The sequence below is a fragment of the Bos taurus genome, chromosome 20 (assembly GCF_002263795.3).
Source record: "Bos taurus isolate L1 Dominette 01449 registration number 42190680 breed Hereford chromosome 20, ARS-UCD2.0, whole genome shotgun sequence".
Taxonomy (NCBI): domain Eukaryota; kingdom Metazoa; phylum Chordata; class Mammalia; order Artiodactyla; family Bovidae; genus Bos; species Bos taurus.
The window spans coordinates 22,980,246-23,124,424 of record NC_037347.1 but is presented as its reverse complement, the minus strand read 5'-3'; the positions used below and the strand labels follow the sequence as shown (position 1 = coordinate 23,124,424).

The 144,179-nt window shown below is 41.7% G+C and overlaps 1 protein-coding gene and 3 long non-coding RNA genes across 9 annotated transcripts in view; 3 read left to right on the top strand and 1 right to left on the bottom strand.

The window, feature by feature from the left end:
• Positions 1-28,028: 28,028 nt before the first annotated feature.
• On the bottom strand, positions 28,029-138,376 carry ANKRD55 (ankyrin repeat domain 55). Of its 6 annotated transcripts, none has more exons than XM_059878745.1 (12): positions 138,200-138,376; positions 137,807-137,897; positions 104,416-104,538; positions 97,395-97,525; positions 94,241-94,350; positions 81,706-81,766; positions 71,507-71,635; positions 57,623-57,807; positions 48,926-49,093; positions 42,303-42,529; positions 30,619-30,711; positions 28,029-28,515 (listed from the first exon to the last, which is right to left on the bottom strand). In XM_059878745.1, exons 2-12 carry the CDS (start codon positions 137,862-137,864, stop codon positions 28,394-28,396), a joined length of 1,407 nt encoding a protein of 468 aa, XP_059734728.1. In that variant the 5' UTR covers positions 137,865-137,897; positions 138,200-138,376; the 3' UTR covers positions 28,029-28,393. The 6 variants fall into 6 exon arrangements, with proteins under 6 accessions (XP_059734728.1, XP_024837081.1, XP_024837080.1 ...); XM_024981313.2 differs by having other exon boundaries at positions 41,868-42,529; positions 138,167-138,364; XM_024981312.2 differs by having other exon boundaries at positions 41,868-42,529; positions 138,200-138,363.
• On the top strand, positions 79,516-83,815 carry LOC101905381 (uncharacterized). Its single transcript, XR_238946.5, has 2 exons — positions 79,516-80,854; positions 83,670-83,815. It is a non-coding gene; the product is annotated as an uncharacterized lncRNA (long non-coding RNA).
• Positions 114,106-126,626, top strand: LOC112442996 (uncharacterized). The gene is made up of 2 exons (XR_003031238.2): positions 114,106-114,320; positions 126,250-126,626. It is a non-coding gene; the product is annotated as an uncharacterized lncRNA (long non-coding RNA).
• A 4,297-nt stretch (positions 138,377-142,673) lies between the features above and the next one.
• Positions 142,674-144,179, top strand: part of LOC132343218 (uncharacterized) — an 8,740-nt gene continuing 7,234 nt past the window's right edge. The window contains exon 1 of the long non-coding RNA XR_009491932.1: positions 142,674-143,039. This is a non-coding gene — a long non-coding RNA (uncharacterized lncRNA). The remainder of the gene's footprint in view (positions 143,040-144,179) is intronic.

The window sequence follows — 144,179 nt, the reverse complement described above, 5'->3', positions numbered from 1 at the left end:
GCACACCATAATTATTAGTCATGACCTGGGTGCAGATTTAACTTCAGGCTGACCAGCAACCAACTCAAAGTGGGAGATGTGACTGGTTATACAGTTTGCATAGTTGATAAGATTAAAAAAAGCCAGTGGCCCAAAGTAAGTAAATCATTCTTGGTACTAAGACCAGACAAATTCTTTGGCAAGTCTCCTGGATAGGACGATGTGAAGTGCTGACATGGATTCTCCATGGAAAAATACTGGACTGGATTGCCATTTCAGGGGATCTTCTGGACCCAGGATCAAACTCACGTCTGTTATAGCTCCTGCATGGGCAGGTGGGTTCTTTACCACCAGTGCCACTTGGGAAGCCCATATTTTTTAGGAGATACAACGACAGAATCTTTTAGGCTAGCAAGTTGTACTCAGGGGAAAGATGGGTGGTGGTAGTGGTGGGCTCTTTGAAATATCAGTACATGTTCACAAGTGTGAAAAGCCACCAAATACTGCCAGTATAGGAAATTTCATTGTCTCAGTGAGGAAAAAACACTAATAGTCCATTTTTCTAGAAGAAGGAGAAAGTCCTGCCTTCAGAGGCCTAATATCATTGTTCTTTCTCCAATCTATGGTATGCAACATGAGCACACACACACTCTTATACACACACACACACACACTTCTCAAATTCACATTCCATGCATTGGCCGAATGAGGGAAAAGGTATCCTATAATTGTTTTAAAAATTAACAATTATCCTATAATTGTTTTAAAAATAAACCACTAATTAAAATTACTGCAAACTGACACTAGGCAATAAATTAAATATTATCTATTCTTTTGCAACAGTGGAGTCAGATTCTGTGGATACTGAAGCTTATACAACTTTGGGCACTCTTATTAAGGTAAAGAACATAAAATTATGAAAAAATGGGCATGAAAATAAATAAAGAGAAAGAGAAAATAAATCACAACAAATGACTAGAGCTGTGGAGATTTCAGTACGTTCTTTCTGAAAGTAGGCAGTTTACCAGAAATGCTTACATAGAAATGGTTCCTCCCTTTTCACCGTCAAGTAACCCCCAGCACTCGCAGGGACCTTTGCAAGTAAAGCTTAACCGACATTAATTTATGGCTTGAGAGAAAATCCTGTTTTTGGTTCCCATCACTAAATCCATCATCTTTTCCTAGAAGATGAAGCTTCTTCCTTCCTCTGATAATGCAAACGTTGAACTGTTATTGACAAGACCCCAAAGAAATCAATGCCTTTATTTTTTTGAAAATGACTTCATATCCATCTGGAAAAAATAATAGCTCCCAGACTCATTCTTTTTTAAGTGATCCTTTGCCCTCACTCATAGCTCTAAATATGGCTCTTTGGCTGTCATGTGAGAGAATTTCCAGAGAAGTTTTTGGGGCCAAAGAGGAGGAATGTGAGATTGGTTCTGCTCTGTGAGGCAAACAGCAGGAAGCTGGGAAAGTCTTATATCTCTGAATGTGTTTTGTGTACATCTTGTCCTCTCTTCTAATCAATTTTACTTTTGTTTCTTGGATGAAAAGCTGTAAGTTGCCACTGACAAGCTGTGAGAATGTTGACTTCAGTTTTGTAACAAATCAATTTGAATGTGGAAAACCAGATGGAAAAAGTCTCCAATCTGAAAAGTGAAAAGTAAAATCTACTTCTAGAAAACTATTGCTTATGACTTGGAGAAAAACTAGAACTATTTTTAAAATGATGCCAGTTTCGCTGACTTTCCTCTCACTTCTTATAATTTTACTCTGGGATTTAAGCAGTGTTAGCATATTTGCCACACAATAGATTTCCTGTAGTAAAGTCATAGGTTGAGTTTATCTGAAGGAAAGCAAGGCCCTCTGATGATTAACACAAAAATTAAATGTGGTCAGATATTTTTTAGAAGTCAGCAGTGCCTGTAGAATCCCAGGGATGGTGGAGCCTGGTAGGCTGCCGTCTATGGGGTCGCACAGAGTTGGACACGACTGAAGCGACTTAGCAGCAGTAGCAGCAGTCAGTTTAATACAGGAAGATCCCTCCTATATGGCCGTGGATCCTTGTGGTAACTGAGCCCCTGGCAGCTGCTTCATGGAAGTGATCTAGTTCAGGTCCCTGGGAAGTGGTGTGGGATGAGCAACTCCTCGGTGAGTGTGAGTACTCAGGGGAGGTAGGGCTCTGAGCTGGGGCTGGAAAGCAAAGCCTGAGGCTCTCTGGGCTGAGAGTTAATTTTCTGGTCCATGTGTCTCTGCACAAATTGGGGAACCCTTTTAGAACTGACACCTTTGATTAGGCAGCCACAGGGCTGCCAACTGGAATATGTCAAACTGATTGACCAATGAGTTTTATAGGAGACTCTGAAAAGGAATGAAATGGGAAACAGTGTACATGAAGGAAAAAAAAAAGAAAAGAAAGAAAGCAGAAAGAAATTCAAGCTCAAAGTCTGGAGAAGAGACACACACTGTTCTGAAGTATACAACCACATGAACTCTCAATATACACAGACTAGTGTCGAAGAGGTCTGATCTGGATAAAAACTTAAAGAATACATTCATTTTTAGAGTTAAAATAAATTTACTATTTTAAGACCTATTCCTTAACCATTAAATAACTGAGAAAACAACTAGAAATCCTCCTGGGATGGCTTAAATGCCTAAAGGGAAAAAAAAAAAAATCAGTTCAGTTTAGTCACTCAGTCATGTCCGAGTCTTTGTGACCCCATGGACTGCAGCACGCCTGGCCTCCCTGTCCATCACCAACTCCCAGAGCCTTCACAAACTCATGTCCATTGTGTCGGTGATGCCATCTAACCATCTCGTCCTCTGTTGTCCCCTTCTCCTCCCACCTTCAATCTTTCCCAGCATCAGGGTCTTTTCCAGTGATTTGGTTCTTTGCATCAGGTGGCCAAAGTATTGGAGTTTCAGCTTCAGCATCAGTCCTTCCAATGAATATTCAGGACTGAGTTCCTTTAGGATTGACTCATTGGATCTCCTTGCAGTCCAAGGGACTCTCAAGAGTCTTCTCCAATACCACAGTTCAAAAGCATCAATTCTTTGGTGCTCAGCTTTCTTTATAGTCCATTTCTCATATCCATACATGACTATTGGAAAAACCATAGCTTTGACTAGGCAGACTTTTGTTGGTAAAGTAATGTCTCTGCTTTTTAATAGGCTGTCTAGGTTGGTCATAGCTTTTCTTCTAAGGAGCAAGCATCTTTTAATTTCATGGCTACAGTCACCACTTGCAGTGATTTTGGAGCCCCCCAAAATAAAGTCTCTCATTGTTTCCATTGTTTCCCCATCTATTTGCCATGAAGTGATGGAACCAGATGCCATGATCTTAGTTTTCTGAATGTTGAGTTTTAAGCCAAACTTTTTCACTCTCCTCTTTCACTTTCATCAAGAAGCTCTGTAGTTCTTTGCTTTCTGCCATAAGGGTGGTGTCATCTGTATATCTGAGGTTATTGATATTTCTCCTGGTAATCACAAAGTTGTGATGAGGGCAATTAATTGTTCTTATCTAAATGTAAGCCAAAATACTTTAAGTACTTGAAAACAGTTGTTTTCCTTTAGAAGTCTAATCATGATTTTGACATTTGTTTTGTAAATCTTATTTTTCAAAATATTGTAGATTTAGAATATATCTTGAAATTATTCTGCACTTTTTCTTTTTAGCAGGATGAGCAAGAACATGGTCTTATTCCATGTGGAATACATGTAGCAATAATAACAATTATTATAGCAATAATAACATTGATTCCCCCTTTTTTTTTTTTTTTTTGTATTTACTATGTACCAGCCTCTGTACTGATTTATTTTTGCATATGCTTTTTTTAAAAATCAGGTTTTTTATTTTTATCACATCATGTGGGATCCTACTTCCCTGACCAGGTATTGAATCTGTACCCCCTACGACGGAAGCATAGAATCTTAACCACTGGACTGCCAGGGAAATCCCTGTATATGCTTTTTGAGATTACATTGTTTTTTTAAATTGGTCATCTCCACCCACTAAAAAATGTACAAGAAATTGAAGAACATAGAGTGAGAAGTACCAAAAGTAATTCTGCTTTCTTGTTCCCTAATCTTTCCCCCAGAATCCAGCAGGCTCACCAGTCTCTTCTGTTTGCCTTCCAAGTTATTGTGCCGAGCATTTAAGATATATTATTTCATTTTATCCTCACCACAACCCTATGTAGTAACTATTATTATCATTTTTATTAATAGATGAGGAAACTGAAGCACAGTGCGAACTTGCCCCACACCACAAGTAGGAGAAGCAGGATCAGAATTCACAGCAGTTTCCTCACTACAGTACTTCCTTCCTGCTATCTTCACTCCAGATGGCCTCCAAGCCTGGACTCTACTGTCTCTCTCCTTTACCCTCTTGTCTAAATCCTACTAATCCTTCAGGACCCTGGTCATACTACTTCTACTACTGGCATTTACTGAGTGCTTTCTGTTTACCAGGCCCTTACACAAACACACACAATCTTATTTAATCCTCACTGAGCCCTGTGAGGCATGTGTTATTATTATCCTCACTTAACAGAAGTGAAACTGAGGCTTAGAAAGTCACACAGCTCAGAAGCGGCAGAGGCCAGAGTAACCCACTGGTTACTGGTTACCAGAGTAACCGGTCTGGTTGAGGCCCTTGCCTCCCAGCTCAGACTCGCTCACCCTCACAAAGCTCTCCCCGACCTGCTGTGTTTCACTCCTCTCAGAAAACCCCAACACTTCTCCTCACAAACCAACATGGTATCAGCTAGCAAATCATCCTGTATTATTCTCTGCAACTTAGCATTCTAGAATCTTCTCTTTCAACTTTGCTGTCCACCCCTGGAGAGCAAAAACTCTATTTTTAATGCTCAGTCAATTATGCTTAGCAAGTGCCTGGTGAACGGTAAGCGCACAATACACAATTGGTGTTTTATTATTAAAAAATATCTTAGCTTCTTGTGAGTAGTTGTAGAAATCCTAATGAGATCTTACAAAATAGAAAATGGACTAATGAAAATGAGCTCTTTAAACTTCTGTCTAGAATTGTGTCATCAGCATATTTAACTTTTGAAAAATGAAATCAATGAACACCAGAGAAAGTGAGATGAAAAAAGTCAGTTTAGAGAGTGCAGTGATTCTATCTGTGGGCGAGCAGCAGGACCCTGCAGCCTCCTCTGCTGGATGGGTCTCCATTCCAAGGGCTTCTCAGAGTGTGGTGCATGTTACCTTCCCTCTGAATGTGGTTCTATTGCTTCTACTGTGCTGTGCTGGTTTTGTTTATTTTTTGTGTGTTTTTAAATATTTATACAACACAGCCTTTAAATACAAGTTTATCTGGTGTTTAACTGAGGACACTGAACTGAGTTCAAACGCTAGAAGATAATCCAACTATATATCCTTCTTTTAAGAAAACTAAAGAGTTTCTACTTTTGGAACCCAGCTGCAGTTTAAGATGCTACAATACTGTACTTTGTATCTAAGGACAAAGATGGTCCCTAGCCAGAAAAACTTCAGATCCTTTTCGTTTACTTGCTCCAATATTGGGCAAATAAATTTGAAAACTACTTTCCACAGTGAAAAAAGATCTCTGTGTGAAATGAGGTTGTTTTTGTTTTGTATTAGTTTGCCTTTTCTCTTTCCAGTGACATTGTCTCAACTTGCAAATTAACCCTCATCATGGGTGAGGCCTTTGCTTAAGAAACAGACAACACCCTCTGATAAGTCAACTTAGCATAAACTTCCAAGTAAAAGGAACCCCTGCTGGGTGGAATATTGGGTTAGAAGTTCTCCAAATTTCCTCCCAAACCTCTCACTCTGTAATGATATTCCAGCAGCCCTAAATTTACTAGAACAAAGTTTTCTGAATACTTGATGGTCTCTTTCCTTTAACCAAGCACATTAGCTGCTCTCCAGACCCTTCAGTTCCTTTGGTAGCTGGATCATCAGCTGCACTTTGGGCCACTTTGCAGGGCTGTGGGAACTACTGCTCAGACCTGCAGGGACATATTTAACTTGCTGATTTTGGGGTGTGCCCAGTTACTAACTGCTCTTGTCTGCCTTTTGTTAGATCAGTGTAACCACGAGTAGATAGTTAAATTTAAGGAAGATTAAGTGTTATTTGTGAATATTTGTATCCTGGAACCCCAGGCAGGGGTAGAGGTCTACTCTGGAGCCCTCTGAAAGCAGAACAGACTTCTAGACTTTGAGCACAGGGTCTCTAGTCAGAAAAGCAGGACACCAGCACAGTTGTGGAGAAGGCAATGGCAACCCACTCCAGTACTTTTGCCTGGAAAATCCCATGGACGGAGGAGCCTGGTAGGCTACAGTCCATGGGGTCACTAGTCAGACACGACTGAGTGACTTCACTTTCACTTTTCACTTTAATGCATTGGAGAAGGAAATGGCAACCCACTCCAGTGTTCTTGCCTGGAGAATCCCAGGGACGGCGGAGCCTGGTGGGCTGCCATCTATGGGGTCGCACAGAGTCGGACACGACTGAAGTGGCTTAGCAGCAGCAGCAGAATGGTTGAGGAAAACTTGCAGGGGAAGGCTACCAGCCCTTGCCTCGATGTTTGGAGCTGCCTAACAGTCTCCGTGTCTCTTTAAAGCTGTTTTGCCTTGTTGTGACCCATTTCTAACTTTGTTGAAAAATGGTTTTCTTGATGCACTATCCAGAGACCCTCAGTTAAACTTTCATTCCCCTTCTCAGGGGCATATTACCATGAATGGGCTTAAAAAGCCATATCCTCTGACAATTTCCTTCCCCATACCTCACTTTCCGCCCAGTCTCACAACTCTTGTCCCCCAAATCTGAATGTGCTTTCTTGATAAGCGAGGTGGGCCAGTTATAGGACTGCCCAGTCAGCCTTCCATTTATCAAGCCTCAGCCCAAGCGTAACTTCCTTTAGGAGGCCGCCACCCCCTCAAATGCCGATTCCCAATTCCCACCCACCTGAGACCATACTCCTCTCTCACTCACACGGCACCTGCCTGATACATTGATCTGTGTGGGACCTGGTCTGTCTACTTGTCTGCCTTTCACCCTGAGCTGTTACCTCAACAACTGGGTTTTATTCATCCTTCCCCACAGTTCCTGCAAGTAGTGTTTTGGGGGATAATTAACCTGCCTGGGGAGTTTTTCTCTTCTTATTTTCCTCAGCTGTCACATTTTTACACTTTCATACATTTTCATATAAACAGAAAAATAGAACAGTACACAGTGAATACTCATTTATCTAGATGTACCGTTTTACTAATTGCTTACACCTTGCCATATTTACTTCACTTGTTCTTTTTTGCTCAACTATTTCAAAGTGAATTTCAGATTTAATAACATTTTACCCCTAAATACTCATACATCTCTGAAAATAATGACATTTTCTGACAGAACCATAATACCATTTTCACACATATTCATATTAACATACCTAAAAATAGTTCCCAAATGTCACCATTGTCCCCAGAAGATTTCTTAGAATCCACTTCAGGTATACCTTGGTAGGTCCTTGACCAACCAGTTAGAGACATTCAGCTATTATGTTCCTAAATCTCTTTTAACTTTCAACAGTCCCTTCCCCTCTTTCCCATGTTTATGGACTTGTTGAACAAATCCAGCCAATTCTATCAAAAGTCCTACTTTCTTGGTGTTGTTTAACTTTGCCAGACTTCCAAGGTGAACTGACCTAAGGAAGAACCATAGGCACCGCTGCAGGAGTCTCCTCCTTGTCAGGGGCCTCCCACTCTATCCTCTTCTTTGTTCTCATCATCTCAGCACAAATCTTTGAGGCATCAAGACTGGAGACTTACCCTGTGCTCTCATGCCTTCTGCTTGGATGTCCCTTTCCTGTCCTTGCTGTCAACTAGTGTGAGCCTTCCAACCAAGCAGGGGTCTGCACAGCTCTCCCATCACTGCCAGCAACAACCACACGAGACCCTGGCACCCATAAAACATGCTGGGGAGAAAGTCTTTGAACCTAGGAATCTTGAGTCCCCATGAATGAATCTTTTCATTATCAGTAGCAGCAACCAGCAGCCACCATTTTGAATGAAGTTAAAGTCTCTCTTTTTATGCTATTCATGGGGTTCTCCAGACAAGAATACTGGAGTGGTTTGCCATTCTGTCCTCCAGTGGACCACATTCTGTCAGAACTCTCTGCTATGACCCATCCATCTTGGGTTGCCCTGAGTGGCATGGCTCATAGCTTTATTGAGTTACTCAAGCTCCTTCACCATAACAAGGCTATGATCCATGAAGGGGCTTCAACTGACTGCTTCAAAATTGGGAAGGGAGTATGACAAGGCTGTATATTGTCATCCTATTTATTTAACTTCTATATAGATCATGCAAAATGCCAGGCCGAATGAATCACAAGCTGGAGTCAAGATTGCCAGGAGAAATATCAACAACCTAAGATATGCAGATGATCTCTAATGGCAGAAAGTGAAGAGGAACTAAAGAGTCCTTTGATGAGGGTGAAAGAGGAGAGTGAAAAACCTGGCTTAAAACTCAACAGTCAAACAACTAAGATCATGGCATCTGATCCCATCATTTTATGGCAAATAGAAGGGGAAATAGTGGAAGGAGTGACAGATATTATTTTCTTTGGCTCCAAAATCACTGCAGATGGTGACTGCAGCCATGAAATTAAAAGACACTTGCTCGTTGGAAGAAAAATTATGACAAACCTAGACAGCATATTAAAAAGCAGAGAGATGACATTGCTGACAAAGATCCATATAGTCAAAGCTATGACTTTTCCAATAGTCATGTACAGATGTGAGAGTTCGATTATAAAGAAAGCTGAACATTGAAGAACTGATGCTTTCAAATTGTGGTGCTGGAGAAAACTCTTGAGAGTCCCTTGGACTGCAAGGGAAATCAAACCAGTCAATCCTAAAGGAAATCAACCCTGAATATTCATTGGAAGGACTGATGCTGAAGCTCCAATACTTTGGCCATCTAATGGGAAGAGCCAAATTATTGGAAAAGACCCTGATGCTGGGAAAGATTTAAGGCAAAAGGAGAAGAGGGCAGCAGAGGATGAGATGGTTAGATGGCATGACTGTGTCATGGTAATGAGACATGAATTTGAGCAAACTCCAGGATATAGTGAAGGACAGGGAAGCCTGGTGTGCTGCAGTTCATGGGGGTATCAAAGAGTCAGACACGACTGAGTGACTGAACAACAAGCTCTCCTTCAACTTTCATGAAGTCAATGCTGTTTAGTCAGTAAGTCATGTCCAACTCTTATGACCCCATGAACTGTAGCCCTCCAGGCTCCTCTATCCATGGGGTTTCCCAGGCAAGAAAACTGGAATGGGTTGCCATTTCCTTTTCCACGAAGTCATTAAACCTCTTAAATTCATCCCAGGAGAAGAGCCTGTTTTCTAAGTGATGTCAGGTCTAGTAGCCACCACCACTCTCTTGCCCCAGATAGTCTGTCTCCAGGCAGAAAATCATTCCCACTGACTCCTGCTGGCAACAAAGAGATTTCCACTGATTTGATGGAGAAACATGATGGGATTTAGTCTCTGCTGTAAAGTCAATAGACAATTGTCTTGGCTGAGATGCTCCAGCAAATCACCCGGGAAGAGCAGGATCTACTTTCCATTTCAGAGGGATGGGTGGAGGGGGGAGGTGGTGGGCAGCTTGGAGTGGGGAGAAAGAATGAAGTTGGTGGGGAGGCTGGGAATAGCTGTGAGTTTAAATTGGAAGTCCTAGGCCACAGGCAGTCAGAGAACATGAAAATTCAGGCATACAGAGGATTCCTGAAAGTGTTGATCCCTCTTTAGGGGAAGAGAGAAGTGGAGGAGGACAGTCATGGCAGCAGAGGGTGTGGGCTGGAACTCCTGGAGGGACAGTTCCAGTCGGCCTGATATGAATATCTGTTTACTTTGGCTCCATGGAATTTCTAGTTGTTTATTTTTTTAACCAGGAAAAAACTCTCCAACAACTCATATCTAGTGGTGGAGTAGGTCCTGTTTTATTCTTCCTGAACGTGGTAAACTGCCTGATACCAAAGAGGAGAAACAAGAGGACTTTATAATTTCACAGGCTTCCCTGGGAGCTCAGCTGGTAAAGAACCCGCCTGCCAATGCCAGAGATGCAAGAGATCTGAGTTCGACCCCTGGGTCAGGAAGATTCCCCTGGAGAGGGAAATAGCAACCCACTCCAGTATTCTTGCCTGGAAAATTCCATTGACAGAGGAGCCTGGTGGGCTACGGTCCATGGGGTTGCAAAGAGCTATGCTTTTACACAAAATTCTCAACTGGGAGATTATAGTTAAAACTTTTCATTTCCTGGCTTTTCCTTTTCCTAACTCTGTTTCCTGTTTTCCCTTTTGCTGTGGTGCTCCCTTCCCTGCCCTCCTACACACAGACACATTCCACTCTCTGGCAAAATCAGAACATTATTTGGTTTTGAAATAGTCACTGCAGAAGTTTATGAAATCTTTTCTCTAGAGGTTTCATGAAGGCGGATCTGAGCCTGTCTCTTTTGCAACAGCTTAGGGAGAGCTGGGGGAGGGTGCTGGTGAGAGATCAGGTGACCCCTCAAGGACTCCCGTCTTTGTGGCACAATAGCAACTTGATCCCCAGAGTAGGGAGAGAGGGCAGGAGCGGTAGAAACTTCTGTGTTCCCTCCTCAAGATCCAGTGGGAGGCTGGGCTTTTTGGCAGGTCACTTGGCCTTCACTTTGCTACATGGTTGATTTGGAAAGCAGATTGCTGAGAACAGCAAGGAAAGCTGGAACCTTGAAAATCGCTTTTATGTGAGGGCCTTCCTAACGCACAATCAGGGATGGATCTGGATCACATGGGCATGCAGAGGGCCCTACCACTTTCTGGTGTCAGCCATGTGGGGCAGAAATTCCCTTTCCTGTGTGAAGCCACGGTGGGAAGTGGGGCCTCGGAGTTTCAAACAGCTTCGGCTTTCTGGAAGTACATTAGGAAGCTGACTAAGTAACTGGAAATCATCACTTGAGCTTTAAAGCAGATTAATACTTTAATTGAAGGCAATGAATACAGAAAACAGTCTAAAGATTTTGCAAAACAACAAAAAGGGTGTTGGTGGGAGAGGGAGGGAGAGAGTGGTTGGAGTTAGTGTCTTTAAGTTCTGGATAATCTGCAGTGTGAGTTTCAGGAAGTTGACTTGGTTGTCTATGTGAATTGCACTGGCCCTTTCTGGACTTCTGTCTTTAGATTCTTTCTTCCTGCTCTTTAGCCTCTGCTTCTCTGAGGTCAGCCCCCTACTTCTTCAGTAATTCTTTCCTGGGCCACCAGAGCTTCTTGGGCTTTAGAAAACCCTCCCTTCTCTGTCCTTGCCCAGTGTTCCAGTGACTGAAGGCTCACTGGGCACACAGCAATCATTCCTATGATCTGAGCTAGTGCCCGGGAGTCATCAGGAGCTGTGCTGGGCCCCACGCTGCTCCCTGGAGCTTGGAAGGCATCTCCTGGGCCTACAGCTGTGGCTAGGACATAAGACCTACCTGTTAAAGGAAGGAAAGAGAAGCACTTAATGACAAGTGTTGTTTTGTCTTCTTTTCTAGTTATAAGTGAAATCATTATCAGAGAAAAATTTTGACTGTAAAGTTGGCATCTTTCTGTCTCCCAATACACACACACACACAAAGTTATTGTTTAGTCACTAAGTGAAAGTTGCTCAGTAGTGTCCAACTCTATGTGACCCCATGGACTGCATGCTGCTGCTGCTGCTGCTAAGTTGCTTCAGTCGTGTCCGACTCTGTGCGACCCCCTAGACAGCAGCCCACTAGGCTCCCGGGTCCCTGGGATTCTCCAGGCAAGAACACTGGAGTGGGTTGCCATTTCCTTCTCCAGTGCATGAAAGTGAAAAGTGAAAGTGAAGTCGCTCAGTTGTGTCCGACTCTTAGCGACCCCATGGACTGCAGCCTACCAGACTCCTCCGCCCATGGGATTTTCCAGGCAAGAGTACTGCAGTGGGCTGCCATTGCCTTCTCTGATGGACTGCATAGATCCATGGAATTATCCACGCCAGAATACTGGAGTGGGTAGCCTTTCCCTTCTCCAGGGGATCTTCCCAACCCAGGGATTGAACCCAGGTATCCCGAATTGTAGGCAGACTCTTTACCAGCTGAGCCACAAGGGAAGCCCCAAATCGCTAAGTCACGTCCAACTCTTTTTCAATCCTATGGACAGAGGAGCCTGGCAGGCTACAGCCTGTAGCCCGCCAGGCTCCTCTGTCCATGTGATTTCCCAGGCAAGAATACTGGAGTGGGTTGCCGTTTCCTTTTCCAGGGGATCTTCTGGACCCCGGAAATCCAGCTCTCCTGCATTGGCAGACAGATTCTTTACCACTGAGTCACTAGGGAAGCCCAACGTATAATCTATTGGGCAATCTTTCTTTTACTTTGTAAGAGAAAATAAAAGCCACTAGAGAATAACTCCCTCAAAAATCTTGCCACACATCTGCAAGGATACTTATCTGCCTCCTTTCCTTCCATCATAGTTGAAGTGATTGCTCCTCGCCAAGGTCACTGTAAGGTTCTATATTTCTCTTGCAGTCTGATAGACTTTGTTCCACTGCAGATCCCTCCTCTCTCCTGCTGCCTCACTTGCTACTGATTCCTTTCATCAGTATTTAAACAAGCCCAAGTTGTTTAAAGTTATTTCTTCTAGCCTAAAAATAATATCTTCCGCAGCTTCTACATTCCTTTCCAATGTATTAATGATATTTTCACAATTCTATATTCTTTTTTTTTTTTTTTTTGAGATCTAGATAAATTTATTGAAACATAAAGGGTGTTAGCAGAGAGGTCATTCAGTGGTATATTACATCATGCCAGATACTTCTATATTTTTGATACTCTGGCATTTGAAGCCTTGCTGACCAGGGAAGGCTTTACTTGCCCCTCCCTCACCCCCACAGGGATAACGAATTCCTAGAGATGTAACACTACTCACCTGAGAGTGTACTTTTTCTATGCAAAGAAACCAGTTCCAGAGCCCATACCCCAACCACCTCCTTTATTGGTTTTCACAGGGTCCTTACATTTGGCCCATTATCCTCCTGCCTTAATCACCCCAGGGCCAGATACCAGAGGACTGGAAACAGCCTCTATGAGAGCCTACTAAAATTTTTTAAACTAACCAATCCTAAACCTTCTTACCCTGTGTTGCTTTTCTTTCCTGTAAAAACCATAATCAAATCTCCTGTCTATGTTTTCCCTCTTTTTCTGCCTCCTGGGGCTTCCCTGTAAGACCCTGTGAGGTCTGGAGCCCTCCTGATCTCACATTACTAGAATAATAATAAAACCTATATTTTAAAACATTCACCTACTTTCTTGTCATTTAATCGCTAAGTTGTGTCCGACTCCTTTGAGACCCCATGGACTATAGCCTGCCAGGCTCCTTTGTCCATGGCGTTTCCCAGGCAAGGATATTGGAGTGGGTTGACGTTTCCTTCTTCAGGGGATCTTCCTGACCCAGGGATCAAACCTGTATCTCCTACCTTGGCAGGCGGGTTCTTTACCACTGGGGAAGTTTACTTCCTTATTGCTTCTCTCTGGCTGCAGTCAAGTGTATTAAAACACGTGTCTATACTCACCATCACCACTTGCTTATCCTTCACTCTGAAATTCTTGAAATCTAGCCTCTGTTCCAACATCCTCTGCTGCTTCTCCTACCCAGACAAGTAATAACACTGTTGATAAACTTTAAGGTTTTTTTTCCCTGACGTTATCTGATTTGAGCTTTAAGCATCATCCGACACTAGTGACCACTATCTCCTTGAAACTGTCTTCCCTTGGTTTAGTGATATTCATCTTTTCCACTATAATTTCTTAGAATCCTTTGTGGGTTCTATTTCTGTTCATCATAGAAGACACAGAAAATTCAGTAATGTGCTGTCATCTCCACATGGATATTAGATTGGGAACTTCCTAAACTGAGCTCATCATCTCCACCCTTGAGCCTGTCCCCAATGCCCCACCCCTCCCCACCCCACCCTGTGCTCCCTTTCTTAGTAAATAGCGACATCATCTTTGAGTTGTCCTAGTCAGAATCCTGATGTCATCCTCAGCTCCTCCCTCCACATACCCCAGATCCAGTCAATCACCAAGACCCATTCATTTTACGTCTTAAATATTTAAAATCCATTTATTTCTATCTATCCCCAATGCCTCTGTGTTCATTTGAGTTACTATATCTCTCACCTGGTTAATGCAGCAAACTCCCAACTAGTCTCCCTGACTCCATTTTTGTCCTCTTCCTTCCATCCTTCATATTGCAGCTGGAGCTCTTTCTGTGCATTCGCATCAGGGCATGTACAACCTGCTCTCCCTACTTTACACCATTTTGATGATGCCTCATTATCCTGACGATGTTAGGACAAAGTCCAGATTTCCCTGCATGCCCTTCAAGGACCTTCATCTTGTGCTCTTGGTGAGCCTCCCTGGTCTCTTGCCTCATCGTCCCTACCCCCACCCCATCATACTGAACTGTTTCCAGTATCCTGGATACCCTTTCTCAACTCCTAGCCTTTGTGCAGTTCCTGGACTCCCTTTCCTTCTCCTGCTACTGCTAAGTCACGTCAGTCGTGTCCAACTCTGTGCAACCCACCAGGCTCCCCCGTCCCTGGGATTCTCTAGGCAAGAACACTGGAGTGGGTTGCCATTTCCTTCTCCAATGCATGAAAGTGAAAAGTGAAAGTGAAGTCGCTCAGTCATGTTTGACTCAGCGACCCCATGGACTGAAGCCTACCAGGCTCCTCCATCCATGGGATTTTCCAGGCGAGAGTACTAGAGTGGGTTGCCATTGCCTTCTCCGTTCCTTCTCCTCTTCCTGGCTAACTCAAGCTTATTTCTTAGATCCCAGGTTAGAGACGTAAGTCCCTAATTAAAGCCTTTTCTGAGTTTCAGGTGCTCTGGGAGGCAATAGAGTCCCTCCACCAAAAATCTCACCGCACTCTATTGTCAGTGCCTGTCTTCTTGCTTGTTTCCCTAATTGTTCCAAGCACCTTGAGGGCAGCCCCATGTCTCCTTAACTGGACCATTTCCAACACCCTGCCCAGTGCTGGCATAAATAGTTGCTAAATAAATGACTGTGATTCCAACCAGTGCTTGTGGACAAGAGTGCTTCAGTGAGGCTGTCTGTCCTGAGAACACTAAGATGATTGTCCTCACACTTCCTTCGTCATCAGGAATAGCATTCATTGAGCACTAATTGTGTGTCATGCAATTTTCCAGGGGTAAGGAAAGAAGCCAAACCACTTCCTTATTCTTCCATTGAAATGACATTTAAATAAACTCACTTTCATTTTTCTTTTCTTTTATTCCAGTGGTGATTAAAGCTGAGATCATTTTTGTAGAGATTGGTGCATAAAACCCCCAAGGACTAATCATTGGCTTGAAGCAACACTGACCTCAGGGTGATGGATTATCCATGATATATTTTGGCCACATGCATATAGCCATTCATTAGATGCCTGGGAATGTCAATGCCAAATCATCACCACTTAAAAATGTGCTTGTTTCGAGACTGTCTTTTAACTTGTTGAGTTGGACCATGTGTTTCCCATCTCTAATAATTAAATGAATAGTGAGCTAATAATCTATCTTTTGGTTTGTTTGTAGGCACGCAATTGCTAATATGTACTGGGGAAAAAGGAGGTCATTGTGGGGACTGATGATGTCATTACTTATGAGTGAGTGGAATTTTTGTTGGTTTACTAGAGCAAACAGATATTTACATGTCTGAGCTTTTGAGCATATCTGGCAGAGGATGAAAAAAACAATGTATCTTGCATTTCTGAACTTGCAGTTGCCAACCCACGAGTCTACCCACATTTGTCATAGAACATTTTGCAAAGGCCTCATAGGAAGAGCCAGGCATTCCTGGACTAAGTTATTACATTTCTTCTTCATAGAGAAGAAATTGCATTATTTAATGCTTCCTTAAACCACCATTCAGACTAGGGAGAAAAGGTATCTTAGTTCACTTGGGCTGCTGTAAAAAAGTACCAGAGGCAGGGTGGCTTATAACAATAGAAATTTGTTTCTCACGGGTCTGAGGCTGGGAAGTTCAAGATCAAGGTGCCAACAGTTTTGGTGTCTGGTGAGTGCCAGCTTCCTGGATCAGAGATGGCTGTCTTCTCCCTATGTTCTCACACAGTAGATGGTGCAAAGGAGCTCTCTGGGGTGCTTTTATAGGGACACTAATCCCATTCATGAGGGCTCTACTCCCATGACCTAGTCAGGGGTGATGGTATTAGTAAGTGGGGCCTTTTGGAGGTAATTAGTGATTAGGTTAGGAGAGTGAAGCCCTCATGCCTGGAATTAGTGCTCTTGTAAAAGAAACCCCACAGAGCTCCCTGGCGCCTTCCACCATGTGAAGTACCAGTGGGAAGTCACTAGTCTGCAACCCAGAAGAAGGCCCTCACCCAACCATGCTGGCACCCTGATCTCAGATTTCCAGCCCCAAGAATTGTGAGAAATATATTTTTGTTGTTTATAAGCCACCTAGTCTGTGATATTTTGCTATAGCAGCCTGAATGGAACAAGGTAAATGGATCCTGTCCAAGAGAGCTTCCTAGGGTAGAGAAAGGACCCTAAGAGAAAGGCAGGTGATCAGAATCTTGGGGTAGGTAGGGAGATATGGCAATGGAGACAGAGTGAGATAAGCTTTAAGAAGTCCCACTGGGGAAAGAGGCAGCTGCACCACGGCTAGCACCAGAGGGCAGAGGCCGGAGCACAGCTCTATCCGTCTTCCTAGACTGTTTCTTTATTCATGCCTCCACTCTCTTTCCCTGACTCTGACCCCGAGGGGTCTAAAACTTTGCTAGGGAGTTGGAGAAAAGGTGGATAAAGGAGGAGAGAAGAAGCCAACAACACCTAGTTTTCGGTTGCAGGCTCTCAACCTTGAAGACAACTTGATCTAGAAATTTAGATAAGAATTGGGTTGGAGTTTCGATGTTAAACTGTTCTGAACTTTTAAAATGACAGGCTGTTCTTGGGCCTGGAACACCTACGGAACCTGCTTGAGTTTTTATCTAGGGCCTGAAACAGTGGTCCGTGTTTACTATGGAGTGGTGGGCAAGATGAAAAGTGCTTTCATGTTCATACTCTGGTATGACGACTCCTTAGAAAAATGGGTTACATACACATTTAGAATGTTGGCTAAAAAAAAATTCAGCTCAATACTTTATGGCCTCTTTTCTTGTGTATGGACATATCACAGATACATAATCATAGACTTACTTGCACAGTTGAAGGACATTTAGAGATATTCTAGTCCAAAGCACTCTGTACATAGGAAAATTGTTTCATTAGGATCTCTTTCAGTTCCAAAGTTCTCTAAGATTTTTTGGTATTGATAATCACTCATAGAAGATGTAGAAACAACACTGCTGTCTTAAGGACATGCATTAGACCGTTGTAAAGCAGAATGAAGTAGCCTCTGGTGTTGGGGAGGCACTCGGGATACCGGTTGGTTCACTGTTTCTGAAAAGAACATAAGGCTGATTGCTTTTTTTTTTTTTTAATGTTGACTGGGGATCTGCCAGCTTAAATAACTACAGTGCTTGACCAAGAGCCCAGCCTGGGAGGCCAAAGACAGAGTCCAAAGATTGCCCTTGTTTTAGACAAGATCATTCCTATTTACCTTCAGAGAATGTTTGGTTCAGAGATTTAGGCTTCCAAGATGTCAGCCTTTCCATAGAGTGTTGGTTCTGCATCCTCGGGTTTTTCTCTCCACTCTAGCAGCAGAGGCCAATCGGGCGGGGGGTCTTTCAAGGACTTTTAGGTAGGAAAAGAGAGCAGTAGGCTATGGCCACACTCCATTAGTCACATTTCCTTCTGAGTTCTCCATTTAACCTCACCAAATTGCCTCTCCCTTACTACTCAGGAATCACTTATGTGTAGAATACGACTGGAAGGAGGTGGGAAGAGAAGGCATCTTCTATTGCAGTTTGGCGAGCATTCCATGGTTGATAGAGCCCTAACGATGCTAGTAGCACTCCCTTTCTCTTCTTAAGCCCTCAGTGGTTTTGAAGAAGCAGCAGTGACTGAGTGGTTAGTCTCAGAGCAGAGAGGCCATTGTCTGGAGGTGGGTTGTGTGTCAGGGTCTTGCATATTCAGACAAACACTGAAAGCAGTAACAAGTGTGTGTGGAACTTCCCTGGAGAAATCCCTTGGGCAATATGAATTGATAGAACCCAGGAGTCCAGCATCTCAATGGCCTGGGGATTGAAGGAGAAGAAGGTTTGAGCAAAAGAGCTCTGCTTCAGCCTTGGGGATTCCCCAGCACAGTTTCAGGTTGACTGTACTAGGAGACTCAGCTTGTACCAGCTCTGGGCTAATAAGCCTTCCTGGCCTGTAAGAACACGCAGGTTTCCCATTTGGGTTGCTGATTACCAAGAATTCTGAAGAAACATAAGTTCTAAAGCAAGGCCAATAACCACTCTGTTGTTTTGCTGATATTTTCCTTTATAGCTATAGATGACAAGGAACTTTTCCAGAAAAAAGAGATTTAACAACAAAAACCTTCCTGCCCTTAGAACAGAATATAATAAAATGACTGAATTAATTGAATGACTACCCATCAGTTTATTCTCTCTTGGAGCCATTTGCTGGATGTGATCTGAATCCAAATACAGTGACCACAGTTCTCGATCCAGGCTGTCTGCACCGGAATCCCAGCCCTGCCACTTGCAGCTGTGTCGCCTTCTTTGTGAAACAGCCATAACAATGGTACTTACCTTTTCAGGCTGTTGTGAGGGTTAAACAAGATGACTCATGTAAGTATGTACTGAACTCAGAACAATGGTGGTACATGGTAAATGCCTGAGGAATATTCAGTGCTGATCATGAATGAGAACACTTAGACCAGATCTGATAAGAGGATGCCAGAGAGCAGTAGCTGTATCACTTCTCCTTTCTTTTATTGTGACTTCAACTACAAATGTCATTTTTTTTTTTTTTGGCTGCCCCATGAAGCATGCAGGATCTTAGTTCCCCAACCAGGGCTGGAACCCATGCCCCTTACAGTGGAAGCACAGAGTCTTAACCCCTGGATCACCAAGGAAGTCCCCGAATGTAATTTTATAACATGTTCAGTGTCCTCCACTGACCTCCACCTGCTTCTCCTTTTCTTTTTTGTTCTCTTCTTTGCTGAAATTTTGGGTGGCTATCTCTGTCCCTGATTTTTATTCCTTTCTCCTCCACCATGTACCCTCCGGCTGTAAAAGTCTCCTTTATTTATGCCTGACTCTGGCCTCCAGTCCCCTGCCCGCCATCAAATACCTCCTGAAAAGTTCCTTCTAATGAAACCTTGTCTTTATTGCCCACTTAAAGAATCACTCTAAATTAAGTGGAGTGGTGCCCTCTGCTTTTCTATTTCCCCCTCCTTTTATTATTGTATCAATTCTCAGAGGAAACTAGCAGAATCTGGGCTATTAGCAGCAGCAATGCCAGTAATTGGGAATCAGATTCTATGGACTTTCTGGAATATTGAAGGGATAAAGTCAGAAAACAGAACCTAAGATAATTAACAGTGTTCATAATTTCTTTACCTGTATAAATGCAATCTGGAGAATTTGGGTTGGCATCCTCACAGACAATGAGAGTAGGCATTTTGTTTTTTCATAGCTGTAGTTCCCTCACTGGAACAGTGCACCTAATGCATGTTCACAACTTCTTTTTTCCACTTAACTGTTAGCAGCAGAAGGGAATTGGTAAATGGTAAATGAGAACAAGACAGCATTTATTAAAGATTATTCTCTATCACCACTTTTTATGAATTTTTAATTAAAAGAGTAAAGTTATTTTAACAAGTTCTTTTCATCCATCAAAGACACTAGCAAAGTTGGAAGGACTAGCATATTTTATAAAAGCATGTGTTTTGGGTCTAAATGGCCATTCTTCATCATATTAATTCATTTTCTTTTAAAAATTGTCAGGAAGACATATTCTTCAGATACAGTTTAATTGGAAAAAAGCAATTACTCACATATTCACATTGTTGTTTGTTGTTCAGCTGCTAAGTCATGTCCGATTCTTTGATATCTCATGGACTGCAGCACACCAGGCTCCCTTGTCCTTCACAATCTCCTGGAGTTTGCTCAAATTCATGTCCACTGAGTCAGTAATGTTGTGTAATCATCTCATCCTCTGCTACCTCCTTCTCCTTTTACCCTCAATCTTTCCCAACATCAGGGTCTTTCCCAATGAGTCGGCTCTTCACATCAGTTGGTCAAAGTACTGGAGCTTTATGTTCATGTTGGTGAAATTTTAAAGTAACTAAAATTAGAGCAAAGCATTACATTCTATTATATTATTATGATTTGTAAAATTACCTTTCAAATGTTGAAGATAAAACACACGAGAAGCTTCTTTATGTTTTAAGTTTCATTTCTTGTAAGAACCAGCATTTAACTGAGAACCTGTCAAGAGGTGGATTGTTTTTACCCAATGCTTCATGTCTGTGTGTGCGCATACATTGGTCTGAGCTACACACAGCCAGTTCTCCATTATCAGAAACTGAAAGTTGATGGGTCTAGGCCTCACCTCTTTCTTTCCTTCTCCCCCTTCCAGAGTCCAAGAGCCCAGACACAGGATGGGTAAATGGTTAAGAGAAATGAGAACACAGAAATCAGTTTGTTTTGCTTCTTGTGAGCTGTGGGTGTTACAAGGTTTGAGAGAAGAGAGAGAAAGTAATGGATAACTCATTAAAACACTGCCCATTGATGGAGTACCATCAACAGCTCTCACTTTCGACTAGTGTAATTCTTGTAAAGGAAAATTGGTGGATCGTGTTCTTCCTGCCCCTCCACCCTAAGAAACTCTAATCTCCACTCCTGACTGGGTTCAGGATTGGCTGGCAAAAGGATCAGCTTCATCACCTCCTACCCCAATCTTATTCTTTACTTCCCACAGAGTTTCTGAAGTTGACTCTCTTTCCTGAATAGGTCTACTGATGAAGAAATGTGGTTAAATTAGCATGAAGTATCAGTTTGAGGAAGAAAAAGTCAGCAATGCCAAAACTTTTGATATTGGTGCTGTTTTGTCAAATATGTTTTCTTTTCTGCCTAACCAGTAAGGTTACCACTTTATAAGAACCAGTCCAGATTTCTTCATACTCTGACCCCTTGTACCACCTACAAAAAGACTCTAGTTTTTACTCAAAAAAAAAAAAAAGATTCTGGTTTTTAGTGTCAGGATCTTAAAGCGGTACAATGTTGATACTATGAGTTATCATTTCAGTTTTTCCTTCAAATTTATTTACTCATGTCTAGAGTCTTTTTATTTATTTAGTTTTAGGCTCAGAGAGTGTGACTCTAGGAGGAATAAAAATAGTGAAATAAAGTTGAGACAAGACGTGGTTTTATTAGAAGATAATTTACTGGTTTCAAATCACAAAAAGATAAAGAATCAAAACAGAGAGTATATAGCTCAAATAATAACCATGTTTTCTCTAAGAAATATAGGGAAATCCTTATCATTTAACGTCATATGAGCTTGTTATATCTTTTATACTTTGTATGTCTGGTTTTTTTTTCCTGCAGCATCTACTCCAATGCAAGCATCAAAGAATGTTTGTTGAAAGAATGAATGGCTATTGATTCACAACAAGCTAAGGCAAAGATAGGGAAACAATGGAAACAGTGACAGACTTTATTTTCTTGGGCTCCAAAATCACTGCAGATGGTGACTGCAGCCACAAAATTAAAAGACGCTTGCTCCTTGGAAGAAAAGCTATGAGCAACCTAGACAGCCTATTAAAAAGCAGAGACATTCCTTTGCCAACAAAGGTCTGTCTAGTCAAAGCTATGGTTTTTCCAGTAGTCATGTATGGACATGAGAGTTGTACTATAAAGAAAGCTGAGCGCCAAAGAATTGATGCTTTTGAACTGTGGAGTTGGAGAAGACTCTTGAGAGTCTCTTGGACTGCAAGGAGATTCAACCAGTCAATCCTAAAGGAAACAGTCCTGAATATTCATTGAAGGACTGAAGTTGAAGCTGAAACTCCAATACTCTGGCCACCTGATGAGAAGAACCAACTCACTGAAAAAGATCCTGATGCTGGGAAAGATCAAAGGTGGGAGGAGAAGGAGATGACAGAGGATGAGATGGTTGGATGGCATTACCAATGTGATGGACATGAGTTTGAGTAGGCTCCGGGAGTTGATGATGGACAGGGAAACCTGGTGTGCTGCAGTCCATAGGGTTGCAAAGAGTCGGACATGACTGAGCAACTGAACTGAACTGAACCTGAACAGAAAAACTGATTAAATTCATCTGTAAACTGTTAATTAGGCTCACAAGTCATCAGGGAGAGACAGCATTTATTGGAGAATATTCATTCAGGTATGATTTGGCTCAGGATGAATTCTGAGGGGAATCCCATTCTGCTGTGTTGAGTCATTCATGCATGCATATATGACCTGAGTTTCATTAACACTCGGATTAAAGTACATCATATTAAAGGTTATAATTTAATATAGTGAAACCTAGACAAAATCACCAATTAAATGGACATGCACTTGGGCAAACTCTGGAAAATGATGAGGAACAGGGAGGCCTGGCATGCTGCAGTCCATGGGGTCACAAAAAGTCAAATGCAACTCGGTGACTAAACAACAACAGGTAAAATCAGTGTTAGCAAAGAGGTACCCCTGCAGTTCTGCATGCAATCTCTTGCTTCAACAGTGTTTGGACAGAACAGACCAGGGGATGTGTCTTTTCCTAGCCTCTGACCATCCTCCATCCTCTTTTCTAGGCACAACCTTTGGAACCATCTTCTTGTCCATTGTCTGCCTCCATCATCAACTAACACTGGTTTTGAGCTTAGTTCCTTATTGCAGATCAACCATGAGCTACTAGATGTGCCAGAATTATTCCTCTGAGGTGCAGGCCACACCAATGGCCTGGTCAACCTGCATCTGCAAGTCTCCTACATTTACCTCTCTCTACGCATCTATTTTGACCTTGATGACATGGCTGTAGAATCACTTCTTCCATAATTTGGCTTAGGAGATGCTGAGGGCTCCATGAATCTCTTACAGATGCAAAAAACCAGTGCCATAGTTTTGCCCTCTTCCAGGAGGTCCCAAGACCTCCTGGTAAAACCCTGAATTCTGTGGAAGCTGCCATGATCCTGGAGAAATACCCAAACCAGGCCCTTTTGGATCTGCATGCCCGGGATCTTCCCAGGTGGCACAGTGTTAAAGAATCCTCCTGCCAATGGAGTAGACATAGGAGCCTCAGGTTGGACCCCTGGGTGGGGAAGATACTCTGGAGTAGAAAATGGCAACCCACTCCAATATTCTTGCTTGGCAATTCCATGGACAGAGGAGGCTGGTGGGCCACAATTTGTGAGGTCACAAAGAGTCAGACACAATTGAGCGACTGAGAACACATTCACATCCTGAGCACACATGCACACTGCACACACGTGTGCATAGAGCCTGGCAGACTACAGTCCATGGGGTTGCAAAGAGTCAGACATGATTAAGCAATGGAGCATACATGCACACTGCAGTCAGGAGGCACCTTTGAAACCACCTGAAGCTCTCTCCCAAGTTGTGGACCAAATAGGAACAATTAAGCACTTTGCAGAAGAAACATTTTCTTATGTGCTTTTAATTCTGAAAGATTTCCCCCTTCCCCCAGATGTTATATCCAGTGGTGTACTGGTAAACCACATTTCAAAAAAAAAAAAAAAGCATGCCCTGATTTGTAGTGCTTGCCAGTTTTCATGGTGTAAATGTTCCCACCATGGCCAATTTCAAGCCACCAATAGTTGAAAAACCAGTTCACCAAATTCCTGAATGTTAGATTCAACAATCAAATCTTGCAAGCTGGTAAGAGCTAACTCTAGCACATTCATTGAAGCAAAATCTTACTCACTTTGTAAGCCTTTATTAGAATCATACAAAGAGCATTATGGAAGCTTGATCTTTGTCCATAGATGAAGACAGGATATGGCAAAGGGAAGGTGGTGCTTGCTAAGCTCCCTAAGATGGAGATTTAATGGTCTAGCTCTCAAAGTTTGAGGGAAGATATGTTAAATCTCTTCAATTCATTTTTCCTTTGTAATACACCCCCCTCCCACCTTGCCCCAAGTCACTTGTTCCGAGAACACTGGGATTGATTTCGTTGAGCGAACTATTTAGACACATGAGAAGAGTGCCTTGGTTTTCAGCTTTTCTTGAATTCAAAGGTTTGCTTGGCTTTTTCATATAGATCTGACAAAACTCCTCTAATAGGCTCCTTCTAGCTATAAACTATATCGCTGATTGGCTTCACCTTCTGTTTTCTGTTCTCTTACATACTTTGAGAAACCCTGCTTTTGTCATCTAGCTCAGCAGTTTAAGTTATACTTTAAATTGCAGTTGATGTTTGGCTCAATACAACACAAATGGCAGAGTAGGGCTTAGCAGTGAAGTGCCTCTAGTCCCATAGTCCACATACATAATTCCCCAACAAGTGTGTGAAGTGCCTCTAGTCCCATAGTCCACATACATAATTCCCCAACAAGTGTGTGAAGTGCCTCTAGTCCCATAGTCCACATACATAATTCCCCAACAAGTGTGTGAAGTGCCTCTAGTCCCATAGTCCACATACATAATTCCCCAACAAGTGTGTGAAGTGCCTCTAGTCCCATAGTCCACATACATAATTCCCCAACAAGTGTATTCCTGTTTTAGAAACTTCGTAAGTGTGGCATACCTTTGGCATAGCCTCCTTTCTGAATTTATTTATTCAGCCTATCTGTCATTCAAGCAAAGTGGATCTACAGTTAACACTTGTACAAAAAGCCCACCAACCCAGTAATTTTCGCTAAATTAGTTTTTGGAAGGTATAGTTCCCCACCCTCCTCATTTTCCTTAGTTTCCTTCAGTAATTACCTGGTTTAACACAGATGTAATTTTTTTCCAGTAAACACTTAATTCCAAGGCTCTCATCTCCCTAGAATTAAGCCAATATAAATAGATTTCTGTTACTCCAGCTTATTATCCCTTCCAAGTCTATTAGGTCACAGCTTGACACATAATACGATTTTAGAAAATCTCACTAAATGACTGATTAGAAATATAGCACTTCCTCCCAAAACAAACATAACCATTGATTTTGATTTTGCCCCTCTTTAAACTGTACTGTACTCTTTAAACTGTACTGATACATGTCTTCAAGCAAGTGTATCCTTGTGCCTTAAAGATGGTCTTTTGAAAATAACCCTTTGGAATCCACCATAGGCTTAAATGAGGTAATTAAGATGGAACATATTTGACCGTGTGTGTGTGTGTGTGTGTGAGTGTGTGTGTTCAGTTGTTTAGTTGTGTCCAACTCTTTGTGACCTCATGGACCATAGCCTGCCAGGCTTCTGTGTCCAAGCAAGAATTCTGGAGTGGGTTGCCATTTCCTCCTCCAGGGGATCTTGCTGGACCAGGCAGGGATCAAACCTTTGTCTCTTTTGGCTGATGATTTGGCAGGCGGATTCTTTACCACTGAGCCAACTGGGAAGCCCATCAACATGAAATATAACACTCAAGCCAAACACTAAATTAAAGGAACATGATAACAGCTCTCACATGCAGTAGCTAGACTCATTGCTTTCAAGGCAAATTTTATTTTAGAATCAGAAAATTTTATCAGAATCAGATACTCCCTAGACATTGAGATAAAAATATTAATACTGGTAGATGAATACTGTCAACAAACTGTAGGTCTCTATCAAAACTTGTTCTTCAGAGCAAATACATTCCCATTCTGACCTCCATTTTAGTCCAACCTTGGTCTTTTGGGCAGCTGAATGAGTTCCAGGATATTTCCAGAGGTCAAATCTAGGAGGTCAGTAAATTGTATGAAAAGCTGAAGAGTTTCCTGTCAGCCATGTTATTCTGGCATACTTGTTACTAGAAGGACAAAGGTGGCCCTAATATTAATATGTAAAAACCAGGAAATAGCGTGTTAATTATTAAATCTCTGGCGAATGGTAAATCATCTTGCAATTGCTGGTGGTCCACAGACTAGGAAAAATGAGAGCACTATTTACTTTATTGCAGAGCTGGATCTGCGATGTTGCCAAGATATGCTGGTATTAGCTCTGTGACTTTGAGCAAACTATTTAACTTCTCTGTGTTGGTACCTTGTCGGTACTTGGAAAATACAGGTTGTTGTAAGGATCCAAATGAAATAATGTGTGCAAAGTTACTATTTTTATGTGCTTTGCAATAAAGGGGAATGTAAGTGGTAGAAGAACAAAAAATAATTTTAGAAGAAAAACTTGCTTGAAAAAAATTAGGCACAAATTGGTGAATATCTCTATCTGATATGGTCAGTAAAATATTGGCTGAGGAATATCCTACACCAAGCAAGCAAATTTATCTAGAGGCAAAAGGATAGTTGCTCTATTTAAAGAGGTGGTAATAGGCAGCATGTTACTTCTTTTTAGCTAAGCAAAGATTCTTAAATCAACTTGGATGGAAAGGCCCAACATTAGAAGATTCCATGTGCATATATGTAAGTGCAAGTGTTGGGGGATGTTGGGTTTTATAAAGGGTGTTTTGTTTTCTTTTATTGTTTTGACCTCTTAACTCTCCACTTGGTGATCTCTTAGGGCCTGAGTTTTGGTTAGTGTGGTAATCTTCTGGATAATTCATAAAGAGTTGAATTTCTCCCTTCCTGATGCAAACAGAAGGATTGCATTTCTATATCTGCTTTGAAGTTAGGCATGTCCATATGACTTAATTTAGCAAATAAAATGTGAGAGGAAGTGCTGAGACTCACCTCGGATTTTCTCCATTTTGGTGACTAAGGAAGTGCAAACTGAAGGGGAATCTACATCAGCCAACTCTGCCAGCTAGAAATGAGAGATGTATTGTGAATGAGAAAAAAAAAAATATTGTGTTACCCAATGAGATTCTGGAGTTGCTTATTACTGAAGCAGAGACTAGACTATCCTGGCTAGTGGAGGCAGTGTAGGGCCAAGGTATCCACTCATGGATTCACAAGTAGCTAAGTGACACAACTGAATAGCCTGATATTTACAAAGAATGATTATTCAAAGACAAAAATAGCCCCCTCTCCGCACACACACACAAAGAAAATCCTTCAGAATCTGTCCTGGGAGCTCTTCCATTTGCACCAGAAACTGCTCTCCCTCTAGCTACTGTCTAGCTTGGGAGGTTGATAGGTTTATTCTTTTATAATCCCTGATACATATAACTATCGTTAGCAAAATGAGACTATGGACTAGTAACTTCTTTCATTATCACTTCTTACATCTCTCTACCTTGCCAACTACCTCTCTATCTCTCTATTTTCTTCCCTTCCTTCTTTCCTAAAGAAAAAAAGATGATTGAGTGCCTAAGTATGTTCCAGTTACTGTACACATTTCTAGATGTGTAAAGCCAAGTTACTATGATTTGGCCTCAAAGCAGCTTCTATCTAGTTAATGGCACAGTCTGACCTCCCTAAATAAATATTAATAATACTAACAGAATAGTAAATGTACTACTACCAAGCCTGCTGAATAACAGGCAGGCTTGGTAATAACATGGAGTGAGTATGATCTTATATGGCTAAATTTTGAACTTTCAATTAATCCAAAGAACACACAAACCATTTAGTAAGGAGATCTGTAGTTAGTCTTTTTGAAATTTGCTACGTCATAAGTGGGAATATCTTGAGTAGACAGAGACCATTATTTTGAAACAGAAAAAAAAAATGATTAAATATGTAGAGTGTTTGAGGAATGCATGAGAAATATCTATTTCATTCCATTGGGTCAAGATGTAGACCTTTCTAACTCACATAATCTTCTCTATTAGAACAAACAATCATATCTGAAAATGACAATAGGTGGAAATAATCTTATAACAAAGAAGATACATAAACATTGTTGAATGATTTCATCTCTAGCCAGGAACTGACAGTGTTGGAAAATATTTTGTAGATGATTGTACACTTAAAAGCCATAAACACTGACTGATGAAAGAAATTTACTGTTTTAATTTTAATTAAGTTTTGTTAACCCAAAGTGGAATTGCAATCAATGTAAATAACACATGTGGAATGTGCTTTCTTTTTTATTCAGCAAAGCATACATTTTTTAAAAACAGAAAATCATTAAAAAAAAAAAAATCAGCAAACATGCCACAAAACAAACCAAACATAACTAAGGTTCCCTGCTGATAATATACTGTGACTTTTTATTTAGGCTTGTAGAGGTCACAGAAACTCACAGACTTACAATATATACACAATCAAAGATTCTAAGTGCTTATGCGGAACAAAGAACTTTGAGTTATAAAACCATGAATGGCTTATAGAATGCAATTTACTAGATCAGTCTTTGTTCTTATGAACTAGAGTAATCTTGTTCTTTGACAGTTGAAAATAGATCTTGTCTATATTTTCACAATCAGTGACCCATAGCTAGTTTTCATCATTGGTGGAACTGGCAGAGTTTTCACTCTCTTCAGCTGGTGGACTGTGTCCCCGCTGGCTTGGAATAGCAGGAAGCACTCGGTTGGTCCGTAGAGGTTCTCCAGACAGAACTGGGAGGAAAGAATAGAAGGAAAGACTTTCAGGGTTTTCTTCTCTTAGGAATGGAATGGTGGTAGAAGAACTGTGTTATATCTGAAGGAATACAGGCGCTTCTAAGAAGTTTTTCTTGCAGAGAGCTTAACTTCAGGAGATAGTCATGTGTATCTACCTATCAAGCTTACACGTAGTCAGGGATGTTGTGTGTGCATGCTAAGTTGCTTCAGTCGTGTCTGACTCTTTGTCAGCCTCCTCTGTCCATGGGATTCTCCAGGCAAGAATACTGGAGTGGGTTGCCATGCCCATCTCCAGGGGATCTTCCTGACCCAGGGACTGAATCTGCATCTCTTATGTCTCCTGTATCGGCAGGCAGGTTTTTTACCACTGGAGCAACCTAGGAAGCTCCAGTCAGGGAAGTCAAATATGTGCAATACGAGGTGGGGCTGAGTTTGGTGAAAACATGATCAGACTGTGCGTGCCTGGCAAAGTTCTCTTTTCCTTGGGTGGAGCAGCCCTTGAAAGCCAAGTCAGCACAAGGCCCTAAATAAGCCCCAAGATGTTTGTACTGTGCTTTTATGCAAACCTCAAAAGGTTCTCAGGTTTCTTTCAGGACAGGCGCTGTACCTTTCCATTTCTTTTTCATAGAGCTATAGTCGGTCAAAGATCTTTATCTTTTCCTGTCTCCTTAAATTTAATCATGAAAAGCAAAGCTGCTGAGCTCTGCCAAAGAAAATCCCCTCTCTTTGGCTTCTCTAGGCCATACTGGATTTAAGGCTAAGTGACTCTTTCCTTAGATGTCTTTGTGACTACATTTCTGCTTAAAGACAAGGTCAGACTTGAATTTCATTCAGTGATTGAATTCACACCATCCAAAACTCTCTCTTTAGACAAATTAGTAAGGGCAAGGAAAATAATCTGTCAAGAAAGAGGTCTTGGTTTCTGCTACTAAGTCTGTGTGTGACTTTGGACAATCTCCACTTCTCCCTTTCCTTATCTGAAAAAAAAGACAGAGTTGTCCTAAGACCCCATGGTTCTTGGTTTTTAACTAAAAGGTTCTAGAACTCTTGACTTGTCCCATTTGAACTGCCGTCTGGGGCAGAAAAGATATATTGGATATTTACTCTGTGCAAATGGTTGCCAAGGATTTTGCATGTGTCACCTCATTTGATCCTCTCAACAATCTTATCAGGTGGCACCACTCTTACAGGCTGAAGGAACTGAAGTAAAGAAAGGGTAAGGGACTTGTCTTAAATAAAGCAGCTTCTAAATCATCTAATCTCTGCAATTAAGATGATGTAGAGAGTATATGTGTACATGTGCATGCGAGTGCTTGTGCACGTGTTATAAACCAGTGTGTTGGGATAGGAAGAACAGGAAGAAAGGAAATTAGAATCCAGTGAGTATTATTTGTTTCTTGAAGCAGCTGACTCAGTATCCTGTACCTCTGCAACTTATTGCCTAAATAATAATGGGTGAGTCATGTGACCTCTCTGAATCAGTTTTCTAATCTACACTGTCTCAGAGTACAGACATAAGCATACACAAACTCAGAATTTCTGAGTGTGGGGCCCTGGAATCCATTTTATAACAAGCACCCCAGATAACACTTAGACACAGGCAAACTTGATCACTTGGTGAATAGAATATATTAACAGTTTATATTGTGAGAAGTTTTGTATAAAATAATGCCAAAAGTAAACCTGATGAACATTATACTTGATTATTCCTTTCTGCCAAGGACTGCAGAGCCTGTGAGTACAGAGGTAACACACATTTCTATCTGTCCAACATAGTAAGGAAAACAATGCCAGGAAGCCAGTTTTAGAATAATTTTTGAAGCATTAAAGACATTAAATAGTACATAGCAAAATAAACTTCTGTTATTGTCTTTATAGTCCAAACATAAAAATTCCTCAAGGAAGCAAGTATTTCTTTTAAATAAGCATTACCATTTTGGATGGAGCTTTAAAGACTGTCTCTAGTCTATTTTCCTATAATTTTCAAGTTTTGGTACTTGATGTTCTCTTGGAAAAATGAAAGTAAACCGAAATAACATTTAGTCCTAATAACAGCACTACTATTTGCAAAGGAAGCTGAGGAAGATTGAAAATACTTACATTTTTGGTCTGGTAGGGGAGCTAGGTTGTTCCGAGTATAAGGAAGATCCCTGATTTTGGGTCTGTTTGGGGACAGATGCTGAAAATTTTGTCCTGGGGACAAACATAATTTGTGTCAATCATTTGAGACTCAACCAAGTGCAAATTATAAAATCCAGTGGATTAGAGAATCATACAAGTTGTTATAGATTGTGAAATTTATGATGTTAACAACAAAATAACTACACCATATTCCGTTTCTATCACATGCCAGTCACCATTTAAGTGAAAGGAAAAATGTATCCAAAATCATTTCTTGAGTAAACTAGCTTTAAAAAAATTATAAACAAGCACAATTAGGGACTTCGCCTGTGGCACAGTGGATAAGAATCCACCTGCTAAGGCAGGGGACATGGGTTTGAATCCTGGTTAGGGAAGACTGCACATGCTCCGCAGCAATCAAGGCTGGGCGCCACAACACTGAGCCTGAGTTCTAGAGCAAACTGAGGCCACACACTCTATGGCCTGGGAGTCGCAACTACTGAGCCTGTGTGCTGCAGCTACTGAAACCCACACTTAGAGCCTGTGCTCTGCAACAAGACGAGCTGCTGCAAAGAGAAGCATGCGCACTGCAATGAAGACTAGACCCCACTCGTGGCAACTAGAGAAAACTCCAACAAAGCAACAAACACCCAGTGCAGCCAAAATAAATACAAATTAAAAAACAAAAAACCAAGCTCAGTTGGTCATATACTGCACAAAACTTAAAAGTTTGAAAAATAAAATAGGGTATTAATGTATCGTGTATTCGTGAATCTGTGTTGAAGAGTGGGTGATGAGTAGGACATAATCTTCAAGATCAGTGTTTCTCAGTCCTGGCTGCACTGAGAAATTATCTGAGGAGTTAAAAAAAAAAAAAAAGATGCTACTCTGACTAAACACCAACCACATTGATTAAATGAGTATCTCAGGGGCTGGATAGGATGCTAGATTTGTTTCAGCTCCCAGGTGATTCTAATATGAATCCAGGATTGAGAATCATGAGATGGAAGATGAGAGGTGAATGAAAGCATTTTGGAGACCTGGAATATATCATTTAAATGACCAGTAGTGCTATGCTGGAGCTGTGCATACCAATTTTCAAGAATTTTGTGAGATGGTTGACATCACACTTAGTGGCTTGACATCAGCAATGGTGGGAGTACTTACATCAGAGAAATCAACAAGCACTGATTTTTCTCTGAACATTAAACATTTATTAAACACATGCGGACTGGAATGCAAAAGTTAGGAGACTGGGATGCAAAAGTAGGAAGTCAAGAGATAACTGGAGTAACAGGCAAATTTGGCCTTGAAGTACAAAATGAAGAAGGGCAAAGGCTAACAGAGATTTGCCAAGAGAATGTACTGGTCATAGCAAACATCTTCTTTCAACAATACAAGAGAAGACACTACACATGGACATCACCAGATGGTCAATACCAAAATCAGATTGATTATATTCTTTGCAGCCAAAGATGGAGAAGCTCTATACGGTCAACAAAAACAAGACCGGGAGCTAACTGTGACTCGGACCATGAACTCCTTATAGCCAAATTCAAACTTAAATTGAAGAAAGTAGGGAAAAACCACTAGACCATTTAGGTATGACCTAAATCAAATCCCTTACAATTATAGAGTGGAAGTGACAAATAGATTCAAGGGATTACATCCAGAGTGCCTGAAGAACTACGTACGGAGGTTCATGACATTGTATAGAAGGCAGTGATCAAGATCATCCCCAAGAAAAAGAAACGCAAAAAGGCAAAATGGTTGCCTGAGGCAGGTAGCTGAGAAAAGAAAAGATGCGAAAGGCAAAGGAGAAAAGGAAAGATATACCCATTTGAATGCAGAGTTCCTAAGAACAGCAAGGAGAGATAAGAAAGCCTTCCTCAGTGATCAATGCAAAGAAATAGAGGAAAACGTATAGAATGGGAAAGACTAGAGATCTCTTCAAGAAAGTTAGATACCAAGGGATCATTTCATGCAAAGATGGGCTCAATAAGGACAGAAATCGTATGGACCTAACAGAAGCAGAAGATATTAAGAAGAGGTGGCAAGAATACACAGAAGAACTATACAAAAAAGATCTTCATGACCCAGATAACCACGATACTGTGACCACTCACCTACAGCCAGACATCCTGGAATGTGAAGTCAAGTGGGCCTAGGAAGCATTACTACAAACAAAGCTAGTGGAGGTGATGGAATTCCAGTTGAACTTTTTCAAATCCTAAAAGATGATGCTGTGAAAGGGCTGCAGTCAATATGCCAACAAATTTGGAAAACTCAGCAGTGGCCACAGGACTGGAAAAGGTCAGTGTTCATTCCAATCCCAAAGAAAAGCAATGCCAAAGAATGCTCAAACTACCACACAATTGCACTCATTGCACACACTAGCAAAGTAATGCTCAAAATTCTCCAAGCCAGGCTTCAATAGTACATGAACCGTGAACTTCCAGATGTTCATGCTGGATTTAGAAAAGACAGAGGAACCAAAGATCAAATTGCCAATATCTGTTGGATCATAGAAAAAGCAAAAGAGTTCCAGAAAAACATCTACTTCTGATCATTGACTATGCCAAAGCCTTTGACTCTGTGGATCACAACAAACTGGAGAATTCTTCAAGAGAAGGGAATACCAGACCACCTGACCTGCCTCTTGAGAAGTCTGTATGCAAGTCAAGTAGCAACAGTTAGCACTGGACATGGAAGAACAGACTGGTTCCAAATTGGGAAAGGAGTAAGTCAAGGCTGTATACTGTCACCCTGCTTATTTAACTTGTATGCAGAGTACATCATGAGAAATGCCGGGCTGGATTAAGCACAAGCTGGAATCAAGATTGCCGGGAGAAATATCAATAACCTCAGATATGCAGATGACACCACCCTTATGGCAGAAAACGAAGAAAAACTAAAGAGCCTCTTGATGAAAATGAAAGAGGAGAATGAAAAAGTTGGCTTAAAACTCAACATTCAGGAAACTAAGATCATTGCATCCAGTCCTATCACTCTATGCAAATAGATGGGGAAACAATGGAAACAGTGACAGTATTTATTTTTCTAGCCTCCAAAATCGCCACAGATGGTGACTGTAGCCATGAAATTAAAAGACGCTTGCTCCTTGGAAGAAAAGCTATGACCAACCTAGACAGCATATTAAAAAGCAGAGACATTACTTTGCCAACAAAGGTCTGTCTAGTCAAAGCTATGGTTTTTCCAGTAGACATGTATGGATATGAAAGTTGGACCATAAAGCAGGCTGAGCACCAAAAATTGATGCTTTTGAACTGTGGTGTTGGAGAAGACTCTTGAGAGTGCCTTGGACTACAAGGATATCAAACCAGTCAATCCTAAAGGAAATCAGTCCTAAATATTCTTTGAAGGGACTGAGGCTGAAGCTGAAGCTCCAATACTTTGACCACCTGATGCAAAGAGCCTACTCATTGGAAAAGACCCTGATGCTGGGTAAGGTTGAAGGCAGGAGAAGGGGATGACAGGTGAGACAGTTGGATAGCATCACTGACTCAATAGACATGAGTTTGAGCAAGGTCTGAGGGATGGTGAAGGACAGGGAAGCCTGGCATGCTGCTGTCCATGAGGTCTCAAAGAGTTGGACACAAGTGAGTGAATGAACAAGAACAACAGGATCAGACAGGATTAGGCTTAATTCCCAACTTGAGCAAGTGATGTTCTCTCTTTAAATCTCAACTTCCTCATATGTAAAAAGTGGATAATAGCTTTCTGTCTTTTCCAGTTGTTATAAAGATTAACTAGGAGAACAAAGGTAAAGCATTTAGCTTATAAAGTAAATAATAAACATTAGCAATTATTACAGTGCTACTACGTGGCATTTTTAAATATGATCTCCTAGAGAGTGGGGCATGTATTCATTTGATCTTTTACTTAGCAGTCTAGTAGGAACCTTTTACTTAGCAGTCTAGTAGGAACAAGAGTCATTATAGTGAGGCCCATAGGGTTTAAGTCTTCTGTTTGGGTAAAGCAGTCCTTAGAACAGGGGGGAAAGATCCACCCCCTATCTGCTTCGGTGAGTCCAGTGGTAGATTTTTAGGGGTGGTCATCTGAACAGTGTCATTTGATGAATATTAAGCAAAATTTCCAGTCTCCTGGGTGTACATTTTGCCTTTATATTTTTATTCCTTTGAACTTTGAAGGTTAAATAACCTCATAAGTGAAAGTGAAATCGCTCAGTCCTGTCTGACCCCATGAACTGTAGCCTACAAGGCTCCTCCATCCATGGAATTTTCCAGGCAAGAGTACTGGAGTGGGTTGCCATTTCCTTCTCCAGAGGATCTTCCCTACCCAGGGATAGAACTGGGTCTCCTGCATTGCAAGCAGATGCTTTTACCATCTGAGCCATGAGGGAAGCTCATAAGCCATTGTTTTAAAAAAAAATTCCTGAGTAGAATTACAGTAAAACCTGTATCAACTCATATTCGATTATTTATCCATGAACACTGGAGCAGAAATTTGAAAAACCAAAAATGAGATGATAATTACGGGTAACACTATTGAGCACTTACTGTGGTCAAGCACTGGACTAGTTTCTATATATGTAATCTCATTTAATCCTAACAGTCACTTTCCCTTGTGAGAGAGGTACTATCATGCCCAGTCTCCAAATGAGGACACTGTGATTTGGAGGAGTTCTGAATGGAGCTCAAGGTCATATGACAGGAGGTGACAGAATCTGGACCCAACCCAGGTCTGTCTGGACCTAAAATGCACACCATGTTGCCTCCTTAGAGGCCAAAATGGTATAGATAGGATGGGAGAAGTGGCAGAGACGGACTTCAGCAGTGATTTGGGAGGAGGTGGGAGGAGAGTTAAACTTTTTGCCACCCTGACATTTTGCTCAGTTTTGAAGAACAAGGTAGAATGTGCATAGTTTAAAGATCTATCTGTGCTGCGGGAGCTTTCAAGGGGTGTCCAGCCTGTGGAGGATGACCACTGTCTTAGAATAAAAAGGCAGAAAAAATTTTCACAGTTAAATGAGGAAATAGAAGAGAATGAAGATTAATAATAATAACAAATATATTCAGCACTCATCTATTGCAAACTCTTTGCATTCCAGAGACTAGAGTACAAAGAGAAGGCAAGGTGCTCAAAGTGGCTGATGGGAATAGAAACAGATAAAGTACTTTTGAAGGCCATGAGTAGTGCTGTGAAGCTATCACAGGAAAGAAGGGCCCAGAGAGATCAGTGTGTCTTGAATCCCACAGACCTTGCTTAAACATCTGTTCTGCCACTTCCTAGCTACCTTATGACCTTAGGTGGGTGGGGTAACCACTCCAATCCTCCAATTTCTTCATCTCTAAAATGGGGATTAAAAACTCCTCTCCTGCAGTGCTGTTGAAGGGGAAGTCTGTGGTTCACTGCCCCCGAGAAGGCTTAACAAGGCAGAGGAGGGATTCTTTCATGATGGATAGTAAAAACGGGCCACACCTCCTACAGCAGTGAGGAGCCTTCTGCATAGGAGGCAAGTTTGGGCTGGTTCTTAAAAGATTGTAGGACTCTATCAAGACTCAGTGGATGAAAGGTTAAAAGAAAAACAAAACGAAACACGGGCAAAGATGTCGTAGAGTAAAAGGTATGGGTTCCTCAAGAGCTTAGAGATATTCTAAGGAACTGTTCAAGGGGAGGGGGCAGGGGGAAAGATTGAAATGGGAGGTGCAGAAGTTGAGAAAGGTAAGTGAGGCCAGGCTACGTTGGGAGGACTTTGCCAGCTGAAGAATCTGGCCTTTGTCCTGTTGCTAAATTGCTTCAGTCGTGTCCGACTCTGTGTGAACCCATAGATGGCAGCCCATCAGGCTCCCCCATCCCTGGGATTCTCCAGGCAAGAACACTGGAGTGGGTTGCCATTTCCTTCTCTAATGCATGAAAGTGAAAAGTGAAAGTGAAGTCGTTCAGTCGTGTCTGACTCTTAGCGACCCCATGGACTGCAGCCTACCAGGCTCCTCCATCCATGGGATTTTCCAGGCAAGAGTACTAGAGTGGGTTAAACCCATTGCTGATGGGTTTAAACAGTGGTGGTCATGACATCAGACCTATGCAGGGAGGAGAGGGAGTTGTTGCTGGGGTAGTCTAGAAAATTCTGGAGAAGCAAGTTCTCTCTTGAGGGAGAAAGGAAGCAAGCACTTTCTTAGGTTCCTTGTGATGACTTGTAAATAACCAGGCTGGTAGCAAATACCACAGAACTCTCTGTTCCATTTTCTCTGAAAGCTGCTTGCAATGAATTAAGCTGATGTGCTCCAAATTCCCTCATTTTGGTTAAGTGCCTTATCCCCCATCCTCTCCATCTAGCCCATTGACAGGTCTCAATAAATGTTAAGCAATAATCATTACAGCTAAATGTTCAGGGTTGCTGAAGTCAGCACAGGATATTAGCTTCCAGGAATTCAAACGGTAGTAATCACTGCTAGCCCATATTATTTCTACTAAACCCAGGGCAGGAAAAGAAAAAATCCAGGGGAGAGAGACGATCCAAGTTCAAGCCAGTGGTGCAGTGGTATGATTTATAGTACCCAATTGCTTTACCACATTAGGTTTTCACATCAAGTATGGGAGCTCAGTGCAGAAATCTGCTGAGTTTCAACCCGCCTAAACTAACAATTTAAACCACTTAAGTGAACTCTCCCAACTGTAGTCTGGAAGTTTCAGTAGTCATTAAAAAAAATAAACAAAACTCAAATTGGGTTAAAAATATTTGCAAAAATAAAATCCATAAGGCAGAAATATTTTTCTTTGGGGGAGGATGGTGTAGTTTCTAAGAAAATCACATCGTAAATAATTTGGTAAGCATGCTATCAACTGGACTTTGAGATATAAAGACAGAAATAAGGGAAGCCCTTATTTTGTGGGTTCAATCCCTGGGTCGGGAAGATCCCCTGGAGAAGGAAATAGCAACCCACTCCAGTATTCTTGCTCGGAAAATCCCATGGACAGAGGAGCCTGGCGGGCTACAGTCCATGGGGTTGCAGAGTCAGACATGACTTAGCGACTGAACCACTTCCACACCATTGTATATGTGAGCAGCCCGACTCTTCGTGACCCAGTGGACGGTAACCCACCAGGCTCCCCTGTGCATGGTATTATCCCTGGCAAGGATACTGAAGTGGGTGGCCATCTCCTCCTCCAGGGGATCTTCCCAACCTAGGGACTGAACCCACATCTACCTGCATTGCAGGTGGACTGTTACCTCTGAGCCACCAGGAGGCTGTGTGGTAACTTCTTAGGAGAGCTGGGTTAAAGTTATGAATATGTCACTCATTAGTTGTTAAGACTGAACAAGTTGTTTTAACTTTTCTAGGCTATGTACATTATAACTGGAAAGGCCTTCATGGAACAAAACGGCCCCAGACTGTGTATCCAGAGAGTAGGAAAATTGTAGCTCAGAGAGATGACATGTCTTGCCTTATCCATCAGGGCTCATTCAGGAAAATGGAGACCTCTTTAGGCCTCTGAAAGAGAGGCAATTTCATATGGAAATTTCATTATACTGGTGGTGGAAAAGCTGAGAAGCCAGATGACAAGGTTAAAGGACATCCAGAAATTAACCACAGAAGGAGGATGCAACCACTTCTAGTCTGGAGTATAAGAGAAAAAGGTGGTATTACCAAGGTCCAGAAGCTAGTGGGAGCCAGAACCACAAGTGAGGGGCTGTGTGGAGGAAGTAGGAGGAGTGAAACCCCTACTGGAAATTCTATAGGAAGCAGAGGGACATTGAGGAGAACTACACTGGTTTTCCTCTTTCTCCTGCTCGTACTCTTGCCAATGCCTCCTGGCACTTTAGCAAAAGTACCTGGAGGCAGCTTCCAGGGAGCCTGGGAGGGATAGTTTCCAGAGATACAGAATAGAGTTAGAAGTAAGAGATTAGATCTGAGAGCAAAAAGGCAGTTAAATGTCATCACCTATAGCTTGTGTCTAAGGCACTGGGCTTAGCGTAGGGCCTGGCACATAGTTTTTAAAAAAGCCCACAAATTTGTGTGTATTTGTATAGTACTATGTTAAAGTCACTATTTTAAGTATTATAAATGTATCAATTCATTTAACCTTACTATCAATTCACAACCCTAAAAGTTGGGTATTTCGTCCCATTTTTGACACGAGGAAACAAAGGTTTAGAGAGATTCATTAACAGCAAGTAAAAGAGAGCCAGGGCTTATTGACAAAACAACAACAAAAATGTGACTTTAAAAGACCTCTTGGGGAATTCCCTGGTGGTCCGGTGGTTAGGACTCAGGTCTTCGATTGCTATTGACCCGGGTTCAGTTCTTCTCTGGGGAACTAAGATCCTATAAGCCATGTGGTAGCCAAAAAAAGAAAAAAAAAAGAATTTTTCTCTTAACCACTGGATATGCTGCCTCTTGATAAATTATAATAATAGACACGCAATAATCATTTAAAGAATGAGTGAAGACTAGGGTCCTTTCCATTTAAAACCCTTATGATTTTCATATGTAAACATGAGAAGAAAATCAATTTAAAGTGAGTTGTATAATCAACTTAGAAAAATCCATGTTCCTGAAAGTTCATTTATAGACTGAAGATTCTTGGGATATTTATCTTATCAGTTACCTAGAACGGCTCCTAGTTATAATCAGCACTCAAAAACATTGGTTGAAAAAAATAAAAGCTTTGATCCAGGCACAGCTAATCATTTAACATTCCCTTGGAGAATTCTGCTAGTTCTTTTCTGCTTTCCTGCCCCTAGGGACTTTTCAAGTTACTTCACTGGAAAAGTGAAATCAATCCTAAAACCAACTTTATTGAATTTTCTTTTATTTTACGAAATACGGAAAGTTTTAGATGGCACATGTGACAGAATCTATGAATTCTCTATTCAATATCTACTCCCTTATTTCTCTTAGAAATGAAAATCCAGTTTTGGAGGTACAGTCATGTGATCAACTAAAACACAACAATTCCCAGTCTCCCTTGCAGATAGGCAGTCATGTGACCAAAGTTCTGGCCAATGAGATGGGAGCAGACTCTAGGACTTATGGTCAATAACTTATTACACTTGATCTTAGCCAAAAGGCCTAGAAGCAATGGGAGATAACTTATTAATGGGAGATAATTCAGTTTGGGGACATCCATTTTCCTCTCCCCTCTCTCCTTTCTCCTTCTCTTTCTCCAAAGGATGAAAGCCATAGGTTAAGTTGTAGAGAATACAAATGGAAGGATCATGGTTCACCAAGCACTGGGAACCATAACGTTCAACTTCTTTCATATGAGAGGAATAAACTTCTATGTTGCTTAAACCACTGTTACTTTGGGTTTCTGTTACAACAGATGAACCAATTCTAACTGATAAAGAAAAAACAGCCCCAGGCTGTCCTGGGAACAGAAAAAGAACAAGACTCAAAAATTTTTTTTTTTTTTTTTTTATTTTTATTTTTTTTTAAGACTCAAAATTAAAAAAAAAAAAAAAATTTTTTTTTCCCCTAAAAAGGAGATATTAGCCAGGACAGGACTAACTCCAGAAAGCAGGCTGAGTCAAGGCCCTGGAGGCCATCAAAGTGTTAAAAGACAGCAAACCAATATCTTTGCTTCCTTACCCCTCCACAGAACACAGGGAAACTACCCACACTCCAGTGCTCTGAGGAGGAAGTAAGACCTTGCGGGAAGTTCTTCTCAGGAAATAGCTGTCAGGTATTTATTCAAATAAATATATTTAAATACAAATGAATATGTATGAGAGAAGTCTTACGCTGCCTCACAGGTTTCAGACACCAGGCACATGTAAATGAGTGAGGAGAGCCAGGCTCATGCTGCATATTAAATGGGAAGGAATAGTTCTTACCTCTAAAGATATATTGATCTCATCTAGTTCTTAAAATATACATACACCCTCTTGGTCTTTCACTTTTCTACTTTTGAAAGAAGCATGGGTTCAAGAAACATATCATTTTCCCTCTTAACCCCACTATAAGAAAAGCAACAGAAACTTATTGTTAAAGAACAACAGACACTCCATGGACAGAGACTAGAGAGTGGTGTGGACTGGGCTAAACTGGGGACAGTGATGTCCAAGTGGTGTCCAGAGGGATACTGGTTACTCAGATCTAGCCAATTATTGCCAAAAGGTATTTGTGTTTAGTGTTGCTGGATTTTTCAATTTCTCAAGAGAAGCTAGAAATTTAAACTTTTATGTAAAAACTTCATGATTTTTAAATGTTAGTGATTAATTCACTTCATAACAAAATAAGCTGTTATAGTAATGACCTGATTTTGGCAGCTGTTCTGAAGCCTGCACTTTAGAACAATAGATCTTAGTCTCCACTGTACCTCAGAATCCCCTGTGGGTGATTTTAAAAAATATAAATAAAAGTTTTAGTGTGATATGTTTGTTTAAACAGGTGAAAAGTAGACACATATATATTGCTTGTATGTGTACAAAAATATAGATTCTTTAGTGTGATGTGCTTATTTATTTAAAATGTATATATATATATGTATATATACAAATACTTAAATATGTATAAAATACTTCTGGAAGGACAAGCAAAAAATTAATAACATAGTTTGCTTCGGATGAGGGGCTACATAGCTGCGGGCAGACACAGGTAATCTGCCAGGTAATCAATCCTTTGACGTGTTTGGAGTCTTGATCCATAAATGTGTGAAATGTTCCCTTTCTACTCATACACGTGGAAGGCATTACTCTTTTCCCTTCTGCCTCACCAAAATTTTGGTTCAGTGGGCCCAGAGTGGGCATTGAACACCTGATTTAAAAGCAAACAGTCACACAAACAAATCAACGCCTTGTAGGTGATATCGGCAAGGATCCCTGCTTAAGAATCCTTGCTGGTGGAAATAATAACATTCCTGCTCCAACCTGCCAGTCACCACACGTATTTGGTGGGATGGGATAAGATGAGAAGGCACATGCTTCTACTTGATGACTGTCCTCAGGTTGGAAAAGCAGACTGTTTACATAGCCTGCTGCTGCTGCTGCTAAGTCGCTTCAGTTGTGTCCGACTCTGTGTGACCCCATGGACTGCAGCCTACCAGGCTTCTCCGTCCATGGGATTCTCCAGGCAAGAACACTGGAGTGGGTTGCCATTTCCTTCTCCTTACATAGCCTAGATACCCTGAATCCAGTGGACTAAAGGGAAGTCCTCCAAGCTATCTACTCTCCCTCCTCACTCAGGACTGTATGACATGTTTCTTGTACAGAATCTGTCAGGAATGAGGAAGGACATTACCTGATGAAGGATTATGTAGATGAGGAAGATGTGGGGGCCCTGATACTTCCTGGTGGCCAGATCTGCTGGTGAGCAACCTGTCTAGCAGCTTGTCAGATGAAGACATAGTCCAGGCTTTATAGAACACCGGGTGAGAATCACCTTTCCAAGGGTTATCTAGCAATGCCTGGCAGCCAGTTCTGTTATTCAACAAATCTTGCTCACTTCGGCTTTTCTGAGATCGCTGAGCCGCATGATGAGTACCAGAGCTCAGGCCAGCATGGGAAGTGGCCCCCTGGGAGGCTGTCAGGAAGTTATGGCCCAGGGTGATGGGTGGGAGGCTCTGTGTTCTGATTGGTGGAAGCCCTTTACGGGCCAGAGGCTTCTTTTCTGGCAAGTGATATTTTGAGTTTTCTGAGGTCCTCTTCTTAAAGTCAACCATAGCCACCTGCTCACCAGGCTGCTCTTGGCAGTTGGTATCCACGTTGCTGTCAAAGGTGGTGATGATGTCATCGACTTCCGAGGTGTGCTCTCCCCTGTGCCAGTCCCTGCTGGGGTCCTTCTGATAGGCCCTCTGCTCTTCCTTTCTGTTCTTGCAGAAGATTTGATTGAGCATGCTGAATCGTCCCTCCTTCTTCTGGGGCCTACTGTTCTGGGCAGGAAGGGGTCTAGGAGGCTCTGTTCTATAGGATATAAAACAAGGATGCTCTGTGAGAACAGGAAGTGGCGCAACAGCAGTCATCAAACAACATACCTCCCTCTATTCCATCTCCAGGAAGGAGATCATTCAAAGTCATTCAGCGCCCTCTCAAGTTAAAGGTGATGTGCAAAAGCTACTCACATGCCACCCCCTTCCTTGGCATGGTCAGTCTACTGTCCATAATTAGAATATTTCTTAGTTAGATTTTGCTTGTTCCCTCAGGAACTATCCTTTCAAAATTTGTTTTTGCCAGGGGATCAAGTAAGCTGAAAATACCAAATACCTTCAGGGGTTACTGTTTACTCACTTCTTAAGGCCAGTCAGTAGGAGTGCCAGCTTTAAGTCAAAGAAATAAAGGCCACATGTTGTGTTCAAGCTTTAGCTAGCAGCTGGGTGGAGGCTGCAGAGCTGGGGGAGGGGAGTCTGATTTTTTCAGGTGTTCTCTGTAAAGGCTCCCCGGAGATAAGGGCAGAGCTCTGACATTATCCACCTCAGGAAGCCTGCCCATTTTACAGTTTGTGTGTTATTTGTTTCCTGTTGAGTTTTTACTAAATTTCCTATTGAAAAACACTTAAAATAAAACATACTAAAAGAAGCCAAGGAGAGAAGCTTTTGTCTGGGCTTGGGCTGCAGAACAGGAAGTGTGTATGCCAGAATTTGGGCGTGGCAGCAGAAAAAAAGTGAGCAATGTCCAATGGGCAGGCAAATTCTGCAGGGGGAAAAAGATCTGCAGCTGTCCGGCTGGCTCTTCTTGTGTGGAGTTTCCCTGAGGCACTATGCTGTTTTTTTTGCTTGGAAATTTCTGTATTATTCTCTTTTGAGGCCACAATTGATTAGTGCTTTCTGCGGTATGAGTTAATGATGAAACCGGACCTGTGTGCATGCCCTAAAAGCAATATTGCAACATTTCTCTTTGCAGTGAGATATTGTAACCTGTGGTTTGGAAAGTATCACTCCTCATTTTGGCCACATATAATGAAATTTTTTCTTTTTCCTGTAGGTCACACAGTGTATAATTGAATCTTTATTCCTGTGATGAATTTTTATCTTCCTCCTTTCACCTTCCAAAAGGCTTTATGAAATATGAAACACAGATTCTGCACTCCTGACACTACCAGAGAGAGAACCCCAGATCTCTAGCATTCCTGCAAGTTTTCCCATATAGAATATGTCCCTGTGCTAACTAAATTAAGTAAATGCTAATGCTACTTTAGCATCTTCTACAATTAATTTCCTTTTCCTAGTAAGGTTGTGATTTTGGCCAGTGGGTCTCAAAGTGTGGTCCATTGAACCCTGGAGGTGAGGTCTCCGACAGGCCTCATGAAGTTAAAACCATATTCATAATAATATCAAGATGTTGTCTTTTTCACTGGACTGCTTTTTACACCAAGCATGCAAGAGAGCAAATGGGCAAAACAATGGGCTCCTTGGCACAAATCAAGGTAGTACTAACAATGCTGCTGCTGCTAAGTTGCTTCAGTCGTGTCCGACTCTGTGCGACCCCAGAGACGGTAGCCCACCAGGCTCCGCCGTCCCTGGGATTCTCCAGGCAAGAACACTGGAGTGGGTTGCCATTTCCTTCTCCAATGCATCAAAGCGAAAAGTGAAAGTGAAGTCGCTCAGTCGTGTCCGACTCTTTGAGACCACATGGACTGCAGCCTACCAGGCTCCTCGGCCCATGGGATTTGCCAGGCAAGAGTACTGGAGTGGGTTGCCATTGCCTTCTCCAGTAGTAACAATAGACTTTCATTAAAACAAAACTGCCATTTAATTTAATAATGCCCAGTAAAACTTACTCATTTTACTAAATATTGATTCTTGAGATGCTTTTTTTTTTTTTTCCTGGACAAAATAGAAAGTACTCATAAGCAATTCTGCTATATACTGGCATCACCGACTCAATGGACATGAGTCTGAGCAAACTCTGGGAGGTGGTGAACTACAGGGGAGCCTGGAGTGCTGCAGTGCATGGGTTCACAAAGAGCTGGACGTGACTGAGGGACTAAACAACAACTCTATACTAATACGTGATGGATGTTGTGAGGTAAAATATTTGTGGAATTGTTTGAGCTGAACTAGATACTTTTTTCCCCCATGAACCATCATTTCAATGGCTTCTAGGCAAGCTATGGTTATTTGGAGTAGGGCATTTGATTTTTCAAAAATGAACAGAGTGAGTCTGTCATTTCAAGGTAAACAATTGACAGTAATTGTTGCCAATGACAAAAATCTAGCTTTCATGCAAAAATGAGAAATTTTGGAAAATTTGTATGCATACTTTGAGCTTGATAGCTTCCTGATACATAAAACCTTTTCTGATGAGATCAGTGGTGACATTAATAAATGTGATTTTTTTCTAATGTTGTAAAATGAAATGTATTATTTAATGGAAGATCTTCATAACTAAGCAAACCAATGTTTTTCAAATGACCAATGCAAGATATAAAATCATGCATAGGTATAAGACACATTTAAGGTGCTAGAGAGATGAATGGATTTTAATGTAACAGAATTCAAAAAGTTCACGGATAAGGTGACAAAGTCCACACTGCAACTGATCTTTGGGAAACTATTAGATTGGTACAAAAATAATTGTGATTTCAGACCATAAATTTTAAGTCATTATAACTAGGCTCAAACCCACCATTATTAATCAAAATAACAACCATTAAAATCAACACATTTTTGCCAATGAGAAATAAGTTTGTTTATTCCTGTAGCATAAAAATCCATGCTTTGGGATTCTATGAACCGTTGGAAAGCATCTTCTGCCTCCTGCTGGCTGTGGAAGCATTTCCTCTAGGAAAAGTTGAGATGCTTGAAGTCGTAGTCGGTTGGCAAGAGGTCGGGTGTATACTGCAGATGAGGCTAAACTCTTGTAGCCCAATTCATTCAACTTTTGAAGCGGTGGTTGTGTGACATGTGGTTGGGCATTGTCACAGAGAAAAACTGGGCTCTTTCTGTTGATCAGTGTTGGCTGTAGGCACTGCCATTTTCAGTGAATCTCATTGATTTCCTGAGCGTACGTCTCAGATGTAATGGTTTTGTTGGGATTCAGAAAGCTGTCGTGGATCACTAGAGCAGCAGACCACCAAACAGTGACCATGACCCTTTTTTAGTGCATATTTGGGTTTGGGAAGCTGGGATTTCTTTGGAAGGAATGATGCTAAAGCTGAAACTCCAGTATTTTGGCCACCTCACGCGAAGAGTTGACTCATTGGAAAAGACTCTGATGCTGGGAGGGATTGGGGGCAAGAGGAGAAGGGGACGACAGAGGATGAGATGGCTGGATGGCATCACTGACTTGATGGACGTGAGTCTGAGTGAACTCCGGGAGTCGGTGATGGACAGGGAGGCCTGGCATGCTGCGATTCATGGGGTCGCAAAGAGTTGGACATGACTGAGTGACTGATCTGATCTTGGAGCTTCTTCTTGGTCCAACCACTGAGCTGGTCACCACTGGTTGTCATCTGAAATGCACTTTTCTTGCATGTCATAATCTGATCAAGAAATGGTTTCTTGTTGTTGCATAGAATAAGAGAAGATGACACTTCAAGATGACAATTTTTTTTTTTTAATTTCCTGTCAGCTCATGAGGCATCCAATTATCGAGCTTTTTCACCTTTCCAATTTGCTTCAAATGCCAAATAACCGTAGAATGGTCGATATTGAATTCTTTGTAACCTCTCATGTAGTTCTGGATCAGTTTTGATGATGGCTCTCAGTTGCTCATTGTCAACTTCTGATGGTCGACCACTGTGTTCCTTATCTTCAAGGCTCTCATCTCCTTTGCAAAACTTCTTGAACCGCCACTGCACTATACATTCATTAGTTGTTCCTAGCCCAAATGTGTTGTTGATGTTGCAAGTTGTTTCTGCTTCTTTGCAACCCATTTTTAACTCGAATAAAAAAATCATTCAAATTTGCTTTTTGTCTAACAATGTTTCTATAGTCAAAATAAATATAAAAGAAACAGCAAATAATAAGTCATTAGAAAAAAGACATAAAGTGAGAAATGCACATTAAAATGTTGTATAACATAACCACATTTATTTAAGAATGTAGCCCAATATCAAATGGCAAAGTTCAACAGTGTAAAACTGCAATTACTTTTGTACCAACCTAATACTACTTGTCAAGTTTTGGTGTACTATCCGAGGAAAAGTATCCATAGTTATCTGAAAAGTCTATTGAAATACACCTCCCTTTTTTACCTATGTGTCTATGTGAGGCCAGATTATTTTCATACCCTTTAGTCAAAACAGTCATGTTGCAATAGATTGAATGCAGACGCAGATGTGGGAATCCCGCTGTATTCTATTAAACTTCTATAAAGTTATCAAGGAGACTTGAAGAGCAAAGTAAAATAAAGCTGCTCTTTTCATTACACTTTTTCTGGTTGGTTTTGAAGAATAGTTTATTTTTAAGTAAAAATATGGTATTAATCTTAACTTATAATGGATTATTATCACTTTAAATTACTAACTAAATATTTTATCAAAAGTGTCTCAGTTTTAGTTTCATGCCATAAATATTGATAGGTGTAACTCACATAAACAAAAGCTTTTTTGGGTCCTCCATAATTTTTGAGTATAAACGGGTCCTGAGAACAAGGAGTTGGAGAAATGCTGATTTAGGCAAAAGAGCAATTAGCATATTGCTTAAATGGATGTGGAAAGGGAGAAAACAGAAGAGATTAGAGTTCAGTAAATGTTAGGCTGATACATTCAGGCTTACTACTACCATTTTGCTCCACAGATTTAAGGACATATCATTGTTAGATAATGGTGTCAACTGAAAAAACATGCACAACATGAGAGTTGTGAGTCACTATTTATTTGGGGGAAAATGAGGATTATAGCCCAAGAGACATCATTTCTGATCACTCTGAGAAACTGCTCAGAGTGGTGAGCAGAGGTGGCTGGGAGGGTTTTGGTGAAGGGGAAGTACATGCAATCAAGCACATACTTTTTGCAGGAGCTTACTACCAGACCACCTGACCTGCCTCTTGAGAAACCTATACACAGGTCAGGAAGCAACAGTTAGAACTGGACATGGAACAACAGACTGGTTCCAAATAGGAAAAGGAATACATCAAGGCTGTATATTGTCACCCTGCTTATTTAACTTACATGCAGAGTATATCATGAGAAACTCTGGGCTGGAAGAAGCACAAGCTGGAATCAAGATTGCCAGGAGAAATATCAATAACCTCAGATATGCAGATGACACCACCCTTATGGTAGGAAGTGAAGAGGAACTCAAAAGCCTCTTGATGAAAGTGAAAGTGGAGAGTGAAAAAGTTGGCTTAAAGCTCAACATTCAGAAAACAAAGATCATGGCATCCGGTCCCACTACTTCATGGCAAATAGATGGGGAAACAGTGGAAAACTTTATTTTTTGGGGCTCCAAAATCACTGCAGATGGTGATTGCAGCCATGAAATTAAAAGACGCTTATTCCTTGGAAGGAAAGTTATGACCAACTTAGATAGCATATAATAAAAAGCAGAGACATTACTTTGCCAACAAAGGTCTGTCTAGTCAAGGCTGTGGTTTTTCCAGTGGTCATGTATGGATGTGAGAGTTGGACTGTGAAGAAGGCCGAAGAATTGATGCTTTTGAACTGTGGTGTTGGAGAAGACTCTTGAGAGTCCCTTGGACTGCAAGGAGATCCAACCAGTCCATTCTGAAGGAGATCAGCCCTGGGATTTCTTTGGAAGGAATGATGCTGAAGCTGAAACTCCAGTACTTTGGCCACCTCATGCAAAGAGTTGACTCATTGGAAAAGACTCTGATGCTGGGAGGGATTGGGGGCAGGAGGAGAAGGGGACGACAGAGGATGAGATGGCTGGATGGCATCACCGACTCGATGGATGTGAGTTTGAGTGAACTCCGGGAGATGGTGATGGACAGGGAGGCCTGGCATGCTGCGATTCATGGGGTCGCAGAGAGTCAGACGTGACTGAGGAACTGAACTGAACTGCTAGTCATGAGGAACAGTTGTCACCATGAAAGATTTTTGTGCTTTTCTAGATACAAAGAGATGCAAGAATTGGGCTCATAAAATTGGTTCTTGAAAACATCTAACTATCTAGAGACCTGTTCTGTCAGTTATTCTAGAGCACAGAGAGCTTCATTTCTGCTCTCCACCTTGAGAGCCTTTCAGTGGGGGGGGCTGTTGAAAGTCAGCAGCTGCAGCAGCACACTGTTTAATCCTTGTAGAGGTAGATGGCAAGTACCAATTTGTAGTTGGCAATGTCAAACACAATTATTAAGTTATAGATCATTTTGTGCTGGTTTTGGCAGTTTAGACAATTGCATCCAATTTTATAAATCTTTGAGATGAAGAAAAAAATGAGTGCCTCCTGGTGCGCTCACCTGCTCTCTTGGGAGAGGAGCTTGACACAGTCCGTGTGGCCGCAGTACAGGGCATAGGCCAGGGGCGTGCTCTCATTGATGTCTCGCAGGTTGCTGTCCATTCCCAGCTCCAGCAGTGACTGCACACAGTCTGCTTTCCCTGCAGCTGCAGCCCAGTGCAGAGGTGTCCTGGGGGACCACAGGGGGACAGCACAAGTGTCTGAGTACATGAATGATACAGATGACCTAGCTGACAACAGCTCCTGCTCAAAGTTGGGTCCTGGCAGGACAGACTTGTTGCTACTTACAGTGTGGAAATGGTATGCACTAAATGGGGTTTCAGGGTGATGGTGTATGTGTGCAGAGGCCTCTCCTCTAATTCTGATACTCTGCGGCCTTTCCCCTTCTTTGGTCTTTCTGCGAATTTCCTCAAAAAGGAAGTAGTGGGTCAAAGGATATGAACAATTTGAAGGCTCTTTATACATAGTGCCAGGATTGCCTTCCAAGAAAACTGACTCAATTTTTCCTCCTACCAGCTGCGTTCCTACTCCTTCCTAATATGAAGTGTTATCAACATCTTTAAAAATCTTTGCCAACTTGGTAGGCAAAATTAGTACTTCAGTGTTGTTTGAATCTGCATTTCTTTAAATAACATGAGGAAGAACCTTGGAAATACATTTTATTTGACATTTTAGTTTCTTCATTGAAATGAGCCTTAATGCCCTATGTCCATTTTCTATTAGGTTGTTAGCTTTTCTTACTAACTCATATAAGCTTTTAAAATATTTAAGGTATTGGGTTTTTTCTACTTAGGTTTATGAAAACATTTCCTCTAATTTGTTACTTAGCTTTTAATTTTTTTTAGTGGTTTTCCATAAAAATTTTAAGAAATTACCACATTTATTTACCTCTTCATTTTTTATTTGTTTCATGCTTTTATATTTTAGAAAGTTCTTCATTAGCCAGAAGGTAGATACATACTCACCAGTGTTTAAACTTTTGATAAGTGGCAAAACCATCATTTTCTTAAAAAAAAAAAAAAAAAAAAAAGCCAGAGACTGGGAGAAAATATTTGCAAATTACACATCCAACAAAGAGAGTATGTAAAGTATTTAAAAACTGAACAATAAAAAAAATATATACAAATCGATTTAAAAAACTAGCAAAAGATTGAAGACTTTATCAAAGAAAGTGTGTAATTGGTAAACAAGCACATGAAAAGATGCTCAGTAACATTTTTTATTCAGAGAAATGCAAATTAAAACTACATGGGATACCACTACATACTTATTTAAATGGCTAAATTAAAAAAAAAAAAAGGCTTTCTATATGTGTATAACTGAGTCACTTTGCTGATAGCAGAGATGGACACAACATTGTAAATCAACTATACTTCAATGAAAAAAAAAAGTTAAAAAAAAACCAAAACCTGGCAATACATGTATGGATGAAGATTCAGGGCAACTGGAACTTTTATACATTTTTTAGAAGCAGCCACACCAGAAAATAGTTTGTCAATTCCTTCCAAAGTTAAGCATACTTACCATATGGCCAAGCAATCTCATGTCTATATCTATAGCTAGAGAAATGAAAACTGACATTTACACAAAAACTTGTACACAAATGTTTATAGCTGTACTGTTTGTAACCATCCAAAAGTGTAAGCAACCCAATATTCTTCAATGGGTGGATAGACAAACCGTAATTTATCCACAAAATGGAATACGACTCAGCAGTAAAAAGAATAGCCTACTGGTATATGGAACATAGATAAATCTCAAGTGCATTCTACCAGGTGAAATAAAGCAATCTCAAAAGATTACATATTGTATATTTCCATTTGCATGACATTCTGGAAAAGGCAAAACCCAAAAGAGAGAACTAATCCATGGCTGCCAGAGCTTGGAGATGGGGGAAGCCTTGACTATAGAAGGACAATCTGAGTTGGTGTTGGAATTGATGGCATTGTTTTGGGTCTGCCTTGTGGTGATTGCATGAATCTATGTATGTGTTAAAATTCATAGAACTATACATCCAAAAAAAGTAAATTTACTGAATGTAAATAAATAGGAAACCAATATTTTATTCTAGATTTATTTGGATTTAAACAAAACTGCACATGTATCTGAATGTGTATTCTGATATGTGTGGTGAGGTGTGGAGCCAATCTGACCATTTTTCCAGTTACATAGCCAGCTTTTCTCAACACCATTTATTAATGCAGTGGGATCAAATTTTAAGATCCTGAACTGTATACATACTTTTCTACCTGTCCCCTTTCCTCTATATAAGGATATGGTTGACTTTATGCCCAACTTGAAGGGAGGGATATAGCAGGGTAGATAAGAGAAATAGTGTCTTCCTGTTTCCAAAAGCCAAGCCCAGAACTGAGAGCAGATGTGGAGCAAAACAGTTCCCCAGCTGTAGAAAGAACCATCAAGGCAAATGGGACTAGAAGGTGATAAGAGCATAAAGGACCACTGGACTCAAGAACAAAGGGGACCTGAACCTTGCTTCTTTGGCAGAGATGCTGGGAAGTAGGTGGTTGGGGATGTCTGTGTGGTGTGTCTGGACAGTGGGACCCTGGGAGGCTAAAGCGGGGAATGGTGATAGATGACATTCCTGTGAGTGGGGTTTCCCATGAAGAGAAGGGCTATTCTTCCTGTCAGTCAGTCTGGGAGAGGATCAATCCTGGGGCAGGAAAAGAAGGCATGGGAGTCCTCTCCTTGGCTTCATTCTGGGGCTTGACCCCTGGCAGATGACCACCCCTGGAGAGCCAGGAAGTCTCTCAGACATGGAGGCAGTCTGTGGGTGAGACAGAGAAGGACTCAGTTGGGTCTATCTGTCTGAAGGGGCTCAGGACTTAGTACTGGGAGTGTAGCCATGTTCACTTTTCACTTTCATGCATTGGAGAAGGAAATGGCAACCCACTCCAGTGTTCTTGCCTGGAGAATCCCAGGGACGGGGGAGCCTGGTAGGAGGCCGTCTATGGGGTCGCACAAAGTCGGATATGACTGAAGCGACTCAGCAGCAGCAGCAGCAGCCATGTCCACAGTATGACCAGAGTCCCCATGGGTGACTGTGTCCTGTGTCAATCAAGCATCCTCCTCATGTTATGATATGGACAGCAATTTGAGGACACTTAATATAGGACCATGTATTTTTTCAACATTGTCATCAATTGCACTGCCTATTTGAGCTTGTACAAGATATGATTCATTCCATTCTATTTGAGAGGTCTCCAGACAATATTTATTATGAAACAAGATGAGGCACCAGCCATATTATACCCTCCTGATTAGAGAATATATTGCCAATGAATTCAATAGATGGAGGGTTGAACATCAATGCAGTCAGGTTTATCAACACGTGACAATTCTCTTTGGCACATTGTGAAATACTCCTTTATGACAATTGCTGAGTGACTGTACTAATGGTCCCATAACTTCATGGCAAATAGAAGGGGAAACAATTTAAACAGTGAAATACTTTATTTTGGGGGGGCTCCAAAATCACTGCAGATGGTGACTGCAGTCATGAAATTAAAAGATGCTTTCTCCTTGGAAGAAAAGCTATCACCAACCTAGACAGCATATTAAAAAGCAGAAACATTACTTTGCCAACAAAGGTCCATCTAGTCAAAGTTATGGTTTTTCCAGTAGTCATGTATGGATGTGAGAGCTGGACTATGAAGAAAGCTGAGCACTGAAGAATTGATGCTTTTGAACTGTGGTGTTGCAGAAGACTCTTGAGAGTTTCTTGGACTGCAAGGAAATCCAACCAGTCAATCCTAAAGGAAATCAGTCCTGAATATTCATTGGAAGGACTGATGCTGAAGCTGAAACTCCAATACTTTGGCTACCTGATGAGAAGTGATTCATTGGAAAAGTCCCTGTTGCTGGGAAAGATTGAAGGCAGGAGAAGGGGATGACAAAGGATGAGATGGTTGGATGGTATCATTGAGTTTATGGACAAGAGTTTGAGCAAGCTCTGGGAGGTGGTGATGGACAGGGAAGCCTGGCGTGCTGCAGTCCATGGTGTTGCAAAGAGTCGGACACGACTGAGTGACTGAACTGAACTGAAGAGTGACTATTAATTTCTCTTGAGGCAGGAGGTAGATGGTCCCCAGGGTAAAGTTTAGAGAGTCATTCCCTGTGGACAGAAACTACAAACTATCAATATCAGGACAGCCGAGAGAGGAGGCTGGGCCCTGCCCACACAGAAGATAAGAGCCCACATATTTCTCATTTTTTGAAGTCAGGAGACCTCCCAACTGCACATGCAAAGAAAGGCTTCTTGGAGGTCAAAACAGGAGTGATGCTGATGCCACCCACCCATGGACCTCTTTCATCTTGGCTAAGAGATGTGTGTGTGCACATGGGAGGATCCTGAGATGTAACAGATATGAACTCTGAACCAGGCAAATTAAAATGATTGGCCAAGGAAACCTGGAGGAAATGCCCCATATAAGTAATGTGAACTGCCCTGAGGGTGCAATTCTTCCTCTGAGTCCGCCTGTGTGTCTATCCTCATATACTGTACTCTTTTTCCTCCTAATAAATACTTTACCTATTCCACTACTTTCTATCTTTGTGGGAATTATTTTTCTGCACGTTGAAGGGCCAGGGCCTTGTCCCTGATCTTTGGTCTAGTGGCTAGGATTCAGCTCTCTCACTGCTGCAACCCAACCTCAATCTCTAGCCAGGAACTGAAGCCCTGCTTCAAGCGAGGCAGGCTGAGGCAACCTGAGATCATTCAGAACATCAGCATGGAAGAAGAGGTCCAGAAGGACTCAGGGAAAAAATTATTTTGCAGAAACAAGAGAAGCATAGATAATTTCTAACTAATACACATAAAGCCTTTGTGGGCAATATGTAGTATCTAGTTTCAAGTTATGTAAGCTGCAGTCCCTTTCTTATCTCTACGCTTCAGGATAGTCTTCAAACACAGCAGATTGGACTCAGTTATCACAGTAAGGAGCTGGAGAACCAGGGCCCATGATTCAGAAGAAATTCATCAGAGACAAGCAGTGGGCTGAGGAGGCAGTCTCTGAATGACAGGAGATGATAGGTACAAGAATGCAGTGTTGGTAAGGTGTCAGAAGCCAAGGAACCACTTATGGAAAATGCAAACATTCCCTAGATAATTCCCATAAGTATGTAGGGAGGAGAGTTTGATTAAAGACTCTCCTTCCTGAAGATAAATGACTTGGGTGCTAAAGGAAAGCATGACTTCATAGACTGGTGAAATTTGGGCCCTTTAAGCTATACAAGCTATTTATGAGTTATGTGTTCTGTACCATCAATCTTAGGCTAGGACCAACATGTTTTAAAATGTCATAGATTTATGATGTGTTTTAATAATTTAGGAGGACTAGTTCCCTCATATTTTCCCTCATCCTCTTTTTTTTTTTTTTTTTTTTTAAATCATTGCCTTATTTTTCTTCCCTTTTCTCAAAAACTTTCTATCTGGAAAAAAAAGACGGGAAGTGAAGCCACAATTGTTGCAAATGCTTCAATACTTAAACCTATGAAAATTTTGAAAAATTCTCTACCAACACAAGCTTACAGTGTCAATGTGAAGGCAGAGCTATCCAGTGCAGGATGCAGAAACTGAAACAAAATGCAGAGCAGGCTGAGCTGAGCTCTGGAGCAGAAACTAGACCCGTCTTGAGATTTTACTTCACTTTGAACCCTTGTAGGGCCCCATCTTTTGCACTTTCTTACTCTCTTTGGATATACTTTCTTCCCTGAGACTGGGGGAACTAAATTTTCTCTCCTAAGCATGGGAGAAATATCAATAACCACAGATAAGCAGATAATACCACCCTTATGGCAGAAAGTGAAGAACTAAAGAGCCTCTTGATGAAAGTGAAAGAGGAGAGTGAAAAAGTTGGCTTAAAGCTCAACATTCAGAAAACAAAGATCATGGCATCCAGTCCCATCACTTCAGGGCAAATTGATAGGGAAACAGTGGAAACAATGGCTGACTTTATTTTTTTGGGCTCCAAAATCCCTGCAGATGGTGACTGCAGCCATGAAATTAAAAGACACTTACTCCTTGGAAGGAAAGTTATGACCAATTTAAACAGCATATTAAAAAGCAGAGACATTACTTTGCCAACAAAGGTCCATCTAGTCAAGGCTATGGTTTTTCAGTGGTCATGTATAGATGTGAAAGTTGGACTGTAAAGAAAGCTGAGCACCGAACAATTGATGCTTTTGAACTGTGGTGTTGGAGAAGACTCTTGAGAGTCCCTGGGACTGCAAGGAAATCCAACCAGTCCATCCTAAAGGAGATCAGTCCTGGGTGTTCATTGGAAGGACTGATGTTGAAGCTCAAACTCCAATACTTTGGCCACCTGATGCAAAGAGCCGACTCATTTGAAAAGACCCTGATGCTGGGAAAGATTGAGGGCAGGCGGAGAAGGGGATGACAGAGGATGAGATGGTTGGATGGCATCACCGACTCAATGGACATGAGTTTGAGTAAACTCTGGGAGTTGGCGATGGACAGGGAGGCTTGGTGTGCTGTGCTCCATGAGGTCACAAAGAGTTGGACACGACTGAGCAACTAAACTGAACTGAACTGAAGCATGTGATAATTCAAGTGGGAAATACTGTATTAGAGCTGCTTCTAGAAGTATTTTGAAGTAGGCAAACTTTTTTCTAGCCCTCTTTTCCTAAATGTGTTCTTTAAAAATGTATATATTTTTCTACTTTTATTTATTTGGCCACATGGCATGTATTCCTTGACCAAAGTTCAACCCACCACCCCCTGCATTGGAAACAAGGTATCCTAACCACCCTACCACCAGGAAAGTCCCCCTGCTGCTGCTGCTGCTGCTGCTAAGTCGCTTCAATCGTATCCGACTCTGTGTGACCCCATAGACGGCAGCCCACCAGGCTCCCCTATCCCTGGGATTCTCCAGGCAAGAACACTGGAGTGGGTTGCCATTTCCCCCTCTAATGCATGAAAGTGAAAAGTGACGTTGCTCAGTCGTGTCCAACTGTTAGCAACCTCATGGACTGCAGCCCACCAGGCTACTCCACCCATGGGATTTTCCAGGCAAGAGTACTGGAGTGGGGTGCCAGTGCCTTACATGTGTTTTTTTCTTCTCTTTTTGGATCATTCACCTTTTCTCTTCATGTAACAAAATCCTTCTACTTTTGTACCTGCTCAAGTTCAATATCTACTCTTCAGAAAAGGTCTACTTTCAATGATTTATATATTAATTTTAATTAAAGTCATCCTGTTAACTGTCTCCAGCTTCTGAGACTTACATGGAACCCAAGATTTCTTTCTCCTGTGTTATAAGGGTTTCAGGTATCAGGAAGTAGTAGGAAGTGCTTCTTGGGGAATCTAAAATCATGGAAGTAGGTGGCTAAATTGCACTTCAATAGAAAAAGGTTTAAAAAAAACTATATATAAGGTACAAGCCTTATACTTGTTTTCAACAGTCTTATTTGTTTTTATATTATTCTTATATTTTCATTGAGTCTATGCCTAACTGAAGCAAAGGTTAGATAAGCATTGTAATTGAAAAATTCTAATAGTTGATTATGGATGAAGGGCCAGTAGGTGAAAAGCTCTACATTTAAAAGACAAGGGTACAAGTTTTCTTTGAGTTACACAAGGCTGTGATCCATGTGATCATTTTGGTTAGTTTTCTGTGATTGGGTTTTCATTTTGGAGGCCATGGGATTGTTGTTCTCACTTCTTCTGTCAGCATATTAAAAAGCAAAGACATCACTTTGCCATCAAAGGTCTGTCTAGACAAAACCTGTAGTCATGTATGGATGTGAGAGTTGGACCATCAAGAAGTCTGAGCATCAAAGAATTGATACTTTACAACTGTGGTGCTGGAAAAGACTCTTAAGAGTCCCTTGGACAGAAAGGAGATCAAACCAGACAATCCCAGAGGAAATTAACTCTGAATACTCAGTGGAAGGACTGATGCTGAGGCTGAAGCTCTAACACTTTGGCCACCAGATGCGAAGAGCCACCTCAGTGGAAAAGACCATGATGCTGGGAAAAATTGAGGGCAGGAAGAGAAGGGGACAACAGAGGATGAGATGGCTGAATAGCATCACCAACACAATGGACATAAATTTGAGAAAACTGTGGGAAATACTGAAGGACAGAGAAGCCTGGCGTGCTGAAGTCCATGGGTCGCAAAGAGCTGGACTCAGATTGAACGACAAGTTTTCACTTAGTTGCTAATTACCTCTTAGGCAAGTCTCTTCACCTTTCTGGACTAACCTTCCTTATCTATGTAAATACATCTTTAATGACTAAAGAAAACCAAAACAGAACCCTGATAAGGTCATGTCTAGTTCTGAACACAAAGCCTCTATTGTGCTCTTCTCTGGATAACAAGAGCTTGTTGATTTTATGACATAATCCAGGAATGAAGGAAAAAAATAAGACTTACTGTTAAGAACAAAAAGTGCATATAGCAGGAAGCTGATATACAGAAAGCCTTCTGAGAACAGTTAGCAAAAAGTGGAAAGTCTGACAATACAGTCACAGCGTTTCTCTTCATAACAATGGTTTTTCCTGTCCTGACTAATATAGAGCAGTTTTTATTGTCACAAGCCCAGGTATAAATATTAATATTACTGGCAGTAAGGACACAGTCATATAAGATAACTCCTTAAACATCTTCTTTGTTTTGAGACTAAAATTTGGAAAAGGTGACAGCGTGGCCATGGATACCTGTCGTCCACATCCAGAGCCTGCAGGTTGCACTCAGGGACTCTTGCCAGCTCATTGATGATGTCGCAGAAACCTGCTGCTGCGGCGATGTGCACGCATGTCTTGCCACTCTCATCGTCGTAGTTGATTATGGACGGACCCTGGTGATGGCTCAGAATGATGGAACACAGAATTCTATTTCCACTCTGGAAAAACAGAGTCAAAAAAAGCTCATTATGTATGATCCAGTGCTCTTCCCTGTCTATGCAAATTAAGATAAAAATTCAAAGCAAAAAAAAAAAAAATTCAAAACTAACACACACTAAAATAAAATGCATTTTATTAAACCCACCAACTTGTCTCAAGTCCCGGCAGGGGTTTTTGTCTCCTGTAAGAGCTAAGTTGTCTTCCATAATTAGTGAACTAAGGAGGACTTAAGGTATGTGGGTGCTTAGTCCGGTCTGACTCTTTGGATCCTATGGACTGTAGCCCACTAAGCTCCTCTGTCCATGGGATTCTCCAGGCAAGAATACTTGAGTGGGTTGCCATTTCCTCCTCCAGGGGGTCTTCCCCACCCAGGGATCGAACCAATGTCTCCTGAGTCTCCTGCACTGGCAGGCAGATTCTTTACCATTGATCACCCAGGAAGTCCAGGGAGGAACGTCTACAAGCAATAAATGCTGCAGAGGGTGTGGAGAAAAGGGAACCCTCTTACACTGTTGGTGGGAATGCAAACTAGTACAGCCACTATGGAGAACAGTGTGGAGATTCCTTAAAAAACTGGAAATAGAACTGCCATACGACCCAGCAATCCCACTGCTGGGCATACACACCGAGGAAACCAGAATTGAAAGAGATACATGTACCCCAATGTTCATTGCAGCACTGTTTATAATAGCCAGGACATGGAGGCAACCTAGATGTCCATCAGCAGACAATGGATAAGAAAGCTGAGGTACATATACACAATGGAGTATTACTCAGCCATTAAAAAGAATACATTTGAATCAGTTCTAATGAGGTGGATGAAACTGGAGCCTATTATACAGAGTGAAGTAAGCCAGAAAGAAAAACACCAATACAGTATACTAACGCATATATATGGAATTTAGAAAGATGGTAACGACAACCCTGTATGCGAGACAGCAAAAGAGACACAGATGTATAGAACAGTATTTTGGACTCTGTGGGAGAGGGCGAGGGTGGGATGATTTGGGAGAATGGCATTGAAACATGTATATTATCATATGTGAAACAAATCACCAGTCCAGGTTCGATGCATGATACAGGATGGTTGGGGCTGGTGCAGTGGGATGACCCAGAGGGATGGGATGGGGAGGGAGGTGGGAGGGGGGTTCAGGATGGGGAACGCATGTACACCTGTGGCAGATTCATGTTGATGTATGGCAAAACCAATACAATATTGTAAAGTAATTAGCCTCCAATTAAAATAAATAAATTTATATTAAAAAAAATGTGTGTAATTGACATCAGAGCTAGCATGATGGGTGGGCTACCTAGATAACTTCCTCATTAAATATATGCTTCTTGTATCCTGCTTACTGTAGAGGTTGACCCCTGAGAAGCTGGCAGAATTAATTTTAATATTAACAAAATGACAATGATGAATACTGACTAGTGGCATAATGATGACCAAAATGATCTGGTAATAGTCAAATTGCTAGAAGTTGCATGTAATTTAATTGTCAAAAATCTTTTTTAAACAGAAGTGGGTCATAATTTAGTAGCTAATCAATAAAGAAGTAAAACAAGTATGAAAAGGAAAGAGCTTCAGGAAACCATTTAAATCGGATCCCTCTTTCTGTGTAGATCTATAAGTTTTTATCTTATCTTTGGAATGAGATTGCTCTATAGTTTTTTTAGCAACCTGTCCCAACCTTAAAAATCACCAGCTCTTCCAGGAGAGTGTCCTATATCTCTTTAGCTTGAATAAGCAAGTAAGTAAATATTGTGCATGTTATTTTTCACTGGACTGAAAAATACAAAAAAGCACTACGTAAGCGCTTCCCAGGTGGTTCTAGTGGTAAAGAAACTGCTTGCTGATTCAGGAGATGCAGGAGACTAAGATTCAATCCCTGGGGTGGGAAGATCCTGGGCACGGCAACCCACTCCAGTATTCTTGCCTGGAGAATCTTACGGACAAAGGAGCCTGGCAGGCCACGTAGTCCATGGGATCACAAAGAGTTGGACATGACTGAAGCAGCTTAGCATGCCTGCACTACATAAGCATTTGCAATTTAAGATAACAATAAATCCTCAAAGGCCAATAAAATAGTCATTCTGTCTCACACTGTGGAAAGTCTTATCTTTCAGTTTTCTACTGATATTTGAGTAAATATTATAATAATAATAATTCATCTGCATTTTCTCAATGAATCCACAGACACCCTGAATCTCTAGGCGGCAGGTCTTATGGGTAGAATGGAGGTTCCTAGGAGGCATGCTGCTGCTGCTGCTAGGTCGCTTCAGTCGTGTCCAACTCTGTGCTGCCCCATAGACGGCAGCCCACCAGGCTCCGCAGTCTCTGGGATTCTCCAGGCAAGAAAATGGGTTGCCATTTCCTTCTCCAATACATGAAAGTGAAAAGTGAAAAGTGAAAGTGAAGTTGCTCAGTCATGTCCCACTCTTCTCGACCGCATCGACTACAGCCTACCAAGCTCCTCCGTCCATGGGATTTTCCATGCAAGAGTAGTGGAGTGGGGTGCCATTGCCTTCTCCCCTAGGAGGCATGAGGAGCAGTTTAAAGAAATGGGAGAGGTAAGCTGTAGTTCTGGGGGCCAGGAGCCAGGTCACATGCCAGACTCAGGGTCCCTGGGCTGAAAGGGAGTACTGAACTTTTTAAAAGCTGCAATTCTAATACACTCCAAATGCTGTTCAACAGCCATCTCATAACAAATTTTCCAAGTATGTAACATTTATTTTGGCATTCTTCCCACTTGATTATTTGACCCCAGGGTTGTGTTTTAGAACCTCTGAGTCAGTTTGCACAATTCCGTGGAACAGAACCCATTCATTTTGGCTTTTCCTCTTCCTTTCCCTCCCCTCTCCCTGTTTGCACCAAGAACTCTCCGGATATCCTGTGACTCAGCATGGCTTCTCAGAGAACCACTACACAGTGAACCCTGGAGTGCTTGCCCCCTGTACTGGGGACAGCTGCTGCATGGACCAGTTCTGAAAGCTCTTGCAGGAACAAAGGCTGAGGGCAGCAAAACTCTCAACTTTGAGCCCCAGGAAGAGTGCTGAGTGGTTTTTAAATGCTGTAACCATGGCCAGCTACATAATCTGTGGGGCCCAGGAAAAATGTGGAGCCCTCTGCTCACATGCCAGAGGAATGACGTGTTCCTTTCTTCTGTGGTATCTCTTTTGACCTGTCATGAAGATTTTTATTTGCTATTTAGTGTCACACTCGGTCCCTGGAGGAGGGCATGGCAGCTTACTCCTGGGTTGCCTGGAGAATCCCATGGACACAAGAGCCCGGTAGGCTACAGTCCTTAGGGTTGCAGAGTGGAACATTACTGAAGTGACTGAGCGGGCTCGCACTCACACTCCCTTGGGCTGGGCATCCTCCCCGTGAGTGCAAGCCCTCCCAGGTGCCCAGGGCTCTGGTTTGCCGTCGGGATCCTTTCTGAGTCTATCCCCAGAGCCCTGCCGGGGGACTGAGGACACACCCATAACCTAGTCCCTGCCTGCCAACTTTAGCCTTCCCTCCGTCTCACCTTCCCCTACATCTTATTCTCCCTCTGTCCTTCCTTTGTCTCACAATGACTTTTAAATAATTTGGATCAATGAGTTCAGTTCCACGGCATGCCTGTCATCAAAAGGTTGCTACAGTGAACACATCTAAGCTTTCATGCCTGCTTTATCAGCTTTTCTAAGATTCTTTCACCTAATGTTACTTAAACATATTTTGAGGTGTCTGACATATGTATATTTAAGACAATCAAGAAGCCCCTCTCCCCTTTTAAGAAGCACTAGCCACTGGAGAAGTAAAATAGAAGCAAAAAAGAGTGTCCACCCAATGAATTGATTTTGTTTACAGTTTCCTGGAAGAGTAAAGGAATTCAGCTTGCCAAAGTGTTTTAAACAGCAAAACAGCCTGTCACAGGTTCTCCTTCTGTGTGGGATGGAGCGTCAAGCACAGATGGAAAAAACAGAACCCGGATCTTACATACTGTCTTCCTCCCTCCTTGCCTGACCCATCCAGGAGCCATTTTGGAAGCAGCCAGCTTAGATGCGGGGTGGGGGTGGGCTGTAGTCTGGCACATCTGAGTGGGCCCCTTCTGACTTCCTGAGCAGACAGTCCCAGTCAGCATTTCCCTTGCGAGCTGGACTCTTACATGGCTTTTCTGGATAAGAGAAATTTCACCCGCTTACCCCTTTCCTCCCAAATGCCTTTGTCCTGAATCTTTCAGACAATTCCTTTGTCTCCAAATCCCACCCTCATTTACATCACCATTGTTTTTATAATAATATCCTCCCAAGAATAATGGTGATAGTGATGTTTACCGAGTGAATGTTCTGTGCCCAGCACGGCCTGTTCCCACTTGTTTAATCCTGACAACTCCGTGGCATGAGTAGCATAAGATAGGTGCTCTTATCATCCTCATATTATAGAGGAGAAATTGGAGGCACAGAGGGATTCTGTCTGCCAGTGAGTTGCTCGGTTGTGTCTGACTCTTTGTGACCCCAAGGACTGTAGCCTGCCAGGCTCCTCTGCCCATGGGATTTCCCAGTCTAGAGTACTGGAATGGGTTGCTGTTTCTTTCTCCAGGGCATCTTCCCAACCCAGGGATCGAACCCAGGTCTTCTGCATCACAGGCAGATTCATTGTCCAGTGTCACAGCCATGAGGTGGCAAGGCTGGGATTGACTGCAGAGCCCTGACACTTCACTGTTATACTATTTTGTCTTCAGTTAAAGAAATGGTTTATTTATTTGATCCTGCATGTTCACATGGGAGGAATTAAAGTGAAAACTGCTGTTGGTATCAGCAGCATCAGTAGCAGTGAAGTGTCTTACCAACTGAGACCTTCTCTCCACATTTGGTGCTTTAAAAGCCTCTCCTAGGACGGTTGCCATGGTGCATCCTCATAAGAATTTGAGAGAGCCCTAGAGGGGTCCCTAGGGCTTCCCTGGTGGCTCAGTGGTAAAGAATCTGCCTGCAATACAGGAGAAGCAGGAGACACGGGTTTGATCCCTGGGTCAAGAAGATTCCCTGGAGAAGGGCATGGCAACCCACTCCAGTATTTTTGCCTGGGAAATCTCATGAACAGAGGAGCCTGGCAGGTTATAGTCCATGGGGTTTCGGAAGAGTTGGACATGACTGAACAACTAAACAACAACAACAAAGAGAGGTCCCTAGTTTATGAATAGAGGCCCCGGCTCAGTGGTCTCCTGCCAACAACATTCTCTTCTTCGCAAACTGAGCTGAACCTCCATCAGGTGGAATCTCCAGGCCTGGGAAGCCTCGGTCACAGACACCAGGAAGCACCAGGAGAGAAGAAATGGGTGTTGCCCACAACGGGCCCTAGGAAAATTGGAGACTGAGTTTCCATTTGGTGGGAATATTTTTCAACAGGGTAAGAATATTGTATAGATCTTATTATGGAGCTCTAGGATTCTGCATTCGGAGAAGGCAATGGAACCCCACTCCAGTACTCTTGCCTGGAAAATCCCATGGATGGAGGAGCCTGGAAGGCTGCAGCCCATGGGGTTGCTGAGGGTCGGACACAACTAAGCGACTTCACTTTCACTTTTCACTTTCATGCATTGGAGAAGGAAATGGCAACCCACTCCAGTGTTCTTGCCTGGAGAATCCCAGGGATGGGGGAGCCTGGTGGGCTGCCGTCTATGGGGTCGCACAGAGTCGGACACGACTGAAGTGACTTAGCAGCGGTAGCAGCAGCAGGATTCTGCATTGGGTGGCCAAATGAGATTGTGGGTTTCTTTTTCTTTTATTGTGTTGTTTTTGTCTGTGGGTAATCCATGAAATTGCCTCCATGTAACCTAAAGGCTGCTGGGAACCACTGAGTCCTAGTCATTTTCTCTTTACACCTCATGAAGGAGAAGAACTCATAAGAAGCCTTGCCAAGAAGAAAGTTAGATTAACGTACAGGAATTTTGTTATCAGAGACTGATAAAAAACAAGATTTCAATATACTTATTGTAGACCCTTTTTATTCTAGTGACTTCCCGAGAAATCTTAGTGCAAGATTTAGGATTAGTTGTTTATTTGTTAACGTGTTGGGGAAATTAGTTCTACGGTGGGTTCTTCAGGAAGGGAACCCCGATCTCCGTCCTTCTCTTGGAAGTAGGAGTCTGTTTGTCACATGACAGTGACTGCACAAAGGAGAGGAAAGGGTTTTAGGTCATGTGGCCCTTTTAAAGGGCTAGGTGGTTTTGTGCTGTGAGAAGAACGCTGGCCCTTAAGTTCATCTGGAGCCAAAATGTGTTAGACTGGAATGGAGCTGGAGGGGAAAACCTACTAGCTTGTGAACCAATAGACTGTGAACACATGAGAGTTGAGGGTTTGTGGCTGACTAGAAGGGAAGTGAAGTGAAAGTCGCTTAGTTGTGTCCAACTCTTTGCAACCCCCATGGACTACACAGTCCATGGAATTTTCTAGGTCAGAATACTGAAGTGGGTAGACTTTCCCTTCTCCAGGGGATCTTCCCAACCCAGGGTTCAAACCCAGGTCTACCACATTGCAGGCAGAATCTTTACCAGCCGAGCCACAAAAGAAGCCCAAGAATACTGGAGTGGGTAGCCTATCCCTTCTCCAGCAGATCTTCCCGACCCAGGAATTGAACTGAGGTCTCCTGCATTGCAGGTGGATTCTTTACCAACTGAGCTATCAGAGAAGCCTGACTAGAAGAGAAAGGTGCCCAATATCGTAGCTTGGAGTCAGGACCCTCTTCATAGTTAGCCCGTTTGGACCCAGGCTTTCTGCTTGGCCTGATACCAGAGTCTTCTGTATCCCAAAACTTGGGGCTGACCCCCCTGGAGGGCTACTGTAAGATAGAAATGGTGGGGGAGAGGCAATGAGGAACTGTGACCCTCAGCTGCTGAACTACATCATTTCACAGGTGTTCTAATGATTAATATGGAAAACACCCCCACGAAACCTCCTTCCTTGCTGTGGTCATGTGTAGAAACACTGTCTTTCTGCTGAAATGGAGCCTAATAAAGAGTAACTTGTAATAAATATTGGCTGAACATAGCATAAATAAATAAATAAAACAAGCCTTACAAACTATGGGCAAAGCCAAACTAGAATTACACCCGTTCTTTTCTTAGCTTTCCTCTCTTTTTCTCACTGTCTCCCACCTTTCACTATCTTTTCACTTCTTTCTTTACTTGTGTTTACTCCTAGGTGAGTTCCTATTTTTCGGCTGTCTACCCATCTCCTTCCCTCTCTGCAGCCAAGCCCTGGGGAGCTGACACATGCAGGTCACTTTAATTTAGGCTATCCTTTAAGATAATTCCATCTTTGCTTCCAAGGTACTGGGAGTTGATTTAGTAAATTTGACTTTCTCTTTGATTATTCTGGGCTTATGTCCTTTAATCAAGCACTGGGAGTTGTGTGGTCTGGGCACCTGTGGGTGTAGGCTGAGCCTGGACAATGGTAACCTCCCTGTGCACTGGTTTTCCACGTGTGAACAGAGGGGTTGCATTAAATGACTTTGTGTGGTCCCTCCCAGCTCTAAGGTTCTTTCATCTATGGTCTGGATCCACTGGCCTATGACATTTATAATTATCCTTTGGCACTCTGAATATATTTAAAGTATATTTATAGAATTTTGACACAATTCAAACAGTGATCACATATCTTGGCCACCACAGGAAGGAGGAGAATTTCATGCTGGACCAAATCAGTCTCAGACACTGGTGGCTTCATGGTTACATTCCAGAGCTCCAGGGGTGTGTGTATAATTTCCTTAATCACATACTGAATGAACAAACATGAAATAGTTGCTTTACATTAGGGCAGTTCTTTTCTTTCTACCCACCCTTGAAAAATGCACTGCAAGAAGAGTACCTACTGAGGAAGCTTCTAAATACATTAGCTAGGATTAGGAGGAAGGAGCTAGAGGTGAGATTTGAGGGGCAGTAGATACTTGGCCCTCTCGCTGACCTGTCATCATAGTTATCCTAGATTACATATCATTAGGAAAAACTCCTTGATACTAAGGCAATGCATTCCTGGAGGTCTCGATTAAGCTGAAAATGGTATATCACAGAAAGAACCCAATAAAGCACTAATTCCAATTCCAGTGGCTTTCAATGGATAAGCTTGTTGAACTGAATTCAGTGAAAACTTTTTTGGTATTCACAAAGATTCACAAAGGTCTGTTTTGGGTCTTGAGAGACATCTGGATGAGTAAGGCATGTTTACTTAAGCATGTGGTCTAGAAGAGGAGATGTAGGCAACCCACTGATAGTAACGCCAGCAATAGAAGGAAGGAAGTACTAGACAGAGGGGAAAATTCTAAAAGGGAGTTCAGCAACGAGGGTAAACTTAGTTGAGCCTTGAGAAATAAGGAGGAACAAGTATAAATTCTGCAGTTAGAAGGGATCAGACAGGGAAGGCAAGAAGAAAAAAGTATTGGGACTTTCTTGATGGTCCAGTGGTTAAGAATCTGCCTTCTAATGCAGGGGATTCGGGTTTAATCCCTGACTGAGGAACTAAGATCCCACATGTGGTGGGGCAAATTAACCTTTGAGCCTCAACTGCTGAGCCAGAACACCATAAAGAAAGATTCTGCATACCACAGCTAAGACCTGATACGGCCAAATAAATCAATAAGATTGCTGTTAAGTATATACCATTTAAAGTAGAAAGAAATGTTTCACCAAAGGGGAAGAGGATGACCAAGTCCGGAAGGTTGGATGAATCTTTCTCATGTATTGAGGGGATTATCAATATTCTAGTATGATTGGATTAATGTCTATACAGATTGAAGAGGAAAGGCAGGGAGTAGGGTGGGGTGGGGAGTGGTTGTTCACAGCAGTCAGTGGAAATCAAAGAGTTTGCTCTTTACCAAAAAACAGCACTTGCTGCAGGTTTTTAAGCCAAGAACCAAGGGTGACCATAATTGTTTTGGTGCGGTAACGGTTATGTGAGTACATTCCTTTGTGATTTGTAGAAAGAGCACCTGGCGGTAATGTGAGAATAGAGTAGAGAAAGAAAGCGCTGAAGTAGAAATACAGAGACTGAAACTGTTCCCGTGAGAGATAGGGGAGGCTTGACCTAAGGCAGTGATGGTGGGTGTACTTCATCATCTCCATTTGTTCTTCCTGGTCAACTCCCTTTTTTCAACCTGCTCTCAGCATGTATGAGTTGCATTAAATGGGCTCCTTGGCCCTTTGGCTTCTAGTTGGGATTGTCCAGTGAGTGGCACTGACAGGAGATGGACAGAGGAGGAAATAGTGACTGGGGCATTTATCGTCCAGTTCTCTCCCTGCTAGATCACAAGTTGATTATTCCATCCAGGGTTACAGTTTCTGTCCTGGGCCCTCTCCTACAGCTACAACTTTTGCTGTGTCTTAGTAACCTCTCCCTTCCAGGCTCTGTTAGGCCTAGATTCCCTAATGGCAACCTGTGGTTGTGTGTAAATAGCCTTTTTATGAATCTATGCTCAATTAATCCCATCCAAGTGGGCTGCTTCGTGCTAGGACCCTGATCTATACAGTGGGAATAGAAAAGAGGCAACTGGGAGACCTGAGGTGTGGAAGGAAGAGGTCTTGACAACCACCTGGACGTGAATGATGATAAGGAAGGAGTGTTCATGGGCCACCTGGAGGCCTTTGTCTTGGACTGCTGGGAGGATGGAAATGTGATGGGAAGGAGAGACTGTGGATTCAGTTTGAATGCGTTGACTTTGACACATCCATGGGAAATGATGGGAAGATGCCTGGTAGAGCTGGAAATGTGAGCCTAGTGTCAAGAGAGAGGTCAGTGCTGGATTTTGACCTGAGAAAATTCTGAGTAGATTGGTAGTTGAAGTCGTTGGAACCGATGGACTTTCTGAGGAAAAGAGAATGAAAAAAAGATCTATGATTTCTGCAGTGTTGAGGAGTGAGAGGGAGATGAAGCTGAGAGAGACCTGTGTAGACTCCTGATAAGTGAGTCCCATCACAAACAGGTGGGAACATTCCCTGAAGCGACTGAGATTTCATCAGGGCAGACTGGATGCAGACAGGGACAGGGTTCTGCTCAGTGTTAGCCCAGAGAGAGCCAAGCAGTGGAGTCTCCTGGGCAGATGGGGAAGGTGAATGAGGGCAATGGGCCCACAGGAGGGACCTGAGAAATGAGGGCAGAAGTCAAACATTCTGGGAGTGCCCGCTTGCAAGACAGTGTTAGTTTTTCTGTTGTGTCTGACTCTTTGAGATCCCATGGACTGTAGCCCACCAGGCTCCTCTGTCCATGGGGATTCTCCAGGCCAGAACACTGGAGTGGGTTGCTATTTCATTCTCCAGGGGATCTTCCAGAGCCAGGGACTGAACCCATACCTCTTATGTTTCCTGTATTGGCAGGCGGGTTCTTTACCACTAGCACCACCTGGGAAGGCCTTACTTTCCGGGCCCAGTGTTTCAAATCTTTACTGCTTTGATTACCTGGGTCAAATACAGGGGCTTTATTAACCCAAAGTACTGTCACTTTAAGTATTGTCTCATATAGTCACAGAGAAAAGCCCTAAGTTCAAATGAAAGGAATAAATGACAACAACAACAGGAAATAGACCTATTCATATGGAAAAACTTCAAGAGGAGCAGAGTGCTGTCCCCATGGTATAAATGAAGAGGATGGCTAAAGGAGGCACGTGTAATCCTGGTTTTGGCTGACATTTGGAATTACCCTTGGTCTTCTCTGAAGAGTAAAGGTCAAAGCACATCACTTCTGAATTTTAGTACTAACCACAGGGAGTGAGAGGGTGCATGGTTCCTCCAGAGTAAGATTCTAAATCTTTTGGAGTCTGGTTACAGATCCTCATTGAAGAGTTGAAGAAATAGTGGACACCTTCCTCAGAAAAACGTATGCTAACATCCTCACAGACCCACCCATGCAATATCACATGTGATTATGGGCGTCCTAGAAGGGATCTGTCATGTTAATCTCTCCCCCTTCCCATGCCACATACAAAGTAGGTGCTCGCTAAGCATTTATTAAGTTAATGAGTATGAACATGTGTGAGGCATTATAGTTAGTTTACAAAATCACAGGTCAGAATGCAAATATCTTAGGTAGGAGTAGCTAAGAGGAAATGGCAACCCACTCCAGTGATCTTGCCTGGAGAATCCCAGGGACGGGGGAGCCTGGTGGACTGCCGTCTATGGGGTCGCACAGAGTCGGACATGACTGAAGCAACTTAGCAGCAGCAGCAGCAAGATATGAATTCATTTATCATAGTGGTTTTCAACCCTAGCTGGGCATTACAAGCTCCTAGAGGAAGGGATAAACGTTACAAAAATATTAACACCTGGGTTGCACCCCAAAATAATTGACTGAAAATAGGTGTGGGGCTTGAGTATCAGTATTGCTTAAAAGCTCTTCAGTTGATTCTAATGTGCAAGTGAAGTGAAGTGAAGTCGCTCAGTTGTGTCCAACTCTTTGCGACTCCATGGACTGTAGCCTACCAGGCTCCTCTGTCCATGGGATTTTCCAGGCAGTAGTACTGGAGTGGGTTGCCATTTCCTTCTCCAGGGCATCTTCCCGACCCAGGGATCGAACCCGGGTCTCCTGCATTGCAGACAGATGATTTACCCTCTGAGCCATCAGGGAGGTCCTAATGTGCAGGTAAGTTCTAATGTGCAGGCAGGATTAAAATCAATATAGCAGATAAAAACCACACCATTTAGTAGAGAGAAAGATTATGTAGATAGTATGTTAACTAAGCTTTCATAGAGGAAATTGGGAACCGTAATAAAAACTATAATCTCTTCCAGTTACATAGAATGTTACATATCACTTCATGTGCACAGTCTCATTCATACCCCAAAGATACACCAATAGTTAAGCCAAGCAGGCATTGGTGACTTTTCTCAGAACAAATCCGGTTCTGTTAACGCAAACTCAGATCCTCTGAGCTGAGGACATTTTTCTTTTGATTTTGCAAAATTGCCTCTTGGAGGATAAAAACAGGGGTTCCCACCCACAAAGAGCCCAACTCATTAGATCTGGAGTGGGGTCTGGGAATTTGTCATTTTACAAGCACTGCTGATTCAATTGCAAGCCTGCATCCCAAGCAGTAGCTCTAAACTGTGGGTGCAGTGGATGAAGGTGGAGCAGAGGCGGCGTACAGGTAAGAATTCCTTGGGGAGATTTTGTTAAATGCACGTACAGGAGCCCCATCCTAGATCGATGGAATCAGAGAACAGGGGTGATGAGAGTGAAGATACAGAAAATGCTTGATTCCGATACCAAACGTCACCCCAGCTGAGAACCAACACACGTGGGATGTTTCTTGCTTGCCCAGCCATATTGCCCTGGGGCCACTGCTGCAGTGGTGACCCCTGGCCAGAGGACTGGGTGCTGGACAGGGACTGGCATGGGGGGGCGAGGCAGCTGATTAAATACTGAAAGTATGTAGGAGGGTGCTAAGGGCAGGTGGGATGACAAAAACAAGCTTTGTTCATTTCAGAGTTTTGCCAGGGCTGGCCCTGCTACAGAGTAACTGAAGCCAAGCTTGCAAGAACAAAAACAGAGTAGTTTCCAAATCACTTCTATTTCCCCTTGATCTCAGGCCCACATGTCAACCCTGAAAGTGCCAGGTGCCCTTCTCTGCCATGTGTGGCACGTGAAAACACCTAAGTGAAACTACTGTCAGGGCGCATAGAATCAGGGGCATGCTGACTGCAGTTCAGCAGGGGTCCCTTTATAGGGCTGATGGAAATAAACAGTGGGGATGTCTACATCAGGCATCAAAAGACAGAAGAGGCTGGCAGTTTTGTTCAAAGGATGCATAGTACTGCTCTCAAGGACAGAAGAGATAACTCTTAATCAATCCCTTTGAAAGATTTCCCTAGACAACACCTCAATAAATGTTACTAATGGTCATTCTTTCACCTCAGTCTCAGTTTTCCTCTCTTTGGGCTGTAGATTTATGTTTTCTCCAGTTATATGTACTGATACAGACTCCCTTTTGGGATAGCGAGGTAGGGTGCCATGAGCCTCTGTTTTCAGGATTCAGAGTAGAACTCAGGGTCACCTGGAATTATTCTGCTTCAGAGGATTTGGAAAGAAGAAGAGATTCATGGTCCAAAGACTCTGAAGGGACTTCCTAGTAATTCTTCGAAGAATTATCATGGAGCACTGTGAGCCCTCAGCAAGCACTGCTGGAGAGAGTGAGGTATGTATATATGTGTATGTGTGTGTGTAATAGCCAAGGTGGGCACTGCCTGATATTCTGTGACTCCTCCTCCTCTTTACCTTAGTAGGATGTCTTCTCAGCAACTGATGTACCCAAATGCTCCAAAGTGACCGATCTGCTGTTGTCCCTCTGGGTATGGATGGAGGGAGGAGGGCAGCATGTATGTATCTTGCTTGCTCTGTCATACGTATAAGTGAAGTGAAGTGAAAGTCAGTCAGTCGTGTCCAACTCATTGCAACCCCATGGATTATATGGTCCATGGAATTCTCCAGGCCAGAATATTGGAGTGGGTAGCCTTTCCTTTCTCCAGGGGATCTTCCCAACCCAGGGATCAAACCCAGGTCTCCCGAATTGCAGGAAGATTCCTTACCAGCTGAGCCACAAGGGAAGTCCTTCATACATACAAAGCCCACATCAATGCTGGGACTGTGCCTTACCAGTCTGACCTACTCAGAACTATTAACATTGCTTTACACCATTTACACTTGAGACAAGCCCACTGGCTAGTTTCTCACCTGGACTGCCCAGTGGAGAGCTGTTTTAAAGTCTTTATCCACAAGGGTGGGGTCTGCCCCCTTCTTCAGCAGCATTTGGGTGTGCTGAGGCCGGTTGTGGAAAGCTGCCCAGTGGAGTGCTGTCATCCCCTGCAAAACCACAGTCAGAGGGGCCGAGATGAGCACAGGCTATTAGGAAGGAAAGTGGAGTACTTTCTCCCCAGGCCCAAAGGCATCACCAGATGCGTTGGTTGCTGTCTGTCAGTTCACTTGTTCCTTAAATCATTCATTCAACTGATACTCCTTGGGTTCCTGCTTGATGTCAGGCAAACAGGTGTCAAGGATACTATAGGGAATAAGATCAATGAGATCCATGTCCTCGTGGGAACTCCACTGTGGTAGAGGAAGATAGATAATAAATGCAAATAATAACACAAACAAGCCAAAGGATTTTCAGGATTGTTGAATGCTATAAAGAATGCACCTGGGGTGCCATGACAGAGTAACCACCCCGGAGGTAGGGACTGTTCTACATGGGCCTCTGGGAGTCGAGGTAAACTGAAGGTAGAAACCAGCGAGCAAGTCACAGAGGCAGACACTTGTGATCAGAGTACGCTGGGATGCCATCTCCCACCACCAGACCAGAACACTGTCTGTTTACTAAAGTATCCCCAGAGACTGACCCAGGCTAGATGAAAAGCAGTTGGATGGATGAATGAATGAATAGGGAGAGGAGGAGAGCCATGCGAGATGCAGCTGGAGAAAGAGGCACGGCTGATCCTTGGAGCATGGGATGGGCAATAACCTATATAAGGCATTTGGATTTTATTCTGAAGTCAATAGAAAGACAGGAAGGATTTTAAGCAGGTGTTAACATGACCTGATTTACACTGTTTAGAAGAAATCACTCCGTGGCAGCCTGGAAATCAGATCTGGATGAGCCAATCTGGTGAATTCCACCTTCTTTCCTAGCTTAAGCTCACATGTTAGGTATGGTTTCATAATAAAATGAACTTCTGCTGGGAAACATTTGCCAAAAAGAACCAGTAGTATTTGAGAGTGGACTATGAAAAGATGGCCTCTTCTCACTGCATATAGCTCACAATTACATGAAATATATCTGAGATGATTCTAGATTAAGATGCCTGGTAAAGGGAGCAAAGGAAGTGGACAGCTTTCTCTTTTTGCAGTTGTTTCTGCATATAACACAGTGTTACCACCTTGGCCTTCTCTGCCTATCCAAGATGAGCTGAGTGGAGGAGACGGGCTGCAGCCTTGCTAGAAGGGCAGAGCTATTATTATTCCAGATAATACATTAATAATGTTCCAGATAATACATTCCCTGGAGAATTGAATGGCAACCCACTCCAGTATTCTTGCCTGGAGAATCCCATGGACAGAGGAGCCTGGCAGTCTATAGTCCATGGGGTCACAAAGAGTCAGACACGACTGAGTGACTGACACACAGATAATACATGAATATGTATTGCTCTAGAGTTGGTGATGGACAGGGAGGCCTGGCATGCTGCGATTCATGGGGTTGCAAAGAGTCGGACATGATTGAGCGACTGAACTGAACTGAACTGAGAGAGCTTTATGAGTTCTTCTGTATATCATCTCAATCCTCCAAATAAGCTTTTGGATTAAATATTGTGGTGAAGTCTGTTGTACTCACCAAATTCTATTTCCTCTTACTCCAGGGCACATACTCAGTCTACATGCCCCAATTTCCCGGCAGATAGGTGCGGCCATGAGACTGAGTCCTGACCATTGCCGTGTGAATAGAAAGGATGGAAGAATGGAAGCCCCCACTCCTCCAAGGCCTGCCTAGAAAATAAAAACTGTGTAGTCTTTTATATATTTTCTTTCCTCACCTGGCAACTGAATAGAGGGGAGGCTAAGTCTCAAGAAGATGCTGGAATCAAGTGATCAAAAAGTCCAGGACCCTGGTTGATGAGGCAGGACAGGGTCACCTCATCAACCAGCACTGAACAATGAAGCGAGCAGGAAAAAGCTTTTATTATGTCGGACACTGAGGTTTCGAGCTTTTGCTACAGCAGTTGGTCAACTCTGAGAGGTGTCACTGTCCTTCCCATTTTATGCAAGAGGAAGTTGAGTTCTAGGGAAGTTCTCAAGCCTGTGACTGAGCACAAAACTGAATCTAGGGTTTGAGGTTTGTGGGGCAGTGAGATTAGAATGTAAGTCCCCTTGACCAGTTCCACATTCTAAATCATTACATTATGGCCTGCTTTCCAGTTTCAAGTGTCATATAAAACTGAGCCTCCAGATACTCTTAAAGATATTTCAAGAAATATGGAAAATAATGACCGTCTAACAACAGTGGAACTTCTTGTTCTTATTCCTGCAGCTGAATATTTACTTGGGGTTCAGAATAGCTCAAAGCATTTCAGTGGGTCTTTATTTTTAATTTGGCCCTCTGGAATTAGAAATTTGGACTCCAGGGAATCAGATTCTTTTTATTGTGCAGTGATTACCCCTTTCCCAGATCTGAGTACGGTTTGCTTTAGAATCATGGGCTTCATTATAAAGTGCCACCAGCTCCAAGACTACAGACATCAGAGACGATTCTGAGTTACTGGAGTATAAGCTCATGAAGGCAGGGCCCTTTTCCGCCCTGGAACCTAGAACGGTGCCAGGCATATTGTAAACGCTCAGCAAAAGCTTATTAAATGAATGAGCGACTTCTTATTCTTCGTGACAGATTTTTTTGCTTTTGTAAAATTTGGCTTTGCTTTCTAAAATCATTCACACAAGAAAGACAGAACATGACTTCGTTATAGAAAATGAACTTGTCTGCTATAATCATTGTTATCAACTGTTCAGTTGAAACCTGTTGAAACCTGTTAGAATTCTTGATGAGTCCTCCAAATGAGGTAGATGGCAATCACTATATGCAGAGAGACTGATTTAGCCAGGTGAGAATTCGGCATGAAATTGTGAATTAATTTAATCCTTGTTAGGACACTGTTAATCCTTGTCTCCTAAAGAGTTTCTAGGCTTTAAGAGTTTTTCTCTTAAAGCAACCACCACCCGTCCTTAACTCCCTGTTGAAAAACCAAACAACAACAACAAAAATGAAAACAAAAAAACATCAGCTCCTGCATATTTTAAAAACCAGTGCAAAGGGCTACTACTATTTTTCATATACCTACTTGTGCCAAGTTCATTCACTTCATTGAATCTTTACAACGATCCTGAGAGACAGGTATTTTTAGACTCATTTTACAGGTGAGGAAACTGAAACACAGGGTAAATGATTTCCCTAAGGTCACTGACTGGGTATAAGACAGGCTGGGATTCAAATTGCGGTCCCTCCCACTCTGGAGGAAATTGCTTGTTCCACACATCAAGCTAGTAGATTTCATTTTGGAAATGAGCTCAGATACTGGAAAATTTTTTTTCTTTGTGATTTTAGCTGGATTTGGGATCTTCTCACTTTTTAGAATGGTGATTCTCAAGCATAAGGGTTGCCACCCTGTATTATTATTTATTTCATTTGGCATCACTTCTAGTTTTCTTCTGAAAGTGCAGCTGGCAAATATTTAGTTTAGTAAGCTATTAAAATATATATACATATATATATATATAATCCCTCCCACCCATCCTCTACCTTGGAATTTGGGATCAGTGTTATAAATCGCTGTTGATCCTCTGAGTGGCCCCAAGTCAAGACCTGAATTACTCAATTAGTCTCTAAATAATAATCCATTATAATATATAATATAAATATGTTGTATATTTATCTTACAATACAAACAGCCTTCAAACATTCATTCAAGTCAAGAGAAATTTCCTGTTGCTATTGTTTTCAGTTGGGCTAATGAGAAATAAAAATACACCCTCTTAGAGTTAGTAATATGAAAACCAAAACTTTCAAAATCAGCTCAAATGCAACTCTTTGTATTGCACAACACACTTTGTTCAGGAACTGTTTTCTACAACTGTGTCCTCCTCCTTTCAGCTTTTTTAACACTGCTAGCACATCCTAGTCGTGTTATGTTAAGACTGGTGGCCATTTAAGGGGCAGACTTCCAGCTTGGCAATTTGTGTCTGCCCTGAGCTGTGACAAGAATTAAGATTTAGCTGTGATGCACTTTAATGGCAGAGGCTGTGGCTTATTCACTACTGATATACCCAAGAACATGGTATGTATTTGAGAAACGTTCACAGGAAGAGTTAATCAGTGAATCGCAGGTTATCCAGGTTCCCTTGGATTCACAGGGAGTATAAAACACCAGAGTCTGCTGAATGCAAGCCAGCCACCTGTGTCTAAAGTGTGACGCCCCACATTGAGGACCCAACTGGGCCTTCAAAGAATCTGAGAGCTGAAAGTCTAGGAGTCTCTGGAAGATATGTTGCAACACATACCCAGATGGCCCTGGTGACAGTAGAATTCTACTTCTTTGAAAAAGAAGGTATGCTGGCTCTGAGTGAAGAGTAACTTACATTCATTTAAGAACATAGCTCTCTAGAAAGTTTTGGAGGGAGATGTTAAGTTTTGGTTGACTTAGGAGCCATTTCGAGATTGTTGATAGAAACAGCTGTGTGTGATAGCTGTTGTGTGCATGGCAGGCTGGCTTTGGAACACACTCTGGTGCACATGAGTAATTCTGTGCCTTGAGCCTGTGCCACCAACATTTCAGTTAAGGGCTTTTAAGTCCTATCGTCTTCTCAGAACTTCTTTCTTTTTTTCCAAAACCACTGTAACTTTTGTGCTTTATGAAGCAGAAATCTGATTCAGTGTTCAGTCGTTTTCTGTTTCAGAACTGCACTTTTAGACCAGCTCCTGCAGATGCTAAAAGGCACAGAGACAGAAACGTGTGATGTGGCTGGCTGCTTCGTTCATCCCGCATCTTGGTGCACCAGGCGATAGAATTCTAGCAGGTGTTTGCGAGATCAGCAAAACAATTCTAGGTCATTTGAAGGATCTAGAAGTTCACAGGAGTCCAGTTTAGCTCTGTGTGACATTTTTATATTCACATACTATTAATTTTGTGACTACCCCTCACAAAAGTTACAGAGGGTCTTCTGTGCACAAAAAAATGGAATAAAGGATATAATTTAAAAGAGTCTAAAAGAAATTCTAAAACAAGATAAGAAATGCAGTAATGAAAGCCATTTTCTTCAAATTTATGTGGGTAAAAACTTACAATTATAGATCACAAAGATTAGTAAGGCATTAGCAAAAAAAGCTTGCATGTAGATATTGCAAATTTCTTCTTTAAAATATTTTGGTATCTGTTTTTCAATATAATTTTTTGTAATGCTATGTATTTTATATTATGTAACTTCAAACATTTTTCTGAGAAGGGATCCACAGCCTTCTCCAGTATGCCAGATGTGTCCATGTCGTGAAAATGGACAAGGACTCCTGCCCTAAAATCTACATTTTTGAAGCTCTCAAATGATATAAAATCTTATTTTTTTGAGAGTAGATTTGGAAATAATTAAAAGTCACAGGGAGTCAAATCTGGTAAATAAAATGAGTCATTCATTGAGTTGAGTCAACACAACAAAGAGGGAAAGGACAATAAAATAAAATCATATGCCTATTTCTTGAATTTAATAATTTAATTCTTTATCTAAATATGTATTTTAGGGGCACTCTACTATGTGCAAGTTACTGAACTAGATTCTAGGGATATAGAGATAAAAAAATACATGATCTGCCTCTAGGACCTTATGGGGAAAGGAGGGTCTGAGGAGAGAGGAAGTGAGAGCTCCTAAGTAGCACGGGACTCTTATTTGTTAAGGTGTTCATTTTTAGAATAAAAATTCTGGTGCATTAAATTTTTTTGACTTTATTATTTTACTTTCTGCCAGCTGTAGAGCAAAAAGATTTCTAAAATCAGGGGCTGTTTCTATTGATTTTGCCTTTTTTAACAAACAGTCCTTGCTTGTGCTTGAATCTTGGGAATGTTGTAATTAGATTTTATTGCTAAGAATTATATCCAAAGATTCACATCTGTTTTTGCAACTTGGATTTATTTTCTGTGAGTGCTATTGTAATGTAAGTTTGGACTGTCAGGCCACTCATAAAAATCTACTTATACCAGAATGTGCATTAATATAGGATCAACTATCTATTTTAAATACCATGCATCACAATGCTTTTCTGGATAAACGCATTCAAAATTCTAATGCAGATGCCAATATTTTATAGTCCCTCTTCATGGGGTGCTCTTCCTGCCAGAGCTAAAACGAAAGCAGGAGAGGTTAGATTCCAGGAATTTAGCAACTTAATTCTCTGTGGCTGCAACAGACAAGCCCCTCTCTTTGTCAGAGATTCCCCTGAGGTCCCAAAGAACAAAGGCACAGGACATCTGGCCATCTGACCCAGGGTGCCTTTCCCACAGTGTTAAATCCTGCAGTGTGGATAGCTTCCAAACAAGTCACTTTATAATTAAGCAGTGTGGTTAATGAAACAAGAAAAACAAATAGATCGTTGGAATAAGAACAGAGTTCAGAAATGAAACCACATATTAAAAAAAAAAATCTCGTAACAAACTAAAAGAAAATTTAGCATGATGTAGTTATGTCCCTAGGGGTAGGAAAGACCTTTAAAAAGGATACCAAAAACAAAAACAATAATGGACAAGAACGATCATCTTGATTATATCATATTTTAAAATTTCTGTAGAGGAAAAGACATCACAAACAGTTCTAAAATAAAGAATAGACTATGAAAAAGCATTTGCAATTCAATAGCAGACAAAGGATTGGTCGGAATATAAAATAAACTCCTATGGGAACTTCCTTGGCAGTCCAAAGGTTAAGACTCTGCACTTCCACTGCAGAGGGTACAGGTTTGATCCCTGGTCGGGAAACTAAGATCCTGAAAACCGTGTGGTGTGGTCAAAAAAAAAAAAAAAAAATACTCCTATGAATATGTAAGAAAAGGTGAATGGACAAAGGATCTAAATAAACAGGCAATTCACAGAAGATCTAAAAATGCCCACTGTACCTATGAAATTATGCTCGTTTTCATTGGCTATTAGGGAAATGCAAATTAAAACAATAATAAGAAAATCCAACAACAAGAAAACGGTGGTAAGCACGTTTTACACTATGAGTGGAGCTATAAATTGATGCAGTTGTTTTGAAGAACAACCACGCATGCATACTAAAAATTGAAATAGGGAACCCTCGTACGCTGGTGGTGGGACTGTAAATTGGTGCAGCTACTACAGAAAACAGTATGGAGGGTCCTTAAAAAACTAATAATAGAACTACCATATGATCCAGTAGCTCCATTCCTGGGTATATATATCCAGAAAAAACGAAAACACTTATTTGAAATGACACATGCACCCCAATGTTCATAGCAGTATTTTTTTACAATAGCCAAGACATGGAAGCAATGAGTTCCTATCAATAGATGACTGGATTAAGAAGATGTGGTAATACATACAAAAGATTGAGAAAGCATGTATATACATACTATATATATACACAAAAGAACAATTACCTGGGGGCCAAGGTGGTAGGGTGGAAGTAATCAAGGACTTCTAGTATTGTAATATTTAACTTTTTAAGAAGCAAATGTGTTCATGTATTACTTATTCAAGTAAAAACTAATAGTACAAAAAATGTTTCAAGTCACTGAGCTCAGAACAGGATAGCCTCTAGAGTGACAGTCATCTCTGATATAAAGTGGTACATATTATGTTTTGTTTTACATGAGCAATTAGAGGATGGCTGCAGAAAACATTTTTTTTTTTTCCTTCTCTCCCCCTCTCCATTCTTTAGTTTCAGTTAACAGTCTGTCTCAATTAAGTTAGATTTCTGTTAATTGATCATTTAATCTTTAAGCATTATTATGACAAGCTTGGGAGTCCTTTAGTTATTCTTGGGAAATAATTTTATTCAAACTCCGTAGGGGATATGTCTTGCTCTTTCCTCTTGTCATCAGGAAGCCATAATGCTTCGCCAGCACTAGCTTACCTTTTCCCTGATTTCTTTTGCCTTTGCTGTTTCGCTTCCTGCTATTTAACAGATGTACAGTGTGTGTGTTTTAACTGTTACTCCTTCATATATAATGGAGACTCTACTTGGAACTCATTGGAAAAGTGATTATGGGGTGGGGGTGGGGCCGAAGGTGACTGCTTATTCAGAACACTGAGAAGCCAAATGCAGGAACTCTACCAAGGTAATAAATGGAAAGGAAAGCCTGGGTTGTGTTCTTTCCATTTCAGAACTATCCTTATTTCCCAATGGCAAAGAGCAATTTAGCCCTTGCAAATTTATATGGATTGGCTCACACCAGCAATATATATGGGCTTCCCTGGTGGCTCAGATAATAAAGACTCTGCCTGCAATGCAGGAGACCCACGTTTGATCCCTGGGTTGGGAAGATCCCTTGGAGAAGGGAGTGGCAACCCACTCCAGTATTCTTGCCTGGAGAATTCCATAGACAGAGGAGCATGGCGGGCTACCATGGGGTCATAAACAGTTAGACATGACTGAGCGACTAACGTGCACACACAGCAACATACATACTAAAGAAAAACACAGGCAAGCATTAGTAGTTGGATTCAGATGGGTTTCAGACATGCTGTGATATGGTGTGAAGAGGAAGCTATGACACCGAAGGCAAGTGTCCTTGTTGAGGCATCTGCTCAAAAAAGCCAATGGGTCCAATGCTGGTGTGAGACCAAGAGGAGTCTTCTCTGGGAGGTTGCTTTGCACAAAAAGGAACTACAGACTTTTCCAATATTAACCACATATTGTCTGGAAAGTGTTACAACTACCACTGTTAGAAAGATCTCTGTCTACTTTCATTCTCACCAACCAGCCAGGGGCCTCCCAGGGTGGGGAAAAATAGGGAACTGTCACTTTGCTAGGGGATGTTTAGCTCCACTGAGTTGGGGACAGAAAGTTGGATGTCTATAAGAGAAATTTAACTTTAGGGTGTAAATGACTGAATTTGCCCCCTTTCATTTAATAAGTCCCAGTGTGGGGTGGGGCTGAAGGAAGAAGCTGAAGGTGTAAGAAGTGGTTGGCAAGTTGCCCAAAGTCTAGAAGTTCTTCATCAGCTGACACAGACTGCAAGCCCCCAGGCTCCCTGCTTTCACACGAAGGGCACTTTCTCATCTCTGGTTCTCATTTTTAAAGCAGAAGTTTAAAACAGTGCAATATTCTCTCATGTGGGGTTTTGTTTTAAACTACTGAAGACAAGGGGTAGATGGAAGCAGCATGTGACCACCAAGTCAGAGAGCTGTCCATCCTCAGACCCAGACTGTGAAGTGGGGACTTTTGATGCGCTCATTAATGCCAAGCCAGTTGGAAGGAGGCCTTTGATTCAAAGGCTCAAGGAAGACAAGAGGTGCAGCCCAGGAGAAATACGAGGTAGGGGCCCAGTCCCTGGTAGGGGGCTCCCTCCCACTCTGTCTATAGCCAGCCGGTCTCCTTGAAAACAGTTATTTCACATTTTGGGGCATATACGTTTTCAATACTATCAGGCTTTCTTAAAGTTATCAGACATTCTTAGTAAAGTCAAATTAAGTTTACATTTAAAAATTCCATTAAAAATCAGATATTTAAATCCATTTTAAGAAGCTGGTTAAAGAAATTAACCTGGCTAATAAAAACCAGCCCTGTTTTTTTTTTTGTTTTTTTGTGTGTTTTTTTAATTTAAATAGATACAAGCCCCTCAGTGTCTCTGGGGCAGCTCTGCCTGGTCTGATCTACCCTCCCTCAGGAACTTTGTTGAGAGTGTTGCTCTGTCTTCTTGGACACCTGGCACAGGCTTGCCTTGCAACGTAAAGGAAACAGCAGTTGTGATCATTGGCATTAATAGTGTGGCTTCTGGATCAGGGAGCCTAGAGTTATTATCTATCTGTCGTCTTCCACTCAAAGAGAGAGCATCAGCAGCCATCGAAATTTTTGGTTCTCGAGAAGACAGGAAAGAGCAATATTTATTTTTCAATGTCCAAAGGGAAATTACAAAATCTCAGTGGTAGATAAATGCTTAAATACTTAATGCAATAAATCCTACCCGATTAAAAGCTATCCGCAGTGGGATAAATTTCTGCCTGAGAATTAATAATAGAGACACAGGCTTCCCTCTCAGGGTAGAAACACAAATCTGCTCCATCTCCTCCTTGCACCTTTAAGAGAGGAAGCTCTGTGGTTCAGAAAACCCTTCTTCTACTCTAACCTGCACAATGTCCAACAATTTCTTGCAAGGGCAGGCTCACCTCATTGTCCTGGTGATTAATCTCATTGAGGTTTGACTGTTGCACCAGGACGGTTAGGAGCCTGTAAAGAAAAACAGAGGTGTCTTTAAAGAACAGAACCTGTATGAGAACATGACATTAGAAATGCAATCTGCTGAAGGCCTCCAAATGACCAGACACCCTTTGCATTTACTAGGGGAGAGATCTATAGGAAAGAAGCCAGGGTGATTGGTAAGAAGGCCCAGGAAGGCAGGTAGGAGGAAGACCTCTGTCTCTTCTCTCCCTTCCTCCCTATCTTAGTGCTTCTGAAGAGTGAAAGGGAATGCAGAAAGCAAATCCTCAGGCTTACCTTATTCACCAGACCTGTATCCCTTTGGGTTCACTCTAAGAAGCAAAGTTGTCTAGTGCTTATTCTTTATTCGTTTTCCATAAACTTCAAGTGCTTTCAAATTGCTTCACCACTTGGAACCTGTGTCATACCTTCTAAATGTATAGGTTATACCTGGAGGCAGTCAGCATTTACAATTTTGCTTATTCTTTCTAAAACACAAAATATCTAAGCATACAGTCGTAGTTATCAGTGTGAAACAACTGCTGATGATTCCCAAGTTCAAATTCTTATCCCACTTGGGCCACATACTTGGTTGACTGAGGTTAACACTCCATCTGTGGGAGAGAAGCAATTGAGTTTAGTACTTAGGAGCCCAGACTCTGGAGCCAGACTGCCTGGGTTCACATTCCAGTTCTGACACTGACCAACTCTGTGACCACAGGCAAGTAACTTAACTTCTCTGTGCTTATGCATCCTCATCTGTAAAATGGGGGGAATGAAAGTGCCTACATTATAGCTCAGGGTGAGGATTAAATGAGTTAATATGCAGACAGCATTTTAGGCATGCCTGGAGCACAGTGTTTTTTCTAGAATACTTAACCCTGGAAGTTTTAGCCCAGGCTCCATCTCAGAATTCCCTGAGGAGATTTTTTAAAAACCACAAATACCTGGGTTGTATATTCAAGGTTTCTGACTCAGTAGGGCTGGAGAGAAGCCCGGCTTCTACTGTTTAAATAAACTGTTCAGGAAATTCTTGTAAACAATCAAATTTGGAAACTACTGAGGAAGATGCTGAACGAATTAATCAATGAATGTTCATTGTCATAGAATTGTGTCCCCGGCCCCCCAATTTATATGTTAAAGCTCTAACCTAGTGTGTGTGCATGCTCAGCTGCCTTAGTTGTATCCGACTCTTTGCGACCATATGGACTGTAGCCCACCAGGCTCCCCAGTCCATGGAATTCTCCAGGCAAGAATACTGGAGTGGGTTGCCATGCCCTACTCCAGGGGATCTTCCTGACCCGGGGATGGAACCTGAGTCTCTTGTGTCTATTGCATAGGCAGGCAGGTTCTTTACCACTAGTGCTACTTGGGAAGCCCCTCTAAGGCCCCCAGTGCTCTAAAATGTGACTGTATTTGGAGACAGAGCCTTTAAAGAGGTAGCTAAAATGGGGGCTTCCCCGGTGGCTCAGATGGTAAAGAATCCACCTGCAATGCAGGAGACCTGGCTTCAATCCTTGGTTCAGGAAGATCCTCTGCAGGAGAAAATGGGAATCCACTCCAGTACTCTCGCCTGGTGAATTCCATATAGTCCACGGATTCAAAAGAGTCAGACACAGCTGGGCAACTAACACACACATATACACACATACATACAAGTTAAAATGAAGGATGATTCCAGTGGGCCCTAATCCCATTTGATTAGTGGTGGGCTTCCCTGGTGGCTTAGATGGTAAAGAATCTGCCTGCAATGCAAGAGACCCAGGTTTGATCCCTGGCTTGGGAGGATCCTCTGGAGAAGGGAATGGCCACCCACTCCAGTATTTTTGCCTGGAGAATCCTATGGACAGAGCAGCCTGGCAGGCTATAGTCCATAGGGTCCCAAAGAATTGGACATGACTGAGTGACTAACACTTTCACTTCACTTTTGCAGTGGAATGACCATTTGGAGAGACAGCAAGAGGATGGTAATTGAAAGCCAAGGAGAGAGTCTCAGAGGAAACCAAACCTATTGGCACTTTGATGTTGGACTACCAGTCTTCAGAGCTGTGAAAAAATAAATTTCTGTTGTTTAAGCCACCCAGCCTGTGGTACTTTGTTACGATCATCCCAACAGCAAACTAAACTCACCAAGACAATAAACTGTTGTCTATGTGGAAACAATTTAAAAATTCAGAAATTATTTTGGAAGAATTATTTGAAGAATAAAATGGCTTGTCTTTCTGCTGAATCAGATTTTCATTGTTGCTCAGCTTAGGTTACACTTAAGGTCCTAAGTATTAAATTGCTTAATACTGATCAGAGGGATTGATCATGCTGCATTCATTACAAAGAGTACTTAAATGGGGATAGACTTCTTCAGTGAGGGTGATATAAACAGGAAGCTTAAGTGGTGGTTGGCTTTTTTTCTTTTTTAATTTTTACAGTGTTGTGTTGGTTTCTGCTCTAAAACAATGTAAATCAGCCATAATTATACATATATTCCCTCCCTTTTGAGTCTCCTTCCCTCCCCTCACCCACCCCTCTAGGTCATCACAGAACGACGGACTGGGCTCCTTGTGTTAAATCTAGTCTTATCACTGTTTTGGGGGAGCCAGGACAATGCTGTGATTTAAATCTGGTTTCACCACTGTATGACCTTTCTGAGCTTCTGATCCTCTCTGCTGTAAAAAGGATAATAACAGTGATGGTGGTGGTGAGAGTTAAATAATGCAACAGGTGTAAAGTATACAGATTTTAAAGTATACAGATCCTAGTATACAGATTTTAAAGGAACAGTGGCTATGACTGAAAATGGCATATTTATTTTTATTATTTTTTTATGAGTGAATATATCTGTACCTTTATTATTTTTTTTTTTTTTTACTTTACTATATTGATAAAATAAATGTGCCATATCCTTTCTGAATTCTAGAATTCTTCCATCAGGTGGGAAGATGCTACAAAAATAATTGCATTATAGTTAACATTGTTTTTTATGTTTTCCTTTACAGCTTCTTTATGAGGGGAGGGTAACTGGTGATTATCTTTCTTTCTCTCTTTCTTTTTCTCTTTCTCTCTCCTCCTTTCTCCTCCCCTCCCCTGTTCTCTCTTCTCTTCCCTTCCTCTCTCTCTCTCTGTGTCTCATTGGTGGCCCTGGTCTGATGTCTAGGGTACATCTGGTGTAAGTGCTGAGTGAAGGAGAGTGAGAAGGAGCAGGAGGTTAGTTGTGTCCAGTCTGGTTATCCTTGGCTGACCCTGAGCAGACTGAGATCATCTGCAGTGAGACAGGCTTTTCTGGGGCTGCTCCAGAGCAGCGTGATCACACTGGGAGAAGTGAACTCTACCCAGATGGGAATGGGGGTGGGGAGATCAAGAACTCTTCTCACATCCTGGGTGAGCCTCCAAAGATCACGGGGTGAGCCCTATCCTGGATATTTCTGTTTGCCTCTCAGATCCAGCCTCTGCCCTGCAGATTCCTGCTTTGAAGGCTGACCTCCAACAATGTCATCATGCAGGTCTCCTGCCCTCTGACTTCCATTGGGTTTGGTCAGTGGGAGAACCTGCAGGAGAAAGGAGAGGAGCCACTTCCCTTTCTGACAAGGACTGTTTTTCCTCTACAAAAGGCCTGGGCTCCTGCCAGGTGGCCCCTCTCCTGCACTCCAATTACAACTACAACACAGTTTCCAGTAAGAGCTTCCTTCCTCACCTCTTGTGAGCTCAGGGTGAAACATTTTCCTGCGTTAGGAGGAGAGTGGGGTGGAGATTGTCACCATCTCTTGTTAGTTGATTTCAAATGTGTTACTCACTCAGTCGTGTCCAGCTCTTTGTGACCCCATGGACTGTAGCACTCCAGGCTCCTCTGTTCATGGAATTCTCCAGGCAAGAATACACCATTCGCTTCTCCAAGGGATCTTCCCAACCCAAAGATTGAACCCAGGTTTCCTGCATTGCAGGCAGATTCTTTATCATCTGAGTCACTAGGGAAGCCCTAATTTCAAATAGCCTTTCATTAAACTTTCTTAGTCATCCCTATTTCATGTTTTCCCTGTCATGACTCTGAGTGATATATGCAAATGTATTCCGCTTGCTTCCATTTGATTCCTAAGTCACTAAGACTCATCAATCTTAAAGCTGGTACAGATTTATAGATGAGTATTCTCTCTCTCTCTCTCCCATTTTATGAGAACAAATGACCCAGTGCACTATATTGCTTGCCAAGGCCAGCACACATTGCCTTGGTTATCCAGCTTGGACAGAACCCAGGTGTCTGGTTTCAGCCTGGTGCTTCTATACTGTTCCGTGGTTCAGAGGCAGTCTGCAAAACACTTGTCCCACATCTGTCTTAATGACCAGTGGGCTTGCAGACCTCTTAGTTTTGTTTTCTTAGTGCTCCTGTTATGTGCTAAGCTGACCCAGGAGTATTTATCCCATAACCCCCAAGTCCATCTATTACCACTAGCTAAAACTCTGTCCGTCTCTCAGATCTCCAGCCACAGCATCAGGCCCACCTCCTCCCAGCTGTCAGGACAGCAGACCCAGGTCCCAGCAGACAGGCAGAGTGGGGGTGACGAGAGCACAGAGGCTGGGGCCAGACTGCCTCTGTGAGATCCCCTGCTCCCTCACCAATCAGCCAGACCTTGGACTCGTTAGGAAACTCTCAGTGCGCACATTTTCCTACCTGCAAAATAAACATAACACCTCTTTTCTAAAGATCTGTTGTAACTGTAAATGAGTCAATGCCCATAAGGCTCTTAGAATGGACTTTATATACTATAATAAATTCTATATAATGATTGATTTCTTATTACAAAAAGGTCCTACCCCTTATATCTTGGGGTCCCCTGATTGCCATGAGGTGACTTGTTGGCCAGGGAGAGCTCAGTTAGAAGTATCCTGGAAAGAAGGGAGGCTTGTCTCCTGGAGCTTCTCTGTTTTGCTGGCCCCTTGGTCTCACAGTCCTGAAGCTGGCTCAGCCTGGGGATGACTGAGGAAAAGGGTCCCCAAGGCTGCCGTCTGCTCTTGTCCCGGAATCTGCCCAGTGGTGGGAGTAAGCTGCCATGAAATATCCACTGCAGATTAGGATGCATCATCTCGAAACTAGAGAGCAGGACCCCGAAGAAATGATTTCCTTCCTCCCTCTAGCTGCAATCAAGAGAATAAAAAGAGGCAGAGCTGCCGGCACTTTGGCAAGGAAAAAAAAAAAAATCTGCTGGTAACCATGGAGACGATGAAAATGACTTTCAGAGAGCCCTGTGACTGCTTTCAGAGGAAATCGCTGCTTGCCTTCCAACTCTAGCATGCACAACATTGTACAAACAGAACTGCATGCTCTTTGCAGCTTTGTTAATGATCATGCCCCTTCTTTCACATCGGCGCCCTCTGAATGTCCTAGCCAAGGAAGCAAGAAGAGCCATGGGGAGCTGAAAGGGAGAAAATTCAGACCTGCTGAGGAGTGGAGTATTCAAAGCAGGAAGGGAACTCATGAAATGAAACTTGTGCTCCTTTGCTTTTGTCCATCCAGCGTGCCCTCGTGTTCTTAATGATAGGTCCTTCCTCCCTGCAGGAGCTTAGATTCCCCACTGAGCTATCGCTTGGCTAAGGCTGCACATTGACTGGTTGGTTTGCTAGCGAGTTGTTTCCATCAGAGAACCAAAATCTCTCTGGAGGCAAAGGGCTAATTGAAGTGTCCCCTTGGCTAGTTTACAAGCTGCTTCAGTTTGAGACTTCACCCTAAATAGTCTCCAGCAAGCACCGAGTGGAAGGAGTGTGTGCTGTTTGGAAATCTAGGGGTGAGTAGATTTTAAAAGGAGTCTGAGTGCCTGAGTACAAGTCCACAATGTGGCCAGCACATATGCTTATGATTAGAGGGAAAATATACATGTATGTACACTGACAAAGGCAGAGAAGGGAGTTCCAGAGGAGCTAATGGTTGAGTTTAATGTCCACTGGGTTCTAAAATCTTGCAATGCTCTACGTCCCAAGGTTAAAACAAACGGGAGTGCTGTTCATACCCTGATGAATTCACCGGAAACGTGTGCTCCTGTCAGTGAGTACAGGACTGTGTGTACACGTACCTGTGTGGTTGTATTTTTTGTGGACCTGTGTGTGCTAAGGTGGAAAAGGCCAGGGTGAAGGCTGGTAAGTGGCGGTATCGGGGTTTCATTCTTTAGTGCTGATCAATTGCACCTTTTTATTTCTGTCTTTCATCATCATCAATATCCTCACTCTCATCATCATCGCTAACGCTCAGTGAACACTGACAGTTGATGCTGTTCAGTGCTTTCTCACATATTTTCTCGTTTACCTCTGCCTCCTTACCTAGGAGGTAAGTACTGTATTACTCGTACTTTCTAAAACAGGAAGCTGGACCTTAATATGTTAACTTGCCCAAGATAATCGTGTCTATAAGAGATGGAGCCAGATTCATCCTCAGCCAGTCTGACGCCTGGGCTGGCACTCCTGCCCACCCTTTACCTCCATCCAAAAAAAGGATTTTAGGTGGTTTTCAGATACATATAGTACGACAAGATCACAAGAGGAAAGTAGGCAGAGAGAAAACGAGGGCAGGATAGAGCACACATAATTATGGTCCTATGTGCATGCCAGAGGTGAGACACAAATTGGGTTTTGAGTTTTCTAAATATATAAAGAGAGAAACCTGATCGTAAGTCACAGTGTCCACATAGTAAAAATAATTCATTGGAAAAAGCACAGGAATTCCTCCTTTAGTAGAACTTTTTCTTGTGTGGTTTTTCAGAAAAGATTGTTTTTGGACACAGAACAAAATATTTCCTGACAATCAGACAATAAGGAGTTCTGTAAGGCTGTTTCTTTTTTTGTTTTGACTACATGGTATGCAGAACTTCTTGGACCAAGGATTGAACCTGTGTCTCCTGCACTGGAAGAGCGGAATCTTATTTACTGGACTACCAGGGAAGTCCCATAAGACTATTTCGCATAAGGCCTCTCAGGGTAGACTGAGGGCTTAATGACAAAGTGTGGCCATTAAAATGAATTCAACAGGATCCACAGCAGTGGACTCCAGGAGCACGGCAGACCCGTTGGGCAGGTTACTTATCTTCACACAAGCATTAGGCAATTAGTTGTCTTCTTGATGCCTTAGTTTTCTCTGTAAAATGGGGATAGAAATATTACCTACCACATAGAGGTGTGGTAACGGAGAAGGCAATGGCACCCCACTCCAGTACTCTTGCCTGGAAATCCCATGGACGGAGGAGCCTGGTGGGCTGCAGTCCATGGGGTTGCTAAGAGTCGGACACGACTGAGTGACTTCCCTTTCAGTTTTCACTTTCATGCATTGGAGAAGGAAATGGCAACCCACTCCAGTGTTCTTGCCTGGAGAATCCCAGGGACGGGGGAGCCTGGTAGGCTGCCATCTATGGGGTCGCACAGAGTCAGACATGACTGAAGCGACTTAGCAGCAGCAGCAGAGGTGTGGTAAAGGTTAGATGAGATAGCACATAGAAAGTCCTCAGAATTTTGCTCAGAACATGATAAATAATCAGTGTTGCTTGTCATCATCATGCTTGTTATAACTATAGACCTCTATGCTTCAATGGTCAGACAAGCTGGCCTAAAGTTGTATCCATTTAGAAAATTAAATAGTTGAACAGATTTATATGACTTAATGGAAGGTCACTCACTTCTGCATTATTATTTTAGAATTAAAAAGTGCCTGTAAGGCAGACTAAGATTTTTTCTTAGAAAGTGATTCTGAGTTCAAGCAGACACATAAATGGGCTATGTTCTTGGGCTATGTTCAAGCCCAAGTTCTTTGGCTTGGTTAGTGTTGCCTTGAAACATTTAAAGCAGATGTTATCAAACTCTTCCACAGCCATAAGATTTCTCAATAAAACAATGATAAAAGTATCTAGTTTTAAGCAATGTAATTCCATAAGAAATCCTTTCAATCAAGCTAGTTTTGAAATGTTCTCTAGGTAACAAAGTCAGCTGATTTGTTATATCGGTTGTACAAAACTAAAGGTTGGCCCTTGCCATCTTCCTCTACAAAGATTCAGTCCAAACTGCTGAAATTGCTGACTTAACCCCCTGAAAGGGGTTCAGGGTGGAGATCAGGAATGAGCCACCCCGTGCTCTGGGGAAAAAAAACTGGCAGAATAGGCCTGCATGGAGTTAGATATTTTCAGAAGAAGGTTTTATGAGCCCAATTCTTACATCTCTTCATATCTAGAAAAGCACTAAAATCTTTCAGGATAACAACTGCTTCTCGTGACTTGCAGTAACCTTCTACAAAAATACGTGGTTAATGTATGTACTCCCCCTTCACCAAAATCACATAGACACTGACCTTCCCTCTACCTCTTTGTAGTAGTTTCTCAGAGCTATCTGAAATGCTATCTCCTGGGCTATAGTCCTCATTTTGCCCCAAATAAAACTTAATTCACAACTCTTACATTGTATAATTTTCTTCTCTCAATAGTTGTTAAGGTTTAACCCAATTCATTTTTGGATAACATTTATCAGAAATGCTAATTTTGGTTTTGGAACATTTAATCTTACCCTTTGGGTTTTACTACTTACAGCAGCTAGCATTACCATAATTAAAGCAGATTTTATCTTCCAGAATCAGCAAACTGTCCATCTAGGACAATAAAACTATATCATTAGTACAATGAAAATTTTATTTTTTTGGCTTCAGCTCTTCCAAAGGTGGTGACTGGGTCATTTGGGACAGTTTCATGAGAAGGGGAAACCACAGCTCTGTGTTCTCCCAATTACAGTGATGTAATGTAAGTCCTAGAGAGTCTAGAGTCATAATAAGAACTAGTCTGACAAATCCACAAAAGAGGAAGTATGCTTAGATTGTTTTTGAATATATTATTGCAGTGATTTCAGATGATAAGCCTACTCTATTGACCAAATTGAGGATTTTGATGCAAAGGCTTAGTTCACGCATCAGGTGCAATAGTTTAATGGCAGAGCCAGCTTCACACCAAAATTCTTGTCCCCCTTTCTTGGATTGGAGTCATTGCCAGGATGTGGATTCTTTCTTGGTCAGGGACTATGTTCCCTAGTGCTCCTTCTGGCCGAATGACTCATCCTTATTAATGGAATGTGAGCAGAAGTGAACTGTGTCATTTACAGGCTGAGATTTTAAAGAAATAAGTGAGGCTTGTCTACTCTCCTCTTACCCTGTCTGCAGGCTGAACAAAAGGATTCTGTGATCCTAGGAAATAATGAAGCCACAAGCTGGCATCTCTGAATCATCTGTGGAGGGGAGCCACCTCCCCTGCTCCCAGTCCAGGAAACCTACATTGGAATAAACTTATATTATGTTAAAATGCTTTCACTTTTTACTTTCATGCATTGGAGAAGGAGATGGCAACCCACTCCAGTGTTCTTGCCTGGAGAATCCCAGGGATGGGGGAGCCTGGTTGACTTCCGTCTATGGGGTCGTACAGAGTCGGACACGACTGAGCGACTTAGCAGCAGCAGCAGCAAGGCTTCTATGGTGGCTCAGATGGTAAAGAATCTGCCTATAATGTAGGAGACCCAGGTTCAATCCCTGGGTCAGGAAGATCCCCCGGAGTAGGAAATGGCAACCCACTCCAGTATGCTTGCCTGGAGAATTCCATGGACAGAGGAGCCTGGTGGGCTACAGTCCATGGGGTCGCAAAGAATTGGACCCCATCTAGGATGGGGAACACATGTATACCTGTGGCAGATTCATTTTGATATTTGGCAAAACTAATACAATTATATAAAGTTAAAAAAAAAAAAAGAATTGGACACAACTGAGCCACCAACACTTTCCCTTTCCCTTTCCCTGGTGGTCTAGCGGTTAAGAATCCACCTGCCAAAGCAGGGGACATGGGTTCGATCTCTGGTCCAGGAACATTCCACATATCGCAGAGCAACTAAGCCCATGAGCCACAACTACTGAGCCTATACCTTAGAGCTTATCCTCCGAAACAAGAGGAACCACTATGATAACAAGCCCTGAACCGCAACTAGAGTGTAGTCCCTGCTCACCTCAACTAGAGAAAGTTAATGTGCAACAATAGAGACCCAGCACAGCCAAAAAAAAAAAAAAAAATATATATATATATATATATATACACTGAAGACTTGGGTTTTATTTTTTACAACAGCTATGATTACCATAACTAAAGCAGGTGTTCATTTTCCAAAATTAGTTATGTAGATTTTGAAATGACTGCTCTGAGTGAGATAGGTAAAAGGCACCTAAGTGGAGTAAATCAATGCAGAGTAGTCTTTAAAATGATGGCTCAGATGGTAAAGAATCTGCTTGCAATGCAGGAGACCTGGGGTTCGATCCCTGCTTGGGAAATATCCCCTGGAGAAGGGAATGGCTACACAATCCAGTATTCTTGCCTGAAAAATCCCATTGACAGAGGAGCCTGGCAGTCTACAGTCCATGGGGTTGCAGATGTGATTAACACACACACTCTTGGGAAAACAGTTTTTTTGTGACTAAATATTTTTGTGGGTTGTCTGGAAAAGTCATTCTTTTTTCATCAAAAGGTAGTCATCTTTTTCTGATGTCCACAGATTGTTAGCTCTGGCCTTGCTGTTTCTTCTCTAAACTTCCTTGTTTTGTTGGGCTTTGAGTAAATCTTAGTTTTTTATTATTGCTGGATATGATCCAATGATAATAAGAGGCAAGACTTGGTTGGGAATAGTCCTGGAATTTCCCAAGTCCTCTTACTTTAGTGTAAACCAGACTGAAATGAAGAAACCCTATCACCTCTCAACCTGGAAGGGGCCTTGGTCTCCTCAACCCCCACAGGCTTCAATTTACTTCTGGACACAGGGTGTGGAGGAGACAGCAGAAGGCAGCCCCTGCGATGCTGGCCTACTGCCTAGCTCTGGGATATGAAATTCCTGTCAGAGGTCTGCTCTGTCAGCAAAGGTTCAGGAACTGCCTGGAGTGTTGCTGATTCCATACTGGGAAACTTTGTTATCAAGCTGCTAGGAGGGGCTTTTGAAAGATTGGGGATCCAGGCCACTCAGTACAGAGGACTGTCCGGCAAAGCTTTTTCCTTTGTTGCACAATCATCTTACAAGAAAGTAACTATGTGAGGACTTTCCTTTGCATGGCCTCCAGGATCACACACTCCTGGTTTTCCTGCTAACCCACTGGTTCCCCCCTGCCCTCTCAGCCTCCTTTGCTGGATCTTTGCCTCCTTCCAGCTGTTGACTTAAAAAAATGCACAACATGAGACTTGTGAATTAAGTTTTATTTGGGGGCCAAATGAGGACTGCAGCTGGGGAGAACTCAGGTAGCTCTGAGAAACTACTCCAGAAAAGAAGCGGGGAAGGTCAGCGTATATACAAGATTTTGGGGAGGGGGGAATATATGCAGTCCAGTGCTCATTTTTCCAGAAGGTTTATTCCAGTCTCATGAAGCTTTTGCTAGTCACAAGGAGCGAGCAGTCATCGCCATGGAGGATTTTAGTGCTTTTCTAGATATGAGAAGATATAAGAACTGGGCTCATAACATTGGCTCCTGAAAATATCTAACCATCTGAAGACCTGTTCTGCCAGTTTTCCCCTGAGCACAACATGTCTCATTTCTGCTCTGGACTCCTGAACTCCTTTCCTGGTTGTGGGGAGGTAAGGGGTGGGTGGGAGAGGGGTGGGGTTGGGATTTGAAAATCAGCAGCTATAGCAGCACATGATTTAATCTTTATAGAGGTAGATGTGTGCTCAGTTACTCAGTCATGTCCAACTCTTTGTGACCCCATGGATTGTAGCCCACCAGGCTCCTCTGTCCATGGAATTTTCTAGGCAAGAATACTGAAGCGAGTTGCCATTTCCTACTCCAGGGGATATTCCTGACCTAAGGATAAAACCCTCATCTTTTGCATCTCCTACATTGGCAGGTGGATTCTTTATCACTAGTGCCAGTTGGGAAATACCCAGAGATAGATGGCAAGTGCCAGTGACAAGTGCCAATTTGTAGCTGACACCGCCCTTAAATGTTGGCATGACTCTGAGTTCAGGCAGTAATGTTCTCTTACCTTGTTTGATTTCCGTCATAGCCCTCATCACTACTTGAAATTATACTATTTATTTGTTTGCTAGTGTGTCACTTAACTCCTTCACCCAAAAGTAAGATCTGTGAAGTCAGAGCCACTGTCTTGCTCAAGTGGGAATCTAGGGCCTAGAGCAATGCTTGGTCCATAATAATCACTCTAAGCATGCAATAAATATTGAATTAATCATTGGCTGACTGAGTGAATGAATATACAAATTCAGATGGTGACACATAGCATTTCTTATTAAATCAGAGACTAGGAGAAAAGGGTTTTATCGAAGTCAAATTGAGAGTGATATTAGAGTTGAGATTATTCCAGGCTATTTTGATTCACTGAGATGTGGTCCTGTGTGCTGCAAATGCCAAAGAAATGGATAGATTTTGTTTTTATTTGCTACAAGGGTTGGATTAGGTGAGCCTCTAATCCAACTTGGATGCATCCCGGTTTGAATGTCGCGTGAACCTGGCTACAGACGTACCTCACGTCGGGCTCAGCGGTGGCGGCGTGCAGTGGCAGACGGCCATTTTTATCTGGGATATTGTGCTTGGCACCATTTCTGAGTAGACTCACACAGCCTTCCAGCCATCCCTGGAAGAGCAAAAGCAATGTTATATAACACAATCCCGCATGACATAGTAACAGAGTCCAACAAACTTTCTCCAGTTTTCTTTCCCTCTCTTCTTTTGGTTTGGCTAAAAACATATTCTATTTGACCTGAAGTGGTTGGTTAAGGCCCATACCTCCCATTCAGACAGCAGAGGACTGAAGGTCTTGAGGTGTGGATTCTTGAGTTTTCTGGAGGACATCTGGGGCAGATGGACCCTAGAGTCTTCTGCCTCTGTCTCCCCAATTCTAGGGCCACTCGCTGAGATTCATTCCCCTTTTATACTCAGTTTCCAGAGCCAAAGGTGGCAAGTGATGAGGATGATTAGTCAACTCTAGACCCTTTTGGGCTTAACTTCAAATCATGCTAATTCCAAAACTGGATGCCATTGTCCGATTTCAAAACTGGGCTCCTACGTCATTATTTAATTTAATGTATTTATTTTTGGCTTCCCTGGGTCTCTGTTGCTGCACAAGGGCTTCTCTAGTTGCAGCGAGTGGGGCTACTCTCTAGCTACAGTGTGCAGGCTTCTCAGTGAGGTGGCTTCTCTTGCTGTGGAGCATGGGGTCCAGAGTGGGAGGGCTTCAGCAGTGGTGGAGCTTGGACTCAGCAGTGGTGGTGCATGGGCTTAGTTGCCCATCAGCACGTGGAATCTTCCCACACCAGGGATTGAATCTGTGTCCTCTGATTTGGCAGGAGGATTCTTAACCACTGGACCACCACAGAAGTCCCTAAGTCTTTATGTCCCAGACTTCACTCTATGCCTCAGTTCACCTACATCTGAAATATGGCCCTTCATCCTCTTTTGCAAGTTCTCTTTCTAGAAACCCCAAAGACAATATCTTTGTTACTCTAGTCAGTCTCTTTTCTGATCCCTAGAATTCTAAACTGAGCTCTACTCCAACGGCTGGGGCCCTGTCAGCCACTGACTGCCCTTTCTGCTCTCGAATATGGATCTATTACCAGCACCCTCTTATGTGTTCCCAGTGTTGTTTTATCCACCTCTGAATTCCCCAAGACCTCTCCTGTGAACTCTCTGTTGCCTACAAATTCACCGGATTGAGACCTGATATTGCCACATCTTGATGCTTGACTCCTCCTTGGTTAGCACTTAAAATTGGGTCATTTCTCCACTCTCCCTCTGATTTCAAAGGGAAAATATAACTGCAGGCTAGTCCTTCCTTTCTGTTCATTAATACTTTAAGTAACTGTCCCAACCCTGCTGATAACTGAGCTTGGCTCACATGCCAAGGAGACTACCTCCAACATTCATCCAGAATCACTTGGGTTTCCCACCTAATTATAAATACATTTATAAGTAAATTCAGTTATGATTATGAATAATAATATAATAAAACTCTATTTCTTTCCCTGCTTTATTCCATTCTTGTATAGTTAAGCTTCAAGATTACCCAGTAACAAGAGAAAGATTACTGAATATTTTCCCTTGCAATACTGGTAGTAATAAAAATGTTACTAAATGCATGGAAAAGAAAGAAAGCTAATGATAAGACCTTTCAGTTCTGAAAAGTCTAGAAAAAAAAACTTTCAACAAAACACAGTAAAATTCATAGGTTCTAAGATTGAATATGGCTTTGTAGAGCTGACCAATAATATCTGAGTGTTAAATAGAGGCAAATAGTTTTCAGTCTTGAGTCATAGTTTACTAAGATATTAAATCTGGTTTTAATTCCTAATGCCTAAATCATCAAGTTCTCTGATTAAAAGGAAAAATATGAGCAGGAGACCAAAAGAAAAGCATACTGGACAAATTTCAGGGTTGCCAAATTTTAGAGTTGCCAAAGTTTTATAGCTTTTGAAAAACAAATCTTCTGATGGAGGAGGATTTTAAGCATTTTTATCATTTTGCAACAGTCCGTGGAACTATGTATGTGGTTTTCTTTTTTTCTTCCTCAGAAAAGAAATCAGAGAACTATTGACTACATCTGAATCTCACAGTCATTATTTAGAACCAAAAAACTGGGTTTTGTACTACTATGTGCTGGGTGACTGCATGTGGTTCTCCTTCAGTTGTGACCAACTTAGGGTATTATTTTTACTACATTTTACAAATGAGGAAAGAGGTGTAAAGAGGTGAATAAATTTGCCTAGGACTACACCTCTATGGTAAGTTTATTTGTATATTGAGTTTGACTCTGTGACTGAGACAATTTCTGAATGTTCCCTTTGTCAAATTTCTCTTTAATACTTTAATTCAAACATTGCCAGAGAGAGTGGCGGGCTTCACAGTGTAATCGCTAAGACGCTGTCTATTCTCACCTCCAGGGAAACTCAGAAGAGCCAGTGAGGGGCCCTGCCTTGGGCTTCCAACAGAGGTGGTGTCAACAGTAGAGGGTAATGCCGTGCTGTCATGCATGCATACTTTCCTATGCAACCCTGTAGAATGCGTTCCCAGAAAGAGTAGTATGCAACGGTGGCAACTCACTAAGCTCACTGCTCACCTCACCGTGATCTAGAGAACTTCTTCCCTGTCTCTTAAGTGGCTATCTAGCCCAAGAAATGTGAAATTTTGAATTTTAGAAGACGTGTGCCTTGATTTCAGTGTATTCTGTTTGCTTGTTGTCGTTGTTTAGTTGCTTAGTCACGTCTGACTCTTTTGCAACCCCATGGACTATAGCCTGTCACCCGTCAGGCTCCTCTGTCCATGGGATTCTCTAGGCAAGAATACTGGAGTGGGTTGCCATTTGCTTCTCCAGGGGATCTTCCCTACCCATGGATCAATCCTGCATCTCCTGCATTGACAGGCGGATTTTTTTTTTTTTTTTATCACTGAGCCACCAGGGAAGCTCCTAGAGGCTTATTAGGAAGATCCAAAATGACTTAAATCCATGTTACCAATTCTAAGTGATTATATAAATGCTGGAGATGATTAAGGCAAAATTTCTTAACTTCTATTTCTATTGACCAGCTGCACAAATTGAAGATCACTCTTCTGCAAGTGGGGGCCCCGTAACAACACATCTAGTCCACCCCACTCCTTCACACCCGCCACAGATACAGTTGGTACCAGGTAGGTTGCCAGGCAGAGACTCGTGCGGCCATAAGCGTCCTGTGTGTTAATACTGGCTCCCATCTTCAACAGCAGCTTCACTGTGTCCACTTGACGTCCAGAAACCGCATGCATTAAGGGTGTACATCCTGGAATGAGACATTTCAACAGCTTTTAAAAATGTTTGGCTTGTGAAATTTATAAGTCAACTTTATTTGCCTGTTCATTTATTATGCTCTTTGCAGATGAACTACCCTCAACACAAATTCAGCTGTTGAGTTGAAGAGAGATGATGATTCTTGCTGCATTTATATTGGGTTGGCCAAAAGTTTTTTTGTTTTTTTTTTTTTTCTATAAGCGGTCTCTAGTAGTGCTTACTTGTTTCTAACTTCATTCTAAACAAATTGTTTGGTTGTACTGTGATAGCTGTCACATCAGTGTGCATTTAAAAAAAATTATCAAAATTGGTGAATTTTTGTAGCTATTTTAATATTGAAGATGGAAGAAAAAAACATTTTCAGCATATTATGCTTTATTATTTCAACAAAGATAAAAGCTCAACTGAAACTCAAAAAAAGATTTGTGCAGTGTATGGGAAAGGTGCTGTGACTGATCAAACATGTCAAAAGTATTTTGTGAAGTTTCATGCTGGAGATTTCTTGCTGTATGATGTTCCACAGTTGGGTAGACCAGTTGAAGCTGATAACGATCAAACCAAGACATTAACTGAGAACTATCAACATTATACCACACAGAAGGTAGCTGATATATCAAAATATCCAAATCAAGTATGGAAAATCATTTGCACCTGCTTGGTTATGTTAATCACTTTGATGTTTGGATTCCACATAAGTTAAGCAAAAAAACTCTTTTGACCATATTTCTGCATGTGATTCTCTACTTAAACATAACAAAAACATTTTGTTTTTGAAGCAAATTGTGATGGGTAATGACAAGTGGATTCTGTACAATAATGTGGGAACATAAAAGATTATGGGACAAGTGAAATGAACCACCACCAACCACACCACAGGCCAGTCTTCATCCAAAGAAGGTGACATGTATATGGTGGGATAGGAAGGACGTCCTCTATTATGAGCTCCTGGAAAAACCAAACAATTAATTCCAACTAATGCTCCCAGGGCTTCCCTGGTGGCTCAGATGGTAAAGTGTCTGCCTGCAATATGGGAGATCTGGGTTTGATCCCTGGGTCGGCAAGATCTCCTGGAGAAGGAAATGGCAACCCACTCCAGTACTCTTGCCTGGAAAATTCCATGGACTGAGGAGCCTGGTAGGCTACAGTCCATGGGGTTGCAAAGAGTTGGACATGATTGAGTGACTTGACTTTCACTTTCTATTGCTCTCAAATAGACCGACTGAAAACAGCACTTGATGAAAAGTGTCTGGAATTAGTCAGCAGAAAATACATAAGAGAGTTTTTATTTAAAAACTGAAGGAACTTTTTAGCCAGCCTAATATAAATTATGTATTTTTAGACCCTATTAAATCTTTTGTAATCTTGCTGTAATTGCTTGATTAAAACATTTTGTGCAGATGATAAAGTTTGTTTATTACTACCTTGGGAATCAGCATAATTTGGGACATAACAGGCAGGGTTAAGCCTGAGTTGGTTTGAACAATGCAGAATCTGGAAGTATCTTTAGAAAGCAATGCCAACTAGGCAGACAGGTACAGCACACACTTATTGGAGGTGATTAGTGATACAAAATCACTGCAGATGGTGACTGAAGTCACGAAATTAAAAGATGCTCACTCCTTGGAAGAAAAGTTATGATGAACTTAGGCAGCATATTAAAAAGCAGAGACATTACTTCTCCAACAAAGGTCCGTCTAGTCAAAGACAAGGTTTTTCCAGTGGTCATGTATGGATGAGAGAGTTGGACTATAAAGAAAGCTGAGCACCGAAGAATTGATGCCTTTGAACTGTGGTGTTGGAGAAGACTCTTGAGCATCCCTTGGATGAAAGGAGATCCAACCAGTCCATTCTAAAGGAGATCAGTCCTGGGTGTTCATTGGAAGGACTGATACTGAAGCTGAAACTCCAAAGCTTTGGCCACCTGATGCAAAGAACTGACTTATTTGATGCTGGGAAAGATTGAGGGCAGGAGGAGAAGGGGACGACAGAAGATGAGATGGTTGGATGGCATCACCGACTCAATGGACATGAGTCTGAGTAAGCTCCAGGAGTTGGTGATGGACAGGGAAGCCTGGCGTGCTGCAGTCCACGGAGTCGCAAAGAGTCAGACACAACTGAGCGACTGAACTGAATACTCCCCTACTTCATTCTTCTTTTTCAAAATTGTTTTAACTCTCTTAGTTTCTTTGCTTTCTATATAAATTTTAGATAATTTTGTCTATATCCACAAAAGATGTCTTACTTGAGTTTGATAGAAATTGCATTAAACTTGTATATGAATTTGGGGAGCATTTCATGTTTACTATATTGAATCTTCTAATCCATGAACATGATCTCTCCATTTATTTTAGATCTTTGATTTCTTTCATAAGCATTTTATAGTTTAGAGTACGTAAGTCTTGAATGTATTTTGTTTTATTCACACCTAAAATATTTTTTATTGAGTGGTTTTACTTGGTATTGTGGTTTTAATGTTGATGTCCATGTGTTCATTTCTAGTATATATTAATAGAAATAAATTTGGTTTTGTATATTGATTTTGTATCCTGGGACCTTGCTCAACTCATTAGTTTGAGTTTTTGATAGGTTTTTTAGTATTTTCTATGTAGACAATCAAGTTGTGCAAAGAAAGGAACAGTTTTCTTTTTCAATATGTATGCTTTTTTTTTTTTTTCTTTTCTTGCCTTTTTGCACTGGCTAGAACTCCCAGGGCTATGTTGAATATGAGAAAGAATGAACTTTTTTGCTTTGTTGCCCATCTCAGGGGTAAAGCATTCAGTCTTTCACCAGTAAGTAAAACGTTAGCTCTAGTGTTTTTTGTAGATACTATCTATCAAATTGAGGAAGATCCCCTCCACTCCTATCTTTCTGAGAGTTTTTAATAATGAATGTGTGCTAAATTTTGTCAAATGCTTTTTCTGCATCAATTGATATGATCACGTGGGTTTTCTTCTTAGCTGGTTAAAATGATACATTGCTTAATTTTTCAAGTTTTTTTTTTTTTCAAGGTCAGGAAGTAACAGTTAGAACTGGACATGGAACAACAGACTGGTTCCAAATAGGAAAAGGAGTACATCAAGGCTGTATATTGTCACCCTGCTTATTTAACTTATATGCAGAGTACATCATGAGAAATGCTGGGCTGGAAGAAGCACAAGCTGGAATCAAGATTGCCGGGAGAAATATCAATAACCTCAGATATGCAGATGACACCCCTCTTATGGCAGAAAGTGAAGAGGAACTAAAAAGCCTCTTGATGAAAGTGAAAGTGGAGAGTGAAAAAGTTGGCTTAAAGCTCAACATTCAGAAAACGAAGATCATGGCATCTGGTCCCATCACTTCATGGGAAATAGATGGGGAAACAGTGGAAACAATGTCAGACTTTATTTTTTTGGGCTCCAGAATCACTGCAGATGGTGATTGCAGCCATAAAATTAAGAGACGCTTACTCTGGAAGAAAAGTTATGACCAACCTAGATAGCATATTCAAAAGCAGAGACATTACTTTGCCAGCAAAGGTCCATCTAGTCAAGGCTATGGTTTTTCCTGTGGTCATGTATGGATGTGAGAGTTGGACTGTGAAGAAGGCTGAGCACCGAAGAATTGATGCTTTTGAACTGTGGTGTTGGAGAAGACTCTTGAGAGTCCCTTGGACTGCAAGGAGATCCAACCAGTCCATTCTGAAGGAGATAAGCCCTGGGATTTCTTTGGAAGGAATGATGCTAAAGCTGAAACTCCAGTACTTTGGCCACCTCATGTGAAGAGTTGACTCATTGGAAAAGACTCTGATGCTGGGAGGGATAGAGGGCAGAAGGAGAAGGGGACGACAGAGGATGAGATGGCTGGATGGCATCACTGACTCAATGGACTTGAGTCTGAGTGAACTCCGGGAGTTGGTGATGAACAGGGAGGCCTGGTGTGCTGTGATTCATGGGGTCGCAAAGAGTCGGACACGACTGAGCGACTGAACTGAACTGATTTTTGACTATGCTGGGTCTTCACTGCTGCATGGGCTTTTCTCCAGTTGTGGCAAGAGGGGGCTATTCTCTAGGTGGAGTGCACTGGCTTCTCATTGCAGTGGCTTCTCTTGCTGCTGCTCTAGAGCACAGGCTCAATAGTTGTGGTGCATGGGCTTAGTTGTTCCATAGGATGTGGGATCTTCTTGGACCAGGGATCGAACCCATGTCTCCTGCACTGGCAGGCAGATTCTTTACTACTGAGCCACCAGGAAAGCCTAAATTTTCAAGGGTTGAAATGGACTTACATTCCTAGAACAAGCCACATTTGGTCATGGTATATAATTCTTTTTTATATATTACTGGATTCTGTTTGCTGGTTTTTAAAATTTTTTATTTACTTTTTATTTTTTGGCTGTACCTCACTGCATGTAGAATCTTAGTTCCCCAATCAGGGATTGAACTTGTGCCCCCTGCATTGGAAGTGCAGAGTCTTAACCACTGGACCATTAGAAAAATCCCTATTTGCTGATATTTTGCTAAGGATGTCTGTCTATATCTGTATTCATGTGGAGTATTGGTCTATAGGTTTATTTTTTATATCATCTTTGTCATTTGTTGATATCAGAGTAATATTAGTTTCATAATCATAACTCAGAAAAGTTTCCTCCTCTTCTGAAAGAGACTGTGTAGAGTTGGTGTTAATTTTACTTAAAAGTTTCTCGAAGTCCCCAGTGAAATCATCTAGGCCTGATGATGTCTTTTTCTGGGAATTTTAAAATTATGAATTTAAGTTCCTTCATAGTTATAGAACTATTCAAATAATGTCCTATTGGGCGAACTGTGGTCATTTATCTTTTTTGAGGAATTGCTCCATTTCATCTAAATAGTCAAATTACATGTATAGAGCTGTTTGCTATATTTTCTTATTATCCTTTAAATGTCTGCAGGGTTATTCTTTTTTTTTTTTTGCAGGGTTATTCCTGATAGTGATAACTTGGATCTCTTTCATTTTCTTTTTTGTCCTTATTGGTAGAGGTTTATAAGCTTTATTGACCTCTTCAAAGAATTAGTTTCTTGGTTCATTGATTTTCTCTATTTTCTCTCATTTCCAACTTCTAACCCCAAAGCAGATGTATAAGTAATTCTTCTTTAAAAAACAAATGAATGAAAAAACTACCATGGATAAATTAGGGAGCAACCACACACTTTACAAAACATTTTTTTGTCATGATAAGGGAATTCTAAGCTCCTCTTAGGACAAGTCAACTGGTTAAAAAGGATTAATTACTTCGCAGAAATACTAGGATAGAGAAACCAATGATAAATTCTTTGTTATAGTTCTATAGGTCCTTGAGGCTGCCACCTCTTCCTCTCCTCCTTTTTGTTTTTCTTCTCTTCCTCTTTCTTCTTCTTAGTCTTCCTCTTCATCTTTTAACTCTTTTTTCTTTCAGTTGTTCAGATTGCCTCATTGCTATTGTTCTATTTTCAACTTCACTGATCCTTTCCTCTGCTTCCTCATTCTGCTGCTGAGCTTAGCCGTTGACTTTTTAATTGTAATTATTGTATTTTTCAGTTTAAAAATTTTCCATTTGATTCTTCTTTATATCTGTTATTTCTTTGCTGAGCCTTTCTATTTTTTGTTTGTTTGTTTGTTTCAAGCATACTTGTAATTGCTTGTTAAAGCACTTTTCCGTGGTTACTTGAAAATCTTTGCCAGATAATTCTAACATCTGTCATCTTAGTGTTGGCATCTATTGATTGTTTTTTTCCATTTAGTTTGAGGTCTTATTGATACTTGGTATGTCAAGTGATTTTCTTTGAAACTTGGACATTTGGAGTATTGCATTATGAGTTGCCTAAGTCTTGCTTAAATCCTCTATTTTAGCTGTTTTTTCCTGATACTGCTCCAGAGGGGAAATGAAGGGGGGACACCACCTCAGTAGTGCCAGGTAAGATTAGAGGTCTAAGTCCCTTACTTAGCCTTAATTGACATCTAAGGGAGAAGACTCTTCATTACTGGGTGGTGGTGAGAGTCCTAATTCTGAAGAAGGAATCCCCTGACACTGCCTCAGTGTTGGCGACGTGGGGACTTCATTACCAGGTGAAGGTGGAGGTGCAGGCTCCCAGCTTGGTTTTTGCTAGAATGAATGGGGTTGAGGTTGGTGGGAGTGTTTGGTGGAGTAGACTCATTATTGTCTAAAAGTTTTCTGTCTTGCTATGTGATCCCTTTCTTGGTTCTTTGACTAGAGGGCAGGCTTTTGTTGGGGGCTTTTTTGCTCTCTGTCCATTGACATTTCTACATTGTCAGCTTCTTCAGTTCTAAGTCTTGGAAATTTGGGGCAAAAGGAAGCCCAGGAAACTCATCACTGTGTCATTCCTTGGGTCTCAAGGTCCTAGCTAGTTTGTCATTTTCTCTCTACCTTCCAGAGTGTTCTTATGTTTATGCTATATACAATATTCAGGATTTTTAGTTGTATTTAGCAGAAAGAATAAAAAAAAAAAGTCCTACTTCTGCCCCGTCTTCCCAGAAGCAGAAGTCCTAGCTCTCTGGCTTTAATAATCACACTTTCCCTAACATCCACTGCTACCAAAAATAGCCTCTTCTTTTCATATACTTCTTCTAATGTCATCTACTTGGCCTATCTACTTTTGTCACTCATACAAAGAAGTTGAAAACAAACTCAGACTGAACAGCTTTATGAGAAGAGGTGATATAAAAGAGTCTGAAGATTTGTGTTCATGATTCTCATTAAATGTAATACTGAGGGAACTGTACATGGTTACAGGCAGGATATTCCTTGACCCTTCAGTATCAAAGTAGCCTTTCAAATATCATTTTATTAACATTGCTCACCTCTGGAGGCCATTTCTGAAAGGACAGATCAGGATATTCTGTAGGATCCAAAGTGAATAAATAGCTCACCTTCACTGTCACAGCATTCTAGGATGGAAGGGTCTTCCCGAATCACAGCAGTCAGAGCACTGACATCTCCATTAGACGCTGCCTGATAAACCATGGTCAGGTCAACTTCTTCAGATGAATCACCTTCATGAATCAAACAGAGACAAACTTAGTATGTGAAGAGAATTCACTGAAAGAGTAACAGCACCCAGGGGGTCACCCACACAAGTGATTCATGAAAATCTCTCTGGCGAATCTAGGCAGAAGGCTGAGTCATACTGATCACACACAACTTCACTACTTCTGAAGAATGGTGGGCCCCAGTGGGCTGCCTTGTAACGTCATCATATATGGGGAAGGAGCTTGAGGGAATAGCTGTCCTCTGAGATTTAATGATTCTCTCCAAGCATTCAGACTACTTGAAACAGTGAGAACAGATTGGAAAGTGGAGCCTTTATCTTGGGTCTGGGTTTCCCTTTTTGATCTGAAATATGTTACTTTCCTTTTCAGTGATTCAGTTTACCCACCTTTGAAGGAGATAATGTGCTCCTTATTCTCTGCCCTCTAGATGGGCTCTCTACCCTTTCTTCTTGCTCTGAATCCTGCGAGCTAACATTAATGAGCACATCACCCAGGCCTCCTGGCCCTCAGTGTCCAGGGGCGGCAATGGCAGGAGAAGAGGAGGAGAAAGAGATCGGGCATCTCCTCTTGCCTTCCCCTAGTACAGAGTTTGGCAGCAGCTGCTTCTCTTTCCACAGGAGGGTCCTTTCCCCAGAACCAGACCTCACTGGGCTCCCAGTGGTAACAAACATTGTCCTTTCTATCCTGCCTCATCTCTGCATGCAGTCCCTTCACAAAAGCCCTTCATTTGAACCATCTGGGGTTTCATGACATGGTGAATCCAAAAGAAACAGAGCTACATCACACAAACATAGGGAGCAAATGTACAGACACCAGTGGGGAGGGGGGTGGAGGATGAATGGGGAGATTGAGATTCACACGTATACACTATTGATGCTATGTATAAAATGGATAACTAATGAGATGAGAACCTACTGTAGAGCACAGGGAACTGTACTCAGTGCTCTGTGGTGACCTAAATGGGGAGGGAATCCACAAAAGAGGGGATATATGTATGCATATAGCTGATTCACTCTGCTGTATAGAAGAAACTTACACAATATTGTAAAGCAATTGTATTCTAATAAAAGTTTTTTAATTAACAGAAACAGAGCTATATGCATCTCCTTTGAATTTGATGTGTGCTCAGTTACCCGGTTGTGTCCAATTCTTTGTGGTCCCATGGACTGTAGCCCGCCAGGCTCCTCTCTCCAGGGAGTTTTCCAGGCAAGAATACTGGAGTAGGTTGTCACTTCGTCCTCCAAAGGATCTTCCTGATTCAGGGACTGAACCTCATCTCTTGCATCCCCTGAGCTAGCAGGCAGATTCTTTACCTGTGAGCCCAATGAAGTCTGGTTCTGGGGAAAGGACCCTCCTGCTGAAAGAGAAGCAGCTGCTGCTAGACTCTGTACTAGGGGAGGGCAAGAGGAAATGCCCCATCTCTTTCTCCTCCTCTTCTTAGCCACTTGGATTATACCTTTTTGCATGTTTGAACCAACTAATAGTATTGCCAAAAGTGACAAGAGAACTGTGGGTCGTGACCCCAGGGAAGCAATGGAAGGGCTGAGAGAGAAGTTTTGTTTATGAGGACACCTCTTGTGAAGTGCTGTGCCGAGGCCCCCTACTTCATATCTCCCACACGTGGTCATGGTTCAGGGAAAATATACATGTATTAGAAAAGTTCTTAAAATTGTGTTTTTCTACTAATGTGGACGTTATGCTAGAGACACTTTATAGTTCTAATGGATCTTTAGCTGGCAGTGGTCCTAAACCTTTGGCTTGGTTTCCTTGTCCCAGTACTTCTGGGAAGTCACTAATGACTTTTTAACCAGCTGACCTGTTCCAGGAGAAGCTTGTCACTAAAAATGATTCGCTTGCGACAACAAACTGCCTTGTGAAGTGAGTAGCTGCTCCCTAATTTAACCACGGCAGATTTGTTACTGAAGGAGCTGCTTTCAAAGCCAACTCACATTTGACTGAAGCCTAGGACTGAGTGGTGACGGATGTGAAAGGCAAGTGCCACTTCTGTGTAAGTGTAAGGACTCTGGATCTGCAACAGTGGGGTTCAATTCCTGGTTTGTACTAACCAGCTGTGTAAATTTGGGCCAGTTACACTCTCTGGGTCTTAGTTTCCTTGTCTTCAAGATGGAGATGATGATGATAATAACCATGTACCTCATAAGGTTGCTGTGAGGAATAAATGAGTTAATATTTAACCCTATATGCTTTTAGAACAGGGCATGCTGCTAAGTCACTTCAGTCGTGTCCAACTCTGTGTGACCCCATAGACGGCAGCCCACCAGGCTCCCCCATCCCTGGGATTCTCCAGGCAAGAACACTGGAGTGGGTTGCCATTTCCTCCTCCAATGCATGAAAGTGAAAAGTGAAAGTGAGGTCGTGACCCCATGGATTGCAGCCTATGAGGCTCCTCTGTCCATGGGATTTTCCGGGCAAGAGTACTGGAGTGGGTTGCCATTGCCTTCTCCAAGAACAGGGCATAGTGTGTTGTAAATGCTGTATATACTCGGCTACTACTACTGTTACTGCTTTTTCTTGAGAGTGTGAATGTTTCAAGAACATTTGGAATCTGGGGGATGTAAAGAAAAAGGTCTTTCTGATGATGGCTAGATGAAGGATGCATAGATTGCATAGAACATTCACTCTCTACTAGAAGCCCTCCCAGGAGCACAGACATTATGTGAGGATCGTTCATAATATCTCTGGACACAAGAAACAGGGCCAACACTTAAGCATAAAGATGGGCCTGGTGTCAGCTTGTACGACTTGGTACCAAAGATGCTGGAGATGTCACTTCAAAAGGAAGGTCATGGTGGTGGCCTGAGATACATGGTGTTTATAACCTGTTTATATCACATGTATAAATGTGATACATAAATATATACTCATCACTGAGTGTAATGAAATCTGAAAGGCACATTCATCACACTGTTATGTACACATAGCTGAGAGAAACAAGGAATGCATTGCCTGATAGAATTCCAAATAATTTACCAGAAGGATTCTAACAACATTGTATTTAATAGAGATAAACTAAAGGTAATATCTTTTAGTCCATAAAATATTTGGTTGAACTAACTGAATGGTGGTTGAACCTGTCTGGTGGTTCAGATGGTAAAGAATCTGCCTGCAATTTGAGAGACCCAGGTTCGATCCCTGGGTCGGGAAGATACCCGGGAGAAGGAAATGGCAACCCGCTTCAGTATTCTTGCCTGGAAAATCCCAAGGATGGAGGAGCCTGGTGGGCTACAGTCCATGGGGTTGCAAAGAGTCTGACACTACTGAGTGACTAACACTTTCACTTTGAGCCTGTAGTGTTTTTTTTGTTGTTGTTGTTAATTTTCGGCTGCCCTGGGTCTTCACTGCCGTGCGAGGGCTTTCTCTAGCTGCAGAGAGCAGGGGCTACTCTCCAGTTGTAGTGCGCAGGCTTCTCATTGCAGTGGATTCTCTTGTTGTACAGCACGGGCTCTAGCCATGCGGGTTTCAGTTAGCTGCTGCCTGGGGGCTCAGCGTCTGCAGCTTGTGGGTTCTAGAGTGCAGGTTCGGTAGTTGTGGCACATGGGCCCAGTTGTCCCAAAGCATGTGATATCTTCCCAGACAAGGGAACAAATCCGTCTTCCCTGTATTCCAAGGGGGATTCTTAAGCAGCAGACTGCAAGGGAAGCCCGAACTTGTAGTTTTTGTTCCTCAACATACCCTGCTGGTGACCTTAACCTTATTATCCTCTATGGACTATCTCCTCTCCTCTTTCAGCCCATGGAGTTAACCAGTTGCTCAGGGCTGGCACATGGGACTGAACTAAGCCAATCAACACCAGCACTATCCTGGCCACAGAGACTGGTTCAGGGATGTGCCCCAATCAGAGCCCATGAAAGCCCGTGGGATATTTTGGGATTGCTGGGAGCAAGTTTTGTTCTACCACCCCTGAAGCCAGGAGTTATGGGGGACATCTCATGGATGGAGGGCCTAAGAATGAAGACAAGAGAAGAGCAGAGCTCTAAGAGAAGAAAATAATTGATACCTGGTGACATTGTTTAAATCCCTGAATCAAGCCATACCTTAAGCCAGCACCATTTTGGGAACATTTACATGAACCAATACATATCTTGTTTTTGCTTAAGTTTTTTGCATAGATTTCATGTATTTGTTTTTCTTTTTAATCACTGAAAGAGTTTAACTGACAAAAGGTTTTTAGTGGTGGCACATTAGAAAAGCACATAGACTTTAGTAGTTGGGCAGTTAACGCTATAGGAATTAACAACGTGACAATCAACTAGTAGGTCTCTGGCTGTAGTAATAATAGTCTAGTAACAGAAGTGTAGGAGCTAATGGGTTTTTTCCTTTTTTTTCACCGTGCTGAGCCTTACTTGTAGCACTCAGAATCTTCGTTGCTGCATGCGGGATCTTTTCTGTGGTATGTGGGACCTAGTTCCTAGACTGGGGTCAAACCCAGCCCCTCTTCACTGGGAGCACAGAGTCTTAACCACTGGACCACCAGGGAAGTCTTGGCTTTTTCTCTTCTTAGCCAACTGGTCATTGTCATGCCGAGGTCTATGGCCCATGGACTAAATGGGTTATAGGCAGGTAGCTGAAGGATATTCAGAGGAGAGTGACCTGAGGATGACTGGACTTTATGTAATAGGATGAACAGCAGAAGGCGATGGCTGTGAGATTCCTTTGTGAGGCCATGTTGGTGGCCTTCATTTATTTGAGGATTTTTTTCAAGTAAAAAAATTGTGGTAAATATTTATAACATAAAGTTTGCATTTTAACCATTTTTAAGTGTAGAGTTCAGCAGGATGATGTATATTACCACTATCCATCTCCACAATTCTTTTAATCTTCCAAAACTCAAATTCTGTATTCATTAGACAAAAACTCTCCACTCTTCCTTCCCCTCCGTCTCCTGGAAACCATTCCATTTTCTGTCTCTATGAATTTGATCAATCTAGATATCTCATTTAAGTGGAATCAACATTGTCTGTCCTTTTGTTACTGGCTTATTTCACTTAACAGAATGTCCTGGAGATTCACTCACATTGTGGCATGTCTCAGAATTTCCTTCTTTTTAAAGGCTGAATAATCTGTTGTGTGTATGTAACACATTCTGTTTATTCATTCATCTATTGGTGGGCACTTGGGTTGTTTCCACCTTTTGGCTATTGTGAGTAATGCTGCTGCAAACATTGGTATACAAATAATTTTTTTAGATTCTGCTTTCAATTCTTTCAAGTATATACTTAGAAGTGAAATTGCAGGATTACATGGTAATTCTATTTTTAATTTTTTTAAGGAAACACCATACTGTTTTCCAATGTGGCTCCTACAGTTTATATTCTTACCAACAGTGCTCAAAGGTTCCAGTTTCCCTCGTCTTTACCAACACTTGTTATTTCCTGTTTTTTGCTTCTTGTGTTGGTTTGTTTTAATAATAGCTAGCCTGATGGGTGTGAAGTAATGTTTTGTGGTTTTGATTTGCATTTCCCTATGATTAGTGATGCGGAGCATCTTTTCTTTTTTTTTTTCATGTTTTTTTGGTGTTTGTATATCTTCTCTGGAGTAATATCTAAGTCCTTTGTCCATTTTTCATTGTTTTTTTTTCTGTTCAGTTGTAGAAATTCTTTTTTATGTTCTTGATATTAACTCCTTATCAGATATATAATTTGTATACATTTTCTCCTATTGTGTGGGTTGCCTTACCACTGTTGACAGTGTCTTAATTAAAGCATTTAACTTTAATGTAGTTCAAATTGTCTGTCTTTCATTGTCTGTGCTTTTGTCATTACATCTGAGAGATTATTGCCAAATTCAATATCATTTTCCCTCTACATTTTCTTCTAAGAGTTTTATAGGTTTAGGTCTCATGTTTAGGTCTTTGATCCATTTTAAGGTATTTGTTGTAGATGGTGTTAAGGGTCTGACTTCATCCTTTTGCACTTGTCTGTCCAGTTGTTTCTGAATTATTTGTTGAAAAGACAATTCTTCCCTCCACTGAATGGTCTTGGCACCCGTGTTGACTCCTGTTGCCTCCTAAGTTGATCGCAGATGTATGAGATTATTTCTAGACTCAGTTCTATTCCACGGATCCGTATGTCTGTCTCCATGCCAGTACTATACTGTTTTGATTGCTGCAGCTTTACAGTATGGTTTGAAATCAGGAGGTGTGAGACCTCCAACTTTGCTTTGCATTTGTAAGTTTTTTTTTTTTTTTTTCTTTTTGGTCATTTGGGGTCCTTTGAAATTCCACATGAATTTTAAGATGGATTTTTATATTTCTACAAAAACATCACCAGGATTTGGTTTGGGACTGCATCAAATCTGTAAATCTCTGGGTAGTATTGACATCTTAACAACATTGTCTTTTAATCCATGAAACACAAGACATGTTTCCATTTATTGGTGTCTAATTTCTTTCAACAGGGTTTTATAGTTTTCAATGGGTAAGTCTTTTGCCTTCCTGACTTTTTTCCTAAGTGTTTTATTCTGCTTGATGCTACTATAAACAGAATTATTTTTCAAAGAGCTTTTAGGCAGAGAAGTTTATGGTTAAACTTTCCTGTGAAATTCCAGCAGTTAGAAATAGCAATGGTGAGAATGACAGAGGGTATTTTAATTGTCAGAGCACTGTAAAAATGTCCTGGGTCACCTCAAGAGGTAGTCGTGAACTTTTGTTGTTAAAGATGTCTATCTTGGCTAGGTGTTCACCAAGGGGGTGTGTTTCAGAAGGAATTCAGACACAGAGAGATGCACAAGGTATGGGGAAGGGAAGATGTGTGAGGCAAAACAGAATGTATTTCAGAATTTCTTCTAGTCCTATGTGTGTGTGCTCAGTCATGTCTAACTCTTATGACCTCACATACTACAGCCCACCAGGCTCCTCTGTCCATGGGATATTTTAGGCAAGTATACTGGAGTGGGTTGCCATTTCCTCTTCCAAGGGATCTTCCCGACCCAGGGATTGAAACTGTGCCTCTTGAATCTCCTGCTTGGCAGGTGGATTCTTTACCACTGGCTCATAAGATAATGTACTAAATTACAAAATGATTAGGAAATAGGAAAGGAACGAACTTCCAAGGAAATTGTGTAGAAACAGTCAATTTAAATTGCAGTCAATGCAAATAATTATGCCTAAACCTGAGATAGTACAAAGAATTTCTGTAGACATGAGGAAGGGTGATTTAGAAATAACAAGTATGACAAGAACAACTGATGGTCCTGATGGAATCTAAAATAGAGGCAAGAAAAATTCTTTTCAGAAGTCACAAAGCCATTTAAGATATGCAGAAGATCTACATAAACAAACGATACATACATTCTTCCTTCTCTTTCCTTCTTTCTTTATCCTCTTGTTATCTACTATCTATTTTTTTGTCTGTTTATCTATCAATCAGCTATTTATCATCTGTTTATCTTTTTTTCCATTTAACTTTAGAGGAGGAGCATGGTTTGAATGGCTTTTGTCTCTCCAACTGTGTGAGAGTTAAACAGATAGACGTATATATAGATGCATAAATAAAAACTCTATAATTCACAGAGGGAAAGAGACTGAAATAGAGAAAATGGAAAACAGACATTAAAGAATAGAAAGAATGAAGTATGTGAACAGATGTGGTTTAGTCGCTAAGTCGTGTTTGACTCTTGTGACCCCATGGACTGTAGCCCACCAAGTTCCTCTGTCCATAGGATTTTCCAGGCAGGAATACTGGAGTAGCTACCATTTCCTTCTCCAGGGGGGTCTTCCTGACCCAGGGATCAAACCCGGGTCTTCTGCGCTGCAGGCAGATTCTTTACCAACTGAGCTACCATGAACAGATGTAGATTATATATTTATAAAAAATTATCTGTATATGTGTATATAAATGAAAAATATAAGACAAGAAGACTATGCATCAAAAATAGAGATAATTTCTTACATATTATTCAGTACTTTCTATATTTTACCAATTCTCCACAATGAATTTATATATTTTGTTGTTGTTTAGTCGTTAAGTCATGTCTGATTCTTTTGAGATCCCATGGACTGTAGCCCTCCAGTCTCCTCTGTCTGTGGGATTTTTCAGGCAAGAATACTGGATTGGGTTGCCATTTCCTTCTCCAGTGGGTCTTCCTGAGCCAGGGATTGAACCCAGATCTCTTGAATTGGCAGGTATTGGCAGGTTGATTCTTAACCCCCAAGCCACCTGGGAAGCCCTTAGATATTTTTAATAATCATCAAAATAAACCAAATTTTAAATGATGAGAGAGAAGAGAGTCTTACTAGCTTTATATTAATATTTATATTAATTAGATTATAAATATATTATATTTATATTAGTGTGTTACTACTAGAAGGGTAGACATGGCCTGAGTGACCGACTGAGTGAGAAAACAAGTCCTTGATATTTGACAAAGTGCTGAGAAAGGAAAGACATACACGTATTTTAAAAATTCCAACCTTTATAAATACCCTAGCAAATTTTTTAAAAAATAGGAAAATATTTTAAATTTTATTAATTTTTACTTAAAATTAAAAGGGTAGATTTTAAAAAAAAGTCATCTGTTTCCCTCATTTTTCATGGTTAAAAACCTTGTAACAGTTTTTTGCATGTGTCATACATTATCTACCGAATTTCAAGGGCCCAGCTTTTTAATAATAGGATTGTAGACATATGACAGTCTGCTAGAAATGTTTTGGATTAGGGGGAAAAAACAAAAAGTCAAAGCTTCTCAGATTTTACACAAATGTGGGTTCTTTCACATAAAGGCTCTGTTCCTGGTTTCTTGTGGACTTCCTTGGAAAAGTCCTTGATGGCATCAGTTACTGAACCTACTTTGTTGGAATTACCCCAAGGTCAGCTTGGCATTTGTTCTGCTTAAATTGAGACTGTTTTGTGGAACAAGGTCAATGTAAAGACAGATCAGGTACTGCAGTTTCAAATGTCCAGACCAGAGGGCGTTGGGAGGATTTCTTGGGTTCATTCTATTCTGAAGATCCCTGGATGGCTAAACCAAGCCTAGAGTCACCAGTGAAGTCAGGCTTCATTTTAGGCAACTATAGAGGCTTCCACAGTTATTTCTTAGATTGTTTTTTTAGAGTGGAATTGATTGCATCTGAAGAACTGAGAGTTATTAATTCATCCATTTACTTAACATCTACCCTAGGTTAGTGAAATTGCAGGTACACAGATTGGAGAGTCACTGCTCCTAAGGAAGCAGGAGGAAGACATGCTCCAGTGCGAAAAGGAGTGTGTCGTTTATTATTGAGATACACCAGGCATATTATGGCAGGACTGAGGAAAAATGATTTGAATGAATAGTTTCCTGGGCCTTCTCATAATCCAGACCCATCTATCCTCCTGGAGGATTGTCCTAGGTGCTTTGGGGACAGTTGAGACATTGTCTTTGGGGGGCTACCTGGAGTGATCTGTCCATAAAGTGGTGAGGCCTTTCCACTTTCAGGGAAGATGTCAGGCCTTCATCACACCCCAATGGCTCCATGTAACAATATTGCCACCCACTGGTGATAAGAGTCTCTCTGGGCCTTGACCTGGGCTCTGAGCCAGGATGGTGCCAGTTCTGCTGGATAGAATTAAAAGCCAGCTGGGAATACTCTGGCCATGCAGGAACAAGTTTAAGGTCACTGATACAGTTGCTGGCATTGAACTCAAATGAGTTTCATGTGACTCATCTTATACCTCATGTGACACACAGCATACAGATATGGAAGTGATATAGAAAAATAGTAAGAACCCAGCCTCCAGATTTTGAATCCTAGCACTGCCAGTTTCCTGCTAGCTGTATGATCTTGGGTGAGTTACTTAACTTCTTTTATTCCCGTTCTTCATTTGTCAAATGGGTAAAAACAATATTTACTTCACAGGGTTGTTTTGGGGAGCTAAATGGGTTCATCCACATAAAGAACAATGCCTGGCACAAAGTATTCAAATTATGTCGATAATCATGTGCTATCACTATTACTACTTTAAAAAGTATGTGTTTACTCATTTGACTGTGGTGGGTCTTTGCTGCTGTGCAGGCTTTCTCTGGCTGCAGGGAGCAGGGGCTTTCTCTAGCTGGGGTGCGCGTGTTTCCCCTTGTGGTGGCTTCTCTCGCTGCAGAGCACAGGGTCTAGGGTGTGTGGGCTCAGTAGTTGTGGCACATAGGCTTAGTTGCCCTACAGCACATGGGACCTTCCCAGACCAGGGATCAAACTCATGTCTCCTGCATTAGCAGGCGAATTCTTAATCACTGAGCCACCAAGGAAGCCCTCACTATTGCTACTTTGATAGGGATAGGAACCTCTGTCTTCTTTCCCCATAATGAGTCTTGCTCAACAGACTGTAGAGATTTTGTCAGCTGAAACACTTTGCTATTTTGCCTGTTTTCTCCTTTAATCCCTCAGGGTGTATTGGCTGAGGTTTTAAGAGTGTTTTATAAAGTGCCAGTCATATGGGAGTATAAAAAAAGAGTTTCTTTCTAACATTTTAAAGAGAAAAATAGCTCCAAGCTTTCTGCATGTACCAGCTGAGAAAAGATATTCAAAGCAACCTTCTTGCTGTGGGAGTGGAAAAGAAGGGATTTCATTCTGTGGGAAGGAAGTCTTGCAACAATATTATCTCAAGGGTAAATATCTGGCCACAATCAGACCTTTCTTCATAACCAAACTTGTGATGCAACACATGTTGTGAATCTCAAAATCACTGTGTTTCTCTGGGTGATTCCTCTGACCTGCGAATTCCATTCCACAGTTAGCATCTCTATTGGACATGGGGTGGGCAGTAGTGCTGGGAAATGGAATTTGCTGTTCTAAGAAGCATGTCTGTGTTGAACTTCAGTAATGATGAATATCTAGAAAGCATTTTCATAAAAGGAACTTCGTTTTAATAATGTGCTCAATTAGTCCAATCGTGTCCGACTCTTTGCAACCCCATGGACTGTAGCCTACCAAGCCGCTCTGCCCATGGGGTTCTCCAGGCAAAATATGCAGTGGGTTGCCATTTCCTTCTCCAGGGGAGTCTTCCCAACCTAAGGATTGAACCTGGGTCTCTTATGTCTCTTGCATTGGCAGGTGAGATCTTTACCACTAGCACCACTTGGGAAGACCCATTTTAATAATACTAGTTCTTAAAAAGACCTCAACTTTTAACACATAGGACCTTTAGTGTATGTACAATGAATGAATTGATTGATTGGTATAGTTTTCATGTTCAATGGGCTTTCTCACCCATTAGAGCCTTGTGTAAATCTCACTGATGTCAACAATGTTGTGTCAAGAAGTTCTTTGTAAGTAGGCAAGTATAAGTCTTAAATGACTTTTATGAAGGATTGTGTTAGCCTAGCTGGTTTTTGGAAACTGAATAATCCACATGTTACTTTGACCACTGTACTTTCAGTCTTCCTCATTTTCGCCTGGATCAAATGTATGACACCACTCACCTCTCTTACTTTCAAGAAATGGGAGATGTTCATGTCAGGAATTTGCCATTTTAACCTGGGACTTTGAAAGGTGAGGAATAGGTGAAGAAGCAGAGTTTGTTCAGTTTGGGGAAGAGAAGACTCAGTTGGACAAGAGAGCTGTTTTCAAACATCGGAAAAGCTAGAGGAGAGTTTAGATTTGTGTTCTGCAGATCCAGTGAAAGTTGATCCAGTCACTGAGTTGTGTCTGACTCTTTGTGACCTCATGGACTGTAGCCTGCCAGGTTCCTCTGTCCATGAACTTCTCCAGTCAAGAATACTGGTGGATAGCCATTCCCTTCTCCATAGGATCTTCTTGACCCAGGGTCTCTGGCATTGCAGGTGGATTCTTTAACAGCTGAGCCACCATGGAAGCCCAGAGGGCAGAGCTAGTTATGGTGGATAGAAATTGGCAAAATCAAGACTTTTAATGACTAGAGCTGTTCATAATTGGAAAGGATTATCTTGTGCTGTATGTGTTCTTTCTCACTACCCATGTCTAAGGAGGTTCTTATCAAGCATATCTTGGGATGCACTTGAGGAGATGTCTGTATTGACTAGAAGGTTGAGCTCTAAGGTTCCCTCTGTGATTGAGATTCTATGTGTCTTTCTCACATCTGTGTAGAACCAAATAATGAATCACTTACTCTTGACGGACAGTGACAATTAGGCTGAAAAGGATTTGGAGAAGTGGGTCTTCCTTGGGTTCTTTAAAATGCATCCTCCTATTAGCCCTCCACTGTGGTCACTTGTAAAACTGCCCCAAGAGCCTTGATAGCCTGAAAATATTTTAAGAAAACAAATGCAGTTTGGGTGATTGGTCCAGGTTTAGAGATTGAATCAATCTCTCTGCAGTCCTTGAGATTCCATGGCTCCTGAAGCCCTGATACAATTCCCTTCTGTCATCTGGGCTCCTGTGGCTGTCTTCATTGTCTGGACTCTGCTTTCTCCCTCCTCACAATAATCTCATGGATTCCTTAATGTAGTTGAAATGGAATCAAGAATCACTCACTATATTGGGCTTGTCGCTTTATAAAAGGCACAGAATAAAACCCAAACTGGTGAATAATCACCCTTCATGTGACCTCACTAGAATATTGTCAGTATGGCTTTCCTCTTATGGCAGAAAAAATTATCTTGAACGTTAGATAGTAGAAGTAGATAGAAAGTGCTGGATACACTGAGTCTGTGTTTATGGGTTAGTCACTCAGTTGTGCCTGACGCTTTGTGACTCCATGAACTCTAGCCTGCCAGGCTCCTCTGTTGGAATTCTCCAGGCAAGTATACTGCAGTGGGTTGCCATACCCTTCTCCAATATTGTATATATTGATAAATTGATTTAATTATCATATTATTTTCCAATCGACAAATTGAAGAGAAGTAGATATAGGAAATGAAGTCTCATCCTTCCCAATCCTTAGAAATAGAATTAGGAAAAGAGTCTTCTGCTCCTTTAAATAATTGTATAAAGCATATCACTAGCATTTCAGGTAGAGTTGAACTAAATAAGTAGCTTTCTTCAGCTCTCATATATTATGGGCATATGATTACCTAAGGCTGATTCAAACTGTGCCATCTAGCTGTGAGTATATAATATTGTGAAGTCTAAAAAAAGTGACACCACAGCAAAGGAAACCATAAACAAAACAAAAACACAACCTATGGAAAGGGAGAAAATGTTTGCAAATGATGCAACTGGCAACTGCATTTCCAAAATAAACAAACAGTTCATACAACTCAACAACAACAAAATAAAGAATCAAAAAGGGACCAGATCAAGAGTAATGACTGGCTTGTCAGGTCCCATATCAGACTGGAGGCAGGCCTAACAGCTGAAGAAGGGTTGATAACTTTTTAAGCTGCTGTGTGGTGGCTTGTGTGTATTTCTGGGGAATGATTAATATAATCTCTATTGACCTGAGGATATAGAGATATATTAAGATTGTAACACCCAGTGACTAATAGTCCTTAGCATAGTGCCAGAGTTACATTTTACAAAGAAAATAGAGATCATGCTGATTTTTCATTTGATGTTTTCTCTTTTTTAAACATTTAATGTGTGCTCAGTTGCTCGCTCAGACGTGTCTGACTATTTGTGGCCCCATGGACCATAGTCCACCAGACTTCTCTGCCCATGGAATTTTCCAGGCAAGAATGCTGGAGTGGGGTGCCATTTCCCATTTTAGGGGATTGTCCTGACCTAGGGATTGAACCTGTGTCTCTTGTGTTAACTGTGTTGGCTGGACCACTAGTGCTACCTAGGAAGCCCAAACATTTAATTATTGGATCGTAAATATTTTCCCATGCTAAGGTACAATTTGAAAATGTTATTTGTAAAATGTGGCATAAAATTCCATTGATTGGACTTAACGCTATTGATTTAATCATTCTCTTAATATTAAACATTTAAATCCTTTCACTTTTGGAGGGAATTATTAATTCTGTGGCTATTCCAAATAATACTATTACATTCTTGCACATATGTCTTTCTGTGAATCTTTGATTATTTTCTTTGGACACATTTCTAGAAGTGAACTTATGAAGCAATGAATTTTTGACTCTTTGTCAAATTGCCCTCCTGAAAGGTTGGCCCAACTCACCCTCCCCAAGCAGGGCCTGACAGCAAACATTTCACTTCATTCTTTTTTTACTATTTATTTTTTTAAGTGCACGGGCCTTCATTTCTGTATGTGTGCTTTAGCTGTGGAGAATCCGGGCCACTCTCTCGTTGTGGTATGCAGGCTTTTCATCACCGGAGCTTCTTTTTTGCAGGGCACAGACTCTAGGGCGTGGGCTTCAGTGGTTGCTGCAAGCGGGCTCAGTAGTTTAAGCACTCGAGCTTAGTGGCCCAGCAATATGTGGGATCTTCCTGGACCAGCAGGGATTGAAACAGCATCCTCTGCATTGCAAGATTCTTAATCTCTGGACCACCAGGGAAGCCCTCGCCTCATTCTTGACACTGCATTATTTTATTTTCTTTTTTTTCAATGCTGGTCTGAAAGAAGGAAACGAGTACATAATTTCCAAAGGTCATTTCTTCTACTGTTCCTGAGAGAGAAGTTTTTCATATATTTATGGCCATTGCATGAATTACTCATAGGTGTCCTTTATATATTATTTTAAGGCATTTGTCTTTATCTGATTGATTTGAAAGAGCTCTGTTTTCAGTAAGGATATTAACTCTTCATCTGTTATCTAGGCTGCAGTTACTTTTCCCTGTTTGCCACTTAAGTCCTCAGTTTGTTTTGTTGGATTTTGAAAAATACATTGTCAAAACCTATGGATATCGCATTGATGATTCATTGTTTTTATGATTAGAAAGGTCATAACCCACGGAACCTTGTACTGAAGTGTTAACATTCAGTCGTGTCTGACTCTTTGCGACCCCATGGATTATACAGTCCATGGAATTTTCTAGGCCAGAATATTGGAATAGGTAGCCTTTCCCTTCTCCAGGGGATCTCCCCAACCCAGGGATCAAGCCCAGGTATCCCACATTGCAGGCAGATTCTTTATCAGCTGAGCCACAAGGGAAGCCCCAGAAAACTGGAGAGGATAACATATCCCTTCTCCAGCAGATCTTCCTGACCCAGGAATCAAACCGGGCTCTCCTGCATTGCAGGCGGATTCTATACCAACTGAGCTATCAGGGAAACCCTCTGTTAACATTTAAGTATAATTGATATGAAACCTTTTTTTTAATCCTCAAGTGTTTTATATTTTTTTAAGTTTAAAAAAATTTATTTATTTTTACATATGGAACTTTTAAACTTTATTTTTGTGTGCCATAATTACCTTTTCCCCCAATATCAGATAATTCTCCTTTTCCTCAGTTGTTTGTAAGGGCAACCTTACATCTAGTTAACACATAGTTAACACCTTGGAGGAGGTGCCTCCTACAGCCCACTCATTGGAACTGAAGCCTGGAATGCAGGGATCCAAGAACCATTTCTCTGCAGTGGTACACGCATGAATGTGGAAAAGTGGCCAAAGTGCACCTCACTCCCATTCCATACAGTCTTGTCGTCTGCCCATAGTCAAGGTTCTTAGCTTGTTTAGTGTTTCCTGTACGGTTTTGAGTTCTAGAATTTTTGCTAGCCTATTTGAAGGAATTAAACTCAGAACAATCCTAAAGTTAGCAAAAACATTGATACAATCACTTCCATGGCACAACAACGTCCCCAGCAACTGTGAAAGCATCCACTGTTATTTGCCTGTCCCCAAGGGGCCTCTGTCATTGTCTGAAGAGCAATCATAATGATGGTCAATGATTATACCATGCTTATTATTACCACGCTCTGTACTAAGCCTTTTGTAGAAATCGACTCATTTAATGCTTTGTGACCCAGCTGCATGGGTCACCTGCAATGCGAGAGACCTGGGTTTGATCCCTGGGTTGGGAAGATCCCCTGGAGAAGGGAAAGGCTACCCACTCCAGTATTCTGGCCTAGAGAATTCCATGGACTGTATAGTCCATGGGGTAGCAAAGAGTCAGACACAACTGAGAGATTTTCACTTTCACGTATGAGAATGATTCCCATTTTATGGATGAGGAAACTGAGGCACCAAGCAGGAAAGTAACTTCCCCAAAGTCACACAGGTAGTAGTGAGCAGTGAAGCTCAGATAAGCCTGCAGGCTGTCAGGCCTGAGACTGGACCCTCTGACCAATGTGCACTATTGTCTGTCACTGCCTGTTGGCTCAGGAGGCAAACCTTCACGTGTTTCAGTGAACTCATGATCTTCCCTGGCGCTGGACAATATTCCACATGCCATTCTCTCTTACTCACAGCAGCCTATACCAAACTGTTCACAAGCTGTGTAGCTCAGCAATCTCCTTGACAGGCATTATTGTGCTGGAGTTTATACTTAAATAAAATCTACACATTAACTGAAAATCGGTAATGCATCTACAAAGAGCTGCTTCTACACCCAAGAGAGAGAGAATTGACATTAGTGATAATAGCATAAAGATTCTAAAATGGGGATTAGCGAATTCTTTTAAAACATTAAGATAAATGTCATATGACCAAGGAACAAATAACATACTGAAACTCAGAAAGACAGTGAAATTTTTCTAATTTATTTTCTAAGGCTAATATACACTGCTCAAGACACATGCATACAGGCACCTATGTGGACCCAATTTGTAAATTCTGAATTCTAGGGTTTAAATTAAATTCTGTCAGATTAGATTCAGTTGGATGTTGAAAGAATAATACACCATGACTGGACAGAGTTTATTCTAGAATATAGATGTTTTAAGTTTTCCAGTGCCTATTAATAAGTTATATCACATCAGTATAACAAAGGGGAAATACAGGATTACATAAATAAAGAATAGAAAGGCATTTAATAAAATTTGATATCTTCTTTAAAACTGCTTAATAACTAGGAATAAAAGATTTCATTCTCAATATGATTACATCTATTTCTAACCAATTACAAACATCACCCCTAATAGTGAAACAATAGAGAAAGAAAGAAGACAAGCTTTATCTAATGCAGTAATGTTGTTGTTCAGTTTCTCAGTTGTGTCTGATTCTTTTGTGACCCCATGAACAATAGGTTGCCAAGCTCTGTCCATGAGACTTCTCAGGCAAAAATATTGGAGTGGGTTGCTATTTCCTTCTCCAGGGATCAAACTCACATCTCCTGCATTGGCAGGTGGATTCTTTACCACTAGCCACCTGGAAAACTCAGTAATATATGAAACAAAAAGAAATGAGATGACAGTCATAAAGAAAGAAGACAATTATCAGAATTTAATCAAGGCTAACTTTTAAAGATGACTCATGTTCTGTGCACTGTCCTAATAGCTTCCTTTGAATTAAGTTATTATTTGTTTCAACAACTTTATGATGTAGGTAGTATCTTTACCCCTGTTAACAGATGAGAGTACTGAAGCAGAGAGAAATTTAATAATTTCCCCAAAGTTGTACCACTATTAAATGTCAGAGCAGGATTTGAAACCAGTCAATCTGGTTTCATCATGTTTAGAATTAATGTTAGCCAGATTTTAAAATAAATATGAAACTAAATAGTTCTCCTCTATTAAATATGAGGAAACTAACTCCTTTCATTGAAAATAACTCATTAAAATGAAAATATAAAATGCCCATTAATAAATATTCAGAATCTAAATAAGGAAAACTACAGAACTAAGAAAAGAGTTGGATTCATGAAGATACATGCCATGCTTCCAGACAGGTGATCTAAATAGCATAACCAATTTTAATTTTTACACAGATCCATTTTTAAGTTTAATGTCATTTCAATAAAAGTTCCAACAGTTCTTTGTGGGGGGCAGGTGCAGAAAAATGATATTAACTTTCATTTGTGAAAACAAATGGATAACGTTGTATTTTAAAGAAGGGAAAAAACAGTATACTTAAGTATTTGCTCACCTTACAGAATCTCTCTGTCAGGATGCATAAGAAACTGCTTACAATGTTTTGCTTCCAGTAGGGCATCTGGATGGCTGGAGGGGTTGGTGTGAGGGGAGATTTTTCGCTATATATTGTTTTATACCTTGAAATCATGTGAATGTATTATTATACCAAAAGAAGAAACAAGCAAAAAGAGGAATCACCCTCATCAAATTGTAAAAAACCAACAAAATTTTTTGAAAAAAGTATTGAGGGAGGATTCTTATTATCAAATAAAGAAATGTTATGAAACTGTAATAGTTTAAAAAGTAAGATTATGCTTTAAGACTAGATCAGTCCCTAGAACAACATAGAAGTCTAGAAACCTGCCTGTCACCAGCATGGAAAGTAGAAGCTCACACATAGACTGGCTTGTAAGCAATGGAATGAGTTATGTCTAAAAGGCAAGTCTTAGATTGAGAAGATAGAATCCCATAAAAAGAGGAAAGGGAAAGTAGAACTACTCCAAGACCTGTGAGCTTTCCTGGTGAATTATTTTCCCTCTGATGTGGTTTTCCTGCTAGGCAAATTCTGCCTTTTCCAATTTCCAAGTAAAAAGGGGTGCTATCAAACATAGACTCTTAGACCACTGGAATAGAATAGAAAGCCCAGAAATAAACCCACTCACTTTCAGTCAGTTAATCCATGACAAAGGAGGAAAGAAAATACATTGGAGAAAAGACAGTCTTCAATAAGTGGTGCTGGGAAAACTGGACGGATACATGTAAAATAGTGAAATTGGAACTTTCTGTAACACCATATACAACAAACAAACAAACAAACAAAGAACCCTCAAAGTGAATTAAAGATCTGAATGTAAGACCGGATACTATAAAATTTCTAGCAGAAAATATAGGCAGAACACTCTTTGCATAAATCGCAGCAATAATTTTTTGGGTCTGTCTCCTAAAGTAAAGGAAATAAGAGCAAAAATTAAACAAATGGGACCTAATTAAACTTAAAAGCTTTTGCACAGCAAAGGAAACCATCAACAAAGTGAAGGCAACCTACTGAATGGGAGAAAATATTTGAAAATGACATGACTGAGGAGGGATTTGTATCCAACATATATAAACATATATAACATTTCATACAATTCAATGTCAAAAAAAAAAAACCGAAAACCTGGTTAAAAAATGGGCTGAAGAACTGAGTAGACATTTTTCCAAAGAAGAAATGCAGATGGCCAACAAGTACATGAAAAGATGCATGAAGGTACATGAAGGTTTCTGTAATTCTGGGCCAGGATTAAAGGAAGTCTGCCATGCCAGGACGGTTTTTCAGAGCCACTTTGGCCTGTACTGGCCCATCTCTGGTCCTCACCATCCCATTTTGCTTCTTCAACCAATGTTGTCAGGGCCACTTCAGTTAGTACTAATGCATTCTCTTATCCTAAATAGGAATGTAGGGCCCAATTACCAACATGCTATTGGAATTAGGAACATAGTCAGTGCACAATAAGGAGGAAAGAAAAAGGAATGATAATAAAGAAGATAATCACCATTCTCTCCAGCCCAAAAAGTGTAAGAGAAACTATCTTCCAGGAATCTCAGTATGCAATGAAAAACAAAAGGAAGGCCAACTAAGAAGAACCAAAGTGTGTGCATATTCAAGCAGTGCCAGTAACAGGAGCAGCAGTGTTAGTTCCCCAGACAGAATAATTGGTCCAGAAAGCAGCTTGAGTGAGTGAGTACAGTCACTTCAGTCGTGTCCAACTCTGTGCGACCGCAGAGATGGAAGCCCACCAGGCTCCCCCGTCCTTGGGATTCTCCAGGCAAGAACACTGGAGTGGGTTGCCATTTCCTTCTCCAATGTATGAAAGTGAAAAGTGAAAGGGAAGTCGCTCAGTCATGTCCAGCTTAAACCAGATCATTGTTGAGCCAAGCATGAGTACCCCTCAGTCCTTATATGAGATGGATGCACTATGCCAAGATCATTACTCCCACATCAACCAGATGTTAAGGGAGGCACACTTCAAGAGCCTATCGGAGTGAGGACAATTGCCAACATGATGAACTAGGAGCCCCTTATTCCAGCCTAAAATTTGTTTATAAAAGCAATCACACACATACACACACAAAAGAAAAGATATTCAGTATCATTAATCATCAGAGAAATCCAAACTAGAACCACAATGAGGTATCACTTCACACCCATCACAATGGCCATCATCAAAAAGCACACAAGTAACAAATGTTGTCAGGGATGTAGAGAAAAGGGAACCCTCCTACACTGTTGGTGGGAATGTAAATTGGTGCAGCCACTGTGGAAAACAATATGGAAGTTTCTCAAAAAACTAAAAACAGAGCCATACGATCCAGGAATCCCACTCCTGAGTTTATATTCAAATATAACAAAAACACTAATTCAAAAAGATACATGTACTGAAATAGTCATAGCAGCATTATTTATGATTTCGAAGACCTGAAAGCAATCTAAGTGTCCATCAACAAATGAATGGATAAAAAGATGTGGTGTATACATTCAATGGAATACTACTCAGCCACAAAAAGGAATGAAATTTTGCCACTTGTGGCAACATGGATGGACTTGGAGGGCATTAGGCTAAATGAAATAAGTCAGACAGAGAAAGACAAATCGTGTACGATATCATTTACGCGTGGGATCTAAAAGACACAACAAACTAGTGAGTATAATGAAAAAGCAGCAGACTCGTAGATACAGAGAGCAAACCAGTGGTTACCAGTGTGAGGGAGGAGAAATAGGGGAGTCGGAGGTACAAACTATTACATATATGATAGGCTCAAGGATGGAGAAGGCAATGGCACCCCACTCCAGTACTCTTGCCTGGAAAATCCCATGGACGGAGGAGCCTGGTGGGCTGCAGTCCATCGGGTCGCTGAGTCAGACACGACTGAGCGACTTCACTTTCACTTTTCATTTTAATGCATTGGAGAAGGAAATGGCAACCCACTCCAGTGTTCTTGCCTGGAGAATCCCAGGGACGGGGGAGCCTGGTGGGCTGCCGTCTATGGGGTCGCACAGGGTCAGACACGACTGAAGCAACTTAGCAGCAGCAGCAGCAGCAGGCTCAAGGATGTACTATACAACATGGGGAATATTGCCAATATTTTGTAATAATGGTGTGTTAGTTTTTCAGTCACGTCCGACTCTTTGTGACTCCGTGAACTATAGCACGTAAGGCTCCTCTGTTCACGGAATTCTCCAGGCAAGAATATTGGAGTGGGTAGCCATTCCCTTCTCCAGCACATCTTCTTGACTCAGGGTTTGAACACAGGTCTCCTGCATTGCAGGCACATTCTTTACTGTCTGAGCCACCATGGAAATTAACCTTTAAAATTGTATAAAAATTAAAAAATAATTTTTAGAAAGGAGTACTAGGCTATGACTTCATTATAGAGGGGAAGATAACTTGACTGATGGATGGTCTCTTGAACAGGGAAGACCAGTTGTCCATGTGACCTTAGGGAGATCATTTGTAAGAATCACTAGCATTCACTAAATGATTACTCTGGACCAGGCATGGCTCCAAGTGCTTTGTATGTACTATGCCATTAAATCTGTATAACCATGCTCTGAAGATTGTTATAACCATCTTTATAACAACCCTATAACCACTTCTAGCAGTTGCTGAGTGATTACTATGGGCCAGCAGTGGTTGCAGGAGCCTTGCATGTACTCATTAATCCCATCTCTATAAACAGTCCTTTGTGGTAGCACTATCTTAATCTACAAGTAGGAAAGTGAGATATAGAGATGTTAAAGCCGCTAGGTCATGCGGTAAGCAGCAGCAGCAGCCGTGCCCATTACCAATTTACAGAAGGATAGAATTTGGGTAATAAAGTCTAACTGTTTTTATTTTTCCTTTGTGCTTAGTCTGTTTTCACTTGATCACAGTGGGCCTTGCACAGAGGCCTCATACTGGTACTTGGCACTTCAGAGTTCTTCCTCCCGCCCCTGAGCACAACATCTCAATTCAAGATGGCAGCAGTGGGCCCTGTGCAGAGAGACACTCCCGGCACTGTGATCTGGAGCCTGAGCCACGCAGCTGTGTGGCTCCCCTGTGAGAGCTCTGCCCGCTGCCCGATGCTGAGATCCCTATAAAGCAGCCCTGCCTATGGCCTGTGGGGAGAACATGTCCTCCAGAGCAGGGGTCCCCAACCTCTGGAATCTAATGCCTGATGATTCGACGTGGAGCTGATTAATGATAATAGAAATAAAGTGCACAATAAATGTAATGCCCTTGAATCATCCCCAAACTGTCCCCTGTCTTCTGTGGGTGGAAAAACTGTCTTCTGTGACATTGGTCCCTGGCGCCAAAAATGTTGGGACTGCTGCTCTAGAGCCTGAGCTTGCACCTCTCCATTCTTTGATCAAAAAATAAAATTCTCCTTTACTTCTGAACTAAAGTTAGTCCCATTCTGTTGGCTCCAATGGCACTGGTCAGAAGGACCCTTGCTGGAGCCTGACAGGAAAGGGTCGGTAACAAGAGTGGCAACACTGGGATTTGAACTGTTTGGTTTGACCCCAGTGGCCATTACAGTTCACTCTACTGCACCATAGCTAATCCTTCTGTTTCTGTTTTCACATAGAATTATACGTTCATTGAGTTTCTTTCAGTTCTACAAGTGACTGCTATTCTAAGACAAAACACTTCCAGGATCCTTTCTTCAACTGGTTTTGGCAGTGACCGCCTGAAAGTAGACACGTCTAAGCCCACCTCTAGGCCTCTCCATAGTGGTCATGCTGAGTCAGCCGACTTGCTGCCAAAACTCTAGGACATCATTTTTGAATAGCACTTCCCTGGTGGCTCAGACGGTAAAGCGTCTGCCTGCAATGCGGGAGACCCCGGTTTGATTCCTGGGTCGGGAAGATCCCCTGGAGGAGGAAATGGCAATCCACTGCAGCACTCTTGCCTGGAAAATCCCATGGATGGAGGAGCCTGATAGGCTACAGTCCATGGGGTCGAAAAGAGTTGGACACGATTGACTGACTTCACTTTCACTTTCAAGTATGAATTTCAGATATACATCTCACGGTTCTTAAAAAAATAAGGCTCTCTGTTCCCCAAAGTTGTTTGGGGAGTTGTTTTTTTAAGAACAAACACCAGATTGTGTTCTGATTTACTGTTGTGAATTAGAGAACAGAGAAATGATCTCAGGGTCACCCAGGATCAAAGCTTAAGATGTCAAGGTTAAAATAATTATTTTTCCTCTTTATCAACTGCTGTCTGTGACCTTGATTATAGGATGAGGGTTTACTGAACTATGTCTTGGAGAAATGTTAACCTGTTTTGCACAGAATCAACATATTGAGTAGGAAAATGATAAAGAACCTGATTTCAAAAGTTTCTGTGATGCAAGCCAAGCCCTGACCTTGCAAATTCCCAATTCTTATCACATGAGTTCCACAGCTCATATTCCAGGGTAATTCTCCCCTTTCAGCCTCCTCGTCCTAGGAGGCTGGTATCTTTCTTTGCTCTAAGGGCAGATTGCCATGGATCCACTCTTACCATGGAGGACGTCAACCTGTCACTAAGCTGAACTCACTGTGCAGAGCTCATTTCAAATGAAAGCCCAGCCCTGGGGAAACTTGAGCAAATTTAGCCACCATCACCTTTATTTTCCTTCGTACTAAGAGTCATGAAGGGGTTGATGGGGTGCGTTATAAGAATGCAGAGAGTATAACTTCATGGCAAGTAAGAGTGTGAAGAGGGCTTGAGGGTCAGAAACTAGAGTTAAAATCGCAACTTTGTTTTTGTCATATGTGGCCTTGGATAAATCATATAACCTCAGGTGGACTAGAAATTGAATCTCTCTCAAGGGCTGTGTTGAGGATCAAGCAAGATGATAGGCATGAAAGTTTCACACAGTATCTGGATGAATAAATGGGAGCTGCTTAATAAGCCAGAGTTATTGTTCTTCTTCTGATTATTGCTACTGGTTAATATTCTTGTCCTGATCTCTGTTTCCCTATAGAAGCTATTCTCCATACCCACATGGAAGATGAATTGCTAGGGTCCATACTGGCAGCTGAGAAGCTGGGAACAGGCTGGGGCCAAGAGAACCTCGGAAGAACAGAGCTCTGTGCTAGTTAAGAGAATACAACACTTTGTATACTGAATTCTTTTTTGTATTGTTGGAATATTTTGAAGAAGGTGACACTAGTTTTACATATAGAAAGAAACCTGAGTATTTAAAGAATTCCATAAGAACCAGCTGATATCTAACAGTGCAACACCAGTAACCTCAAATAACCTTCTAAAAGAATTTAAATCACCCATGTGGTGTTCTGTCTGCAGATGCATAATCTAATCTAGTTGTGAGGAAGTGTTGACAAACCCACAAGAAGGAACTTGGTATGAAGAAAGAGAGAGAGACTGTAAGTCAAAAATGTCAATGTCATAAAAGACAAAGTCTATAGCAGTATTCTAGACTGGATCTGGCACTGGGTTGGGGCTGGGAGGGGGGCATGCTGTAAAAGACATTATTGGATCAATAGACAAAATTGGAATGCAGGCAGATGAGACAAAAGAGCATACATTCATGTACACACACAAATTCTCATATTCATACATACATATAGAGAAAGAGGCAGAGAGAGAGTCAGAAACAGAGAGAGAAACACACAAAGACTGAGAGATGTAGAGACAGACAGAGAAAGAGCTAACAATAAAGTAAATGGGGTACGATGTTAATATTAGGTGAATCTGGTTAAAAGATATACAGTTTTCTTTCTACCATTCTTACAATGTTTAAGTTTAAAACTGTTTTCAAACAAAAGGTTAGAAAAGCATCAGAATGTTATTAAATATTACATGTGTATATTTTTAAATTCTGAGGCTACTTTTAGAAATGGAAATATTTCCCATGTAGACTGGAACATTTCTCTTCATTTCCTCCCCCAATGAACCCAATAAAATAAGAGTGGCCTCATCAACAAGCAAATGATATTTAAAGTTTTTACATAGAGAAAACAAACTTGAGGGCCCTTACTAAAAACACGAACCTGTGTATTAGGCTTGTGTGTACTTAGTCACTCAGTCGTGTCCGACTCTTTGAGACCCCAAGGATGTAGCCCACCAGGCTCCTCTGTCCATGGAGATTCTCCAGACAAGAATACTGGAGTGGGTTGCCATGCCCTTTCAGGGATATATTAGGCTGATAAGTATGGTTGGATGTGGTCTTTGTGCAAGACAGTAGAGAGCCCACACCCATTTTTTACACCAATCTTGGGTCTCAGTGTATCTAGACCCTTACCTTCTCACCTTATCCCATATTTGGGGATGACTGAAATGTTCATTATTCTATTATTTTTGTAATAAAACTAGTTACAACTTTGGTGGATTTTCCTTCAGTTTCCTTTAAAATATCCTTGCATCCAAATGGTTACCTCAGCGGGAAAATCCACGAAATCAGTTGCTCAACACAGCTGTAACTAATGAAATGTGAAGTTAATGAACAGAGATGATGAAGATTTTGAATAATATAATGAATGTTAATGAATAGTAGGAAAAGCTCAGTGTGGTGACCCAGCTGACTTCCAGACAAGGGGCTAAGTTGAGGGTTTGCCTTCTGAAGCTGATCTAGCCAAGCTGTGGGACACCATATCAGGGTTGATTCAGGAGATCTGGCTCACCAGGGGGGCCTTTATTCCCTCTGCATACCAGTCCCAGATTCTCCTTCTTGCGATGCATACTCAGGCCAGAGGCCCTATTCTGGAGGACACTGCGGCTGTCCTGTGGTAGAGAATGCTGACAATGACAACACACCCCTCACTCACTGAATCACTGTCGGTTTCCTGGCTCGCTAAGGCTGTGAATAGTAATTGTTTGGATAAGATCAGTCAGGGGCTTCCCTCCAGCTGGGATTCCTTGGTGGCTCAGCTGGTAAAGAATCTGCCTGCAGTGTGGGAGACCTGGGTTTTATCCCTGGGTTGGGAAGATCCTCTGGAGAAGGGAATGGCTACCCACTCCAGTATTCTGGCCTGGAGAATTCCATGGACTGTATAGTTCATGGGGTCGCAAAGAGTCAGACATGACTGAGCAACTTTCACTTTCCCTCTAGCTCGGTCCAGCAAAGGAGCCAGGAGTGAACTGATGTATCACATCATTTCCCAGGAGCTGGTGGGTGGGAAAGAGGCTCCTGCGTACTGCAGAGAGACCGCACAAAGGAGGCAGAGGAGGGAGAGGGGCAGGCCTCCTGTTAATACGTTTGCCTGGATTAGGTCTTGAATGGGCAAGAAGATTGGAAAAAGGATTCTTCTTCCATCTCTTCTTCCTTAGGCTCCTCTTTCTTGACCAAGAGAGGGAGAAGGTTGAGTATTTTCCCAAAGATGACAGATAATCTCCTTTTAAAACTCTGGAATGGTCATTTGCCATCAAATCTTCCTTTGTCTGGACCATCAATCTGAAAATCTATCACAAAATTCAGCTCACTGTTCCCAGTTTCATCTCGTTCAAGGTCTGTGATGAGCCCAAACTGTCCCCTCTCTCTCCAGTCTCCTCTGACTGCCTTTTCTCTACTCCCTCCCCAAGTCCCTGGGAAAATTTGCTTATTCTTCCTTTGGAGGCATCTGATTGTCACAGCAGAATTTTAACTTTTGCTTTTCCAGCAAAGCGCATTATCTAGGCACTCTAAGTTCATTTTGTTTAGAGTTCCCATTTTGGATGAAAAGTTGGAAATTAAAACCAGACATCTGTACGTGGGAGCATAAAATTCCACAAAACAATGGGATAATAGCTTGCTTGTAAAAACATAGGCTTCATTCATTTTCATTTTTGTTAATGTCTTATGTCTTCCTTAAAATATATGGTTGATAAAGGAAGAGTACTGCAGTAGAAAGAAGATGGGTTTTGAAGTATGCAGGTTTAGGTTTGGATCTCAATTTTGCCACTTTATCTCATACTCTTTCCACCCCATCTCCCAAATGCCAAACTTCCTTCTAGCTTAAATAGGAGTGGATTTTACCAAAAACCCAGCGAGGAGGCTGCATACATCTGAGAAGGAACTTGAAATCTGACCTCTTTTCATGCCATAAAGCAGGCTGATTGGGGGCCCTAAAGGTATCTCCATGTCTCAGTCCCTGGGACCAGTGAATATTATTACCTCAGAAGGCAAAAGGGGGGCTATGACCTCACATGTTGAAAGCCTGAGTTCAGGATCTTGAGAGTAGATATTTATCCTGGCATATCTGGGTGGGCCCTAAATGCAATCACATGTGTTGTTATAAGAACCAGGCAGAGAGAGCTCTGAGACACACACACAGAGGAAAAGGCCACGTGAAGACCAGAGGCAGAAGTGATAAGTAACGTGGCTGCATCACTTCAGCCACACTGTGATGAAGCCATCACTGTGGCTGCAGTGATGAAGCCACAAACAGTTAGAAGCTGGAAGGGGCAGGGAAGGATTCTTCCCTGGAGACTCCAGAAGGAGCACACCGCCTGCTGACATCTTGTCACACTTCTGGCCTCCAGGACTGGGAGAGATTACATGCCAGTTGTTTGGAGCCACCCAATTTGTGGTAATTTGTTACAGCAGCCCTAGAACATGGACACTCTGCACTAATCTGGGCTGCAGGGCTGAGCTCCTCCCCACATTCTCTCAGCAACCCTACCAGAGAGAAACCTGTGAGGGTGGGGCACTGCCCCGACAGGCCCCTGTGAACACCGTGCTCAGACATTTCTCATAGAGCCAGGAAGGGCTGGGCTGGGCTGGGCTGGGCTGTGCTGGGTGAGGCCCTTGGGAGCACCCTTCTCAATTTGATTTTCTCTCGGAGCCCTGGGTTCCTCCTCATGCAAACGTCTTCAGTTACTTAACTGAAGTCTCAGCTTCAGTAGGAGCCTCTGCGTTCTGTAGTAAATGATTTACTACAGGTCCTTCCTGCATGTGGGCTCTGAGAGGGAAGACAGCTGGGAGCATGTGGGACCAGAGAGATGTTGCCATGGTGAGAGCAAGAAGCACAAAGCCAGAGTGGAGAGCTGTGAAGACCCAGGCTTCCTCCTCACAGCTTCACAGAGAAAGCCAGAGATGTGGCCTGAACCCCCTTGGTCAGACAGATAACACAATCTTTGAGCTTCTCAGTTACCCTGTGAATGTAGAACACTACCCACATTTTACAGACCAGAAGATCATCAGTGTGTCCAAGTTCACGCAACTGGGATGAGGATTGAGACTGGACTAGAGCAAATATCCATCTGTTCCCAAGACCCTGGCATAGGGTTGTCTTATTTACCTCTACCAACGAGAAAAATAGAAAAATGCAGTTGGACGGACTCCAAATCTACCTGATTTTGATTTGAGCTCTGAAGGTCATTGTGCATGTGTGCATGCTAAGTCGCTCCAGTCATGTTCAACTCTTTGTGACCCTATGGACTGTAACCTGCCCGGCTCCTTTGTCCATGGGATTCTCCAGGCAGGAATACTGAAGTAGGTTGCCATTTCCTTCTCCAGGGGATCTTCCCCAGTGAGGGATCAAACCCAGGTCTCTTACGTCTCCTGCACTGGCGGTCAGGTTCTTTACCACGAGAGCCAACTGGAAAGCCCAAAGGTCATTATGCATTAGTATATTCCAGGTGCTCATTGCTGACCATTCGCTGGGCAACCATAGGCCAAAGCTACCCGAGCCCAACCCCCACCTCAAAGTAGCTATTAAGACCAGAGATTGCCTGGAAAAGAAACCTTGTAGTCTGTTGTCTGGATAGTGAACACCTGGGTCTCAGTCCCCTCTGTTACTAATTGTTCAGGTGCTCAGTTGTGTCCTGGAGAAGCCAATGGAAACCCACTCCAGTATTCTTGCCTGGAGAATTCCATGGACAAAGGAGCCTGGAGGGTGACAGTCCATGGGGTCGCAAAGAGTTGGACATGACTGAGTGACTATCACTCACTCACTTAGTCATGTCCAACTCTTTGCAACCCTATAGACTGTCGCCTGCCAGGCTCCTCTATCCATGGGACTCTCCAGGCAAGAATACTGGAGTGGGTTGCCATTTTCTCCTCCGGGGATCTTCCTGACCCAGGGATTGACCTGTGTCTCCTGCATCTCCAACACACAGAGGGAATCTTTACGATTGATCCACCGGGCAAGCCCCCTATTACTACTTAGCTGTGTGCCATTCTCATAAGCGGGCCCACATTTTAACCTCTCTGTGCTTCACTTTTCCCATCTGAGAAGTTAGGAGGATAGATGGAATGAGTGCTTCTCCATATTTTTTGTACATTAGAACTTCCTGGGGGGCTTTGTCAGGCCATGTCCCTCACCAGTTAAACTGGAATATCCAGTGATGGGATCCAGGCATAAGCATTTTCAAAAACTGGCTAGGTGATTTTTATATGTGACCAAGTTTTTTTTTTTTTTTCAATGTTACATTTCATTTAGATAGATCAAGCTGGTTTTAGAAAAGGCAGAGGAACCAGAGATCAAATTGCCAACATCTGCTGGATCATAGAAAAAGCAAGAGAGTTCCAGAAAAACATCTATTTCTGCTTTCTTGACTATGCCAAAGCCTTTGACTCTGTGGATCACAATAAACTGTGGGAAATTCTGAAAGAGATGGGAATACCAGACCACCTGATCTGCCTCTTGAGAAATTTGTATGCAGGTCAGGAAGCAACAGTTCCAACTGGACATGGAACAACAGACTGGTTCCAAATAGGAAAAGGAGTTCGTCAAGGCTGTATATTGTCACCCTGTTTATTTAACTTATATGCAGAGTACATCATGAGAAACGCTGGGCTGGAAGAAACACAAACTGGAATCAAGATTGCCGGGAGAAATATCAATAACCGCAGATATGCAGATGACACCACCCTTATGGCAGAAAGTGAAGAGGAACTCAAAAGCCTCTTGATGAGAGTGAAAGTGGAGAGTGAAAAAGTTGGCTTGAAGCTCAACATTCAGAAAACGAAGATCATGGCATCTGGTCCCACCACTTCATGGGAAATAGATGGGGTAACAGTGGAAACAGTGTCAGACTATTTTTCTGGGCTCCAAAATCACTGCAGATGGTGCCTGCAGCCATGAAATTAAAAGACGCTTACTCCTTGGAAGGAAAGTTATGACCAACCTAGATAGCATATTCAAAAGCAGAGACATTACTTTGCCAACAAAGGTCCATCTAGTCAAGGCTATGGTTTTTCCTGTGGTCATGTATGGATGTGAGAGTTGGACTGTGAAGAAGGCTGAGCGCCAAAGAATTGATGCTTTTGAACTGTGGTGTTGGAGAAGACTCTTGAGAGTCCCTTGGACTACAAGGAGATCCAACCAGTCCATTCTGAAGGAGATCAGCCCTGGGATTTCTTTGGAAGGAATGATGCTAAAGCTGAAACTCCAGTACTTTGGCCACCTCATGCGAAGAATTGACTCATTGGAAAAGACTCTGATGCTGGGAGGGATTGGGGGCAGGAGGAGAAGGGGACGACAGAGGATGAGATGGCTGGATGGCATCACTGACTCCATGGACGTGAGTCTCAGTGAACTCTGGGAGTTGGTGATGGACAGAGAGGCCTAGCGTGATGCGATTCATGTGGTCGCAAAGAGTCAGACACGACTGAGTGACTGATCTGATCTGATAATCTCATTGTGATGAGAAAAGAAAGTCAGGTCTTTAATAATCATAATAAAAAATAATAAAAAAGCTTACAAACAGCAATGCACTATTTCCTCCCCAGCTCCTTGCCCCGTTGATGGTTAACAGCTGAAAGAAGATGCAATGACTCAAAATCAAAAATAAAAACAAAATAAAAAATCAAGCCAACCCCAGGAACAACCCACACTGTCAATGAGTTTCCATACGTAATTCAAACAAACAGTCAAATGTCAACCACTTGTGGAGAACACCATGGATTTCCTTGGTTTTTAATATGTTTTTCTTTTGAAGATAAAATAAAACAGGACAAAAAGTTATACATAAATGCCAGTTCCATAAAGGCACTGCTGTTGCAGCAGTCTTACACGACTTCTAAGATCTTTCCAGATGTAATGTCTTTTGTCCATATCTGCATGTAAAGCCAGTGGCCACTAGCGTTTTGATTCCCCAGATATCAGGAATTCCAGGAAAATCCTCTACTAAAGCACCAACCACACTCAGCTTTTCAAGAGAAAATCATTTCACCCTGGTTTTACCCAACAATATAATATTTAGAATCTATGCAATTGTCTAAATCTGTTATGACCTTTCATGTTTTTAACATGATAACAGAATTATATGATAACAGGATATATATTTTTATAACAGGATATATATTTTTAACATGATAACAGGATTAACATGATAACAGAACTATTCAGCTATCATTCAGTTAACTGTAATTCTGCGGGTTGCTGTAAATGGTACCCTGGAGTTCTAAAAAAAAATAAAAAATTAATGTAATCTAGTCAACTGGTCTTAACTAAATCCTCATTTGTCCTGAAGACTGCTAAATTTGAGCCAGAGTTAGAGAGGTGAGTTCAGGGTTTAATAATTATAAATATTAATAACAAAAACAGCCACAATTTGAAAGTACTTAATGCACATCACCTGGAGAAGGAAATGGCACCCTACTTCAGTACTCTTGCCTGGAAAATCCCATGGACGGAGGAGCCTGGTGGGCTACACTACATGGGGTTGCAAAGAGTCAGACATGAATGAGCAACTTCAATTTTTTCCTAATGTACATCAGGCAAAGTGACAGATGCTTTTTATATGTTATTTTAGATTCTCACAACAACCTTGCTAGGTAAGCATCATTTCTTCTATTTTACTGCTGAGGCAATTAAGGCCCAGAGAGGTCAGGTAACTTGCTAAGGTCACACAGTAAGAAGTAGTTCTACAATTCCAACCTATTCTGCCCGTGCTCTTTCCACCATACCACAACACCTCTGGAGAGAAATGATTGAGAAATAAAGATGGAAGTCCCAGGGAAAGAGTTAGCTTACAAGGGGGAGAATCAGGTCTACGGTGGGGAAATAGTCACGAGTTGCTCACATGAAAGGTGCTATAAGAAAATAAATATTATAAATTAACATTTTAGCTGTGTTCTGGGCTCAGACTTGTTAGGAGCCACAATACTGGAATAGATGAATTCATTATGAAGGGTTAGTTCTTCATACTCAGTTCTAGCTCCCTCAAATTAGTCTTAATAAATAAACCTATTGTGTTCCTGTTTGGATTACGTAATTCAATAATGCCATTTTTTAGCCAGTTTGAGGTCTTTGGATTTCAGCGTATTTTCACTCTTGCTGATTGCCATCAGTAGTACAAAGAAAGGGAAAGGCTGCAGTGGGCACAGCTGTAACAATCACTTTGTCTACAGTGCTCATATCCAAATTCTGTGTGAATCGGCACATTCTGAAGATACACACAAGCATATGCATAAGGTAATTACTCAGAAATCTAAATGTAAATCTGTAACTTGACAAAGCACTGAACTAAAATAATTCACCCATGAAACCAGATGTAGCTTGAAGAATAGGTAGTAAATACACTATGGCCTAGAGCAGGAAAAGGGGGGAAAAAAGAATTTTCTTAATGAGTCTTTCATGGACCACCATTTTCACTGTATAGCCAAAACAATTAAATAATCAAAGGATCTTAGCATTCTGAGGAATACTCAGATGTTATTGCAAGTGGTTTAGGTATCAGATATTTTTAAAAAATCTTCTAAAAATATTTATTACACTTAGAGAATGGAAATTTCCTGTACTTACAGAGAGAAGGTGCATGATTACACATAGGTGTGTGTGTATATATATATATACATATATATATATATACATACACACACACACACACAAACTTCATATGCAGAATGTACATGCATAAACTGTATGGCTGAATACATGTTTTTTTTTTATAAGAATAGGTGAATTTCACAGTAATTTTTTTCCTGTGGAAAATTACCTCCACATTGGAAATTGGGAATCAGAAAAATATATCCTTTCACTGCAAATAATAACATAGTGATAAGTCATTACACAACCTCAGAGGAGATAATGTATCAGCAGCAAGATAAATTTGGGCAACATCTATTCCTGGAGGGAATTAAGAGATATTTACAAAACTACAGCAATGCGATATTGGGTTAGTAGATTGAAATATATATATGATTTTTTCTTTTATGTTACTTATTAAATGTATGTATTTTTAAAGATCTGAACAAAAAGCTAATGAGAATAAAGATGGTACCATCTGAAATAACTGGTGCTCTTGAAACCCAATTTTTAAAATTTGTAGGTAGGAGCACTTTAACAAGACTAACAGACCATAAGCTTGTTTTTCCCTTGCAAATGCTGATCAAATGAGAAGTGAACATTTAGAACAGGTTTGTTTCCTATGTGAAATCCTCTTTCCACATCTCACACACACACACACACACACTCTCCCTGTAAACTGCAAATCCCTACATTGAACTAAAGATGCAAAGAACCAAAGGATGAGTTAAAGCAGCGTTTTTACCTTTTTGTTGATCAAACACAGATGGAGTACTGAAATCCATGGTTGCCTGTCTCATCATCTACCATCAGAATGGCAAAAAGGATCCAGGTCTCTAGAGAGGAAAACACACCGTCTCACACGTTACAGTCAACACAACAGTCAGATACAGCAGCCCCTGCCAAGCCCTCTGTTTGAGAATTCAGTGTGCATTAGAGCTGCAGGTCGTTGTCAAGGCAAACAATGAAAATAGGTAAATGTTATTCCTCTAATACCTGACAGGAAAAAGACTTACTTATGGTCTCACTCATCAGCTATCCCCGTGTGTAAGTTATTAAACACTCTCCAGCCCCCAACAAAGAGAGAGAGAAAAAAAGCTCAAACCCTGAAAAATGGTGTTCATGGAGGGCCACCTGCCTTGGATCTGGGCCAGGAAAATACTGGAGGTCACGGAGATTCAGCAGCTGGTGTGTTGCTTTAAACCAAAAGAAATCTCAATGGGTGAGTGAGGATTCACAGGGCCAAACAGAGCATGTGCAGAGCTGCCAATGCAGTCTGGATTCGGCTGTGTTCTTGGGGGAGTGAGAACTGCATTTGGGTCATGTGAGCAGAGTGCCATCTCAATGGAATAGCACGTAAATATTGTAGCAGGAGGCTGCTGCCCATGTGCTGTATGGAGTCGTTACAGGCTTTCCCCACTCATCTCTAGTCTCCCTTCAATTCTGTTCTCCAAATGACAGGGAGGATGGGGGAAGGAAGCGGCGTTTGAAAGGTTGCATTTCAGGGCTCAGATATCCATAACGATAAAATTAAAACAGTGTGCAATCGCAAGGGTGTTTAGAGCAGTATTATACGTGGTGGGGAAAAAAGCCTCAAAATCACCTGAATGTGTATCAATTGAGGAGCAGCTTGAATAAATGGTAGCAAATTCATACTCTAGATTTAAAACTCTGAAGTAAATCTATGTGAATTTATTTGGTAGGATGATTCTATTAACAAATGGAAAAAGTTATATATTTCATTTGTTTACATTTTTATTAAACCAGAAACCACCTACTGTATATATAAATATGTTCATGTATGTTCATAGGAACAGAGGAAGGTGTATGAAGATATACTGTTAACATTGGTTCCCTCAGGGGCTTCCCTGGTAGCTTAGCTGGTAAAGAATCCACCTGCAATGTAGGAGACCCTGGTTCAATTCCTGGGTCAGGAAGATCCCCTGGAGAAGGGATAGGCTACCCACTGCAGTATTCTTGGGCTTCCCTGGTGGCTCAGCTGGTAAAGAATCCACCTGCAATGTGGGAGACCTGGGTTTGATCCCTGGGTTGGGAAGATCTCCTGCAGAAGGCAACAGATATTCACTCCAGTATTCTGGCCTGGAGAATTCCATGGACTATATAGTCCATAGGGTCACAAAGAGTCAGACACGAGTGAGTGAATTTCACTTTCAGGGGATTGCAATTGCAGTAGGAGATTTCTAACTTGTTCTTCTTCTACATCTGTATATTTAGGCTTATCATAATAAGCCTATTATTTTATATTTGTTATTAAAAATCTGATATAATAAATTCAAAACAAACAAAGCTCTACATTCAAGACAATCAGATATTTGGAGAAGTCCAACAGTCACATAGAAGATACTCTCGTAAATGCTGTTGATAATGATAATAATTTAAAAATTTTAATTAGTGTGTGACTATAAAAATAAAAGCAGAAACCAACAGTTTTCTTCAATACACAAACTTCTTTCTTATCTCTTGCCTCTCACATTTTCCCCATCAACACAGTGTCTGGCCTCAGTTCCCTGTGACAATACTATGACTTACTCACCGTCCTCATATCAGTCTTCCCCCCGCAAATGCCCTGTGTTCATCTTACTTAAAAAGCAGGCAAAACCTACTTCTTATAAATCATTACCCAAAATGTGCTCCATAGATGCACTTCTTAAATTTCCCAGTGCTGTGTGGTTTTTTTTTTTTTTTTTGCATTAAATGTGAAAGTCAGACTTTGGGGACTGAAGAGTGAATTGGTGAAGACATTTTGGCATAAGCTAGTGGATATTCTGCTAAGGAGAGATGGCCTAAACTCACCCAACTGACTGAGGTAAAAGGAGTTGTGGCTGCTTGGTCCCAAACACTAGAAAGATTAAGGACTTAGATTAACTTCCTTTTAATTCATTTGTTCATTAACTCATCAATGTTTATGGAAAGATTACTATGCTCCAGTTATTTTGACAGGCACTAATGATGCAGCTGTAAGCAAGATAGGAAAGTTTTCCAGGCTCAATGAACTTCACTTTGGGTGTAGCTTCTGCTTCTGGCTACACTGCAGGAATAGGGATTGGATTTACTCTCCAGTTCAAAGAATTAGAAAACTAAGCAAAATATTTGAAATGATATTTTTCAGACAGCAGGCAATGTAGACCAGAGATCCCTGGGAGAAGAGAAGTGAACTGAGTCTGATGAGTCTCGCTGGCTGCTTGGCGAGAATTTTCAGGCTGAGGCACAGGGAGGGTGTGGTGGGTTCAATGGTGCCCCCACCACAAAGATGCATTTGCTTCTTAATTTTCAGAAGCTGTGAATGTGACCTTATTTGAAAAAGGGGTCTTTGCCTATGTAATCAAGTTAAGGAGCTCAAGGTGAACTCATCTTAGATTATCTGTGTGTGCTGAGTCACTTCAGTTGTGTCCAACTCTTTGTGACCCTATGGATTGCAGTCTGCCAGGCTCCTCTGTCCATGAGATTCTTCAGGCAAGAATACTGGAGTGGGTTGCTGAGACTTCCTCCAGGGAATCTTCCCGACCCTGGGATCGAACCCTTGTCTCTTACATCTCCTGCATTGGCAGGTGGGTTCTTTACCACTAGCACCACCTGGGAACTCCTAGATTATCTGAGTGGGCCCTGAATTCGACGACAGTTGTCCCTAGAAGAGACAAACGTAGTGAAGTCAAGTGACCAGCGATTGCAGTGATGCAGCCACAGGCCAAGAAGGTACAGTTGAAGCCACTAAAAGCTGAAAGAGGCAGGAACAGATTGCCTGCTAGAGACTTCAGAGATAGTATGGTGCTGTTGACACCTTGATTTTGAACTTCTGGTCTCTAGACCTGTGGGAAAATAAATTTCTATATTCTCAGCCACCAAGTTTGTGCCAATTTGTTGCAGCAGCTTCAAGAAACTAACACAGAAGGGGGCTTCCCAAAATGGGTGCAAGTCTCTATAATGTGATATTTCTGTGCCCATTTATATCATTACCAAAACCAAAAGAAAATACAGAGAATTCCATGTTTGTAAAAGGGCTACTTGGGGCTCATTTTAAAGAAAAGTGTCAGAGTATAAAGGACACGAGTTTGTTTTTTTTTAGCTGTGTGATTTGGGCAAATTACATAACTTTTTGAGCCTGTCGTAATCTGTGGTATGGGTACCCTACCCCCTAGCTTCCTGTGAGAGTTCTTATTGCTCAGTCCACTTCTCAGGCTGCAGACATAGAGATGATTTTTTTCTGTACAACCAGAGCCAAGTGTAAGATAACATTTGGTTGTTTTTTGTCAAGTGTGTTTTGAATAAGGCCATTATTCAGACATATTCACACACTTTTCACAGATATCGGGTGCCTGTGATTCACTAACCCTTATCTGTAACGTAGGAGGGAAAAGAGGAGGTCTGTGTGACTGTGCAAAATCTGGCTCTGCGCCCCCTCTCCAGATCATCTCTCACCACCCTCCCTCTGTTCTCACATCCGGCCACACTGGTCTCCTTTCTGTTCCTGGGTCATGCCATGCCCTTTCCCAAACTCCCAAAACTTTGCTATTTTTTCCCTTCCCTTGGAATGCTTTTTCCCCAGTTCAAATGTCGCTGTTACATCAAGGCTTTCTCTGACCACGTTTTCTAAAATAGTCTTTCATTCCTTCACCCCATTTGTCACTTCCTTCTTCAGCATGCCACGGCGGATTAACAATGAGGAATACCCTCCCCAGGAAGACAGGCCTTTGCCCATGTACGATATCTCTCTACTCCAGAGCTTCTCTGACTACCTACGGTAAAGGTTGCTGTTGTTCAGTAGCTAAGTCATGTCCAACTTTGCTATCCCATGGACGGCCGCACGCCAGTCTCTCTTCACTATCTTCCAGAGTTTGCCCAAACTCATGCCCAGTGAGTCAGAGATGCTGTCTAACCATCTTATCCTCTATTTCCCCCTTCTCCTTTTGCCTTCAATCTTTCCTAGCATCAGAGTCTTTTCAGAGGAGTTGGCTCTTTGCATTAGGCGGCCAAAAGTGCTTCAGCTTGAGCATCAGTCCTTCCAATGAATATTCAGGGTTAATTTCCTTTAGGATTGACTGTTTGATCTCCTTGCAGTCAAAGGGACATTTTTTGGTCAGAACTCTTCACTATGACCCGTCTGTCTTGGGTGGTCCTACATAGCATGGCTTATAGCTTCACTGAGTTACTCAAGCCCCTTCACCATGATAAGGCTGTGAGCTATGAAGGGGTGTGGTAAAGAACCAGGTTTTTAAAATTTTCAAACCATCATGAAACTAATGCATTAATAAAATATGATAAAAATAATTTAAAAAGAAAAAATGATTTATAGAAGGCAAGACCCAATCTTTATTATTAGATTCAACAGGCATTAAGTTATATCAATAAATGTAATCCAAACAAGGAATAATAAAAGAACTTTTAAAATGTACACATTGTTCACTGAAAGTTCAGTTAGTCATTAATATGCTGTGCCATCCAATATGGTAGTCACTAGCTGCATATGACTTTTTAAGTTTGATTAAAATTAAATGAAATTTTAAAAAATCATTTCCTCAATCACAGCAGCCACTGTGATTAAATTTTGTCATAATTAAAAACTTTTGTTCTTTAAAAGATGCAGGTCAGAAAATGAAAAGACAAAACACAAACAGGAAGAAAATATTTATAAAACATATCTAATAAAGGATTTGTGTCCAGAATATGGGCTTCCATAGTGGCTCAGTGGATAAAGAATCTTCCTGAAATGCAGGATACTTGGGTTCAATTATTGGGTCAGGAAGATTCCATGGAGAATGGAATGGCAACCCACTCTAGTATTCTTGCCTGGAGAATCCCATGGACGGAGGAGCCTGGTGGGCTACACTCAATGCAGTTGCAAAGAGTCAGACAAGACTGAACAACTAACACTTCACTTCACTTCATCCAGAATATACAAAGAATTTTCAAGAACAAAGATGTGAACAAAGATGTCACCAGAGAAAATATATAAATGGCAAGTAAGTATATGAAAACATGCTCAGCCTTATTGCTCATTCAGTTCAGTTCAGTTCAGTCACTCAGTCGTGTCCGACTCTGCGACCTCATGAATCGCAGCACGCCAGGCCTCCCTGTCTATCACCAACTCCTGGAGTTCACACAGACTCATGTCCATCGAGTCAGTGATGCCATCCAGCCATCTCATCCTCTGTCGTCCCCTTCTCCTCCTGCCCCCAATCCCTCCCAACATCAGTCTTTTCCAATGAGTCAACTCTTCGCATGAGGTGGCCAAAGTACTGGAGTTTCAGCTTTAGCATCATTCCTTCCAAAGAAATCCCAGGGCTGATCTCCTTCACAATGGACTGGTTGGATCTCCTTGCAGTCCAAGGGACTCTCAAGAGTCTTCTCCAACACCACAGTTCAAAAGCATCAATTCTTCGGTGCTCAGCCTTCTTCACAGTCCAACTCTTACATCCATACATGACCACTGGAAAAACCATAGCCTTGACTAGACAGACCTTTGTTGGCAAAGTAATGTCTCTGCTTTTGAATATGCTGTCTAGGTTGGTCATAACTTTCCTTCCAAGGAGTAAGCATTTTTTAATTTCATGGCTGCAATCACCATCTGCAGTGATTTTGGAGCCCCCACTGTTTTCCAATCTATTTCCCATGAAGTGATGGGACCAGATGCCATGATCTTCGTTTTCTGAATGTTGAGCTTCAAGCCAACTTTTTCACTCTCCACTTTCACTTTCATCAAGAGGCTTTTGAGTTCCTCTTCACTTTCTGCCATAAGGGTGGTGTCATCTGCATATCTGAGGTTATTGATATTTCTCCCGGCAATCTTGATTCCAGCTTGTGTTTCTTCCAGTCCAGCGTTTTTCATGATGTACTCTGCATATAAGTTAAATAAACGGGGTGACAATATACAGCCTTGACGTACTCCTTTTCCTATTTGGAACCAGTCTGTTGTTCCATGTCCAGTTCTAACTGTTGCTTCCTGACCTGCATACAGATTTCTCAAGAGGCAGATCAGGTGGTCTGGTATTCCCATCTCTTTCAGAATTTTCCACAGTTTATTGTGATCCACAGAGTCAAAGGCTTTGGAATAGTCAAGAAAGCAGAAATAGATGTTTTTCTGGAACTCTCTTGCTTTTTCT

Bases quoted from the DNA above. Each gene is read 5' to 3' on its own strand.
- ANKRD55 (XM_024981313.2), bottom strand. From the start codon at position 137,864: ATGATGAGACAGGCAACCATGGATTTCAGTACTCCATCTGTGTTTGAT. The intron at 49,094-57,622 runs GTATCCATGGCC...GTGGTCCCCCAG, and splicing joins GCTCTGGATGTGGACGACAG to GACACCTCTGCACTGGGCTG. The intron at 42,530-48,925 runs GTGAGCGCACCA...TATATCCTATAG, and splicing joins CTCCTCTCCCAAGAGAGCAG to AACAGAGCCTCCTAGACCCC.